The 140976-nt window shown below is 46.1% G+C and overlaps 10 protein-coding genes, 1 non-coding gene and 1 pseudogene across 13 annotated transcripts; 5 read left to right on the top strand and 7 right to left on the bottom strand.

Annotated features, from left to right (window-relative positions):
* Positions 1-27395: 27395 nt before the first annotated feature.
* LOC136459774 (inactive leucine-rich repeat receptor-like protein kinase CORYNE) lies at positions 27396-31582 on the bottom strand. Its single transcript, XM_066459614.1, has 2 exons — positions 29825-31582; positions 27396-28076 (listed from the first exon to the last, which is right to left on the bottom strand). Exons 1-2 carry the CDS (start codon positions 30781-30783, stop codon positions 27767-27769), a joined length of 1269 nt encoding a protein of 422 aa, XP_066315711.1. The 5' UTR covers positions 30784-31582; the 3' UTR covers positions 27396-27766.
* A 3416-nt stretch (positions 31583-34998) lies between these two features.
* On the top strand, positions 34999-40690 carry LOC136457064 (uncharacterized). Of its 3 annotated transcripts, none has more exons than XM_066457108.1 (4): positions 34999-35160; positions 35312-37626; positions 38746-40417; positions 40505-40690. In XM_066457108.1, the coding sequence occupies exon 2, from the start codon at positions 35313-35315 to the stop codon at positions 37587-37589; it is 2277 nt and encodes a 758-aa protein (XP_066313205.1). In that variant the 5' UTR covers positions 34999-35160; position 35312; the 3' UTR covers positions 37590-37626; positions 38746-40417; positions 40505-40690. The 3 variants fall into 3 exon arrangements, with proteins under 3 accessions (XP_066313205.1, XP_066313204.1, XP_066313203.1); XM_066457107.1 differs by having other exon boundaries at positions 35312-38936; positions 40128-40417; XM_066457106.1 differs by having other exon boundaries at positions 35312-40417.
* LOC136461308 (uncharacterized) lies at positions 40550-44155 on the top strand. Its single transcript, XM_066460654.1, has 3 exons — positions 40550-40714; positions 43614-43695; positions 43968-44155. The coding sequence occupies exons 1-3, from the start codon at positions 40550-40552 to the stop codon at positions 44153-44155; spliced, it is 435 nt and encodes a 144-aa protein (XP_066316751.1).
* Positions 44156-45805: 1650 nt separating this feature from the next.
* On the bottom strand, positions 45806-47407 carry LOC136459773 (trihelix transcription factor ASR3-like). The gene is made up of 3 exons (XM_066459613.1): positions 46852-47407; positions 46691-46744; positions 45806-46155 (listed from the first exon to the last, which is right to left on the bottom strand). The coding sequence occupies exons 1-3, from the start codon at positions 47405-47407 to the stop codon at positions 45806-45808; spliced, it is 960 nt and encodes a 319-aa protein (XP_066315710.1).
* Positions 47408-48101: 694 nt separating this feature from the next.
* On the bottom strand, positions 48102-59094 carry LOC136459771 (histone-lysine N-methyltransferase, H3 lysine-9 specific SUVH4-like). Its single transcript, XM_066459611.1, has 16 exons — positions 58997-59094; positions 58402-58852; positions 58237-58320; positions 58008-58088; positions 57855-57909; positions 57604-57713; positions 56037-56216; positions 52127-52225; positions 51840-51938; positions 51378-51427; positions 50552-50640; positions 49634-49796; positions 49445-49550; positions 48926-49105; positions 48535-48765; positions 48102-48456 (listed from the first exon to the last, which is right to left on the bottom strand). Exons 2-16 carry the CDS (start codon positions 58843-58845, stop codon positions 48343-48345), a joined length of 2085 nt encoding a protein of 694 aa, XP_066315708.1. The 5' UTR covers positions 58846-58852; positions 58997-59094; the 3' UTR covers positions 48102-48342.
* A 15154-nt stretch (positions 59095-74248) lies between these two features.
* TRNAK-UUU (transfer RNA lysine (anticodon UUU)) lies at positions 74249-74320 on the bottom strand. Its single transcript has one exon. It is a non-coding gene; the product is annotated as a tRNA-Lys (tRNA).
* A 132-nt stretch (positions 74321-74452) lies between these two features.
* On the bottom strand, positions 74453-77399 carry LOC136459770 (uncharacterized). The gene is made up of 6 exons (XM_066459610.1): positions 77046-77399; positions 75715-75973; positions 75522-75558; positions 75296-75401; positions 75053-75163; positions 74453-74854 (listed from the first exon to the last, which is right to left on the bottom strand). The coding sequence occupies exons 1-6, from the start codon at positions 77346-77348 to the stop codon at positions 74708-74710; spliced, it is 963 nt and encodes a 320-aa protein (XP_066315707.1). The 5' UTR covers positions 77349-77399; the 3' UTR covers positions 74453-74707.
* An 11176-nt stretch (positions 77400-88575) lies between these two features.
* On the bottom strand, positions 88576-90902 carry LOC136459769 (uncharacterized). The gene is made up of 6 exons (XM_066459609.1): positions 90743-90902; positions 90414-90620; positions 90125-90301; positions 89769-89993; positions 89501-89629; positions 88576-88945 (listed from the first exon to the last, which is right to left on the bottom strand). The coding sequence occupies exons 1-6, from the start codon at positions 90875-90877 to the stop codon at positions 88712-88714; spliced, it is 1107 nt and encodes a 368-aa protein (XP_066315706.1). The 5' UTR covers positions 90878-90902; the 3' UTR covers positions 88576-88711.
* A 5647-nt stretch (positions 90903-96549) lies between these two features.
* On the bottom strand, positions 96550-100034 carry LOC136459768 (uncharacterized). The gene is made up of 6 exons (XM_066459608.1): positions 99649-100034; positions 97872-98130; positions 97660-97696; positions 97457-97562; positions 97175-97288; positions 96550-97046 (listed from the first exon to the last, which is right to left on the bottom strand). Exons 1-6 carry the CDS (start codon positions 99742-99744, stop codon positions 96903-96905), a joined length of 756 nt encoding a protein of 251 aa, XP_066315705.1. The 5' UTR covers positions 99745-100034; the 3' UTR covers positions 96550-96902.
* Positions 100035-108481: 8447 nt separating this feature from the next.
* On the top strand, positions 108482-111768 carry LOC136457063 (probable glucuronosyltransferase Os01g0926700). The gene is made up of 4 exons (XM_066457105.1): positions 108482-108986; positions 109701-110089; positions 110506-110747; positions 110871-111768. Exons 1-4 carry the CDS (start codon positions 108872-108874, stop codon positions 111382-111384), a joined length of 1260 nt encoding a protein of 419 aa, XP_066313202.1. The 5' UTR covers positions 108482-108871; the 3' UTR covers positions 111385-111768.
* A 3257-nt stretch (positions 111769-115025) lies between these two features.
* On the top strand, positions 115026-126501 carry LOC136457062 (probable glucuronosyltransferase Os01g0926600). Its single transcript, XM_066457104.1, has 4 exons — positions 115026-115426; positions 124702-125090; positions 125263-125504; positions 125592-126501. Exons 1-4 carry the CDS (start codon positions 115312-115314, stop codon positions 126103-126105), a joined length of 1260 nt encoding a protein of 419 aa, XP_066313201.1. The 5' UTR covers positions 115026-115311; the 3' UTR covers positions 126106-126501.
* Positions 126502-132901: 6400 nt separating this feature from the next.
* LOC136459767 (pre-mRNA-splicing factor ATP-dependent RNA helicase DEAH10-like) lies at positions 132902-140586 on the top strand (annotated as a pseudogene).
* Positions 140587-140976: the final 390 nt, after the last annotated feature.

The raw sequence follows: 140976 nt of genomic DNA, 5'->3' as shown, positions 1-140976 counted from the left end.
GAGGGTTTTCTAGCTAAGCTGATAGATCTAAATGATTTAAGTAAGAGGTGATCAGGATCTTGGAGGCAAAAGTTAAGAAGAAATAGAAAATTATGGTAAATGTCTCACTAGTGATTCTAGCTTCAGCTTTGGCCAACCTGTCCCGCACTAGATTGGCCTTAGGGGGTGATCGGCCCTGAACTATGGCTAGAGCCGACTCCGCAATAGAGAGGCAGTCGACAAGTTTCTCGCTGGTCCGATCAATGGAAGTGATTAGGTCGTTGTTATCTCTCGGCCTCCTCGGATAGCGGGGGAGCTAGCGACAAATTGGTGCTGAGGATGACCCCAAAGGCTGAGCAGAGTCAACCCACTGCTCTGGAACGACAGGAGCATCACGAGGTGCACCCTCTTGATGATGGATGCGCTGGCGCGATGATGCAGATCCATCGAGAGCCTCCTCAGTAGACCTCTTGCTATTCTCAATGATCTCAAATCTATGGAAAAAGCAGGAACTATACTAAGGATGTAGAAGGTTTGAAACAAAGTGAGTTATTTTTCGATCCCTAACCATGGCCCATATATATAGCCTAGGAAGGTGAGGAGATAGGTTTCATCGGAGGTGTGAAATTGAAATCAGATACAGAAACAGATTGATATTCCGAAAATTTAGGGACAGATAACGAAGAAATAACAGATTCGGATTTATTGCTTCCCCAAATTACAAAATATCATGGGAGAACTTACATTGATCAGAGAACGACTCACCAAGGCTTCTTTGGATCAAAGAGAGTCCGGGTCCCCATAAGGCCAAAGTTCATCGTGAACCGAGTCGTGTCGGCCCATTGATAAAATTGTGCCACGAGAAGGGGAAAGGACACCCTCCTAACAGATGCCCAGCTAATTTCTCGGTGACTGGGAAACTATGGGAAAGAAGCCTGTGGCTTTCCTGGTGGGCATTTAGTGGAACGAATAAGGGAAAGGTGTCCCCACATTTTAGCTCATGCAAACACTAGAACAGCTCTGTGAGTATGGGGAGAAGACACAAGTGATATGACAAGACTTCTTCTAGCTGTAGTAGTTGATCCTCTTGCTCAATAAGGCACTAAAATGGGTGACACAATCACCCTATGCATAAGAATTCTTCTAACCGCTCAAGATCTTCATAGTAAAAGGATAGACCATGTGTGGTAGAACCGCCCAAAATAGCATACTTACGGAGGCGTTCGTCTTCCACCAGACACTAAGCACCCCGAAAGCAAGCTACAGCGAGCGGTGTCCATCGGGCACACCCCGAGGAAGAACCTGAAAGATCCACATTTTTCTCAAGGATCTAATAATGAGAACGAGTTATAATATAAGTCCATTTCATACATCTGAGTTTCTTAAAAGTACATTATTACAATACCAAATACTAGAGTGTAGAATAATAATAGCAGAATTTAAAAATAACATCTAGTGGTAGGGGCGAGGATTCTGTTTGAGCCCACTAGAAGGATCCACCACACAAAGGTACTCATCAGGCATCACCTACAATAGGGGTAAATAAACCCAGAGAACACAATATACTCACAAGACTTACCCGACTAGTAGAAATAATTTCCCGACTCTAAGGAATATGATAGGCTTTATGGTTTGCTGGTTTTCTTTAGCAGAAAGCAATACTAATAGTGAGTCCTTATTTCTGTATTATTATTATCAGTCATATTAAGTTATCATCTAGCCAGTCTATATAAGCGTCTGTTCTACTTTTAAGCAAGAGTTGAGCAATCAGTATATTTCTTCTCCTTTTCCACTTTTAGTTCTTACTACGGTGCTAAACCGCAGACAAGCCATATTGGATTTCCTGGTGATTCATGAGTCAATGTGCCCAGCTAGGTGCCTCGAAAACACATGTCCCACTTGTACCCTAGGCACAAGCAGGACTAATCCATCACTCTCCTATCCTGGGTGTTCAGGTCCCCGTCTAAACTTGGACTCCAAGCCTCCACATCTCGAGTTCTAGACTCAGTGTGGTGCAAAGACCTCCACCACCTCCTCTTCAAATCAGTCGGTCCAGAAAGAGCTGGATCCACGATAAGAGAGCAACAAGTCTTCTCTACGCCTATACCCAAGTATACACTCAGGACAATAAATCTGTGACTTACCTAGAGCCATATGCAACGACCGGTCCTTAATTGACACGGACAGGGAAAAAGTGTAACCAAGCCATACCCTGTTAGCTGTAGGACACAACGCCTTACACCCACCAGTACCCAATCCATATCCCTGCCCGATCACTATTTTTCTTTCCACCATTTTATCATGATTGTTCATATTTTATTACCTATTTGCGAGTAACGGTTGGTTACTCATGCTACCGATATCCTAAGCATAGTAGCTACTCGACCTGTGCTAGTAGGACTCATGGATAGATATGTTTATGCAGGTAGTTTTCATAAAATGTCAGTAACTTAAATGCACCTCACATATATATATTCAGTGATCATAAAATATATAGGTTATGCTTTGGGGCTTGCCTTGGGTAGGCGCCGGGTCAGTAGGGTCAACACAAATAGGCTCCTGGGCTCCCTCCTATATGAGGATCTCCTCCTCATACTCCTCGATCACCTCGTCGTACTTCGGCTCGCCGACGGGCACGAAGTCTACCAATTCATGATCTACATGAAATGATGATGCAACGTTTAATAATACGGTAACAAAAATTCTTAAAATAAAAGTACATTGATTTAACTCCTAAGCTAATGATACCAACCATGGTGCTAAGTCATCTATTTCTACCGATAAGTTTGAGGTATGACATTCATTATTATTATAACAACTACGGTTATTCTTACTCCTAACGCTGATTTACGTTAAATATGATAGAGTAAGGGTAGTAGCCATGTCATTTAGCAACTCATTCTAAGGCCACAAAATTTATAGCAAGTGCCTACTAACCTAGTGAACCTACTGTACAATGTTGAGGTCTATAGCTATTACCAATCGCCCTCAAATATTCCTGCAAATCTTAATCTACATAATATTAGCCCACTAGTTTATAATTTATGACCCAATACTTGCCACATGGAGCTGCAATCAGACTGTACTAACGAATAGATGGTATTTTTGCGAATCTAACAAAATTAGTCTCACTATTTTAGGATTAGTACACAATTTACTACAATTTCTTAAAGTTTAGCTTGAAAACTAATTTGAATAAGCAATTATATTCTTCTAGAAATTAAGAAACCGAAACCTGGCTTCGCGGCCCAACCCGCGCAGCCTGGACCGCCATGGCGCGATGTGCGCGCCAGCGTAGAGCGGCCTAGCCGGCCAACGGCCCAAGACAGGAGAGGCCCGCGCGCGACGCAATTATGCAAAGACACCCCCGAACTACTATGTATTTACTGCGAGCTCAAAAGAACTATTCCTTTAGTCTTCGGGTTTACAGCTGCACCCTCCCTTTTCTCTTTCTTTACCGCGGCGACGTCCCCTGGCACCCATCTTGCTCACACACATGTTCTCGTAGACTAATCACCTGTGTATCTTACATAAACGCAATTAGTCCACCTAGGTTATCACTCAATTACCAAAATAACACAAGGACCTTTCACCATGATGTCCACCGAGATGAAATGGAATGCCATGACCGATAGATGATACCTGCTCATGGTGCTAGTGATGAATAGGGCCACGACATAGAGCCATCCCTGTTGACATCAACAGGATTGGCGAGACCCACATGAAAAAGGACCTGGTGATCCTAGAAGCCTTCTTCTCTCTCGTTTTTCTCGTTTTCCTCCGTTGTAACTTGTGCTTTCCCTTCACCTATAAAAGGGGAAGCAAGGCACCCCATGAAAGGGGATCCAGATCCACATAAGACCAAACCACGAGATAAAACACACAAGAGCACATGGCTGAGCAGCGATCGAGCTCTCAGCACCTGTTCACTCCTTTCACCAGAGACTTGGGATCCTTTCCCTCTCGTGCCTGTTTGTGACCCCTACTGCAAAACCAAGTGCGGTAACACAAGCAGCAGCAAACTAGATGTGGAGATGTTCTGTCCGAACTAGTATAAACTCTTGTGTCCTCCGAGCACACCATCCGAGCTAGACGCGTAAATACAAATTTACTCGTCGGTGGTCCGAAAACACCGACACCACCGGTGCATGTGGTCTAGCCTCTATGAGCCACCTCTAGGAACACTGCACCTCCCGTGGGTGCGCTCTGGCCCTTAGGTGCTCCCCGCCACTGCTGGCTCCTGTTGGCCAAGGCCGGCCACCCCTGTCGTGCCTTGCTCTGCTTTGTTCGCTAAGGAAGACGAAGGGGACCTCACGCAACAATAGAAGAAAAGGCAGGGGGTGAAATGAACAGCCATGACTTAGGGGAATAGTACAGAGAAGGACCTATTCATTGAAATTTATTTTCGTGGAAGTTCAGGGGCCTCGATGCAATTGTGTTTTCCTTTATTGCATTTATTTGGCTGAAACTTTGGAAAATCATAATAAATCGTAGAAAATTCGTAAAATAACAAATGAGGATTTTTTGGAATCCTTGTGAGTAGATATATGCAGTAGAGTCATAATATGATATGTGTTAGCAGAAAGTTTCTGCTGTTTTTATTTATTCTTGCAAAGTGCTTTTAAAAATCTTTTTAAGTTGTCGGATGCATATCTTGAGTTATAGAAGTCCAAAAATGGTAGTTCTAGTTGTGTTAATCTTGTGATGACATGATCTAGCTAATAAAAATATTAAACATGCTAGTTGTATATTATTTTTATAATGTTTTGATTTAATCTTGTTAAATATACAATTTTAGCTTGTTTTGCTTGTTATTCTCATATCTAAAGTTGTGGTTATCCAATTATTGTGAAATTTTTATGGTAGGCTACTGATGCTATATGTGTGATGTGGAAAAATTTCATGTTCATTAGATGCACTATGGTTGAGTTATTGATTTAACTTGATTAATGCTTGATAAATGGTTTATAAACAATTTATATATGCAAAAATGTGAAATGTAGTTCCCTTGCCCATGCATGGTGATATTGTGACCTGAGAAACCATAATATGGCTATATGTTTATATAAAATGATAATTTTTATATTTATCTTGCTTTTACAAGTTTTCTTTCAATGGCAATTTGTCCTTTTTATAGTAATTAAGTTATAAAACCTGAGCATGTGAAATTTATATAGTAGCCATGTTTTGATAACATCTAACACTCATAAAAATCTCAACCCCAAACTAGTTGTTCTCATATATCACTAAAATTATATATATGTTTATTAGGAGGAAGGATTAATAAAAGCATAATTATAGATAAAGCTTGTAATTGTATTTGGTGATGCTTTGAGTGATTAGTGTTCAATAAAGTGTTGGTAAGTATGTTAGTGGTGGTTGAAGTTCTTGAATGGCTCATGTGTGCATGCTCGTTTTTAGCAAAACAAGTGAAACATCAAATTGTTACATTAAGAAATAACTGCATGTGTATTTTCTATTATGATGATAACTTTGTGAATTAAATGATGTTTTATGTAGATATATTAAATACAAAAGTTGTAGATAATTTCCTTGTCTTGCTTGTCCTAAAATTTTATGATTTTAGGCCTGCTGGTTTAGGAGTTATAGATTTTACAATTTTGCTATCAACTTTTGCATGTGCTCTGAATAGATCTAAATGATTGCTTTGGTTGACTTATTTAAACATGGAATCATGTATTAGTGATAATAGGAGAGTTGTATTGATTTCCTAAGCTTTCCAAAATATTATAGAACACCATTTTTGATGGTCTAGAACTCCAGTTATAGCTGTTCAAAGTGGAATGGTAGATTTATGTCCAAATCTGGATAGAGATGTCTTTTTAGTGTTGTTTGACCTTGTTACCTGTAGAATAATCTTAAAATTATAATGAGAAAGTTATAGATAACTTAATAAGATTTCCATAAAGTTAAGAATCGTGTTTATTGAATGTCTAGAACTCTAGTTATGCATTTCTAAAGTTAATATCAGTTTTCTATCCTTAGTTGTATAAGCTCTGCTTCATGATGTATTTTGAATTTGTTATTTATTGAATCAGCATTGGTGCTAATAACAAAGTTTTAGATAATTTCATTAGCTTTCCAGAAAGTCTAGAATCACACTTTTTGCATGCCTAGAACTCTGGGTATGATTAAAACAAGTGATTATGGTGTTGTTGTTTAGAATCTGTGTTTGTAGCTAAAATTGTTTGCTTCACCTTACTTTGCTTTATGTGTTGCTAAGTGTGGCTCATGTCTTTAATGGTGTTAAGTTAATATACCTAAAACCTTGTAAAACTTATGTCATGCTTGGTGCTACCGTCCTTGCTATCGTGGCATGATAGGTTATGGGATGTCTAATTAAGTAACGTAGAGTGCTTATATATGTTTGGTGTAACATTATGCTAATCTTGAATACTTTTATGTGAGGCATCTCATATTACCATTCTTTGTATTCATGCAATTGCATTGTTGTATCTCATCTAGGTACACTAGATGCACCACGAGAAAGACGTAATGTTGGAGCCGAACCACAAGACGATGTTGGTGGACCTATCCTAAAGATGCAAGGACTAAGCAAGTGTTAGGACCGGAGATGTCACCAAGACAGTGTGAGCTAACTAAGCTGACATGTGTCGGATCCTAGACAAGCTCTAGAGCATTCTAAGCCTCCTATGTTTTTACAGATATCAGTTAAGTCCTTTATGTTTAATGCATTAGGTTATAAGAGTTGATTGGAACCACTTGATGCTTAGAACTACCTTGTCTAGAAAAATACCTTCAACCCTATGTAGGTCTAGAATCGAATGTATGCCTAGCAATGCTTAGACCAGTCGAAGTCGGGTGATTTCCTATCACCTATGAGATATACGTGGATACCAAAGTATGGTTGGCTATATTTGCTATCATAGAAATAACCGCGTCATATTCTTATGTGTTTATCTCGTATTTTGATCGGTTTGGGGTGATTCAATTGGTCCTTGATGGGTCAATCCCTTTCATGGGGCGCATTGCTTTCCCTTTTATAGGCCAAGAGAAAGCACGGGTTACAGCACAAGAAGAAGGAGAAGAAATAGAGAGAGGAGGGCTTCCAGGATCGTCGGGTCCTTCTCCATCATGCGGGTCTCGCCGACTTTGCTGATGTCAACAGGAATGGCTCCATGTCGTGGCCCAGTCTGTCACTGGTGTCATACGTAGGCGTCATCTACCGGTCATGGTGCTCCATTCCATCGCAGCGGGCGTCGTGGTGAACTGACGCGCTTGTCAACGTTCGTACAACGGTTAGGCAGAATATCACCGGTACGCCCGATGTTGTTCTTGACGTGAATCCTCAGGTATGACTCATCATGGCCACGGGTTATATCGGGGCATGTCGGTCTCTTCCTTAACGTCAGAGTTTTAACCTAGGCCCATACGCTTGGTCCTGGAGTGGTTGGCGACGGTATGGGTCTCCGTCGAGCGAGACAGAGCGTGAACCAAAGGGTCGGGCGAGGCAGAGCCGCTCCTAGAGGTCGGATGAGACAGAGCCCGTGGCCTCAGGGTTGAACGAGGCGGAGCCTGCCCCTAGTGGTTGGGTGAGGCGGAGCCCACAGCGTCGGGGTCGGACGAGGAGAAGCTCGCCCCTAGAGTTCGGACAAGGCAGAGCCCGCGGCCTCAGGGTCGGACGAGGCGGAGCTCGCCCCCAGAGGTCGAACAAGATGAAGCCCGAGGCCTTAGGGTCGGGCCAGGTGGAGCCCGCCCCTAGAGGTCGGGCGAGTCAGTGCCTGTGCGCCTAGGGTTGGTTGGAGTTGTAGTCATGCCCGTGACTGCTCGGATGCATAACAACATAGCATTAATTGATAGAATTTGATGGTTATGATGAATATGGAAATGTTACATCGAATATGGTTACTAATGCTTGTTAGCTTAATCACATGATTGCTCTAGTACATGTGCTAATCTAGAGATGAAAGCTATAATTAACTTAGTTACCAAATTATAAAATGTATAGCTCAACTTGTGACTTTTATGCAAAATTTTGTCTAGCTAGCTCCATCTATAAAGCCTTGCATACTCTTTGATGTCACTTTATTTCTGGATTATGACGGGCATGTCTAGCTGAGTACATTCGAGTACTCAGGGTTTATCCTACCATGTTGCAGGTGAAGTTCTTGGTCTGCTGAAGATGATGGCTAACCGCTGGTGGGCTCGGTGACTCTATATTTATTTCTCATCTATATGTTTTTACTAGAGGATGTCACTTATACTAACAATGTATTTAGAACTTATATTAATGTAATCATTTGAAAGCTATGTTGTTTGCCTAATCTGTTTTGAAATCCATACTTGTTCTATTATTTGTGAACCCATTTATAATATTATTTTCATTGCATCTGTGTATATGTGATGTGTATTTGCTTAATCATGCGATCTTGTTATGATGTTGATTTATCGAGGTCATTCGTGACACTCGGCGGACTACTAGATTTATATAGGTGAAAGTACGCGCGCGTCAACGTGTTAAACGGGGACAGCCATAAATGGTCTTGTATAAATTAGACAGTTCTGTCACATGTCCTGGCCAGTAGAATCGACTGATAGTTTTTCCTTTATTCAACGAGAATAACCAGTAGCTTGGCCCTGTTCAGTTAGTTTAAAAAACAGTTAATGTTAATATTGATTTATTATGAGAGAAAAACACTGTTATTTAGCCTAAACACTGCGACTGATAAGTTCAGGCTAGCACGGCATTACCGCGCCGCCAGTTCATGGTCCGACCGACGCGACGCTTTTTCATGTCTTCGACGAATTTCTAGTCCACGTAAAAAAACTACTCTTTTTTTTAAAAAAAAACAGGAGATATTTTTCGGGTGGCGGACATTTATTCCGCCCAGAAAAGGCGAGGCACGGCGACGCCGTAAACGGAAATCGATCGATGGAGAAAAAACGTCTGCCTGCCTGCCTGCTCCTGCCTTGGCAGTTGGCACGGCCCAAAAGTCATGCACGTACGAACGCGCACGGTTTTTTTCCACCCCTGGGCGGTAAGAAAGGAAGAGCGCGCCAACGGTGGCGGCAGGCATGAATGGGCGCCGGGGCGCATTAACGAGGACACCTTGCTCATGCACAACTTTGTCATTGCCGGGCCTGGGCCGCTGTCGGAGATCGAGCCGGACCTGGAGGAGGACGCCATCGACGTGTATCGCACCAACGGCATCGCCCCGGTCCGTCCCCCGTTGCTGCTTCTCAATTTTGTCATTGCCGGCCGCGCTTAGAACACGCAGGAAAGCTGCGAATCGTAGGTTGTGCCACGAACTCTGAAGAACGGATGACGTTTAGTTCGTTTATGGATAACACTTGAGAGAAACTGTGTTGCAGGAGGACTTCGTGTTCGGAAAGTACGATGGACACCACACCTATTTCGAAACCCAAGGTATTTGCTCTGTTCGCTTAGGCTTTATTGGCTGATAAGTCTGAAAGTATCGTTGGCTGATTTGATGTCTGAGAAAAATACTATTCGTTAACTAAAAAAGTACGACTTATAAGCCAAATAAACATAAACAAATAGGCGCTTGCTGATGGTACTGTTCCTAGTTTGTCTAAGCTGGTGGGCCCAGGAGCTTACACGGAGAAGATGGGTATACTTGTGAGCTTTATGCCTGCATGCAAATGACTCTGTCAGAGCAATGGCGGCAAAGGTCTGTTCGGCTGGTATACTCGTTCGCTGGTCTGGAAGAGATCAGCCAGCCACGTTACTGTTAATCAAACCAGCCGAATTATGTTTTTCTTTCACAACAAACCAGCTGGAACAGTGTTTTTTAGCCAAGTTTCAGACCAGCGAACGGGGCCATTAGCTGATAAATCGGCCGATAAGTTCAAGCTAACAAGCCTGGGACGTGGCCAGTGCTGCCTTTTTTCCCCTTCAGCCCTTGTTTAGTTCTAGAAAGTTGGAATTTGGGGCTACTATAGCACCTTTGTTTTTATTTAGCAATTAGTGTTCAAACATGGACTAATTAGGCTCAAAACGTTCGTCTCGCAATTTCCCACAAAACTGTGCAATTGGTTTTTTTTCATCTACATTTAATGCTCCATACATAAACCGCAAACATTCAATGTGACAGGTACTGTAGCACTTTTTCGGAAGTTAGGGTCCAACTAAACAAGGGCTCACTTCACGTCCTGGCTGTCATTAGCGCATAATGGTGGTGGAGAGGAAATACTAGTACTAAAATGCAGATCAGGTCAGCAGCCAGAGCTCACGTGCGGGCGCACCAGCACGGCGAGGGAAGAGATAATAATACAGGGAGAAACCAAGGGAGATTAACAACCTCATCGCGAGGATTAGTTTAACCACGACCATGAAAGAAGAAAGGAAGAAGGAAACGGGGGGCAATAATTGCTGTGTGAAAGGAACAGAAAGTGGCGTGGCGAGGGGGTGGTGGTGGGTACTAGTGATACGGATACTACTGCTGGGCGCGGCACGGCACGGCACGGCAGGCTGACGGCGACGGGGCGGCCGCCCGGGAGAGAGGAGGCAGGCACGGCGGTGTCGCGGCACGCGGGGCGCGGCCTGCTCCTGTTCCCGTCGCCGGGGGCGGGGCCTCCAAATCTCCAATAAACAAGTCCCCACTGCTCCACTTCTTCGGTAGCAAAGCGGGCGAGGCGAACAGTGGCAGCATCACGTCTCGGCATCTGCACCGGGCCCTCCCCTCCACGATTAGTACTCTAGATAATTAATCCATCGGCCTCCTCACCTAATCGGGATTAATTTAAACTAAACAGCCCCGTGGCCGTGCGTAGCGTCCGGCTGGCGCCAAGGCCTAGGCACGCACATGGCTGCAGCGGGCAGCGGGCAGCGATCATCCTAGGAGGACCACACCAGGAGGACCGGGCGGGCTGTCTCCTGTGCCCTCGCAGCCGCGGCCGCAGCTCCCCCGGCCGGCCTCGTCGCCCCGCCCGCCCTCATCATTACCGGCTCATTACATTAGGCTGGATTAGATTAAGATTAGCCACGATAATTTGCCTCCACCACCACCACTGGCGTGGTGCCATTTAAAAAAATATAAAAAAGTGCCGTCTCCCGACGTGAAGACCTAACCTGGCCTGTGCTGTGGGCCTGGCCTACCACCACCACGGCCGGTGCGTGCTGGAGCTACTTGCTGCTGCTGCGTCCAAGGAGTCGAGGCGGATTAGCCTAGCCGATTAGTATAATAACTAACGGATTAATAATTAATTGATTACTCTGCCGGTTGGTTACTGGCCGTGCCTGCCCTTTACTTTTGGCGCCTACTTTGAACAACACCTCCCCTCACTCCTGTTGCAAGTCGGCACGGCAGAAGATGGATCGGATCGGGTCCAGTGGCACGGCCAGGTCGAGTTCACTGTTCACCTAGGTCTTCATAGGCTGGGCAGCGCTGAATTTACCGGAGAGAGAGAAGCGAGAGTCATTGCTTGAGCTATCTTTCCAGCTCGGCAGACAGTGCCACGTCGGAAAGGGACACGCACACCAAAGTCTCAGTTTTTTTTTGGAGCATGTAAATTTCAAGCTTGGACAAATCTGTATAGAAAAATAGTAATATTAGTATTATATCAAATAAAAAACATTGGTTAATCATAAAATGTAAACCTATGGTAAATCTATTTATACTTTAGAGACATTTGATACATTTTTCTATAGACTTCGTTAAATTTTAAAAATTGGATTGGTTCAAAAAATAGAATGGTATTTTTTTATGGAGGGAGTAAGACTTGAAGACGAGACGACCTCCAGCCAAGTAGACAGCCATGGTAAGCTCCGTCACCACGCTCTTGGACTTGGACTCTACTCCTGCAGTCCTGCACCCAATTAATTATTTTTCCTTTGCGGGGCTCGCCTGATTAATTAATTAGTGCTACGCGCAGGTCGATGTCACCTCTACTTATGACAAGAACGATAATGGAGACGGCCCGACAAAGCTCTAATCCCCCTGTAGAGCAGACACTGTTCTCTTTTCCTATATTTTTTTGTCCTGGATTTTTTATTTAAATGCAGTACCGCTAGTGGTACCCGCAATTCAGCGAGATCCGCATTTATTTCCGAAGGAGAAATAAACAACGCGGGAAGAAAATAAATTTAGGTTAGGTTCGTTTCTCTTATAATTTGTACTTTTCAGTTTTTTTAATCAAAATAATATTTTTCTCTCACAACAAATTAACTGGAATCATACTTCTGCTTGTTTTTTTTTTCAGCGAAACGAACAGGGCGGAGTTTGGTCTGATTTGGTTGGGATTAGTTTTGACCCGACTGGCTGATAATTCCCACGCCTCCGGGCTCCGGCCGGCATGGGGCCGCCGTTGGTGGCCAATTTGCAGCGCGGGAACTGGAACGCCGACGGCGACGGCTTTGTCGCTGCCGGCGGATCCTAGCGGCCTCGGCCGGGAGGCGCCTTCCAGCCTTGTAGCTTGCTGTGCTGCTACTACTACTGGGCCGCGCGGGTCGTCTAGATCACCATCGTCTCGGTGACCGCCAGCGCTTGCATCGTTTTCCCCCTCCTCGGTTCCGTTTGAACACTTCGTTGCACGCTGCATCCACGGCTAGCTAGAGCTAGGCTAGCCTAGCTTCTTCTCTGTCTCGTCTGGAAGAAAGAAAGGGAAAAAAAGTAGCTTTGCTGGGAGCCAGCTGACGAGCTCCCTATGAACACATTCTACCTGAGCGCGAGAGCGATTTCCCACGGTTTCCTGAACCACCGAAAAGTCTGGGCAACCTAGTCATCTCCGACGAAAAAGGCTCCTAGGAGGCTAGGAATATCTAGTATAGCACTGGTAGTAATGGTATACTGTATGGTTGTTGCTAGCACACTGTATATCAGACAGCAACGTGAAAATGTTAACTGACCAGCCACGGTTTCCAGTGCTACGTTTCTTTCCTCGTCTTTTTCCTTGTGAACCAAAAACGAGGCGTGAAAAGTGGAGGGTCTCGGGTCTCCGGAATCCACACGCAAACGCAGTGCGGTTGAGAGGAGGAGGAGAGGTGGGATGGAAAAGGAAGGAACGTTCAACCCACGCGCGTGTTGCTGGTCGCTGTCCGCCCCCCGTGTGCTTCCCGTCCACACCCCGGAGGAACAAGGGAACAACCAAGAGCTAAGAGTCACGGCACAAAACGCCACCCCTGCCAGTTCGAATCCGGCCAGGATATCCAGCGTTACATTCATCACAGGAAGTAGTCTGAGACCGTTTCCACGGAGCGCCAGAGCAAGAGGTTAGGCGAACGAGGCGAGCAGAAGGACACGGACAGCTGAAACAAAGCTAGCAAAGCAGTGTCTGAAGCTGTGAAAATTGCAGACATTACGAAGGTTTTCCAACAAGTATAGAGTAGTAGTAGTACTCGTTGAGTAGTGACGGAGTGAGTGAGGCAGAATCCAGCACTGGCGTGGTGGGCCCGGCCCAAGAGTAGACCAGGCATGAGAGGAGGACGGGAGTCAAAGCTGCTGCTGCACCAGTGCACCAGCATCGCCCACCCACCGCCCGGAGTCCGGAGCTGACGGCACGAGAGGAGCAGGACGGTTGCGGAGAGACAGACGCCGACAGGTCGTGGCGCCGTGTCGCACGCCCGCCCGGCCCGTGCCGCTACAGGGCGCGTCGCATGGTACGCAGGCACGCCGATGGCGACGTGTGCGTGCGCGGCCCGCGACCCACCCGGGGCCCCCGCTGCCTGCAGCGCCGTGCACGTACGCCGCGACCGCCGGTGGTATGGTATGGTACCGGCACATACGCGACCCGTCGCTGTCGCTGTCTCCGTAGTGATGGCGGATACGTACGTACGCTCTGGTAGGTATGATGTGATCTGATCTCCCTCTCCCTGGCCTGCGATGGCGACGATCCGATCGCCGCCCCGGCCCACCTCTTGCCTGTGCTGCACGCTGCACGCACCCCCGTCCGTCAGAGGACAAGGGAGCGCGGACGGCCCACCGCCGCTGTGCGGTGCAGGCAAGGCCACAGGCAGGCAGAGAGAAAGCGCGCGCAATTGCGCAAAGCACAGGACAGGACAGGAGCGGAGCGTACACACACCACGTTTCATCGGTCGCCTGCCTCGGCGACCGGGAAAAGGGGCTCGCGGGCCGTCCTCCGTCGTGACGTACGGCCCGACAGGCATCTCGGCCTGGCACACACGCCCCCGACGACGGTGATGCTCCTGGCCTGGCCACACGGACCACGGGCACGGCATGAGCAGTTGAGCACGAGAGGCGAGGGTGATCCGGGCCGTCCATCCCGGGGTCGGACGGCCGGGATGTGGCGCGGTTCCGTGGGCCGTACAGGCCGCAGCCTGGTGGGTGGTGGGTGACCCAATGGGCAGACATGGCCGAGACCCGAGGCCCGAGGGAGGGGGACTCACGGGTCTGCCTGCCTGTCTCTCTGTGTCGCCACCGATGCCCGCCCGCTGCCGCTGGCCGGACTGCTCTGGCTTCGGAGCACGCCGTCCTTAGCTTGGGCCCTCATGCTCGTGCCTTCCTAGGGGCACGCCCATGCTCTTCTGCCCCCTCTCCCTCTCTCTAATTATTTCTCTCTTCGTATATGCTGTTTTCTCCTTCTGGGTAATGTACTATATATAATACATTTTAATATATTTTAACACATTTTTTTCAGATACATAATTTTTATTATATATTTTAATATATACTATATCTAAATATATAAACATATAGTAAAAGTAACGTAGCTAGAAAATCAAAACATCGAATAATTTAACAGAGGTAACATATCTCAACAAACATGTGGCTCGAGGATCGCCTCATTTTTTTCTCCTGAGCGGTTTTGATATTTTAGGTCTACTCTAATACATGCATGGTCTGCAAAAGCATTTCCTAAGCATGAAGTGATGCTACCTTTAGAAAATCTCTACAAACGATTCATGCACCAAGCGGGCACCCGATAGTGCCATGTCACCTCTAACCCTTGAGCCGTCGGATCCGGCCAAGACGCGATATGGATCGTCCGATCGAGGGCGTAGCGGGTCTCGCACCCGTTAACCGTCCACCCGGACGGTCGTGAATCCTCGCGGCGCGTCCTGGCCATCCCGGCGTGGGAAGAGCCCCAGCGGCCCCAGTGACCCCGGTGCAGGCACGGCGGCGCAGGTCGCTCCGGTCCCGGCGTAGGCGGGGGCCCTAGCTGCCCCTGCGACCCCGGCGCGGGCGGCGGTGCGGGCGCAAGCACGGCGGCTGCGGCCACCCCGCCGCAGGCGTGGGGCTCGAGCGCTGTAGCCCCGGCGGTCCCCTCCCAATCCCGTACGCCGCCTCACACGGCCTCGCCGTGGGCTGCCCGGCCGAGCTGTCTCGGGCAGTGCTCAGACGGACACAGGCGCTCCTGCGCCACCACCACACACGCGCGCAGGGCAGGACGACGCTGGCGGCGGTCGTGACGAGGGATGCCGCCACCACCAGCTGCAGCAGCCAGTGGTAGTGGCCCTCAAGGCCGGCGTGCTCCGTGGAGTGCAACCGAAGCAGGAACAACTCCTGCCCGAACACCGACACGACGAGCAAGCGTGGCCACCACGTTGCCGACCCCTCCGGCCGTGGCGGCGTCAATTTATTTGTGGAACTTGCTTTGATTCAATTTTACAGATAGATATAGGTTGAACCATCAAAATTGTTCAACGGTAGCCAATATATTTCTAGGCTATGCTAGATATTTGTCGAAGAAGAATAATTCTCTCCTTTCCTTTTTCTTCAGTCTGATCGTCTTCAAAAGGTTTTTATATATGTGCAGTCCTTGGGATGGATTTTGCAAAGAGGTCCACCCAAGTTTGCATGGAGCCAACTCTGAAAATTCAACAAATATTAGTGATAGCACTCTTGAAGGTCTTACTCAGACCATCCTGAAGCTTATAGCAGAAAAGAAGACAAGAGTTTTAAAGGTGATTCCTTGTAGTAGAACTGGCGTTGGTAGCTCATTTTTGTTTTGGTAGCTTCTCTAACGATTTGGTCAATGTGTTCAGTTGCAAGAGACTGTAGAAAAACTTCACAAGTCATGGAATTTGGAGTCTACAGTGTTGGATTTCGTAGGACTCAATCGAGTCAAGTTCATCAGATCGGGTACACAGTAATAGGAATACATGTACACAGTGAAGTAGGGGTATATGTTCTTGAATCCCAGTAATCAAAGATCCTAATACACGATCTACAAAGAGGCAGAGAGAAGGGGAGTGAGAGGTTGCAGACCATCGAAGGCCGTAGTGGTCGAAGCAGTTGGAGTGGTGGAAGCGCCGGTTGGGATCTCGTTCGTTGATGCCATCTGCGCGCCGGCAGCAACGTTCGGTGGAGAGAGGAGTCGATGCAGTGACGTTCTTGGCGGCGGTGTATGCGTCGGGGTGGCGTTGCCGGCGTCGGTGGTGCTTCCCGTCGCTGGCAACGCCCCTTCTCAAGATCGGGTTAGGGTTAGGATGTCGGTGGGGTGTCTGGCGGCGCGGTGAACCTCGTACGGCGAGCCCCGCCCCCCACCTTTCCTTTATAGCGCTGTGCGACGGGGGCCCACCAACCATGTAGGGTTGGGCGCCCCCGATCAGGGCGCGAGAACAAGGTCCAAAGGCTGTTGGGCCTAATGGCGTGGGAGATCAATCCAACATTCTTCTCCTTGATCTCTCATCACTTTCTTCGTTCTTTAATTCTTACTCAAAACTTTCGATTCATATTTTTCTTGCTTCCATCCTATTTCATCACAGATTAGTGCATAGAACTGTCCCATCGTCACAGCAATTAGTGTCGTTAGACTAACAGCCACAATACACTTCTCCGTTTTGAAATGTAAACTTTCTTTGGGCCCTTCGTATGTTCGGGAATCATAGGCTTTCCCTTAAACCCATACCGGCTACGTGTTCTCTGAACACGTTGGGTGGTAAGCCCTTTGTGAGCGGATCCGCGAGCATTTTCTCTGTACTTATATGCTCAAGATTTATTATATGATCCTGAACTTTATCTTTCATAACATAGTACTTTATATCAATGTGTTTGGCAGCACCATTTGACCTATTGTTGTGAGCGTACTGTACCGCTGGATTGTTATCACAATACAATCTCAGTGGTTCATTTATATCATCAATCACTTTCAATCCGGGTATGAATTTTTTCAGCCAATTCACCTGCCCTGTTGCCTCATAGCATGCTACAAACTTGGTATACATTGTCGAGGATGTAGTTACGGTTTGTTTGGAGCTTTTCCACGATATAGCCCCTCCCGCAAGAGTAAATACATATCCTGACGTGGATTTTCTTTCATCTCCCGCATAATCAGAATCTAAATACCCCTCTATCTGCAGGGAATCAGATCTTCTATACGTAAGCATGAGGCCTTTCGTACCCTGCAAATAACGCAGGACTTTCTTCACTAATTTCCAATGTTCAATTCCTAGATTCTTTTGATATCTGCCAAGTAATCCGGTAACAAAAGCTAAGTCAGGGCGTGTACACACTTAAGCATATTGTAAACTTCCAATAGCTGAAGCATACGGTACCGCTTTCATTCGGTCAATTTCATATTGGTTCTTGGGACACTGATGTTCCCCAAATCTATCGTCCTTGACTACAGGAGCAGGTGAAGGATTGCACGCATGCATACTAAATTTCTTAAGGACCTTTTCTATGTATGCCTTTTGCGATAATCCTAGAACCCCCTTTCTCCTGTCTCGGTGAATCTCTACTCCCAAAATAAACGAGGCATCACCGAGATCTTTCATATCAAAGTTTAAGGACAAGAATTTCTTCGTTTCCATTAGTAGATTGATATCACTACTAGCAAGCAAGATATCATCCACATACAAAATTATGAATATGTACTTTTCATTCTTGAACTTTGCATAAACGCAATTGTCCTCAATATTTTCTTTAAACCTAAAACCTTTTATCGGTCTATCAAACTTCAAATACCACTATCTTGAAGCTTGCTTCAATCCGTAGATTGATTTCTTCAGACGGCATCCCATATTTTCCTTTCCTTTTACGACAAAACCTTTCGGTTGTGCCATATAAACATTTTCTTCTAAATCCCCGTTTAGGAAAGCCGTCTTTACATCCATTTGATGTAACTCCAAATCATAGTGGGCTACAAGTGCCATTATAATTCTGAAGGAATCTTTATATGAGACTGGAGAAAACGTCTCATTGTAATCAATCCCTTCTCTTTGCGTGAAGCCTTTCGCCACAAGTCGCGCTTTAAATCTTTCTATATTCCCTTGGGAGTCATATTTCATTTTATAGACCCATTTACAGCCTACTGTTTTGGCTCCTTTAGGAATATTTTCTAAGTCCCAAACTTTATTGGTACTCATTGATTTCAATTCATCTTCCATGGCCTTAAGCCACTTTGATGAGTGGTCGCTTCTCATGGCTTCTTCAAATGAGGTGGGATCATCCCCCATCTGAAATTCTTCTGTTTCATAAACTTCATAGTCATCAGTAATAGCTGATCTTATTCTTTGAGACCTTCTAGGTGCCTCTAGCACTTGTTCCACATTGGGCTGTTGTTGTTCTTCCTCATGTGCAACATTTGGTTCTATAGGTTCCTCAAGGATAGGTTCCTCAAGGACAGGTTCCTCATGTTCATTCATTGTCGCCATGGGAGAACTTGCAACAGGTGTTGGCACTACAGTGTCCTGCACTGTTGGTGCAATAGCAGCAGGTAGCGTGAAGAATGGTTCTTCAACCATCGGAGTGGGTATGTACCCACTTTTCTTGTAGGCCGATTTCTCGTGCTACCATGCTCCCCCTGATCATGTTATCCTCCAAGAACACAGCATGTCTTATTTCTACAATCTTCGTATGTTTGTCAGGACAATAGAAGCGATATACTTTTGATCTTTTTGGATAGCCAATAAAATGGCAGCTGACTGTCTTGGAGTCTAACTTTTCTATGTTTGGGTTGAAAACTTTTGCCTCGGCTGGACAGCCCCACACACGCAAATGGTTGAGTGAGGGTTTCCTTCCTATCCATAATTCATATGGTGTTTTAGGCACCGACTTGCTTGGTACACGATTAAGTATATGAATGGCGGTTTTCAGCGTCTCCATCCATAAACTAATCGGTAATGTGGAGTAACTTATCATGCTTCTTATCATATCCATTAAAGTACGGTTACGTCTTTCAGCCACTCCATTCTGCTGAGGCTCCCCCGGTGTGGAGTACTGAGCAATTATGCCATTTTCCTATAGGAACTTTGCAAACGGTCCAGGAATTTGGCCATAAGGGGTATGTCGCCCATAGTACTCTCCACCTCAGTCTGATCATACTATCTTGATTTTCTTATTGTGCTGATTTTCAACTTCAGCTTTAAATATTTTGAATTTATCCAATGCTTCCGATCTTTCTTTAATTGGATAAATATTGCCATAACGAGAGTAGTCGTCTGTGAATGTTATAAACGAATCATAACCATCCACACTTTTCACAGGAAAAGGACCACATATGTCTGTATAGATTATTTCTAAAATTCCTGTGCTTCGTTTGGCATCTTTCTTAATTTTCTTGACATACTTTTCTTTGATACAATCAACACATTGTTCTAAATCTGAAAATTCTAAGTGCGGGAGAATTGATTCCTTAACCAATCGTTCTATTCCCCCCCTCGAAATATGGCCCAAGCGGCAATACCATAATTTCAAAGAGACATAATCAATTCTCTTCCGCTTCTTAGTTACATTCGCAGATGGGGAATCATTCATATTCTCATCGCATACATTGTTCGCATTCTCAGCAAGAGATAATAAATAAAGTTTGTCTTGTCGGAAGGCAAGACCAACACATTTATTATCAACCAGTATCTTACACTTGCCACCACCAAAGTGGCAATCAATTCTATCATCATCAAGTTTCAAAACGCTTATCAAATTTCTACGCAAAGAGGGAACATAAAGTATTTCTTTAAGTCTAAGTACAAAACCATTATTCAATTCTAAAGAAAAAACTCCGATGGCTTCAACATTGGCTTACACTCCATTTGCAACTTTAATCGTTCTTTCTCCGCTTTGCAAGGTTCTCGTCCCACTTAACCCCTGTAAGGAATTTGCAACATGAGTAGTTGCTCCTGAATCAACCCACCAAGTGGATTTATCATAACATAAATACAGGGATTCATCTACAAATGTAATAAATTCATCACCTTTCTTTAGCAGAGATTTTAGAAAGTCTGGACAATCCCTCTTGTAGTGTCCCTTCTTGAAATAGTGCTTGCACTGATCTTTTTTAGCTCCACCATACTGCTGATTCTCAGAATCATGGGGTTTCTTTCCCTGTGAATTGGAGGAAGAGGCCTTATCCCACTTGGGTTTTCCCTGTGGTTTAGAATTCTTGCCATTAAAATTCTTTCTTTTGTTATCCTTCATAAAATGAGTGGATTCACCTTGTGAGGACTTTATCCTCTCCTCTTCTTGAGCACACATTGAGATGAGTCTTTCTATGCCCCATCTTTCAGGCTGCATATTGTAATTCACAATAAAGGTGTCATATTCTTTTGGCAAAGAAGCAAAAATCAAATGAATCAGGAAATCCTCCTCCTTCAAATTCATTTTCTTTAGCTTAGATGCCGTAGTGTTCATCTTCAAAATGTGTTCTCTTATGCTACCACCAGTGAATTTCTCATTCACAAGCTTCTTAATCAGTGAACTTGTTGTGGCCTTGGTAGACCCAGTAAACTGACTCTTGATTTTCTCAAGATATTCTGTGGCAGTAGCACATTTAGGGATTGAGCCCCTTATCTATTCTTCTATGGTGGTCTTGGCCACCAACAGGCACTTGCGGTTGAAGAGAGTCCATTGCATATGTTCAAGGTCATATTTCATTCTTATTTCAGCATGATCACGCTTTCGAGCAGCGAAATCAGCGTCAGATTCATTTTCACCTCTCACTGGGTCCTCTGGCTCAGTAGGACACGGTGAGGTGATGGCAAAATCGACCTCTCCCAACACAAATTCCAATTCATACTTCTCCCGCCACACACGGTGATTGGTCCCATTGAGTATCGGGATGTTGGCAATGTTCATAATGCATTTGCCTCCTGAAACCACACCAGAGTAAGTGAGAAACATTTATATATACATATAAAACCGCATGCTTTAACTCAACGTTGGTCAAATTAAAACTTATAATTCATCCATGCAAACATTTTACATCACCGTTGGGCAGAAGTAAAATTAATGCATAATTTCTCATGGATCAAATTATAACATTGTTATTAACAACGTTGGTCAGAAAATAACAACATCATAATCTCATCAAAATTATCAGAAATTCATCACTTCTCTTAAAATTAAATTATCCCGTTGGTTCAAATTTAATCAAAGGAGAACGAAAATTATCATACACAGCGGAAACATTAATAATCTTTCATATTATTATTTTTCAGAAGCACTGAGTACTTTACTGTTTTCTGGCAAAATATCGCTGGATAATATTTGCACAGAAAAAATTGTATCAAAATCATTCAAATTCATAAAAAATATGCAATAAAATTGCTCTTGGAAAATAATAACAAAAATTTTTCTTTTCACTTCAGCCCAGCGCGGCCCAGCTCGCCCATGCGCGCGGCCCGGCCAGCAGCGCGCGCTGCAGCGGCCCAAGACGGCCCAACGTGGCCCAGCAGCACGCGCGCTAGGGTTTCTGCCCAGCGTAGCCGCATCTGAGCCGTTCATCATATCCGATGGCTGTCCGGCGATTTCGCCAGATCAAAACCGACAGCTGACTTCCGCCCCCGAAACCCTAAAGTTCATTTCCTTTCTTCTTCCCTCGCCTCTCCCAGCCAATTCCAGAGTGAGGGAGCAGCAGCGGTGGAGCCATGGCGTCCACGGTGGCCGGAGGAAATCGGCGCCGCCGCGGGCCCATTCGCCGGCAGGCGTGCTCGCCCGTGGCTGAGCACGTCGCCGTCGAGTGGCCTCGCGGTGGTGCCCTGCACCCGCGCGCCACGAGGGTGGCCTCGGCTTCATCCCGTACGCCGGTGCGGGTACGGGGAAGTACCGCACGGCGGCGGTCTCTTCCTCTCTTTGATTTCTCTAGGGTTAGGGTTTCTTTGACCGATTTGAAATTGGTTCGATTTGATTTCTTTCTTTCGCCCGATTCGAAATCGAGTGTCTCTGTTCTTCTTTCTATTTTCTTTTTTCCGATCCACGTCGGATCGGTCAGTTTCATTTCATTTCTTACCCCGATCTGGTTTCTTCTCTAACCTAGCTCCGGTACCATTGTTGGATTTTGTAGGACTCAATCGAGTCAAGTTCATCAGATCGGGTACACAGTAATAGGAATACATGTACACAGTGAAGTAGGGGTACATGTTCTTGAATCCCAGTAATCAAAGATCCTAATACACGATCTACAAAGAGGCAGAGAGAAGGGGAGTGAGAGGTTGCAGACCATCGAAGGCCGTAGTGGTCGAAGCAGTCGGAGTGGTGGAAGCGCCGGTCGGGATCTCGTTCGCTGATGCCATCTGCGCGCCGGCAGCGACGTTCGGTGGAGAGAGGAGTCGGTGCAGTGACGTCCTTGGCGGCGGTGTATGCGTCGGGGTGGCGTTGTCGGCGTCGGTGGTGCTTCCCGTCGCTGGCAGCGCCCCTTCTCAATATCGGGTTAGGGTTAGGATGTCGGTGGGGTGTCTGGCGGCGCGGTGAACCTCATACAGCGAGCCCCGGCCCCCACCTTTCCTTTATAGCGCTGTGCGACGGGGGCCCACCAACCATGTAGGGTTGGGCGCCCCCGATCAGGGCGCGAGAACAAGGCCCAAAGGCCGTTGGGCCTAATGGCATGGGAGATCAATCCAACATACAGAACAAGAGAGGATACACTTCTCTGAAGTAGCTGCTGTTCTTGGATCTACTGAGGAAGAAATCAATTCACCAGGCATTCTGTCATTGGAGACAATTCAGGAGGTATGACAACTATTTGTTACTTTAATTGTCTATTGATAAGATGATTTAATTCTCAGTAGCATTATCTGTATTGAAGAGGAAGTCGAAAGGCTAACTATACAAAAAGCTAGTAGAATGAAGGAGCTTGTTCTCAAGAAAAGGTTAGAACTAGAAGACATCTGCAGAAATACACACATGGAGCCTGATATGAGCACAGCACCAGAGAAGATCATTGCGCTGATTGATTCACACCTATATCTTATCCCTATACTCATGTTTCGTTAATTATTATAACTTCCCAACAGATTGCCATCTCAGGTGACACCAGTTCAAAAACTGGAACTCCAAAGTGAAGACTGCATGGAGCAAGGTGTTGAAGAAAAAACTCTGTTTGACCTCAAACAGATAGATCCTTTGACTGAAAGGTAAAAACACAACTCCTTGTTACATAGAAATAACAATTGCTTCAGTCTCTGTACATTGGCCAGCACTCATTATATTATTGTCTGTTAACTATACATATTCACAACAAAAGATTTCAGTGTATAGTCACACTGATATCTTTAGCAGAAAAAGAGCAATGCTGCTACAGAGCTTCCAGAGTTTGCAGCTCCAGAATAATACTAGGCGATGATGGATATGACTGCACAAAAGATGGCTGCTCATGCAAGCAATATGATTGGAAGTAAGAAAACTCCTCCATAACCAACCTGTAACATAGATTCAGTAATTGATCTTTAAAAGGTTCTTTAACTGTATTTTCTATATGCTTCAGGTACAAAGTTTGTTTCATTGCAGCAGATGACACTTATAGCCTTCAGTTCATGTTTTCCGAGAAAAAAAGGGGTACATTAAATTTAACTGCACTCCTAATCCTTTCTGATAGGTCAGCATCCTCTTCTCTTGTCCTGCGTTCATCTGCACCAGATTTCAATGTATGGTTACAGATGAGGAAAAAAAAAACTCTTGAGCAGGCAGATAAAATAGGGCTATAAATGCTGATATATAACACTGAAATCAGAGCGTCTTTTCCATACTACTCATGATATCATTTAGTTTTAGAGTACTTACCCACAAAATGACATGTGCAACGACAAGCAGTTTAGCTGTGTTGTCAAACAAATAGAAAAAAAAATAGATTAACCTCTCCCTATTTCTAAGAGTCTTATTTCCATTTTTGCCATGTCAACGAGATCAACCCAAACATTTTGCTATGTCAACTATAAATTGAAGAGAGCTCAAGGCTTCTGCTACAGCTTGGAAACCACATAATTTGATACAAATTTTCCTATGGCTTGTAGACAAACAAAAATCTGTCCAGTGTCTTAGAGATCTCATATTTTTGGTTAACTGCTACATTTACTAATGCCTTATGATCATATATTCATGTTAATTTGGATTAAACTTCCATCTACTAATATTCTAGGGATATCATGTTTCTCCCTACACCTGGATCCCACTGATTTATCTGGAAGATATGCCCTAATTTAAAAATAGGTAACATAGAAACACACATATCAAATTAGATGTTCAATACAACACACAATATTGTATATTTTAAATGAATTTATTAGTTCTAAGCATACATATATATATGCTTCCTTATTTTTCTTCTCTGTGGCAGGGCTAGACAGCTAACAGTAAGAAAACCAAATGGAAGGATATTTTGGTGTACAGGGCACGTCAATGTAGACTGCTGGTTTTGCTTACAGTTGTGGATACAACTTTTGTTACCTGACGCTCTTACTATGTAACTTTTGGTCAAAAACACAGCTTTCGACAGCCCAGGAAATTTTTGGGCAACATGGAACAATATAGATGATGCGATGACAGGTTATAAGATATCTCCCTTTTGAGGAGAAAGATTATGTTCACTGCCTCTGCATAGGGTTACTATATCAATTTCTGCAATGCCAAGGTTGTAAGCAGTATGCTTTGTTGATAATTTCTCACCGCACACGATGTTGCCATGGTTCTTCAATTAAGGAACTAAACCTTAGGTGCTAAATTAATACCATCCTGGTTGATGAATATTACCAATCTCCAATGATATATTTCTCACTTGGGGATAATTTGATCCAATAAATTTGATTACTGGGAACAAAAATGTATTACTGGAAATAAATAGTTATCCTACTACACTCGACAAAACAACCCGTACGAAAAAGGGCCCATCAACGCTGCAAACAGCCCACACACTGGCCATACGCGGTAAGGCCGCAAGCATTTCTAGTTATTTTGCTATTGGGAGGCCAAAGACCTCACATCCCAATATTCACAAAATCATAAGATCCTTTAGATATTTAGAAATCCCAGTGAATCATAGGAGGACAAGTAGTATGGATTGGAAAGATGCTGACGATTGTAATAAATTGAGCAATTGGAAAGGAAAGCTTTGTCTTATGGCGGTAGATTAGTCTTGATAAACTTTGTTTTAAGCAGTCTTGCTATGAATATGAAGTACCAAAAAAATCATCCTTAGAAGGTTATTGGCAAGGGGATAACCATAAGAAAATAATGCAGATTGGTGAAATGAGAAGTCCTTTATGTCTATCAAAGTGACAAGGTGGTCTAGGCATCACCAATCTTGAGATACAAAATGCTTGCTTGCTTAGCATGTGGCTCTTCAATCTAGTTTATGAAGATGGGGTTTGGCAAGAGTTCCTAATAATGAAGCACTTAGACCATTGGTGAATCACAATGGAACCCTGGAGACTCGCATTTCTGGTCAAGCCTATGAAGATAAATATACCCTGCTTATTAGAGTTATCTTAATTCAAATAATGTTGTGGTTAGGAAGCTTTACTCTCAAAGAACAGTATCCACCTCTTTATAACATCACTATCAAGAAGTGATTCTAGACCACCTAATCTTTAATTTTACTGAGCACTGATGGGTGATATGGCAAAATGGAACAAGTTAATTGGAAAAGTAGCTTTTGTGCAATTAGATGACCAACGAGGTTTGATTAAATGGAATCCCAATAACAAAGGTTGTTTTATAGTATAACCCATACATTTGGTAACCTAAATTGTGTCGCCTCCTCATAAGGCATATGGGAGTTTAAACTGTCCCTTAAAATTAAGGCTTCAACATGGCTCCTTATGATGAAGGTAATTTTACCTAAAAATAATTTTATTAAGCAAATTTGGGAAGATTTTAAAACATGCTCTTTTTTTTGCAACAAATAAGAAACTACTTAACATTTGTTTTTTGATTGTAATGCGGCACATTTTGGAGAGTGGTTCAGGTTGCCTTTTGTTTTCATCCACTAGGAAACATTTTTTTTTCTGGCTTTGGCAACTATAAGTAGACTCTAAATTGCAATCCCAAGTTTATGTGGGAGTAAGTGCAACCATCTTATCTATTTTTGTTGAGCCGATATGATGTTTTTTTAAGAAACATATAATTTATTTTTACTTGCAAATTTCAGAGTCACGTACTAGACACACTTTTGGTCTATTCTTTAGAAGGAGAATGGTAGATCAATTGTGTCGTAGGTTAGAGACCGCATCAATAGAGACATTTTCATCAAAGGGAGATCTTCGCCAAGCTATCTTCTAATAAGATTAGCGCTTAGTTTAGTGCACAAGTGTTTTTTTAGGAGGAGTTTAGTGCACAAGTGTTCTTTTATCGTTACTTTCTTTGTTTGCTATTATCAGCCGAACTCGTAATAGGGGATGGTTACGGGCACGACGTATAGAGGTTGTAAAAAAAATCCATATTTTGCGCCTCTAGCTCATGTTCGGACTTCGGAGCACTACTGGTCTCCTGCTTCATCTTGTCGAATGGAAAGGTGAGCGCCGGGAACAGCCGCGCCGTTCAGTGCCCACATGCAAAGCCTGCGATGTCGCATGCATGCTGTACTCGTGCGATGCTCGTCCTGCCAGGCTGCCACTGGGCCCCATCAGCGCTACATGCATGGCCCACTGGCATGCATTGCATCGTACCCCTCCTAGTGCCAGTGTGCTACACCATCTCTGCTTAGCACACGACCCTAGCAGTCTTGGCCTCTTGGGGAAGCATAGGGCTTGCCACTGCATCACTGCAGCCTGCAGGCCTTGGCCATCCCGATCCAATCCTGCTGCGTTGTGCAATTGCGCAGCTCATCATCTCCACGAGGCCCACGGTCCATCTCATGCATGCCATTCAGGCCATTGCAGGTAGACAGGATCACAGGAGTGGTTGGGTGGGCAATAAAAGCCCTTCAGAAATGGTGCTTGCAAATTGCAATGCAGAGGGACAAGGGACCAGAGTCCAGAGCAAGGGACAAGAAGATAATTTTACCAAGGGTCCGGTCTCAGTCTCAGTCTCAGTCTCAGTCTCACTCTCACATAGGATTCTTCTTGTTACTTTCAGCGTCTGACAGAGTCAAGGAGTCTACAAGAACAGGCTGCACATGGAGGCAATCAAGCGAGCACAGTGGCCAGCAGTTCATGACCACGGCAGTGCACCTCTCCTCTCAAACATGTGAGAGTGAGACGCAGAGAAATGCCATGGGAACTGTTGGCCCCAACAGCCTGTTAAATTCTTGGCATCATAGTCTTTAGTGTCTCAGGCAAGCAGTGGAGTGGAGCCGGGTGTACATGATGGGTCATGGGTCTCAGTGCACAACACATCTTTGTACAGGAAACAGGCTACAGCTAACACCAACAGATCCACGGCACAGAGCTTTCTACAAAGATATACAACCCATGGGCAAAACAACCCAACCACCAGCATGTAGCTACTACATGAGGGAATGAATCATACAGGGAACAGCAGCTGCTTGTTTGAGGCTTTGAACTGTCGGTTCCCTCGTCGACCATTTCGGCTTGTGACTCACAAGCACCAGACACTGAGAGCTGCTACACTCACCAGTGCTAGTTGTGCAACAGTAAGCATTGATCCAACATAACATGATCTGGCGCCGCGCCCGTGATTTAAGGACATGCACAGCACTCAGGAAATTATGATGATTATAAGCTGTGGAGCTGCATTAGCATTGCGACGAGCTCATCGCTGGATGGCCGATCGGTTGGCGAATCCGAGAGGCAGACAATGGCAATCCTGATGGCCATCAGCATCTCCTCTTCTTCTCCCTCGTCTCCCAAGATGTTACTATCCAGTGCTTCTTTCGGATCCGCAGATTGCTGCATATGCCGGAGCCATCTTGCGAGGCCGCCTTGCCCAGTTTCTCCGGAGAAGAAAGAGTCTGTTGGGTCTCTCCCAGTGAGCAGCACGCCCAGGATCATGCCAAGGGCATACACATCACTCTTATCTGTGTACCTGTACCATCAAATAGTTGAGCTTATATGAGATGAGGCACCTACAAATGCAAAGTCATTAGTCTTAAATCATCAAGAAGGAAATACTTGGACAGATCAACTACAGTCTTGTACAGAAAAGAAAATCAATTTTATTCAAAACAATCAGAATACTCCTTACTCTCAAGGGGCGAAATTCAAAATCCATCACTACCATGACTGAGGCAAAGCATTAATCAAGCCCTTATACATGGCTTAGATAAATGAGTCTGTTTTTTTTTTCTGTGAGAAAGATATCTCGTGGAAAGTAATTGCTTAGAAATGAACCCTCTAAAAAATTACTGACATAGCTAGGTTTGTCAGGAAAGAGGATGGAATATGAACAGTAGAATCAGAATGCCAATCCTAGGATTTATTCTTTGATGGACATATGGAAGGTCTGAGTGAAAAAGATGGCAATAACGTTTTGGAGATAAAAAAGGGAGCAGACCAGTATTCTGTATTCTGTATGCGCGCTCATGCAGGAATTTATGAAAAGCGGGAGCATCAAAGGCAGGCAAATTGAGATCCTCTAGCAAAGCAAAGATTCTCATGTCGTGAAAAGCAAAAGTTAGATACTTTCACTAAGCCCTAGGGATAATCATCATTTTTATGCTTTATGCCTTCTCAGTTACTCTTCTGGCAAGTTTAACGACAAAGAAGACTACTAGTAGTAACTTGGAAAAACTGAATGGTAGCATCCACAAGTCAATGGATGTATACTATCTAGTGGGTTAAGAAAATTTGTAATAAAAAATATATAAAGTGGAAGTAAAAAAAAAGACACCAACCTAGGAGGAATAGGCACTTTTCATTGTTATTAATCATTAAGAGGAAAATAAATACTCAAATTCGAGTTGAAGAGGGCTTGAACCAGCATGGTTGGGTGCATGACCACACCTCTCAGGCTCCCACCCAACCAATTGAGATAGACTTCCTATATAAAGTGGAAGTTGTAAGCTTAACATTTGTTTTGCCAAACCAAAGACATCAAACTGCCACTATGTATTCTAAAACAATACTCAGATGCTTGTGGTATCACTCCAAATCCAGGCGGATGTCAAATACAGAGAATGATCGGGTAAAGTCACTACAAGATATAGTTTCCCTACAATGTCAACTAGCTAGACAATGCCAAACTAAAATATTAAAGGAAACTCTATATACGTCATAGATTTCTACAATTCCTTTCTTATCTCCATGTTTCTATAATGAAATGCCTTTGGTATTTGTATGGTCCAAGAATTTTATTAGAACAGTTGAGATTTGTTATCAAAAGGTGAACATATACACACCAGCCATCTGGTTCTAGACTGTATATACATGCATAGCAATTAGCAAAGAACTCAAAGTCTGCAACATATTCTTCTTGTTCATGGGGTAACCATTGACCGAGCAAGAATGATATATGATCACCATCCATCAAGAATGCCACATAAGTAACATTCAGCTAATACTATAAAAGCTTGAATCACTTAGATTTATGTTTCCTTCTTCAGTTCAAGAGTAAGTACCACAAAATTTTATTTGTATGATCAAATATCAACAATAAGCTAAGGGCCCTTAGAATGTGGGTCCATTTTACAATACTCATACAAGATTTGGATTGTTTCCTGTAAAATTTCATGCTTTCCCACAGGGTTGTAAGAATATTGATGAGATTATTCAGGAATTTAACTGGTTCTTTATATCGACAAAAAAGCACTGAAAATGGTAATGCATTGATGGTACCTGCTGCTTTGGTAGCATTCTGGAGAAGCGTAGAGGCCACTACACAATTCTCGATCACCTGAACCTGCTGCAATCAGCCTTGCAACACCACAATCTGTCAATATTGGCTCAAAACCTTCATCTAGCATCACATTCGACGGTTTGAGGTTGCAGTGGAGTATCCTCGGATTGCACTCAAAATGCAAGTGCCTCAATCCCTTGGCAATCCCAACAGCAATCCTGCTCCTCGCATCCCAACTGAGGCTGACTTGCTGCGATCTCACCCTCTTCATCACATCCTCGAGGCTGCCTCCAGGAACGAAGTCGTACACGAGCGAGAGGCGGTCCGCCTCACGAACGTACGCCTTCAACGACAACACATTCTGGTGCCTGACGCGAGCAAGGGCCTCAAGCTGCCTCTGCACCCTCCTCATGTCTGACTTGGACGCGCTCGGGGACATGGACGGCGAGGCCTCGGGGCGGCTGGCCGCCTCGAGGCGCTTGACGGCGACGGTGAGGTCGTTGTCGAGCGCCAGCTTGTAGTACTTGCCGTGGGGCCCATGGGCGAGCGGCTGCGCGGCGGGGAGCGCGGCCAGGAGGTTCTTGGCGGAGATTTGCGGGGCGAAGGAGACGGGGCCCTTGGCGATCGCGGGCGTGCTCTTGGCGTGCAGGATGGCGAGGCGGATGGCGTAGAGGAAGGCGAGCGCGAGGAGGAAGCCGGAGAGGGAGCCGAAGAGGACCCCGAGCGTGATGCGGCGGAGGCGCGCGGCGGCGCCGGCCTGCGCCCGGGGAATACTGGACCGCGGCGGCGCGGGCGACGGCGGCGGGGACTGCGTCGCCATGGGCTCCGAGTGGAGCGGCTGGGAGGAGACCGGCGCGCACAGCGCGAGGAACGCGAGCAGGAGGAGGAGAAGGGTGGTGGCCAGGAGCGGCAGGGCTTTGGTAGGGTTCCTGCTCGTCATCCTAGCTCCTACCACCATGAAACAAGTACACAAGACTTGCTAGAAGAAAGGAGCAAAATTCCTTGGGCGAGAAAGGGGGTGAAGAAATCGATCAATGCTCAGGTTTTCCCTGTTCCTCGTCCACCTCACTCACACACCCAGCAGCTTTCCTCCATGGAAATCAGAGAAAAACAACTGGAGACAGGGTGCAAAGGTTGCAAGAAGCGAGGAAGTTGCGGAGCCCCAAGAACTCGCGCATGGCGCTCGTGATCTTTACCCGCAGAAACTGTTCAACAAGGAAGACGAATAGAAAAGGCAGTCGCCCAAGGCGCGTGCGGCGTGGAGCTTGGAAGGAGGAGTACCTGACGACGACGAAGAACCAAGACAGAGACAAGACCGAGCGAAGGAGCACGCCTAGTCTCACCGCCTCCCGCGTTCCCAAGCAGGCGGCGGCTCACGCACTTGTCGCCTCCCACCAAGAAATCAACCGAGGTTAGCGGCTCTCACCGCAGCACGGAGCACACTATGCAAGCATGATCTCTCCCTTTTCTTTTACTCCTCTCACACTGGTACCGAGCTGTGTCTGTGTGCTCTCCCTCCGGAAAGCTTCAAACCAAAACGACAACAGGGAGCAAGAATTATCCAAAGCTGAGCCCTCGCCCTCGCCCTCGCCGGCTCTCTCACCTGGGGCACTGCTCGCAATAAGTTACTCGGAGAGCAGAGCAGTGTGGCATTGGTGTGGGCGCCCGGAGCTAAAAGCCGAGAGCTTTCTTGACGCATCCCTCTCCCCTCGCGGGCGGCTCGCGCCCACCACCATGCCGTGCGACCGGACCGGACCAGCCAGACATTCTCCTCCTCCCCCCGTCCCCGCTCCCCGGCGCGCGCGCGACTGGATGGCTTGGAACTTGGACTCTTTCTCTCTCCCGTTTCTACCCCTCACCCGCGGGGCCCGGGGCACGTGGCCGTATAGATGTTCAACGGGCTGGCACGGTCCGATGGGGTTTGGGCCGGCACGGCACGTCGTGCCTACCGGGCCGTGTCGAGGCGAGCACCGTGCCTGACCTACGGCCCAGGCACGGCCTGCTAGGCCGTTTATCGGCCCGGCCCGCCCCGAGAAGCACGATCAGTCCAGTGTGCCGGGCTAGCCTGGGCCCACGATGAAGCGCCATCAGCCAGAGAGAGGGGAAAGGGAGGAAGCGCGAGCCGCCAGAGTGGAGGCGAGGAGGGGGCGTCCGCGTGCGTGGGGGCGCAGCATCGGCGCCCGTGCGCGAGGGCCGAGGGGAGGGAGGGGCGTCCCGCGTGGCACCGACCTCGATGCTGCCCGCAGCTCCATGAGCTACGGCCACCGGAGCAGCTAGGCCACGGACGACGCAGTAGGGCCACCGGAGTAGCCCGCGTGGCTCCCGCGCCGTCGCCGCGCTGCCGTTGCACCACAGCCCCGCCACCGCGCCGCCGTAGCCGCCTCCCGCCATGGCACCACAGATCTGCGTGCCGACAGGCTGGATCTGGCTAAGGGGACAACGGATTCGGGCATGGCTGGTGACGGATTCGGAGAGAGAGAGGAGGGAGGAGAAGGGCCAAGGGGGGAGACCCAGCCGGCCTTGAGCTTCGGCGACGGCCGAGGATGAGAGCGCTGGGAGGCGGGGGGAGGAGTGGAGGCCGACGACTCGGGGAGGGAGCGAGGGGCGAGGGGTTGCGGCTGCGCGGCTGCCCATGCGTCTCGGGAGGGCGTGTTAGGGTTAGCCGGCACCAGGCTGTGCGGACGTGGAGGCGATGGGGTGTTAGGGTTGGTTAGCCGGGCCGAGGGCGGAGGTGGGGATGGTGGGCGGTGGGTCGCACTGGGCCGTGGGGGGGAGGAAGGAGTGAGGAGGCCCAGGAGGGGGAGGGTTAGGCCGGGCCGACCGGCGAAGGGCGAGCTGTGTCGTGCCAGCCCACGAGCCTGAGCAGTGGCCCATGCACGACCTGCCCCCTCGGGGCGGGCCAGCCTGGACCCACATGTCATCAGGCTGGACCGTGCTCATGTTGGGCTAAAAAAGCGGACTTCATATGTTGCCGCCGTGTCTCAAGCTGCATAAACATTTATACGTGTCCGTAGCGGAGTGAGAGAGAGAGGAGCCCGAGACGGAGCAGAGATGCTTTGATGCCCGTGCACAGCAATTGCCCACACTGTCTCGAATCTCTTCTTTAATGTGTCCTTCCTCAAAGTGATTACTCTCGCTTCTCCCCACAGTACTGCCGCTGCTGGTAGCAGCAGTGGTAGGAGTAAAATTTTGAGTCTTAGACTATACAATCATGTGTTTTATACTATTTCAACATATAAATTTTTTTACCATAAAATTAAGATCCAACTGTCTCTATTTTTTTTTTCTACCTCTAGCTTTCTTCTATTTTTAGACAATCATAAAATTACAGATTCACGGATCACAAGTCACATATAATAGAAAATAAATTTTTTCTATGAAAGATCAAATTACAGAGCGATGTGATAGCCTGTTCGGTTGGCAATCATCCGGTGACTAAAAATTTATGTGTTTTTTTTTAAACACAAATTGTTGTATAACATTTCTAAATTTTTTTCTTTTCACCTGGAACACAGTACAGTAGTTACTCCGTACTAGTGCTCTGGTACCGGCAGCAGTAGCACTCCGGGTTCGGTAATATCACTCGCCGTGTAAAACACCGGTCAAAATACACAGCAATTCAGGGCGTGTTTAGTTCCCTGAATTTGGGAATTTGGGCTACGGTAGCATTTTCGTTTTTATTTGGTAATTAGTGTTCAATCATAGACTAAGTAGGCTCAAAACGTTCTTTTCGTAATTTTCAACTAAACTGTGCAATTAGTTTTTTTTTCGTCTACATTTAATGCTCCATATATGTATCGTAAGATTCGATGAGATGTCTACTGTAGTACTTTTTTGGGAATTTAGATGGGAACTAAACACGCGCTCAGTAGTACGCCCAAGTGATGCCATTGATCCTATAACGACTCTTTTTTTACCGCTTTATCTAACTCTCTCACCCAACATGAATTTAACTCGGCCGAATGGGATCTCGTCACACTGTTTGATAATGGTAATCTTGCATTCCTCCTCCTGCAAATGGATTACTGCTCCGGAACCGGACGAGCGAAACAACTTTATTTGGGGTCCTTTGGCTGCTGCTTTCCACTGGGAGAAAAAAAATAATTATAGGATATTTTTTTTCTAAATTTGAAAAAGTATTAAATTTATTGTCTGGCAACCGATATTTCTCACAGAACAATGAACAAGTCTTATATCTCCAATTAAGTTTACTATAAACTTATAATTTCTCCATTTAAAATTAGGATTTATTCCCTCAGTAGGTGACTGATGGAAAGATTATCCATCAGTCACCTTCTCAGTCGTTGCGTCGCTCCCGCCCGTCTCTCCGCAGCGCATCGCTGCCAAGCATGCATCCCGGTGCTCTACCTCTGCCCAGCATGCAGCATCGCCGCCCAGTCTCACAGTCGCAGACCACGCCCCCACTACCGGCCCGGTCTCTCTCACAGGCAGAGGAGTTAAATCCTCCAGCATGCAGTCTCTCAGACAGATGACTGATGAATTTACAAATTATCAGGCGACTGCATTCGAGGATTTAAAATTATAAGACGCTTTGACTTTTTTAATATAAAATTTTGCTATACAGTTAAATATACACTATGTCTACTTATATAGTAAAATAATGTATCTAGAAATATCAGAAAGTCTTCGAATTCGGAAGTGGAGTAAATATTTATTAATATTTCTTAGATATATAAATGTTAATGATTTTTATGTATTTGATCAAAACTGAAATGTTCTCCGGAAAGCGAGAACTGTGTTTGTTTTCGACAGAGGTTTGCAGTAAAAAGCATGGGACGTCATTATACTGGGGCCCGTACTTTGAGGCTCCTTTTTCCTTTTTCCCGCCGCTTGTGTTCGGCCCCTCTTTTCGGTCGCCGCGACGTGATCCTCACTGACGTGTGGGGACCTCGCTGCACCCCCCCACGTGCCGCGGAGGCGACGGCGAGACGGTCAGCCCATGTGAGGACCTCTTCCCAGATGGGCCGTCGTTAAGTGAGATCGCATGTCGACCCATATTAGTAGCGGGCCAGGCCACAAAGAGGACAGAGTAAACAATATGGGCCGTGCCCATGCTGTTCGTTACGACTCCTTCGAGGCCCAGTTTTATTTGCATAGCTCAGTATCGTAGAACTGGAAAGCCTCGGTTTCTTCTACACTGGCAGGATAGCAAACAAATTACGAGTACTAGCAACACCCAGATCGATCCGATCGGTCCATCCGGTGAGATAATCCATGGCTGGCTGCTGTGCTAGGGTTTAGGGCTTCCTCGCCTAATTCCATCCGCACCCACCCCTCGGCGCTGCGGCCTCGTGGAGCAGGATCGATCGGTTCGGTAAGGACCCAATCCCCGTTCCCCATTCCCCATTGAAGGCCCATTCCCGTCTGATCGAACGCGTAGGCTAGGCTCTGGCGCGATGAGTTCGGTTAAATTACAGTTGGAATCCGCGGCGCAATGCTTGGCTCTGACGGTGGTTCCGTCGCAGGATGGAGGACGGGGAGGCGGAGGAGGCGCAGCGGGACGCGATCACGGCGAGGATGCGGGCCCAGGACTACGCGGGCGCGAGGGCGCTGCTGCTGCGGACGCTGCAGACGAACCCCAGGCTGGAGGGCGCCCTGGAAATGCTCCCGGTGCTCGAGGTCCTCTGCTGCGCCGCCGGCAGCGCGGCCGGCGGCCGTGGGTGTGTGGACTGGTACAGGGTCCTCCAGGTGCTTCCCGGGGATGACGCGGCCAGGATCGAGGCGCGGTACAAGAGCATCGTGGCCCAGGTGGAGCCGGCCATGGGGGCTCTGCCCGGCGCCGAATTGGCCCTCAAGCTCGTGGACGAGGCGTACACGGTGCTATCTGATCCCGAGAAGCGAGAGGGGTTCGATTCAAGCAACGTTTTCAGTCGGTTCGTCCGGTCTGGTGTTGTTGATGCGCCAGCGCACGGTGGTACACTCGTCCGTACTGACAGGGTGAACAGTCTCCACACAAAGGAGATTAGGGCGGCAGATGGTACTAGCAATGCAGCCTCACATATCAACCGCGCCGCGGACAGGCCATGCTTTGATGGAAGGGATCCCCTTCTTTCAAATGTGGCAAGTTCTTCCGGGACTAAGAGGATGGATCCTTGCTTTCTTGGTGATGACAGCGAGTTGCAGTCACCTGACGGCACTCATGTTGACAAGAGGCAAAAGAGTGTCTGTGAAAAGGATGTTTATTGCATGTCGCCCTCACAGGAAGATTGGAATGCCTGCTTTGATGATCCATCACCTGCTATGGAAGAAGATTTGGATGCCTGCTTTGATGATCCATCTGGCGTTAAAGAAGATGAGCTCTGCAGTAGTAAGCAGTATGAATACCATAACTTTGAGGAAGATAGAGCGATCGAGAATTTTGCTGCTGGCCAGGTTTGGGCAGCATATGACTGGGAGAGGTTTCCTCGTAGATATGCACTGATTGTTAAAGTACTGACGGATAAGATGCAGTTATATGTCTCATGGTTCAAGCCCTGTCCGCAAACTCCTGAAGAGAAGAAATGGTCCCATGCAGGCTTGCCATTGATTTGTGGAACTTTCATTGCAGAAGAACACTGTATCTCATTAACATGTTCAACTATGTTCTGTCACCAAATTTTCAGCGACAACCTGAATCAACATCTTGAAGTGCATCCCCACGAAGGTGAGGTATGGGCCATTTATAGTAATTGGGATATTGGGTGGTACACTGATCCTAGGATGTGGAAGAATAGTGCCTTCTCTATTGTTGAAATTCTTACCAGTTATTCTAGTGAATCAGGATGCACTGTTGCACGTTTGGTAAAGGTAGATGGGAATGGAAGTGTTTTCCAGAGGCAATTCAAGAGTGGAACAGAGCACTTGTTACACATACACAGGGACAATCTGATCATGTTCTCTCACAGGATCCCTTCTTTCAGATTTACTCCTGAGGCCGGAACTATGTTCGAGCTGGAACATTCCGCGGTACCAGAAAATATTCACCAAGAAAATACATCAGCGTGTGTTTCTGATGACACAAATGGCTTCCCTGAAACTACTGTTGCAAAATTCTCAAATCCTTCATCAACAAGCAAAATGGAAGCAGGTTCCCCAATGCAAGCCATGATGAGCTACAATACCAAGTGGTCCCCCAAGGATTTTCTAGAGGGTCAAATATGGGCTGTGTTTGATTCTCAGGACAGGATGCCTAGGTCTTATGTCAGGATTATCCATGTGGTTTCATATACTTCAGTTTTTGTTTTGAAGTTGGAACCTCACCCTATGCTTAATGAAGAGATACAGTGGGTTGAAGATGGTCTACCAGTTGCTTCTGGGGTATTTCGCGCTGGTACTGAAACTACTTACAAGGATATCTGGGAATTCTCACACCCTGTAGAGTGTGACTGGAGTGCAAAAAGGTCTTTTTACCGAATTTTCCCCCAAAAAGGGGAAATATGGGCAATGCTAAAAAATTGGAAGATCACCTTGAATAGCACTGACATTGACAAATGTGAACCTCGCATGGTTGAGATCCTCTCAGACTACTCTGATGAAAATGGAGTAAATGTGTGCAGCTTGGCTCGGGTAAAAAGTTGCTTTACCATTTTTCATAGGGTAGTAATGGAAGATTTCCATTTGACAAGGTGGATTCCAAGGTCTGAAATGCTCAGCTTTTCCCATCGTGTTCCTGCTTTTGTGATTGTTGATATCAAAGATCATGATATACCAAAAGGGTCATGGCATCTGGAACCAAGTGCCCTTCCTACAAGGATCATACATTAACACATGTATAGTAGCAGAAGTAACCAATAGTCCAATTGTAATGAACTAATGACTCCACCCTTCTCTATTGCTCCATTTTAAATTGTTCTACTTGTCTCCAGTAATTATCTTGTCCTTACTGTCTCATTTGTGAAGATAACTGTTTGACCAACTCTTCAAAATTTCCATGTTTTACCAATTGCAGATCAGGTCTGTCAGGTGTTAAAATTTGGAAATGAATTCTTTTACCATGAAATAATGAGCCACAATACAAAACGAGAAAGTAATGTGACTTAAATTAAGGTTACTGTAGCATTGTTTTTACCACTGGCATCAACTGCCAATTGGTGCTGCTACAGGATCCCCAGTTGGGATTATCTGTTGTGTCAGCCTTTTCTGTTCATTTAGTTGCTTCATGATGAGCACTGTATGCAATCACCAACTTCATTCCTGATTAATATTTTGTGTAACGGAACATTAATGTAAAGGAAAATATCTCTTTATTGGATCTGCCGACACTGCAGTACTGTTGAAGAAAGGAAACACATAATCGTCAACCAATGATGTGTTTCAGTGTTCCTTGTGACAGGTTGCCCAAAATATCGTTGTCGCTTGTCACTGCTAGATAATTCTATTGAGATGATTTAGAAAAAAAGAATTGTTATTCTGTAGTTACCCTCTTAAGCTGTTTGAAGGTCCATGAAACAAGAGGATGATGTCTTCTGTAGTCACCCTCTTAAGCTGTTTGGAGGTCCATATCAGCACATTATCAATCAAGTTTAACTGACTTTGTGGATACACTAAATACTCTTTAACTCATGCATATGTCAGCACTGTGAAATTTACAGTTCCAGTACAAAAATTGAATTGTGATAAATTTACAGAATTTCGTTCAATTATTGCGTGCTGGATATCTTTTTCCTTGGTTCCAGCCTTGTAATTGCCCCATTCAAAGGAAATGTTAGGCAGGAATAAGTAGCGTATTTTGTGGTCCTTTCATATGATGTAGGCTGCTTAGAATAAAATTAGACGATACCTTGGTATTAATGTACCCTTTTTCAATCTGACTTTTTTGGTCTGCACTTGTATACTATTGTCAAATGTAGTACGCAACTAGTTTCCTATAACTTTAAATGCTTCTGCTGATTTAACTTACTATTTTCCCCATTTTTTTCAGACAAGACCTCACCAGCTGATTGCTTGTTGAGCGAGCAGTCTATGTGTTTTTCTTGTGCTCAAGTGCAACTGTTTTTAAGTGTTTTGGCATTCAAATACGAAGTTTCCTGCCTCCCAAGTGGATATAAGAAACTTGAGAATGACAGACACAGATAAATTCATGTTTGAGCAAGAGACTTGAAGCATTCTGTGGTATTCACATGCAACACTGGAGATTATTTCGAATACCATCCAGATGTCAACATCACACCTAAATTATGCTGAGAGTCGCATATTACTCTGTAAATTACACGTTGCTAGTAATGCTCGAAGTGGAAGTTATTGTCCTTGCTGACGTTGGAACCTGAAAATGCAATCTTGGTCAGTAGCGTGCCTATGAAGGGTAGTGGGTGCTAGGTGGGCAGAGGCATGCCCCCCTTTTTTTACATGGAATTTGCAGCATTGTCTGAATTTCCATTTGGGTACTCTGGGCCTTCAGCTATTTATGGTGATTTGCTGTGTATGTTTTTAACAATCTACTAGGTGCTAACAGTTTTCAAAGTTTTTAGGTAGTGTGTCGGTGTGCCCTTAAAAATGGGTGCAAGTACATCAAGAAAATGATAGCTGCTTATCCAATCAGGGTGTATGTCTGTCTGATGTTTGACATCGTCGGGGTTCAGTTTTTGTCATCCTTGTCTTTGGAGATTCAAGGCCATTTGATTTTCAGTTTCCTTTCACGTTTCTTGAATAAAGTTTCTGCTGAGTTGCATTGAGCGATGAATATGGAATTTCAGTGGTTTTTATATGTCTGAATCCCCCCTTCTCGGTTCTAACTCCATCGTGCTTTCAGTATTGGTGAACACGGAATGCATGCCAGCTATGATCTTAGGTTTTTGCTTTAATTCTGGCCTTCTTGGGTTTGGGAGGTTGATGGTTCCTCTTTGCCTACCATTTAAAGAACAGTAGCATGGTGTCTCTTATCCTGGCCTTTATGTTGTAAATTTGAAGGATGAGGCACTATAGTATATACTATTTAGGTGTACCTAAAGAGCACTATTCTCCTTTTTATATCACTGCAACTGCTGTTGCTCTGTTCCTTTATTTTCAATATCAACTCTACCTAGTACATTATAAAACCATCACGCTATATAAGGTGTCAGGAACTGGAACCTTTTTTTTTCCGTGTGTGTATATATACTGGTGAAATATGCAGAGCTGCAGGAGCATTTTCTTGCAGAAAGGGTAAAAGATCCGAAATTTCTAACTGAAACCTATTTTGTTGTTCCAATGTTACATTTCACCATCTTAGACTTTGTAGGCCTTTCTTTTTTTTTACTTTTTGCACTGCAAGTAACCTCTCTGATGTGGTGATTTCCTAATCTGTTACTGTAACAATGGTCACAGTGAAAACAAAGAGGAGGGAGGAATCCAATACAAGGTGGGGCCACCTTCAGTTGGAAATTGGCACTAGCCTCCAAGACAAGTGACATCATATATACATATAATCCTAGTCATCCAATGAAACTATGAAAGTGAATGACCTTGACACATTGGGATGGACTGAGTGGGTCTTTGGAAAGGAGATCCATCAGCAAATAAGCATGATTGCTGGAGTTCACCTTCCATTCATCCTACACCAACTTCATTCACAAGTGATTAAAATAATCCACCTTCTCAGTGGGTGGTCTCGGCAAGTAACTGTTGTGACATGACATCCTTTCTCTCTCTTTCTAGAATAGCTAGTATAAAAAGGAGAGGCCTTGGGTGCTGTCGTTGGACAGGAAAGGGGGAGCTCAAGCCTCAAGAAGAGCCCACGCCGCGCCGCCATGGACATGGAGCTGGAGCACGGAGGGGATGAAGACGAGAGAGGGAGTGAGTCCTCCTCCTCCACCTCCAAGAGGAGCTTCGGCGCTTCGTCGGACGCAACCGTCAGCAGCACACCAAGCAAGCTGCAAACTCTGAGGTTTGCAGAGGACCTCTCTCTCCCATCGGTACACTCTCTCCCTCTCTGTCTCATCAGTCTTAGCTAGCTGATCAGTACCTAGAAATGAGAAATCTGCAATGACCTGTCGTTGTGTTCTTGAAACCAAGCTGCGATTATTACTCTGTTAGCTGAAACTAGAGCCAACGTCTTTCTGCCGAAGCACTCTGTTATTACTGCTTCGTTGAGGATGCTAGCCTTTGCCATTCCAGAAACCGTTAGCCCTGTCCATCTTTCTCAATGGAGCTGGAGCCCGTCAGTTCAGGCTTCCGTGGTGGTATGGTAGTAACAGTAAAGTCACTCCATCCTTCACTGCATTTTGACAGACAGTCTCCATCTCCATCTCCACACGTTCAGTGTCCGTGGTCCCACTGTATATCGAGGGAGAAGAGCTCTAGTTTATCTCCTTGGATTCTCAAAAGGGACCCCCCGTTTGCGATCGCTTTTGCCCTCCAGTCCGGCTTTTAGCGTAAAGGTGAAAGGCCCTGCCCTTGTTACTGTTAGTGCCAATCTGCCAAACAACTCCACTGCAGGGACTGTCTGTCTCTCTCTCTTTCTATCTCTTAACCTTGCTCTGCATGGAAATGGAAAAGCAAGTGATCTGATCAGCCTGGAAATCAGAAATCTGTAAAAATCTACACACTACTGTTCTTGTTCACATGGAAATCAATGGAGAGAGTAGCATGTAGTAACTTGTTAGCATGACTGAATCTGGTAGCAGACACCGGGCACGCATGCAGCAACTGTAGCCTGTTTCTTGCGCCGGTCTATGCTATGCTATTGCTGCCGCTTGTTTCTTGCACCGGTACCGTCTCGGCCACAGCTGAGCTGTCGGCTGTTGGCCGTTGCTGGGAGCTCGAGCTGCTTGTCTGGCCACGACAAAGGTGAAGCCGTCACCGATTTCGGTGTCTCCTCTCTCGCAGTGTTTTTGACTTCTGACCATAAGCAGTAGACAAGGCTAAGGCATGAGCATACATCACGTGCCCGGCATGAGCAGGCAACAACTGTAGCCGCCATGCCTGATGAATGCTCCTCGTTTAACTCTCACCAACCACTACCATCTTATTCCTACCGTTGAAGATTACTACATACTAGTAGTAGGAGTATTAGCCTTTGCTTTGACCGACAAGTTTCTGTCCCTTTTTTCAAAACAAAAAAGAAATAAGAAATGAATTTAGGTGACAGTGCAGGAATGTTCGCATCCTATTCGTGGAGCTAGGTTGCTTCAGAGTCATTTTCTCCGGGGTAGGCTATCTGTCTGTCCGTATTCCTGCGTGTTTATGCCGTCAAATACATGGCATGTGCTAAGCAACACGTACAAGTACGCTTGCTTTGACCTGATATGTACACGCGCATGCATGTGGAATTAATAAATTTAGTAAACCATCCCCTTCACTCGTTAATCCATTCTCTTATCCCATTTGATTTTGACCATGCATGCAAGTATACACACATGCGTGCTCCCATTTGATTCAGTCCAGCATTTGGCCATCAGTTATAGCTCTGACGGAACATTATATATATTTAATCTCCAGCATCTGCACAAGTTTCTTACGTTTGGACGAAGGGAATTTCGATAACAGATACTACAATGATTCGTTCGATCGCTATCAGAGTATCAGGATGGATGGATTTGTAGTAGTAGATTACACTGTAGAATGAACAACAGAGCGTCAGCGACACTGACGCTTTCCACATCCTGCTTCTTCTTCTGAAGATTCTTTAGAGAGACGTTGTTGCGTACATGCATTACTGACATGCGTCATGGCCCTGCTACTTATATATATCCTCGCAGTAATTTTTATCCCGACAACATGGGATGATGACCACATGCATTTGCCCTGCATGGTATCTGAAAAAGTCTTGGTCTAATCACTAGACCAAGAGAAGATCACAACGGGCATGCGACTACTCCAGACGACCCAGCCCAGGCCACACTGCAAGTATTCATACTATAATGCAAGTGGCTTGCATAGCCAATAGATTAGCATATACTATATGTTAGCCTGTTCACTTGTTGGTTTCAGCCAGGGCTTATCAACCAGCTAGCAGTGTTTTTCTCTCACAACAAACCAGCACCAGCCGGGTTTATCAGTCCAGAAACCAACCAGCGAACAAGCCGATTGTTATGATGTGCCGTGGAGGCAGAGACAAGGAGATATAATACCACTGCTGGCTGTCTGACAGGACTATAGGAGCAGTACAATCTGCATTAGGGTTCAAGAGTGGCAGCCATGTGACTTTTGGTATTTGAGAGAGGAACATATATGTACCCTATATGACTATATCATAGTTCTCTTCCCCTGTGGTACCCCTGGTACGTATATTCCTCGCAAATAGTTTATAAATATACAATGAACTATAGCCGTACGTCCTGATTAGTGGTAGTTAGATTAATGGTTAGGTGTGATGGAAGCATAGGTAGCTAGTTACTAATTAACTAGCTTTTAATTAGGATATAAGTCTGTGACCACTTAACCGTTCATGATTAATGTCAACAGCTAAGGCGAGCCTATCTATCTAACCCAACTTGCATTGGCCAGCCGGCGTTGTAAACAAGCATCGATCTGATCGATCCATACGCGCGTGCTATCACTGAACGCCTGAACGGATCGGTGGTTGGCTAGCGAGCTGGTCCATACTCATGATCCATGCCTTAATACCTTATACCTTGGGTGCCGTTTTTGCCAGGGATTTAAGTTTTTTTTGGAGAAAGAAATAACACGAAGGATCCCTATCATATGCACCCTTACTCATTACGTAGAAGCAATGCAAATGCTAATGATGCATGATGAGTTATATATGGTGGTGATGGATGCCAATAAGTCAATGGAGAGTGGATGCCAGTGTTGATGACTTGATGTGGACATGAAACTGATAAAGAGAAATTGCTGGAATAATGCGCGCAGGTGCAGGTGGTGGTGATGAGCGCCAACATGGGGTGTTCGCACTGCCGGCAGCGGGTCGCCAACGTCGTCTCCAAGATGAACGGTGAGCATCAACATTCAAAGATGTCATGTACTCATGTCGGTTAATGCACATAAATACATATGGACCCATCACCACTAATTACCTGTCATTAGGAGTTTAGGACGCATCATGTGATGTCCGTAATGCGTTTACCTTTACTAGCAGTGCTAACCAATGCATCGTTCTTCCTTCTTACGCATCCATCTTGGGCCACTGGCCGGCCATTGTACGTACGTACTGCTGCCTGCTCATCCATCAGCTCATGTACGTGCTTGGCTTGTGTCCATTAGCAGGGCTGCTGGACTACATGGTGGACTTCGGGAAGAAGGAGGTGACAGTGCGTGGGAAGGTGGTGCACACCAAGAAGAAGAAGAAGCACAGGAAGGCACTGCTGGGTGCTGCAGGTTGGGACGACGCCTCGTCTTCGCCCGGCGGCCTTGCCAGGACGCTGTCCTGGTTTTTGGGATGCTACGGCTCATGACCACAATAGCTAGTATATACGTACTCCTACCGCATGCATAGAGTATCATACCGCTGTATGTGCATGCTATATTTATATGTAACTACTAGTAGCTGTAATAAATAGTCTGTTAGTAATCTATATTTCTTCTTCCGGTCCCTTTATTTCCATTTCATTCATTGCTTTCTTTTCATTCTGAATAATGTAGCAAGCAGCCATATGTATATATGTATATGCCACACACGTGCCCGTGCTCCACGATCCCCGTGTCTTCTTCCTTCACGCATCCATTCAGCGGAGCAGACATTTTGCTTCCACGCTGTATGCCTGTATCGATCGCTATCGTCTCACCCACTGCATGCACTGGCCGAACAAGACCACCTCGCGTCGCGGTCTGCTGAACTGAACTGCGCACTAGCCGTAGGCCCCCCAGCACGGCGGAATAACCGGATCCGTGCTGGGGACACGCCGGAGCACCGCACCGCCACCGGGCTCCGGAGTGACGACTCGGATCGAGAGTTCCCATGGCATGCACCGGTGTCGCGGCTGCAGCGACAGACAAGGCGAGAAGAACAGAGCAAGAGTTAACTGACCGCTGACTGGTCGGCTCCTGTGTCGTCGCGGCGTCGCCTGAATATTCCACCCTCACGTGCGCTGCTTGTGAAGCTGTAGCCACTTGTCTGATGAGCGAGCAGAGCAGAGGCAGGAATATTCAGGCAGCAGTGTCTCAACCCTGAACTGATAAGGAAAGGCTCGGCTGAGTGAGAGCGCTGTGCAGTGCTCACTGCTCACACCTGGCCTGGCCTCACTGTGAACTCGGCATCACAGCCTCAGACCACAGTCAGTACCATGAACACCGGTACAGTCACAGTCAGTACTGAGTGGCATGATCCCACAGGGAAGGGGTTGTTGTACATTTGAGTTGTAGTACATGTGCATGACCCCTCAAACTCAAAAAGGAGTAAAATAGCGAGTGAATTACGGATGAACAGAGCAGGGGTAGATTCAGATTCAGTCGGTAAAAGCACGGACCAAGAACCGATCGCTAATCATAGCAGGGAGAGGGAGTGAGGAACCAATGCCTTTTCAGAAAGACAGAAAAGCTCAACGCAGTCTCTTCGGAGACATCCGATAAAATATGAAAAGCTCAACGCACGCACTAGCAAAAGCGAGAGTGATCCAGCCATCCAGAGCAGCTCCAAGCCCTGGACCTGGAGCCACGCCACAGCCCACGGCCCACGGCACAACGTTTCAGACTTTTGAGCAAGACAAGATAGCAGCATGTTCATCCATGTTTCAGAGTTCCACTCAAAAAAAAAATCCATGTTTCAGAGTAGGAGATAGATAGATTCAGAGCAGAGGAGACAGGGCAGGTGGGTAGAGATCACATTATTTCAGTAGGATTCTAAGAGTTTCCAGTTCCCAATTTCATAGCTGCAAAATAATCTGATGTATTTTTTTTAGATAATAAGGGAACAAAAAATAATCTGATGTATATATGCCAATGGTATACTTCATTGTATATATATATCGTCCTTGCTTCATGTGCACTGCTATCTGAAATTCTGAATGCATCTATGCATGCATGTCTTGTACTTTGTCATTCTTCATTGAGTCCACGGCGAAGGCAACCGAAGCATCCCATGCAGCTCGCGTCGGCGACCCGGACCCTCAGAGCTTATCGGCGATCCTGCAGACGGCGTCGGCGACCCTGTCCATGGCGCGGAGGAGAGCTGCCCGTTGCTCCCTGTCGGCGTCCCAGCTGCGTCTGTGCTCCTCCAGCTGCTGCGCCAGCGCCCGGTTGCCCCTCTCCAGGGCCTCGATCACCTGCTTCCCAATGCTGGCCGTCGCCGTCGCCACCGGCGTGGCCGTCGCGGTGCCCTCTGCCTGATCCGCCACGAACGTCGCGTCGCTGTCCTTGAAGCCGCCGCCGCCGCCTACGCCACCGCCGTCGTGCTGCGACGACGTCGAGTTCTTGTCCGACGCCGCCGCACCCGCCTTCTTCTGGTCACTCTCTGTCACTGCCGTGGCCACACGCGAAACAACTTATCGTGCAGTTCATTGGAACTACGATTAATTTCACAGAACTGCAACTATTTGTGATGTCATAAAACTACAACATATGTTGATCATTTCACAAACCTCCAAAAATTTCCAGCCACAGTAACAAATGACTACAAATTTCAGTCAAAAAAAGTTGTGAAGCCTACTTGTCATCCAGACGTCCTAGTGTAGGAAAAAAACATATCACTCAATTCATTGGAGTGCCTGAATACCATCATTTTTTAAATGAATCTCAAAAATATAATGATTTTGTACATTTTGAAACTAGAATTCATACCGACCATTTCATTGGAGCTAAAAAAAATGGTTGTGGCGCCCACTTGTCATCCACATATGAAAAGAGTCCACATCTATTTGGATGATATGTTGACCCACGGTAGCCGGGTCTTATAAAAGTTGTAGTTTGCCGAAATTTGCTTTCTTTTTCATAAAATATCACGTGATAATGGCATAATGCATGTATGTAACATTGATGAAACAATTCCGGTGCACCTGGACCAGAGCATTCGTGTTCAGAAGAGGCAGGAGGGGGCTCGTACTTCCTCACTGCATGCAAACCAAACCAAATATGTGATCAACTGATGCCATGGCACGGCGCACGGCAATCACAGATTCACGTGCGCATACATGCCATTGCCAGTACGAGTGCTGACCTGATATGGGCATGACCATGATGGGTGGCTGCCGGTACACCCCTTCCAGCTCCCCGTCGCCGAAGTCCGGCGGCACCACGGCCGCGGCTGCGTCCTCGCCGTCGCCGACGGACGCGCCGCAGACGAGCGCGTCATACACCTCGCGGTCGAAGGACGAGGGCAGCTGCCTGGCGCGCCGCTGGTCCCCGCGCATGTCCCAGAACGACTCGTGCTGGACATCGCCGGCAGCGCCGGCGCCGGCGATGGCCTTCCCCTCCCACGCGACGATCTTCTTGAGGTCCCAGGACAGGTTGCCCCACCGCTTCCGGCACTGCATGGGCCCGCGCTCCACGCCGTGGCGCCGGCAGTAGGTCGACACCGCCGCCCACTTGGGCCGCGGCCGCACCGCCGGCAGCTGCAGCCCGCGCCGCTCCATGGCGCGCCTCGCCTGGATCAGGACCAGCGTCTCGTGCCGCGTCCACCGCGGCAGCCGCGACCGTGGCGTGGACGCGGCGGCGGCGGCTGCAGCTGCAGCTGCAGCGGCCTCCACCGGCGGTGAGCTCTCGTTGGGAGACATCGTGCGCCGCGCTATGACTATGAGGCCTCTCGCCAAGACGCCAGACCCGGCTGCGATTTATCGGCTGCTTTTTCTTAGCCTTTGAATCGACATCAAAGCTTGCGGATTTCAGCAGTGAGCATAATTTTACAAGAATTGAATGTGGTACAGCAAATGCAGTCTGGCTTAGTGGTATTACATATCCATCAGATCAGACAATTAGCAAGCAGTTTTTAATTGCTGCCAATTAGCAACGAGTAACAATTAGGAAGGATTAAAACCAGAGATCAAATGAAATCTCACAGCTAACATCCTGGGAGATATGCAAATTACTAAATTAGTGTCATGATCAAATCATATGAATGAAAGCATGACATATTAACAATTTGACATACACCAGCAGCAACACCAACACCCGAAGCCTTTCCAGCTATTGACAGTACTGAGACATCGAAAATTCATAATTTAAGTCATTAGAGACCATAAGACATCCTAGATGCGATAGAGTCAGTTGTAGTACCTATTTCAACAGGAGAAAATGTTACATAAATCGATAACATTATATTTGTCGCTATTTGACAACTCAGTTGCCATCACAATTTGAAAAAGGCATCTAGGTAGTCCATGTATCCATTGATTAAAACACACACACGATGGCACATGATAGAAAAAACACAGATCCAAGCCACTGAGGAAACATATATATATATTTATCTAGAGGTTAAGTGTTCCAGGACCAGATGTCCAGAAATATAAGTTAATAATTGGTTGTCTGCAAAATATGCTACCATGACCAGCATGTCCTCTAATACCCACAAAATAAGAATGCTCTAATGGAGATTAAGTTACTCCTCTTTTGCTATATATCAGAGCATGTCAACTACATAGATACCATGACTGCTTTCCTACAATATAAGTTGTTTCCTCCAAAATCCAAATAGAAACACACTGCAGGTCTAGTAGAGGCGCTTCCGGCAATCTGGAGCACCACAGTGGCAAGGCAGCTTCACAATTTTTCCATCAGGCCCAACAACACTGTCCAAGCGATAACCGTAGTCATAGGATAGCTCCTGAAAAGCACATGGTAGTCATAAGTTTTCTTTTGGTAGAGTCTACAGTTTTGTCAAGTGAACTCAAACACTTCTCACCTGAAGAGGAAGTATAGTGTCAGCAGCAAAAAGCGTCACTTTTGCCAGTTTAACATCATTGTGTGAGCTCAAGACGCACTGGACAAAAAGGTTCGGTTGGCAACTGTGATTTATAAATCTAGCAAAATTGCCAATAGAACTAGCGTCTATGCAGTACTCAGGTGCAGGTGGTGCATCTGAATCATTCTCAGGATGAAGATTAGGCAGGTGCATTTCAGATCCAGCTCTTTTCTGCAGGACAGAGTACATAGTATGAGTGTCAAGAACAAATGCTCTAAAGGCATCTGATGAAATTTCAGCACACCTAAAATATCTATTACAGCAAGGACTAGTGATATATAGGAGTAGAATTTGGCAATATTTCATGTTACAGTATATGAGAAAACTTTACCTCCCTTCCATCCAAACCCTTCATGGTTTGAAGACAGTCAATGTCAAAACAATAGTTGTTCTGTGAACCATCCAAATCTTCGGTCCTCCTCAACACCCCCGTGTACTCACAGATAGGAGCCCCAGGGAGGATAGAGTCCCAAGTCCTGACTCCCCAACCTTTTGAAGCTGTCTTAAATACCTGCAAAATTCAGCCTGTTAAGCAAAATATAGCTAGATACAAATGCTAGTAAGAGGTGTCACTCCCAACAGAAGAATTGTGAAAGGGGGCGTATTGTGGAAGCACAAGAAAGAATGTGTTTTCACTGGTGCAACCCATATGTTTCAGTAGTCCTGCCAACAGTAGCTAATGGAAACAGCATTCGGTGTCCACTTGGAGCATATGTGTTCAGGAGGGGAGGGGGTTGACCCCTCCTTTGTACTTTATTCTGTTCTCTTAATGAAACAAAACACAGCTCTCCTATGTTTTTGATAGGGAAAAAGTCTAAAATAGATATCTCTTTGAAAGAGAAATACCAACCTCTAAGCGATACTGCAAACCCTGTTGAGATGTTCTGTTTACACAATCATGGTTACAGCTGCAGTTAGCCCCACATTCAAATACAACTGCTTTGGGTTCCACCAACCTATAGAATTAGAGGTAAAAATATGGGAAAACAATAGTTGCAAAATGCATCCATGTGCTGAAGCATTTAAACGTTGCACTTACCTGCCAATGTTCTTATATGATACATAAGGCAGATCAGAACCATTGCGCTGAGCACATGAACAATTTTTGTTGCTAGCACAATCTCCTTCACAATCACAGCCAATAATACTAGACGGGATCTTGATGTCCTTTGGAATTTGTAGAGACTTCAAGTATGTGAAACCTAAAATGTTGCCAAAGGTGACACTAAGCAATCAGCCACTGATGATTAGTGTATAAATTGAAACAGGAACAGGATGACAAGAAAGCAGATCTGCTAGAAGCAACACGAGAAATTCTCATAAAACAAGAAACATTTGGCACTGAATTTGGGCAGCTTAGTTACTATTATGTTTAAAAAGTTTCACAGAGCACTTCATTGTATTATCTTGTTTGTTGGTACAACTTCCAAATATTCTTATTTTTTACTGAAAACTTCCAAATATTCTTGTTGGGCACCTTGGCTAACTGTTGTTTGTAAACCAAACTGCAAACGGAAGTATTGTTATATTCTACTCCCAACAGTTACAGAATAAGCTATGTTTTGGACATAGACATGATCATCAAAATACAACTTTGACTACTGACTTTTGTTGTCAATAAATTTATAAAACATAGCAAAAGTATAGTGTTATGAAACTACATTTTGATACAATCTACCTGTATCGGGTCGACACCCAACTCAAAATGTCACTTATTTGAAACTCTCAGAAAAATCAGTGCAAGAAATGTGGAAGGAGGAAGAGCCATTGGATAGTACAAGTTCCAAAAAGCCGATTTGCGATATAAACAGCTATAGTGCTATTTGACGTATTCTAGGATGTAGCTGATTCAAAATTTAAAAGTCACACTACACATTTGTTCTAGTTTATTGGAACAATGCAAACAGGCCTGTGACAAAGAAAATATGAAATAGACAATTGATAAACTTGAACATACGAGATGGAGGAACAGGCGGATCATCAACCAAGTTAGTAGCAGGAATTGGAATATTTTCTTGCCCTCCAGAGATGTCGTCACAAACCAGTCTATCAAATTAAAATGTGACATATGATTAGTTTCATTCAAGGAAACATAACCTCTGTATCACTAAGACTAAGGTGACAAAAGAATACATGGATGGATGTTAGCATTGCACCAGTCGTGAAACTACCACAACCATTCATGTTGATAGAGTAGAGTACCGTCTAGTATGACAATCTTTAAAGATATATTTAGTTATTAAGATTTCTATATGGTACAGATCCTTCCTTATCTCTAGTAGATTGGCATGTTTATACAGATACTTGAACTAAAAACTACTACTGTTTCAAAATGCAGGTCAGTTTAGTTTTGGTCTAAGTTAAATCTCTATAACTTTGACCAAGTTTATATAAAATAGTATTAAGGTCTAGAATACCAAATAAATAAATTATCACGACGTAATTCATAGTGGATTTAATGAAACTAATTTAATGTTTACATTATGCATTTTTCTATAAACTTGGTCAAAGAGAAGTTTGACTTAGGACAAAACTAAAACGACTTGCATTTTGGAACCAAGGGAGAATACATACTCGCACTCCAGGCTAAGGCAATACAACCGACAAGTCTTCGAATATTCTATCCTCCATGTTTAAGCACACACATAATCAATATGAGCTGCTTTATTTTAGAACACATAAGTACATAACTTATACGAAAAAATGAATTCATGAATGGTAAAATAGAAATTTCAGTTCCGCACGCCAAAAAAAAAGAAACTTCAGGTGTTTGGATCATTTACCCAGGTAACTCAGAAATAGTTGTGGGAGCTTCTGCACGAGTAAATCGCACCTGGACACACAGATATGTGATGACACAAACACATGATATTTCCAGTATATACAAAACTGCAAAGTTAAATTTATTCAAGGGAATACAAATTCCATTTAAAAGGTCAACTGGTCAAGCACAACTAGGTGGCTGTATTAGTAGTACATTATCACAACTCAAAAGCATATTTCTGTTGCAAAAAAAGTGACACAAACATATTTCTAAAAGGAAAAGGCTATCTGCACTAGAACTAGCAAATGTGTTAGTGATTGAATTAGCAAATCTGAGAAGTCTCAAGTTATTTCCACATTTCTTCTCTACTGGTTGACACGATATGGTATAAAATTAGTGAAGTCCACCCATCCAAGCCATAACAAGACAGTGGGTAATATCAGCACAACCAACTCAGTCTATTGTCTTTGTTCAGGTATACCTCAGAAGTCGTCAATGATGGCTGACCCTCAAGCCGCTTCAGTTTAAATTTGAAAACAACATGGCCTTGCACGCCGTTCTGCACCCAGTCATCTACAACCTACAGATTATCCACATGAAATAACAAAAATAGAATTGATCAGATAATGCAATAGAACTAGATACTAGCAAATCTATTTCCGGTGTGTATGTATCTCCATGGGATTGTAGAATAAAAAGCCCAAGCTCCTATAACAAGACGAGAACATATGGTCTACATTATCCATAATAGAAAGAAAACATAAAGACCTTGTAAAGCCCATCGTAGGTGTAGATCTTTCCAGTATAGCTATTCTTTGACAAATGACCTCGAATAACTCGGATAGGATTACCATTGTCCCTGCTATTCTGCAACAGTAAAATAAAATGAGGTTAATAAAATGAGCTTAATTTATATATAAGCTAGAGATCGATTCATTCGAAAGTGTAAGGCATAACATTTGTGATCAGTCTCTACAACTAAAACATTCATAACTATTCCATCCATACGTGCGACACCAAAACCGCTCGCTCCCACGCATCCCCGGGTGCAATGCCGAAAAAATGAAGCCCAGCGGCTCCCTAGCGCACCGCGACTCCTCTCCCCCGCACACGCGAGACGTGATGACTACTCTCCCACGATGTTGCTCCGGAACGGGAGGCCACTAGGTCGCCGGACCGCAGGGCACCGGCCGCCAGCCATCCGCAGCAGCAGGAGGCGCATCCGGTGCCATAGTCGTCCAAGCCCTCGGTCGCCGAGGAGACCGCATCCGGCCGGTCCTCGGTCTCGCAGCGGCGGCGTGCACAGGAGGATGTCGATGGCGTGCGGACGCGTGCGCGGGATGGGAGCCTCCTGGCAGCGGCGGGGCGGCGTCACTGATGCTGGAGCAAGTATTAATCCGCCAATTCATGCCTCAGTTCGGGATTTAGGGTTCCAAGTTTGGGGAAAAAATTGGGGATGATGGCGGCGCAGCGGATGCAGACATCGAGTCAGAGGCAGGTTTGATTTGTTCTGCATGTTATGGTGCTAACCGTAGTTTTGTGAGAGAGGGTCTATGATCGATTCCAGCAGAATTGGTGCCTTCTAATTGCAGCAGCAGAGTTGTTCCGTTCCGATCAGGAGGGTCTATGATCAAACTAATCTGACGAGAGACAGTAAAGCAAATATACATCAGGAGTAAGTAGCGTATTCTTTCTGAACTCTAATCCATAATATGATTACAGAGTGGTCATTTTTTTTTCTCCGAACCATAGTTTTATGAAATCTCGATTTGGAATTATTTGCAGACAAAGACTTCGAATTATTCAAAGACAGAGACTTTGAGGCATCTATGATCTCCCGCCGCACCATACCTCCTTTGTGAGGATCCTACGTTCCATCCCCTCTTTTTTTTAATCATTTGATAATTTGGTGTATGATACTTTTTGTGTCCTTTAGAAAACCATACAAATAGTATTGTAATATTTTTTGAACTATTAATCTATTATGTTATTTAGTACTTGTATATATTAAATTATGAGACAAATTTTGAAATGGATTACTGAATTGCTAAATATGTTTTAGCAAATTGCACATGAAATTTTTTAGATCCGCGACTGTTTGGTTGAGATCATGTCAACTAGCCATATGTTGAGTCACTGTTTTAGGAATTTGTGAAAGCATCTGACATCAGCCGTGTTGAATCATATATTACTCGAGCACTAAAAACTTCGATGACAAATATTGCTTTCCACTTGCATCTCAGGTGGCTAAATTGCTAGAAGTTCTACCAAATCGATTGACAGCTGATGTGCTGGAGCAACTTCGTCTAAGTAAATAAGCATCGGTATAAAAACTACATTCTGGAATCAATTTCAGCGGCCACTTCTCAAAACTTTATTTTGATTTTATTTATGTATGTACTCATGTGTCAAGGTTGAGCTGGGTTCACGAGCAGGTGACCTCAAACAGATGCTTGTTGATCTCCTGAATGAAATTGCACGCTTGATAGATTGAGTGATAACATGACCTATTATGTCTTGCTATGCATGAGTGTTTTTCGGATTAAACTATGAAAAAAAAATCGTCGTTTGGTTGTTTTCATGTGCATCCCTGAGATAAACCCGTGGCGTAGACACGCCTGAACCCTAAACACTCGCAGGTTCCGGGAGCGGACGACGTTGGCGGCAAGCGGGCGGCCTCGACGGAGGCAGCGCAGCGGAGGAATACACGCCTGAACCCTAAACCCTCGCAGGTTAGCATCTATACTTTCGTCCTTAATTTATTCTATACTGAAACTACGTAGAGAAGATAGCAATGCGGATGTGGTAGCTGGATAGAGATAGCAACGCAACATCCTGATATTTGCATCTTTCAGTTTCCTACGGATCCAAATCCAATACACGAATTCTACTGTAGTTAATTAAAAACAAAAAAAGGCCATGACGTGCTCCCTCTGGTGTAAATGACTGTGGACTGTGGGAGGATTTCATCAGAGTCGGGCGGCCATGTCGTGCGCCCTCAGTTGAAAATGACTGTTTTTGCTTTGCCATCTTACAAGTTCAACTGGTTTACTGTTCTGTATAGTGTTGATGCGAATTTTTCTCCTGGTTATCTCTCCTGAATTGAAAATACAGGTCATGTGGTCAACATTTATTATGCTCATCTAAATCCCCAATAGCGTACTGCTTGAGGTCAAATGGTTACATTAAGAAACAGGGCAGCAGGTAACTTCTTAATTTTTCTGTGAATGTCGCTCTTTACATTAAGAAACAATGATGCAACAATTGAAGTTGATGTTTTAGTTTTGCATTCAAATTTAGAGTTATATTTTAACTATCTATCTTTCGTGAAGACTTATGTAATATTGATCGGAACATTATGATTGCGGTATCTATTTTAGATAACAGTATAACACACACTCATACATATGTTATCGTGGTATTATGTGTTCCCGTTGCAACGCACGGGCATTTACCTAGTAAGAGGAAAAAAACTCAACCCATCGAAAAAAGGCCCCGAAAGCTGGCTGCCCAGGACACGCCTGCGGCACGTATATCTCTGTAGACAGTTACCTATCGAAGGACGTTTTTTTCGTGCAACCAGGATTTGAACCCTAGTCGGCAGCCTCCCAACCGAAGGACCTACCACCACGCTCAACCAAGATGTTGAGTATATAAATTAACTCAGGCACTGAAATGTTAAATGTGTCAGACATGCCATGGGCCATTGGCCATGGCTTGAACAACTGGAAAACCAGCCTTAGCCTACATTAGGCCTTATGCAACATAACCTAAACCAGCGTAAGCGTATGCACAGTCTTGGTGTTTACTTGTAACTTTTATTTTTTAATAAATTTCCAGTAGGGGGTAAAACCCCTCCTGTTTCATCAAAAAAAATATTTGGTGCATGTAGTCACCTCCATGTTCTAGTTGAGGTGCCATGTTTTTAGTAAAGGTATGAAGGGTGAGAATATTTCATTTTTGTATGTGCATCAGCTTGTGCAACCCTGCATTGTCTAATATAAAAAAATCTGCACTGCACAAGTCTGGATACAGGCTAATACAGGCAACCAATCAGACCCATAGGGTCCAACGAAGACTAGGCCTACCCTGCACACCTGGTAAGCCACACTCATAACAAACCCACTTACACTTTTATCCGTGTTTCATGTAAAATTGTTAATATAGGGCTAGTGCTATTGGATTTTGGACCAGCTAAGCTTTTATGTTGGTGTTTCTCACCCTATGCAAGCAAGATGGGACTAAACACCCAACTTATCATACACACGTGCACATGATCCACCATGGGCCAAATCAAGTCAAGTTCGTATGTCACATTACAACACATTTTATAGAAGAACTATAATATTCCCTTTGTTCCAACTTCTAGTTCACTTTTGGTTGCCCTAAATCAAACTTCTTTAACTTCAAACCGAGCTTTTAGAAAAATATATAGACATCTACAAGTTGAAACAAAATCTCTATTAAAACTTATTTCATGAAGAGGTTGATTGAACAAACTTGATCATTTGATGTTCTAGATGTTTGTGTATTAGTCAAAGTTGAGGAAGTTTAACTTAGGACAAAGCCAAAATGAATTATAACTTGGAACAGAAGCATAACCACAAAAAAAGTGGAGCGCAGTACATTACATGCAATTGATATAACTAAGTAACAAATAAGAACCATTGAAACCAACCTTCAATGCTAAATTACCACGTTTCAACTGCTGAGAGCCAATTTGGCGATGGTTACCAAGTAAATCGTTTCCTCCTTGACCCGTATAAATAATTTCATCGGCTTTGTCTAGATCATCTTCATATATCCCCGACATTACAATACAGGTGGCTAGTGGGAAAGTTAACTTCTCATACTCCTTCTGCATAATTAAATTCAAAATTATTAGTTACGGTACATGATCACTCCCTTTAGGAGTCATTTCTGGTTTGTTTTAGAAGCTAGAAATTGAATAGCCAATAAATTGCTCAACATTTAGAAAAATACAAAGAAACAACTACAAGATGCTGCAACAAAGAATTACTTCTTCCGATCACAAATATAAGTCCATGAGGACATTCACACAGTCTCCACTATGACAGTTGTACACACAATATCTATAAAAATATATTATCTTAAATAATGCAGATCTTGCCAGTTGATATTAAAATATAAACAGATCTATATAACATGATCTATTTTTCATAATGCATCTTTGTTTTTCTCAAACGACGCAAAAGATCTTTGTGTCATTTAACTAAGTAGGAAAAAAAACAAATGAGGCAGAGCCAACTCCCCTAGGCCACCTAGTACAAGGCTAACAGTGCCACACACTGGAAACAAAAAACACGACAAAAAAACCATCAGGAGCCTAAGCAGCCAATGGCAACGACCTACATAGGATCTATGTAAAGCCTTAGCACCAACCCAGGACCATAGATTACACTCCTCATGAACTACAAGCAGAACCTTTTGAAAGCAAGGACTACCACCCTCGAAGACACAGCGGTCCGTATGTTTCCAAATCTCCCAATCAACTAAGATTATGAACGAATAAAGCCCTTTCTTTATCTCAGGATCAGCCTTGATTTTCTTCCTCCACCAGCTACTTCTCCCAATCAACTAAGATTATGAACGAATAAAGCCCTTTCTTTATGTCAGGAACAGCCTTGATTTTCTTCCTCCACCAGCTACTGAAACGAGAGTCCTCTGGTTGTGGTGCAAAAGGAAGCAACCCCAACACGTGAAAAAAAAAACTGTTCAAACCTGCCTTGCAAACACACAAGCAATCAAGATATGCTGTATCATTTCATCAGCCTGATCACACAAGGGACAAACTGCAGGGTGGGAAGCCCCCAACTTGCAAGGCGGTCAGCAGTCCAGCAACGGTTCTTGATTCATAGTGAATCTAGCAATACAAATCTTGTCGGTCGATATAAAATTCAGATATTGATAGTCAAAGGTAAAAAAGTTTGACTAAAGACACACCTAGATGGACTTATATATCTGATCAGAAGGAGTAGACACTTGGGAATGCTGAAAGGGAAATGCTGATGTTGAATAATTACATACAGCGGTAAAAGCATGTTGGATCAAGGTGTGATTCCCCTGTCAAATGAACACAAGAGATGCTGTGGCATGTTCAGAATGAAGTATTCCAAATTTCCCAATCCAATCCACCCCCCCCCCCCCCCCCCCCCCCCCAATCTATTTCTATTTTTTCTTGAAAAACGTCTCTACACTTCTACAGAAATGTCTGCTGCTGTTACCTTTCCTTGGTATTTCATCCCCATGTAGTCAATTCCATTGAGCCAATGACTGTGGATGCCCAACACTACCATTTCAGCACGAGAATAAAATTGATCACCAACATCAATCCCTGAGAAGAATTGGATAAGAGCATCACTTTGCACATCCATATAGCAAAATGGAAATATGGAGAAAATATATATAACTGAATTCATGCGCCTCAAACTTCAGAATACATTTTTTTTTCCTTGGAGAGAAGTAGAAGATTAACCTGGTAAATGCCCGATCCTCTTCTCTGGATAAAGCACGGCATTCGTTTCTTGCATCTGGAATTTCAACAATAATAGTAAGACCAGCAACCATAGCAAACTCATACAGGGGTACAGCTTGTAACGGAGAAGAATGGCAAAGATCAATACGGTACCTTGGTGATTGCCTTCAGATCAGGCCGCTTTGATGGGCGTTTCTCTTTCTCCTCAGCTTCAGCGTCTTGCTTACTGCTCTTCTGCATATATAAGGGCAAAGGAGCATACAAATTTAGCGAACAGTTTTCGCCATGGCACGACTCATAGACCCACAGCACAGTTAACGAACAAAGGCATGAGAGAAAACGGTATTACATACAAAACTCAAGACAGCGCTAAGATTTGCACCTTTTTACCCCCTTTGGTCTGACGTTTGAGGCCACCCTTAGCCTCAATCTCCTGTAGCGCAGCCTGAGCTCTCTTCTGCTCCTCCTGTACCAACATGCTTACAAATTCAGCGAAAAACATGAACCAAACTGGATAATACCTGAGCATTCAGACACACGAAGGTACCTGCACAAAGTGGAGGTACTGGCTGTTGAACGCCCTCAATGTCTCCTTCACCCTCAGCTTGGCGCTCTTCCCGGTCCCCGTCGCATCATCTTCCGCAGCAACGCCAGCGCAAGAGACAGGCACCGCCGCAATCACGGGCATCGGCTTCCTCTCACCCGCCTCAACCTTGGAGTACTTCCTGACCGGGCTCTTGGCACCCTGCTGCTCCGCCGCCAGCTCCGGCTTCTCCTCATCCCTCTTCCGCTTGCCCCGGCCCCGGCCGCGGCCGCCAGGCTTTTTGGGCGGCTCCTGGTCCGCGTAGCTGGGCCGGGTTGGCCTATTGAGGCAACGAGCACTGCGGCGCAGCACGAGCTCCTCCACCACCAGCGGCGGCGGCGGGTTCAGGGGAGTGGCGTCCATGAACGTAGGGCTCGGGACCGGCGCCACCGAATCCACCTTCGCCATCCACCAGCTTCACAACACCAGCCCCAACAAAACCCCAACAAAGTTAGAACAGAGGAACCGAAAACCCCACTTGCAAACGAGCGCAGCAATCGCCTTCGTGGCGGGTCCCAGACCGCCGCGTCGAGAGCAGCCAGAGAGACGAGGAGCTCACCCTGCGCTCCGCGATAGCGGGAATGGCGGAAGACGAAGGGAGGGGAGGGGAGAGCAAAATAGGCAGGGGTTGGGTGCTGCGCGTCCCGTCCTCGGCCCTTTCTGGCTGCGGGAGACAAATGACGATACTGCCCCTGGGTGTTGGGGCGTATTCATGGCCACTGCCACGGCGGGATGGACTGGGCGTGTTTGCCCGGGCGAGTTTGAATTTTGGGCGAGGCGCACATTGGGCGGCTGAGGATTGGCGATTCGAATCGCAAGGCGCTCGCAGCACCGTTCGATTGGGGGATGCGGTGTTTGAACCCGACATGACCGCTGTGCCAGTGGTACGTGTATGTGTAAGAATCGCCAACGGGCAACGGCCCAGTGCGGGGGTTTCCTTGCATACCTTTCCTACTGTCTGTATGGTTTCTAGGAGCTAAAAAGGGTAAACTAGCTGTGGGACTGGACTTTTCCTGGGTTCCAGGCAATCCAAGAGTTGTGTGGTTTCAAATTTTAAATTTCAAAACAGCTATTTGACTGTGACCAAAGGACAGGGTGTACAGTCGGTTACATAGCATAGTATGATGTGATATATTGTCTCACTGTTTTATTGTCCTTTTCTTATATGACAGAGTTGTTGTGCTCTTTTGAATTTTGTGATGGATATACAACTATGACCAAAAGACAGAGTGTACATTCAATTGTGTCCTATGTGTGCTGCATTAATACGGTGGAGCTGTCACCTTTTGACTGACGTCTTCGTCGAAGAGTATTCATTTAATGGTCGTATATAAGTATCCCTCCTACCACCCACCTTATACGAACCCAAACCAGCTGAGCAAGGTGGCTACAACAACCAAGTTGTGATAGGGCAATGCAACAAAAAGACTTAGAGCGTGTTTGGTTCGTAGCCAGCTAGCCTCGTCTAACTAGCGTAAGCCTCGAAAAGCTTGCCAGCACAGAAAAATGCTGGCACAGCTTGCCAGCACACACTCCGAGAATAGCTAGTTGGCTATTCGAACACATTTTTTACTTTAGTTTCTCACTCGGCAAGGTTAGTCAATAGCTAGCTAGCTATATTAAAGGCGCCCTTATTAGGAGTTTTTGCCTGAGAAACCAAATGTGCCCTTGTTTAGGACTTTTAGGCTATGTTTGATTCACCTTCCAAACGGATCTCATTGAATATGAGACATGACATGGTGTCATATGGCTAGGTGGAGAAGATCAAGAGGCGAGGCTTGGCTACGAAGGACCAAATTGCAAGCGCGAAGGGCAAGCTAGAGACTCGGGTGCGATGGATCGTCAAGGCGCTGAAGTGCGAGTAGAGGACTTGGCACCGATGGACCAAGGTAACGGTGAAGAGCAGGTCAAGCTACAATCGATGAACCAATAAGGCCATGTGAAGCTATGAAGTGGAATATATAATTCATGGAAGATCAAGTTAAGTGTTGATTTGTTGTGGTGAAGTGGCTTGATGGAGAATGAAGGAGCTTCATGCTATAGGCAATTATCAAGGTAGCGTGGTTGGCTACATTGATGGATGACTATTGTTCATCATTTGATCAAGGTGAAGGTTAGATGCTTGTTGTGGCATCACCGACATGGAGATAGAATGGAATTTGCAAGGCAAAGGTACATTTGTATGACATTTCATTTCACCGGTCAAGGGTTGTGCAGAGAAGTGCTTGACCGGGTTTACCGGTTTAGGATAGATAGTCATACTATCAAGAGGGGCTTTCTTGTGAACTAAATGGTTATCTTGTGCCACTAGGAGAGATCTAACTCGCGTTGCATTTAGATCGAGTGGTGTGGAAAGCAATCAACTAAAAATGCTTTGAAAAATATTTTTGAAATGGTAACTTAGTGCTAAAGTGTTGGTGTTCATGTGGAACACATTTGAAGTTAGCACACTTGCGAAAACAATTTGAGAGATGCACTTGGTGGTGCTGTTTTGCACTCACCAGAGCCCTCCGGTGTGCACCGAAGTTGGTGTACCGGAGGTTCCAAATAGTGCATATTGTATGGCTAAAAATGTGCTCGCACATTACCTTCACTACTACAGAAAACTTAATGGAGGCGGGCATTTTGGGTTAATGGAGGCAAGCATATTGCAACCGCCTCCAATCAAAGGTCATGGATAATCCTGACTTTACGGAGGCGGTTGCCCTGTCCGCCTTGGTTAATCCATTCATGGAGGCGGTCGCCTTGGTTAATGTTCATTAACAGAGGCGGTCATCGTAACTTGCTCGTCTCTGTTAATGTTTTAACCGAGGCGATCACTTTAAGACGCTCGCCTCAGCTAAAGGATTACTGGAGGCGGCCATTTATTACGTGCACGCCTCCGTTAATATTTTTCCATTTTAAAAATAGCCTCGGTAATTTGATTTGAATTTGAATCGAATTGTGTTTTCACAAATTAAACACACATATATATAATATAAAAGCAGAAAAATACGCATATCGAGCACAAACATATAACACATTCATTGGTGTTGTCTCGTCCATATTGTACCACAAACCATGTCATCCACATTCATTGTCTCGGGAGGCTGTCCGGCCTAGGAATAATGGTGGCAGGTGAAAAAAGCGTCCACCTCCATTAAAAAGGGCAACGCCACCTAAAAAGTCCTATAGTAGTGCTTCTGGTTTGCATCGGATGCATGCGCTGGAGATTTTGCATAGTAGTCTAACAACATGCGAGAAATAGCGTTTAAATGCACAGGAGCTATGTGCACCTGAGTAGCGCACCAATGAGTAGTTCTTGAGAAGGTTTTAGCATGTGTTTTGGGCTATTTTGAGCACAGGAGCTATCTAGTGCACACAGGAGTGGTGCACCGGAGAGTAACTCCAGAGAGTTTCGGAGAGGTGTATAGAGGGCATCAGAGCTCTCTGGTGTGCACAAGAGTGATACTCTAGAGAGGGTTTTCAATGTGTTGTTTCGGCTATTTGTGTGCACGGTGCACACTAGAGTGGTGCACCGTAGCTTTGCCTAGGTGACAACTAGTTTTATAGCCGTTGGAATTCAACCATTGGGAAGCTCTGGTGTGAACTCTAGTGCACCCATCGGAGACCTCCCACTAGCTGGACACCTTAGTATTACATTGCATAGGATCTTTTGTAAGGTGCAAGTGTAAGTAGATAGAGGGATGAAGTCGTGGCTAGACGATTAATTTAATTCCGCTGCTTATATCGGCTAGTCATAGAGAATATATTTAGGAACGACTATTCGCCCCTCTCTAGTCAGCCATCTTGACCCTACATGAGCTCTGCTCATGCACCCGTGCACGGTGTGGTGGCTTGGTCATGAGGCAACAGGAGCAACACGGTTGGCGGTGCTTAACTCATATTTTCACCGACCAACTTTACATAAAATCCATACATACAAACACCAAAACTTAGTAAATAGGGTTTATACTAACGAATTCCATGAGTTTTGGTAAGTTGATCATTTGCAGGATACACACATGGACTACATGGAAAAAGAGTCAAAGTGCGCAACCAGGAAAACATAAATGCAGACTCTACTCACACAAAGAGAAGGAAGGCCCACTTACCTTGCAAACCTAGGCCCCAAACCAACCGAGGAGGAGTCTAGGCCCAACATGCAACCGCCATGCGGAAGGCAGTCGCGGGAGGCAACACCTGGGTGTGGCCGCACCCCTGCATGTGCCGATCGCCTCCTCCTTCCACATGGCGTCTCCTGGTGGCTCCCCCAAGGCAGTTGCATGCAGATCCCCCGAATATTCCCTCTCCATCCGACCATTCCACTCCTATAAATAGATGGGGATGCCTCCTCTACACAACACAACACACAACACAAGAGAGAACAATGTGACAAGAAGAGAAGAGCCCCATTCCTATTTTTAGCTAGTACTAGTGTAGAGAGTGAGTAAGAGTGGGAGAAGTGTCGAAGTTGTCGGCTACCTCCACTTGTGTACTCGGGGTCCCTTGTACACTTAGTGGAAGGAATGCTGAGAATCATCGGCTCCTCTACACTTATCTCTACGATCCGAATACTACTTGGAGTATAAGGTTCGTGTTTATCTTTGGTGGTGAGTTCTACTTTAAGTTAGTCTTGGTCATTATTTACTTATGGGGTCGTCGTTCGTCCGTGTGACAAATACTCTAGTAGAGGGCCCTAATAAAGACGAATAACCCTGATCGACGCCAAAATAGTAGTCGATAGCGTAGACGTGGTGTCTAGGCTAGAGGCTACCTTCGTTTGCCTCGTTCCTCATGGTTGAGGGGTAGGCGGTAGGTGATGACAGCCATGTCCATCCCTTGTAATCCCCCACGTTTGGATTTGGCGTAGAGCTATAGGCCGGCAACGCTTGGCAGACTAAGTGTTATCGGTGCCCCAAGCAAGTCTATAGTGGCAAAGCTATCTTAACTTATGATCTCTATCCTTAGAAAATCTCACTACTTGAGCTATCTTTCTTCTTGTTATCTTAGGTGACTAGCTAAGAGACTTCTACACATCTATTCCTCTAGGAAAATACGATACCCTGAATACTTCCGAGCGAAATGCTACAACGGTAATTCCGTGCGCTTGCGGATTATTTCTGTATGTGTTAAGAAATACCAACAAACATTTCTAGCGTCGTTACCAGGGAATGGTTGTCATATTATCTCTAAATCTACTCCACCCCTGTATCCTTGTGTTTTATCTTCCTTTTCAAAAAAGGAAAAAATATTGTTCCTTATTTTATTTTTCACCAAGAAGCCCTTCATTCCAAAACCTTTCTGCTCCTAAGGATGAGTTCTTAGAGCCATCACCATCTTCAAAGCCAATCACAGCTTCTGGCTATGAACTCCATTTGAGCTCTATAGCCATGGTTTGGGAACATGAGGAGGTCCCATCGGCTAAGTCTGAATCCTTACTTCCTACCCTAAGACCCTCACCCAAACCAGAAACTCCAGAGGAAGAATTTCAACCTCCAGGACTTTCTATTTTTTTGAGGATGAACTTTCGATGATTTTTGGAAATACCTCGAATCAATAGACAAAACCGAGGTTCATTATGACTTCCACATCCTTGCTAGCCTCAATTTTGATCTTCTCATAGGCTACCCTTAATTTTTAAGAAAAAACCATCCTATGGGAGCCTTGATGAAGAGGTTGGGAAAACTGCTTTCGCCACGTCTTTCTCTCACCTAGAAAATCCAATGGTGAAGCATAATCCCAACCATGACCCATTCGAGGAGGTGAAATTCATATCCCTGTTTGTTTTACCTAAGTTTGCTTATGAAATAGAACGACCATCACCACCCTCACTCAAACCGAAACCATGTCCCTTTGGCCATTAAAATGTTGCTTTCGATAATGGTCGAGATTCAATGTTGATTCTACACGATATATCTCTTGAGAACAAAAACTCCTATGCCATGGACATTTTGCTTAGTGCTACAAGCTCCCACGAGGATCGCAACCACCTCTTGATCCTTGTCTCCAAACTTTTTAAGAGGATGGTTGTGGATACTTTTGTTTACCATAAATATTGCAAATCTCATAGTAGCACTATGGCACTAACCATAGTGGTGAAGCTAGGAACAATGATGCTAAATGCTTAGTGGTGAAGCTGGGAACTACACCACTGTTGATAGCTATAAGATGAGTTCCCAAGGTCAAGCTTATGACCATAAACTAAGCACTGCCCAGAGATACGCTGGATTATCATAAAAAATATCTTTCTTATTAATAAAAGCAAGAACATGCTATTAAGTTAGTATGCACCTTCAGGTATTCTTGGTCGCTAACCATTTCAGGTAGATTGCGAAGAACAAGGAACATACGATGCTAGAGAACATGGGAGCCGCATCAATTATACACCATGATTCTCTTTGGTGATGGAACACACTCAAGAGGAGACCCTAACTCTACACACTTGATTTTCACACAAAAGTTCAAGTGTGGGGGAAGATGGTGAGAGTTTCAGCACAAAGTTCCATACACACCAATGGACATCTTGGTTAAAAAAATGATGACAGCTATGTCTTGCTGAAAAAAACATGAAAATATGAAAAAAGAAAGAAGAAAGCTAGAAAAAAAGGGAGAGTTGAAAAAAGAGAGAGATAAAAAAGACAATATATGATAAAAAAGGGAGAAGAAAAAATATATATGATAAAAAAGGGAAAACAAAAAGAGAGAAGAGGAGAGAGAAGGCATAGGATGGCCAACACCAATGCGATGTCTGACTCCACCCAACATTGCTTTCACAAGCAAGAAGGGCTCTCCTCTAAGCCTTTGCTACTACCACCAAGCCCCATAGTCCATACACACTAATTGTGTGTGTAGCCTAGCCTTGATGCTAGCCTGAGTCGACACGCATACACGATCATGCAACCGCGGTAGCAACTTCAAAGCTTCATCCACATATGCTGTTGGTAAGTACACTCAGGTATGCAAAGGTAATCAGATGTTCACCAACTCCTTTACTCACATTTGTCCCTATGAAAATATAAAATCATGCTTCCTTTTGTTCATGTCACATATCGTGGTTTGGGTGTATCCATGCAAGGTACATTCATAGGCTTTTTAAATTTAGCATGGTGTTTAGGTTAAAATAGCCTTCTTTAATCAAAATTTGATATGGTGTTGGATTTTGGTTAATGAACTTTTGAGTTATTGTTTTCATAAACAATGAAAATAATCTATTATGGAGACAAATCAAGGTTATGTTTAGACCTAAGCATTTTGTGGGCCGGGCCAAAAAAAGCCCGGTTATTTTGGGCCAAAAAAGTCCCACCCATGACTGTCTCACTGGGCAGGTCAGGCCTAAATTTTCAGGCCGAGCCCAGGCCTGGGCGGGCCGCCCGCACATTTCATAGTGTAAAATAGCAAAAAGCAGTGTTTCGGGCCAGGCTCGGGCCAAGAAATTTTTTTGGGCAGTGGATATCTGCCCAGGCCCTGTCCAGTAAGGCTCATGGGTGGGCTAAAACCCATCGAGCTTGGGTCGGGCTCGTGGGCTGGGCTCATTTTGCTCAGGTATAGCTATGTTTACACTACATCTTTGCCTTTGCCTTGCTTGAGTTATGTTTAAAGATAAAAAGTCAGGTGAACAAATAAATAAATACAAAAAAATAATTACTATTACTACTGGTAATAATAATAAGATTTAGGCTCTCTAGTGTTCAAGCCGGGAGAGCCCTTGCTTGTTTCATTTTTTGTTTCTTTGAATAAAAAGCAGGTACAAACATAGGTATGGGGAAGATGATCCACACAAGCATTCAAAAACCTCCCAAAAAATAATGCACAAGAGATTAAAAGTTCCAAACTCGGTTTGTGCATCCTCACTCCCTACATCTAAATAAAGGTTAAAAGAGAACAAATTAAAATTTTACAAATCAAACAAATGCTACATCTCCATGTCATCCTATGATTAAAAGATTGCATACTCTTTATTCATTGCCAATATACCTACACTTGTGAACAACTTATCATAGGGAACCCATTTTATCTAAGTGATTGAAATATGAGATATAGTAGGATGGAAAACTTGCTCACTTTTGCAAAGTACTTGGGATTTATTTACAAAATCAAAAACTCAAATAGCATGCTCCTCGGATGATATTTAAATACCTACCATGGCCAAAAGATGAATTCCTTTCGAACCTTGTTCACATGCTACTTATTCTTGTACTGAACTTTGTCAAAATGTCATGATACTTTGTGAAGAAATATTTTATGCTCTCTTGATTCAAGAGCACGTACACGCCACCCATAAAATAAAGCTAAGCTTCTTGTGGGGGTATGTCCGCCAAGACATAGGCCACACCATCAGAGGTGGCCCGACCCACAAGATCAAGGCGTGCACGACGCTGCTCGGCGTGCACCGTAAGACATTGTATAGTACCAAATAGGATACTTTACTTGTAACCATGTCCCTCCAGACTATATAAGGAGAGGCAGGGGTCCCATAGCGGATCAAGATACATAGACGATCCATCCAGATCTATCTACTATATCTCAATACAATACACCAAAGACACACATGACGTAGGGTATTACATCGATCAGACGGCCCGAACCTGTCTAAATCGTTGTCTCTGCGCCTTGTGTCACCATCCGGTTCCTGATTACGCGTACCCCCACCGACAAATCTACCTTCGTGGGATACCCCTCGGAGGACTGCCGAGCATATTTTGTTGACAGTTGGTGCGTCAGGTAGGGGTGTGCGCTTGATCCATGGTGAGCCAGATGGACCTCAAATCAACAGCATGTTCTCATCGTCAATCTCATGGAGATCTATGCTGGTCCACGATGACGATTCATCACTGGTTACACTAGCCCCCACGATAGCAGATCTTATCTCGGAACCACCTTCGAGGTCGCCTTCACCAACAACTCACCACCCGCTAGGTGTTCATCATCAACGCCGACCAGATAACGACATACGTCGCCGATCAGACTTTCTGTCTAAAGCTAAGTCATACTTTAATATTTTCCTAAATATTCTCCAATCTTCGTATATCGCCATAATGTTTCTCCGAACTGTTTTATCCATGTTTACCCTTCAAACAATTTTCTAAACCCTCGAACAGTCACGTTGATGCTCGGACGCCTCTAGAGACGGCCCTGTTTCCGGCTCCTCCCTACACGTGCTACGGGCTCCGCGCTCTGCGTTATAGGTGGTCGGCAGCGGCTCCTTGATCATGCCTATTCCTCCTACACGTGCATAGGCTCCACGCTCGATGTTATGGACTATGGGCTAGCTAGGACTGGAGACTCAGCTACACATTAACTGTTCATGCAGTTTATATTAAACATAAATATATTTTCATGCCAACTGATCACCGAACTGCATACACCGTTTCATCACCATTGCTGATTTTTCTTCGGAGTTTATTTATTTATGCATCATGTACTACCCGTTCTACATGTTTGTATTGCAGGATCATGGTCCAGGTGATCGGATCACCTGATGCTCGGGCTTCTCCACCAATCAACTGGTCGTACCGCTCGGTTCATGGACTCCATCACCGACTAGTTGATTGGACTGTTCGTCGGTCGCTTCTACTCAATGCTCACTTCGCCGTCGACCAGTTGACCAGACTGTTCGTCGCTCGTGCTTCATCGCCAGCTACGCCGGTTACTCCTCAGCGCTCGGATTCTTTGTGCTCGAGGACTAAGTGGGCATACTTTACCGCACGACCATCGCCAGCTACGTCGGGGACTCCTTGGTGCTCGAACATCGCCACCTACGCCAGGGACTCCTCGGTGCTCGGTCATCGCCAGCGATGCCAGGGACTCCTCGCTCCTCGGTGCTCGGACATCGCTAGCGACGCTAGGGACTCCTCACTTCTTGGTGCTCGGTCATCGTCAACGACACCAGGGACTCCTCGATCCTCGGTGCTCGAACATCGCCAGCTTCGCCGGGGACTCCTCGGTGCTCGGTCATCGCCAGCAACGCCGGGGACTCCTCGATCCTCGGTGCTCGGACATCGCTAGCTTCGTTGGGGACTCCTCGGTGCTCGGACATCGCCGCCTACGCTGGGGACTCCTTGGTGCTCGGTCATCGCCGCCTACGCCGGGGACTTCTCGCTCCTCGGTGCTCGGTCATCGCTAGCAACGCCGGGAGCTCCTTGCTTCTTAGTGCTCGATCATCACCAACGATGCCGAGGACTCCTCGTTCCTCGGTACTCGGACATCGCCGCCTACACCGGGGACTCCTCGCTCCTCGGTGCTCGATCATCACCAGCGATGTCGTTGACTCCTCGCTCCACGGCGCTCGGACATCGCCAGCTTCGCCGAGGACTCCTCGGTGCTCGGACACGCCGCCTACACCGGGGACTCCTCGGTGCTCGGTCATCGCCAGTGATGCCGGGGACTCCTCGCTCCTCCCTTGGTGGTCGGACATTGCCGCCTACGCCGGGGACTCCTCGATGCTCGGTCATCGCCAGCGACGCCGGGGACTCCTCGCTCCTCCCTTGGTGGTCGGACATCACCAGCGACGTCGAGGACTCCTCGTTCCTCGGTGCTCGGTCATCGCCAGTGATGTTGGGGACTCCTCGCTCCTCGATGTTTGGACATCGCCAACGACGTCGGGGACTCCTCACTCCTCGGTGCTCGATCATCGCTAGCGACGCCGAGGACTCCTTGGTGCTCCCTTGGTGGTCGAATCTTGCTACGTCTTGTTGATGTGCTATCAAGCTGCTCTATGTTGTTTGGATCAGGGTGCTGATCTTGGGCAGCACGTTTGGGGTCTTGATACGTGCATGTCAGACGACGTGGGCAAGCTTTTAGACTTCTTTTTCTTTGACCCTGCTACAAGATTCATTCTTCATCTTCTAGCAGGCTCGGGGACTAAGTGGGCACACTTTACCTTATGGTGAATGTGCTTGTTCTCATCTCGAGGCTACGCCCGGGGACTAGCTGCCTGTTTGGCTAGTTTTCTACTTTCTGACCCTGGCACCATGTGACTGCGTCACCTACTGTCAGGCTCGGGGACTAGCTATAGGGGTATGGCCCCAAGACATGAGCCGCACCATCAGAGGTGGTCCGGCCCACAAGATCAAGGCGTGCACCGCAAGATATTGTATAGTACCAAATATGATACTTTACTTGTAACCCTGTCCCTCCAGACTATATAAGGAGAGGCAGGGGTCCCCTAGCAGATCAAGATACATAGACAATCCATCTAGATCTAGCTACTACATCTCAATATAATACACCAAAGACACACAGGACGTAGGGTATTACGTCGATCAGACGGCCCGAACCTGTCTAAATCATTGTTTCTGCGCCTTGTGTCACCATCCGGATACTGATTACACGCACCCCCACCGACAAATCTACCTTCGTGGGATACCCCTCGGAGAACTGCCGAGCATATTCTATCGACACTTCTACACTGGAAGTTAGCACAAAATTCCATCCATCCACCCACAACAAAAAAAGCTCCATGAAAATTTCTGATCTCATTTCACCAAGGTTTTATACAAAAAGAGGCATGTCAATGAAAAAAAAGAAAAGAAAAAATGGACAAAAAAGCCCAAAATAAATAGGACTCAAAGTAGTCTAAAGAAAATGGACTTAAGAAAGAAAGAAAAATAATAAGAATCAAAAGATTGCCATGACCTCTAGAAAAGAAACCTGCGGTAAAGAAAGAAAGGTCAAAAACAATAAAAGGAGTATTTCTTCCACAAAATACCACACACTTGCACCTATTGATCAGATTATATGACTTATTTCTCCTTAGATTTGGATTTTGACTTCGCAACATGTGCAAGGTAAGTATGCCACACTTTGCCTTACCTTGAGCTCCACATAAGCTTTACTAGAGGTAGGAAGTAAAGGCAACATCTTTTGCCTAAAGTGAGGAACCAACAATAACAGATATGAGTGACTCGAGAGAATTATTTTGAGGAGCAAAGCTAAAATTTATATTTTTCAAAATAAAACAGAATCCAAGTTTCTAAGCAAGAGTAGAGTAGGAAGATTTTAATCCTTATTGTTCCATTATCCAATCACTCAACATTTTATGGTAGACACTCAGAAGGTCACAGGTTCAGGTTAGGATTGGAATAACTTGTATGCGGATTTCAGAATCAAGGAGATAAACCATCTTAGTCCTTAGAACTTTACTCGAGGACGAGCAAAGAACTAAATTTTGGGGAGTTTGTTGGTGGTGCTTAACTCATATTTTCACCCACCAACTTTACTTAAAATCCATACAAACACCAAAACGTAGTAAATAGAGTTTATACTAACGAATTCCATGAGTTTTGGTAAGTTGATCATTTGCATGATACACACTTGGAATACATGAAAAAGAGTCAAAGTGCGCAACTAGAAAAACGTAAACGCAGACTCTACACAAACAAACAGAAGGAAGGCCCACTTACCTTGCAAACCTGGGCCCCAAACCCACAGAGGAGGAGTCCAAGCCCAACATGCAATCGCCATGCGGAAGGCGGTCGCGGGGAGGCAACACCTGGGTGTGGCCGCACCCATGGTGCGCCAGCACCCCTGCATGCACCGACTGCCTCCTCCTTCCATGTGGCGTCTCCTGGTGGCTCCCCAAGGCGGTTGCATGCGGATCCCCCAAATATTCCATCTCCAACCGACCATTCCACTCCTATAAATAGATGGGGATGCCTCGTCCACACAACACAACACACAACACAAGAGAGCACAATGTGACAAAAAGAGAAGAGCCACATTCCTATTTTTAGCTCATAGCTAGTACTAGTGTAGGGAGTGAGTAAGAGTGGGAGAAGTATCAGAGTTGTCAAATGAAATCACATCATCTTTGCATGGATAACTGATCTTACCACTGAAAAAAGAATACATAAGGCTATGCTGATGTGAAATAGAATATACAGCTTGACCGGGGTTTAAGTTTCCATGTTTTGCCAACTGTATCACCGGATAATCATTAGGGATGGTGTCATTTTTCTTTAATTGCTCCTAAAGACATAGAATTGCGATGTCCCATACATCCCATTTGGATCAACACAGACACATGTCCCTGATCTAATTCCACCTTCAGTTTGTATCAACACCACATAAACAACACTTTTTAAATCATTGTACAACTTTTGTTGCCTTGACCACAAACGGATTGATGCACTCCTAGTGCCATCCATCTTTTGCCAAAAAAAGAAAGAAAGAAATGTCAAAATAGGTAAATAAAGAAATAAGTTATTAGTAGAATTGAGCTAAAGATATTAGAAATTGAGCAGCACTGTAAGTACAGAAATATGAGAAGAAAAAGAAAACAATGATAAATTTGAACATCCTATATCACATGATCACGTATAAAGAGATAACACCTAAACTAAGTTTTTTCATCAGGTGAGTTAAATATAAAGTCCTAAAAAATACAAGTAGCAAAAATAAGAACAATAGATATATTTAACTCTCTGTAATAAAATTGATAGAATAGTTGATTGCTATGCAGCACAGATACGGATACCATATCCCTATTGGAAGGACAAGGATACACGGATACAACAATTTAAAAAAACGATAATGTATACATTTTACATTTTTAAAAAATAAATAGGTAATAACGCATATTAAAATTGATAACAATAAAACATTGCAATGTACTTAACTACTTAAGTTCTATTACAGCACAACAGGTCTCAAATTCTTAAATATAGCAGTCTCAAATTTAGGCAATTAACAAAAGTCATCCATCGCATAAGTTTGTTCTTCCTCATTTGTATCATTCTCATATTTGGATAAGCCATCTATTGCATACATAGCCAACACTAATCAGTACAGCATAGCCAACACTAATCAGTACAGGAAAGTTGGGAACAAAGAAAATCAAGAACAAGAAACCAAGAACTGCAGAATTAGAGTAGATAGAGGATGGGAAGGGGAAGGGGAAGTGGGGAACAACGAAATCAAGTAACAATAAGTCAACAACTTGATCAAGAATGCGTAAGGGGATGAACTCATAGGTGGTCGCTGGATCCACGTCGTGGGGGCGTAGATCCTCGTTGGTGGCCTGCGAGCGGAGCTGGAGGCTCGTCGCAGGGATGAGGTTCCCTCTTTTCCGGTGGCCGGTGAGCGGGGACGGAGGCGGAGGCTCGTCGCCGGTAGTCGGCGAGCAGAGACGAGGCTCCCTCTTTGCGTCGCGTGTGTGCGCTGCAAGCCTGCAAGCGGCGCATCGAGGGCTATGGGCCTAGGGCGTGCGGCCGTCGGGGGAAGAGGGCGGTACTACTTGTTGGGCTGGGCCCTATCGGATAGGCTAGATAGGTATCGGCCATGACGGCGGCGGGGTCGGGGTCAGTCCTGTCGTGCAGTCGCCAGGGCACACAGACGAGGCAGCTGCTACCTCTGTGTTAGACTATCTCCAACAGTCTGAACCCGCATTTGGTGGATTGGGTAGCATACAGCAAATGGGTGCGTGACCCAAAACTTCCCTTTTCCTACAACCCACGCATACTCCACGCGAGCCCCGACTTCATCGCCTCCATCCTAATCTCCGACGAGTCCGCCGCCCTCACGGGTGGCACGCTGGTGGCCCTCTCCCCCTCCGTCTCCTTCCTCCCTCTCTCTCTGCTGTGATTTGGTGTAGGAATGGAGACCCGAATCCTCTCGTGTCCTCCGGGATTCACCACTCTATGATTTTCGTGTGATTTTGTTCTTCACTGTGTTCTTCGTTCCCGTTTCTTTCCCCTTCTTGATTCGTGCTCGATTTGAGTTTTGCTGTGAGATTTGTTTAGTTAGATTGATGCTTTGACAAGTGTTGAACAATCCTACCAAGTGGTTTGAATCAATTCCACTCGTGCATCAAGATCCAAGCCGATCTTCATTTGGGGGTAAAACTCGTTCTTGCTCGAATTTCTTTGATTTACAGAGTTATGGTTTAAATTGAGCAATGATCTCCTAGGAGTAGCTTTTTATCTTCATTGCGAATCGCTGTGCAAAGTTTGGGAGCGATCCATGAAGATTTGAGTTGGATTTCATCGATTTTCTTGGCCGCTCCTTTTCCGTTCTTCGCGTGCGAGCTCTCTGTTCGTCGTGTGCTAGTTGATTTGGCTCCTGGCCGAGCAGCAGTTGCCCGCACTGCTCCTGTCGCGGAAGACTTTGCGTCTTGGAGAAAGTCGACGCAAATAAGCGTCCCGGTTGGCCTCGTACCCAAAATGCATCCTGCGTTTGCGTCTTCTGTTGGAGACGGTTTTCTTCAGCTAAAACACTATGCATGACCGATTTTGGGTTTGCGTCGCCCTTTGCATGAGCTATTAGAGACAGTCTTAGCATGGATGCCATGTCGGCAAATAGGTGGGGTCAAGTCAAGTCGTCAAGATCTATTTGGATCCAGACGCAACACAGATCAAATTTCTATACACAGATGTGCATTTTATAAGTTTAGAGATCTAAATGACATACATTGCCAAGTACAAAGGTCGTCGGCGTATTTTACTCTATCCATGACGTTGAATAGCAATGACTAGCACATCAAGTATATTTTCTAGGTTTGAGAAATAATGTTTTTTTCCACAATGAGAAAATATTTACTAATGTCCTCAATAAAATATTTTCTAAGATTGAGAAACAATGTTTTTTTTATAACAACAAGAAATGTTCTTTTCCCGCTCTACAATGTTCTCAGGGCTAGCAAAGCGTTAAATACGTTACAATCTTGAGTTGTTCTTTTTTTTATAAAAAAAAATTACAGTCTTGAGTTGGTGACATAATGTCATGTTGATGGCTAGTTACAAGCCGTAAATTCACGTTTGTTAAAAATTACAGCCTGCTTGAGAGTTGAAACTTTGGAAGAGTGTACAAAAGGCAAAAAAATAAAAAACGAAGGCGCCGTCCGTGGGGATCGAACCCACGACCACGTGGTTAAAAGCCACGCGCTCTACCACTGAGCTAGGACGGCAAGGACGCTGGGATTGGTTACTTTTTAAATATGTCGGTAGGTTTATACAGGAAGGAAACCTATGTTTTTTTGCCCAAAAGCTGCTCCAGAGTTCAGACTGACTTCACTGGGCTGAAAAGGATAACGGAAACGGGAGAGAACAGTCGTGTTGGGCTTGGTAGGTGGTGCCTTCCTGTTCATGTTTACATAGTAGCCCAGATCTTGGTCTGCATCAATTGACCCGGGCAACAGCAGCAGCTCAGCTCGTTAAACAGCGCAAGCAGACAGAGCTTTGTTTTACAGCAGCTACACAGTTACTGTGAAAGCAACAGATACATCTCTGTCATATATAATAACAACCATGGTCATGGCCATGCTGTGTTCCTAGCTAGCCACCAACACGTACGGTCACACGGCCTGAGGATGCTGCACCTGCACGCCATAGTCCTTGAGAGGGATCACGTCCATCTTCCCGCCGAGGAACTCCGGGAGCTGGCCCTCGTCGATCTCCCGCCGCAGCGTCTCCTGCAGGCTCTTGTCCTCCACGAACACGAACTGCGAATAACAAATCGTATCGCGCAAAACAGTGTCAGTCAGGAGACGATCGATCGAGGATGAAGCGATAGCTATGGATAAACCAATCTACACTAATCTACACTAACACTAGCATTTCCTCATCTCCCAGAGCATGCAATGCACCCAGCAGCTGGGGTTCGGATCGGAGATCATCGACATGGGGGTACGGTACGTCACCTTGTCCCTGGTGTTGGTGTCGATGAAGGGGTAGATCATCTTCCACGCCTTCATGAAGATGTAGGGCACGTGGATCATCAGCGCCTTGCCGAGCCGCTCCGGGTAGTAGTTCTGCACGAGGCGGCAGGAGAATCAGAGAACGAATTTTGTGTTGTGCCAAAGGAAAGGAAACTTTTGTGTGGTTTTACACACATTTACTGAAGGCGGAAAGCCGGAAATAGTATAACTGATGGATGAACATACCTGCATGATCTCTATAGCCGCAATGTATGCCCGGATGTCCCAGTTTGAGTACCCCCAGCCCTTGAGATCAACGATGCAGAGGAATTTCTCCTGCCCTCTGGGGATTCTGCATTTGTCCCCGTGATGAATTAGAGACGATGTTTTGCAGTGCGTGGCAGAATTAACCAGAAGCTGAGAAGAACCTGCAGCTAGAGCTAGATGGACTTCAGAACTGATGAATGATTACCTGGCACAGATCTTGTCGAAGAAGTAGACAACAAAACCTGCACAAGAACAGCAAACTGCGCTCAGGAACGTACGGTTCAGGTCGACGCCAGGTTTATTTGGTGTCACAAATGTTATTAGCAAGGACCAAGGAGGGAGCCATGGATGGACTATGGAGCAGCAGTCCAGCATGGTGACCACGAGTGCGTACGTACTCTTGAACTCCGCCATGTCACGGCCGGCGGAGAAGTGCCTGGCGGGGAAGGCGACGACGAAGGGGCGGCCGGCCCTGTCGACGCCGCCCATGCACACCTTGTCCTGCGCCAGCTCCCTCCTCACCCGCTCCTCCGGCACGGAGCCGCCGGGCGCCGCCTCCCTCTGCCACTTGAGGAACTTGAGGAACATGGCGGAGGCCTTGTCCACGTCGTGATCGCGCGCTCGCAGGAACCGACGCAGCGTCAGGTTGTCCACCTCCTACACGCGTGGCGCGACGCGAAAAAAAAATGGCAGCTTGATTACTCCAATCAGTTTCTGAATGACAGCGATTTCTGAAAGGGCTTTTTGGAGAAGAAATGTAATCTAGAGAAATTACTAGTGACAACTGACATGTGCATGGATGGATCTTACTGTTTGGTTTTTTTTAAAAGAATTGAGGTCCTTGCCTTGCCTCCGATACCGATCCTTTCACCAACACGGGTCGATGGATAAGCCAGAGGATTGAATGTTTAATTAATTTAGAGGCAAATTAAAGAGACTGATGGGCAGAATGGTTGGCATGTCCGTGTCTGTTATGAACTTTCTTTTTCAACATGATGCCTCCTCCGGCTTTGAGGCTATTTTACTATTGCAAATCTGCAATATTCTGTAGTAGTAGAATAGTATAGCCGCCATGCTTGGCGCGTAAAGCATTTTATATTCATGGATGGGTGCCCAAGTGCATGCCACGAACTGTTCACCTGTAATTGTTCCATTCTGTGACTTGATTGTTTGAACACTCATCTTTTGACGAATCCTACAAGACAACTTAATTTATACCCATGCCGTTATCTCATAGACAAGTACCAAACATGTGACGCTGTTACTGCATGCCTTTGTTACTACTGACTTTATTATACACTGAAAGTTTTGTTTAAATTAGGAATTTGTTTGAAGGGAAATCTGATTAGAAATTTATTAGTTTCACGGAAAATTAATCAAGTAATGTAAATTCAAACCACACTACTCTGTAGTGGTGATTTCTTCTAGGACGACGACAAGACCGTCATCAAGCTCGGTACAGTGCAGAACACTACTCTTGTTTAATTGATGGCAAAAGTAGAATTAATGTAGTATTATATTAATAATGCTAAAAAGAAACACTGCTTCCAAAGCCGGGAAGAAGAAGAAGAACAGTGCAGAACGAGCAATGATGATGCATATTGCATCAGGCATCAGCACCGTTGCAGGTTGAGAGAGAGAGACGACGACAGGCTGCAACAGGCGATTGAGCAATGGAGCAGGTTATTAAAACTGGGTGGGTGGGTGGGTGGATCGATGAGCAGCTCACCTTGGCGCGGGGGTCCTGCGCTTCCACCATGGCCCTGAGCTGGGCGACCTTGAGCCACTCCCCTTCCCCCGCCGCTCCGCCTCCAGCCGCGCTCGCCATGTCCTTCAACTCCTCGCTCCTCCTCCTCCTCGACCGATCCGCACCGCAGCAGGTGCTCAAGCGAAGAGGAGGCGGCGGCGGCGGCGGCGGCGGCGGGTGGTGGTGTGGAGGATCGGAATTCTTGCGCTGGCGATGCAGCTGGTCGGTTGTGATCCCTATAATTATATAGAGGAGAAGAGTAGAGAGAGACTCCAATATCTTCATATTCTTGTTGTGGTTGTTACAAAACAACACATACGGTCGCGATAAGCAAGGAAGCAGCGTGGGTCGCATGGCGTGCGCTGGACTTGTCTTGTTTGCGATTTGTTTTTTTTTTTTCTTTTCTTTCGTGTGTGATCCCTTTACCCTTGGAAGTCAGACGCCGATGATGTGACCGACCGACGGCCCTACGCCGTCCTGCTCCGCGACGACGGGAGCATCGGCGGAATATATTCCGGCCCGGATACCATCGGGCACCGGCGAGTGCCGCCGTGGCGGCCGCTCATTGGCCGCGCGCCCACACGTGTCTCGCCGGCTGCTCTGACCGACTTGCCCCTCCCACCCCAACTCCCCTGCTGTAGACTGTAGACTGTAGACTAATCCTGACCTGACGATTAGTTCACCGGATTATTAGGATCCGATCTGGGCCGAGAAACAAGTCCGCCCATGTGTTTTGCCAATCGGCAACAAGAAAAGATGGTCAGTCACTCAGAGTCATGGCGACTTTTATGATAGCTTTCTTTTGATCGTGCATTCCTGCACGGGGTCCGCCTAATCTTCTGACGGTGACCTGGGTGCCCTTGCAGCTTTCTTTTTCGTTGTAACTATAAACATACTAAAATATTAAAAATAACACGAACCAGAACTAACTAACCTCGTGAGTTATGAGTTATGACCAAGGTTATGGCGTAACTTTTCACTATGGTGAGGGTTAACGTCACATTACCATAGTGGTGAGTCACGCCATGATTTTCTGACGCCACTCAACGGGTGGTTCTAAAAACATTTAGGCCGTGTTCGTTTGAAGGGGAATGACTGCCGAGAAATATTTCAGGCCGGATTCATTATATAATTTGATTAAGTTTCGGTTGAACCGAACGAGCCCTAAGTCTATAATTTATATGTAGATCCCGTCCCAATCCTAATCCCCTCTCAATTCTCAACTGCGACTGCGAGCGCTTTTGTCAAGCACTACACTACGACATCGACGCTACTAGCAATTTCCTTTTGCCCTATCTTCATCGCCGTCGGGCCAGGTGGCGTCACCGTCCGTCACGGCGCCATGGCTGCCCACGGGCCACCATCCCCACGGCGCCCATGAAGGCATGAAGCCCATGCACACAATAACGGAACCTTCCTTAATTATTGGGTAAGTCTAGTTTGCCTTCCTCAGTTTTACAAAATCAGAACTTTAGACTCCCTTAATTTTTGAAACCATTAGATTTATTCACTGGACAGTTTTGAAAGCGGTTTTAACTGACATGACGTCACGTTAACCATGAGGAAGTAAATCAGATTTTATGATAGCTTAGGATGTCAACTAAACTTTATAAAAAACTATAGAAATATTTTTCAAAAAAAAATTCAAATATTTTTAAAAAGAAATATACAATTTGAAATACTATAATCTAACCTGACCTTAGAAAATTCATAGAAAATTTGTTTTAACTCGAAAAAATTATATATTTTTTAATAAAATCATGGTCTAAGTTTTTGTTCCTGGTTTAGAATTATTTGAATTTTATATGTTCTCCTAAAATCTAAATGTGGGCCAAATATGAAATAGAGGATGCAAGCTAGGACAAATCCTTGCAGAACGAAGTGTGAATCATCGTGCAAACTACAAACAAAGTTCCTCAACAACAATGTGTTGCTTAACCATCAACAGGGGCGGATCCAAAGGAGGGGCTGGGGGGGGGGGCTTGATTTCACCATTAAATCTTCATGCAAATCAACATCTTCATTGTTTTAGCCCCCCCTTATCCAGCATCGTGCATCCGCCACTGACCATCAAGACATGCACGAAAAAACCAATTAAAAATATAATCCAAGTTCTGATAGCAGAATAACAACATGTATCATATTGTTTAACTTTGTAGCGCACTTTCTTATCCAAGGGATGTCATGACAATGACGTGCATCGGCGGTGGCTTTTGAGACTCCCGAGCCGACGTCTACGACTTAGCCGCCAACAAACGGATGGACATGATCACTTCCTTGTTCGCCACCATCATCGTAGGTCTACGCATACACGAAAAGCACATGATAGAGCAAGTAGGTAGTTTGGACGGGCTTAGTACGCTAGATTCCAAAAGCATACTGTGTATTATGGCTTCTAGCTCAGAAAGTTTTAAAAGAAATTCATTCAAAGCTTAAATACAAAGTACAGAGACGGGGTAAAAATTATCTCATTGGAAGTTTTCCAAAGCCATATAGATAGTACATTTTCTAGATCGTTGATGTAACATCCCTAGTGTTACGAGCTTGCTTAGCACTAAGATTTAGGATCAAGAGTAATTAGCCAAATAAGTTTTCGGGTTTTAAAAATTTAAAACACACGTGAAATGATAAACAAATCATATGTGACTCACTTTTGTGGATTCAAATAAATATCCAAGTTAACTTACTTAGGTGCGTAAAAGTGCTAATAAAAATCATAACGAGAAACATGGGATAAGTTGCTTTAATTGTTTGGCACGAAAAATAATTTATATAAACAAAAATAAAATATAACTTGTGCGTAATACTTAAGTAAAGATGACGAGCAAGTGGTGTAGTTAAAGATGCAACTTTAATTTGTGGAAACAAATGTTGTAGTGTTCTTGAGAGCTCAAAAATCAAATCTAAAACTAAAAATCAGCATTTTCGTTGAATCGGCAAGAATTTGAACTTATGTTTAAAATGTCATTTTGGCGAATTATATTGAGTAAAATAGTTAAATAGTGCTTAAGTATTTCGTTCCTATGGGTTAGTATGAAGTATGGACTATTGCATAAAATACTTGTTGGTAGCAGTTAATAGGGTTTAGGTCTTTTCAAAATTGTAACAAAAGTGTTAATGGCTGTTAGTTCGAATCGAATCTTAACTTTTCTATGGAAAAAGTAGTAAGACAATGCTATATTGACATTTAAATTCTAGCTAAAATATTTAACACTAGCTGCATGTTTTGGTATTGTTGATTGCATCAAAGTGAGTACTTGAGCATATTATAGATGGTTGTTGTGTTGGGTGTCATGTTGCTCTTGTAAAAATTGTCCAAACCTCCTTAAAACGCGCTATAAACCATGATTTGGTGCTCGGTTCGTGAACCGGCGTTCAGCGTGACGAACTCATGTTGGCACCTCCCTATCTCCCTCTCTGGTCGCTTTCTGGACGTGAGGTTTGCTCCGTCAGTTGGGTGTTAGTATCGACTTTAGGTTAGGGAAATTAGTTGAACATCGATCGTGATCGTTAGCAGCTTTTGCTTCGCTTTAAAACGCATGCACGTCACTAGTTGCTACCTCTCGGCCCAAGTTCGCGGTCACCGCGTGCGTGGACGCTGCTGGCGCCTGGCTCAGGCTGTGGTTGGGCTGCTGCCGCTTGCCAGCTCACACGCCCAGGTGATGTCGCACGGCACCTACGACCTGGCGTTGGTCGGTCCCAGTTGGCTGCGGCTGGTCCCGCTGTTGCACGTGCACCGTGCTCGTATGGCTAGCCGCTGGGTCGCGCAGTGGTTGCGGCTGCATCGCGCGATCGACGCGGTGCTCACCCCACCCCTTGTCCTACCTACCCTGCCTAGTCCTTAAGCTGGAACCTTGCCGACGTGACAAGTCGAGGGCCAGATAGAGCGACGATGGACGTTTCCCTGCCTCACCGTGTCCCGCTAGCCGACGCCGGTGAGCCCTGCTCGGGTCATGGCCGGGTCACCTCTGATGGGGCCAGGTCGCGTGATGTAGCAGGGGCGATGCGTCGCCCTCTTCCCTTCATAATCACCAACTCAAGCTTCCCAGCTCAATTCCTTGCGTTAGTGAGAAGCAGAGGAAGTTAGCTACACGCCCCACTCTCGTCGGGTCCAGCGGTGGTCTGGCCATGGCCAATTTTAGATTTTGCTCGCTGCCGGTCATGTACGCTGTCGTGACCAGAGGGTTGGGGGTAAGGCCCGTAGGAGTGGTAACAGTTCAATTGCTCGTAACCCTAAACTCGCCTTGACTCCCTCCATCCGGTGCTCGCGCTATTTTGGCCAGGGAACTCATCGGCGACATGGTGACACATGGGTGTCCATCCTAGAGCACCACCGCCCCGGTGGCTCGCACGTGGCCATACCGTTGCAGCGCTCCCTTGCTTCAACCGTTAGTAGAGCGTACACCACGGTGATCTACTGATGCTTCTCCGCCATCTCTACCTTTCCGTGAGGGCGTAGGCTCGCTAGAACAGTCTCACCGCCGCCGTGGATAGCTGCTCGCCACTGCAGCCCGCGACAGTGCGCCTCCGAGTCCCTAACCGCCACCCATCCTTGTGCGTTCAGCTATAAATGGTGGTCGACCCCTTACTTCCATCGTAGCACGCCTAAATTGCCCGCCATAACCACCTTATGCCATCGACCGCCACGCGCGACACGCGTGGGGATCCCCAGGGACCTCCCCGTGGTAAAGGTGAAAACATTCGAGTGTTTGGTTTCAAGATTACTGACTGTAGGAATAGTGCGCATAGTAGTCATATTATTATCTAAAAGCACGGGAGCTTCTCTGCAAAGCTGCCATTGCGCGCGGGCGCCCCCGGCCTTGGGCCATTGAAAGGTCCTAATATGGCTAGAGAAGGGTGAATAGCCTATTTAAAATTCTACAAATCAACTAGAGCAATTTGATTAGTAAGATAAAAAGCGTAATGCAAACTTGCTCTAGCTCTACGAGGGTTGCAAGCCACCTATCCAATAATTCTAGTTGCAATGATTACTAAACACATAACTTGCTAAGTTACTACTCACTAAGAGCTCTCAATCTTGCTACTCTAAAGAGCTCCACTAGATGAACTTAAATAAAACAAAGCAAGCTCTCAATTCTAATTACACTAAAGAGCTTACCACAACTAGTTTGCAAGAATATAAATGAGTGAGTAGGGTGATTATACCGCCACGTAGAGGAATGAACCAATCACCAAATGAAGATGAATCAATCGCCAGGAAAATACCAAAGGGCAAGAGACAATCGATTTTCTCTTGAGGTTCACGTGCTTGCCAACACGCTACGTCCCCGTTGTTTCGACCAACACTTAGTGGTTCGGCAGCTAAGAGGTGTTTCACAAACCTCGTCCACATGATTGGACACCGCAAGAACCTACCCACAAGTGAGGTAACTCAATGACACGAGCAATTTACTAGAGTTACCTTTCGGCACTCCGCTGGGGAAGGTACAACACCCCTTACAATCACCGGAGATGGCCACGAACAATCACCAACTCATGCCGATCCTCAACCGTTGCACCGAGCCATTTAGGTGGTGGCAACCACCAAGAGTAACAAGTGAAATCCGCAGCGCAACACGAATACCAAGTGCCTCTAGATGCAATCACTCAAGCAATGCACTTGGATTCTCTCCTAATCTCACAATGATGATGAATCAATGATGGAGATGAGTGGGAGGACTTTGGCTAAGCTCACAAGGTTGCTATGTCAATGAAAATGTGCAAGAGAGTAAGCTTGAGTCAGCTATGGGGCTTAAATAGAAGCCCCCATAAAATAGAGCCGTTGGGCTCCTCGCTGCATTGAACACGGGCCGACCAGACGCTCTGGTCAGATTGACCGGACGCTGGACCTCAGCGTCCAATCGTGCGATGTGCGCCACGTGTCATCGGCTTCAAATGCCGTTCACCTGATTTCAACGGTCGATTGATGACCGAACGCGTCAGTTAGAAAGTGACCGGACGCTAGACCTTAGCGTCCGGTCGTTTTTAGTAAGGTTCTAAACATAAATTTTCACGACCGGACGTGTCCGGTCATGCTCGACCGGACGTGTCCGGTCATGCTCGACCGGACTCACCCAGCGTCCGGTCACTCAACGTCTCTTCTGTACGTCCCACGTCAGCGTACGTCAGCACTGACCGGACGCACCCTGCCAGTGTCCGGTCACAGAGCGGCCTAGGGTCCGATCGATTGACTGATGCCAGCGTCTTCGCTGTTACACCTGACCGGACGCACCGGTCCAACCGAGGCCAGCGTCCGGTCACACCAAGTGACCTCCGTCTTTTCTATTTAGGGCGCCGATGGCACCGTCGGACTATTCGCACTCTACGGGCAGACACTCCGCCGGTGGAGTTTCTTACCCTTGCACCTAAACTCCACCACCCTTGATCAAATGTGCCAACCACCAAGTGTATCACCTTGTGCACATGTGTTAGCATATTTTCACAAATATTTTCAAGGGTGTTAGTACTCCACTAGATCCTAAATGCATATGCAATGAGTTAGAGCATCTAGTGGCACTTTGATAACCGCATTTCAATATGAGTTTCACCCCTCTTAATAGTACGGCTATCTAACCTAAATGTGATCACACTCGCTAAGTGTCTTGATCACCGAAACAAAATGGCTCCTACTATTTATACCTTTGCCTTGAGCCTTTTATTTTTCTCTTTCTTCTTTTCCAAGTTTAAGCATTTGATCTTCACCATGCCATCACCATCGTCATGATCTTCGCCATTGCTTCATCACTTGGAGTAGTGCTATCTATCTCATAATCACTTTGATAAACTAGGTTAGCACTTAGGGTTTCATCAATTAACCAAAACCAAACTAGAGCTTTCAGCCATGCTGGGCCGTCACGTCGCTCGCGTCGCCACGCTCGGCTGCCGGGCCTGAGGGGGGTTGCTGCCGGCCCTTTTCTTTTTCTAATGCATTTTTAATTTAGTTTGTAAGGTAAACTTGTAAATTTAGTATAAAATTGTGTAGTTAACCAAAAATTATGAAATCAATTTTGTTTAGTTCCTAAAATCATGATCTATTTTGTTCACATAGTTTTATGATATTTTCAGGAGTTATCTAATTAATTTAAGATACTTAATATTGTAAGAAATAAATTTGTAGGAATTGTTGTGATAAATTGGTGATAGTGTTGGCTCTGAAACTTTCATAGTAAATTCCTAACATTATTAGGTGCTCACTGTAATTTTTATAGCTCGATAATAATTAGTTTGCTAGGGTAGCTAAATAAGCTCTAGTTCGAAAATATATGATTACTCAATAAAATACCAAAACACCTTGGGATTTTAGGACTAAAACATTTTTCTAGAGGCGAAGCCTTACTTGACGACGTGAATACGTAGACCAGCACATTAGTCATTAAAGCTAGCTCGTTAGCTTGCAGTGCGTAATCATTTATTTAAGAGTTGTGATTACCATTGATTAATTGTGTCTCTGCGTTGCATCCATGTATACCATAATAGGAACAACGATGGATTATGGAGTCGACCGAAGTAGTAGAAAAGATGATGCCTTGATGATCGTGTCACCAATGGAATGCTAATTTTTGGTTATATCTTACCCAGGCAAGCCCCGGTGCATAACTCCTATTATTCTGCACTTTAATTTATGCTTGTGCATTAAGTTTTAAGGAGTTCAATGAAAACCACTAACATATATATATCGTTATCCTATGAGTCCTACTAGTATGCCAGGATCGTGTAGATTGCTATGCTATATGATTTGGTAGAAGTGGAGTGATTACTAATCACTCGTGAGAGATAGGAAATATATTATTATTGTTATTATATTACTATCACATGGAATATATATGGATGATAATTGGAGATTGAGCGGAATGGTACTTTGGATCTGAACTTGGTTAGGCATTCGAGCGAGGCTCGGATTGCACTTGTTCTGCTTGTATCGATTGAGGACCGTCCGTTGTTGTGGATGGTAGTCAAGTCACAGACTTACTATCCTAAGCAAATAGGCCCCGTTTGCTTTGCTGAAAAAACAAGCCAAAACACTGTTCTGGCAGATTTGTTGTGAGAGAAAAATACTTTTCCGGCTGAAAAACAAGCTAAAAAGTACGGATTATAAGAGAAACGAATAGGGCCATACTTGCTTATAGGAGCGGAAAGGCTAGTTACGCTCTTGTCGTGGGTTCTGGTTTTTTTTGGACCGACTGCTTGGAGGCGGGGAAAGGTGGAGGTCTAAGCACCACATTGAGACCGGGTTTCAAGTGTGGGGGCTTGGAGTCCAAGTTTGGATGAGGACTTGGACCCCTCGATAGGAGTAGAATGGGTTGGTCTTGTTTGTGCCTGGGGTACAAGTGAGGAGTGTGTTCTGGAGTACCCAGCTGTGATATATTGATTCGCGAATCGCCGTTTCTATGAGATGGTACGACTTGGCAATGGTCTAGCACCTAAGAACTGGAACTTGAAAGGTGATAAAATGATTCTGATTGCTTACCACCTGCTTGAAAGTAGCATAGATGCTTACATAGAATGGTTAGTTAATGAACTAATGATGACTGCTATAAAAAATTGAATATAAGGACGCACGTTTAGTAATGCTTCCGAGGTGCAATAACCCACAAGCTAAATAAGCATTGCATATCCTTTGAGTCTTTTATTTTCCTCCTGTCGGGTAAGTCTCGCTGAGTACAATCGAGTACTTAGGGTTTTATTCCCCCTGTTGTAGGTGATCGGATGATACTTAGAGCTGACTCTTGTATGTGGAAACCTCCTGATGGGCTCAGAGAGTATTCCTTTCGCGCTACGACCGTAGTGTTTATTTATAATCCTGACTAAAAGTTTTTATAAGAGAAGATGTAAAATCTGTTAGCATCTCTTGTATAAAAATGTTCACTATGTTAATGCTCCACCATGTCATTAAATTAATATTTGCTTTCTCTGTAACTCTGATAACATTGTTATATTTCGTTGTTATAATCTATTGAGGTAATATTCTGTTACTGTAATAAAGTGATGTAAGAAATGATTTAAGAATGTTGTAAGCTTTATTCTCTCATTTATGATCCTGATGGAAAAATGTTGATTTTCGAGTTCTCCCTTGGGATGTGCTTGACGGAACTGTGTGGTTTAGTGTTCTCTCTTGAGTACCTAGTGTCTAGTGGAAGACAAGTACTCCTATAAGACATTAGATTAGACGGTTCTGTCATAATTGACAGGAGTTCAAGTTTTTTTTGAGCAACCGAAGGGAGTTCAAGTGGTCCTTTTCCAATGGAAAGGCTACGCGTAGGCATCTCGCTGGAACGCTGGACCTGGGCCCTGGCAGTGGTCGCACACCTTCCATGACCCCATGTATTATGGGCAATGGTTCGAGACGTTGGTCGGTCTCGATCGTTTCGGCCTACGGCGTGCCAAGGCACAAGGGGCCCATCCACACACATATCTAATCCCGTAGGGAAACCTCAAAAAGCACACAAGGGTGTGTGGCCGTGCCCAATGAAAATGATTTCTTGATTGCCCAAAAAGTTAGGAGATAAATATATGTCCAACGATAGATAAATAAATAAATAAAGGCTCAATGGTAATGCTCCATCGTCAGTCTCCGCACCGGCGTCGAGCTCCACAACGATGAGACTCAATTCGTCCAATCATCAAGGCGATATTGCGCTGGAAAGCGCATGTTGCAAGTGTACGTTTCAAATGTTTCAGAGATATGTTGCAAGTGTTTCACATCGATGTTGCAAAAGTAGATCAGGATGTTGCACATGTTGCAATGGTTATACACGTACGACTCAAGTGTAGGTTCCAAATGTTTCATCTGTTTCAGACGTATGTTGCAAATGTTTCATCTGAATATTGCAAAAGTAGATGTGGATGTTGCATATATATGCAAGTGTTTCAAATGTTTTCATACATATACGTATGTTGTAAGTGTTTTCATCTAGATTTTTGCAACATTTGCAATGGCTACACACGCGGTTTCAAGTTTTTTTTGGTGTTTAGGAAGTGTTTCGGATGTATGTTGCAAGTATTTCAACTGTTTCAGATATATGTTGCAAATGTTCCTCTATATATTGTAAAAGTAGATCTGATGTTACATATGGTGCAGTGTGACCCATTTGTAACAGTCTACTGCTGCAGTTTTTAGGCCCACGTGCATGCGCGTGGGTGTGGAGGGGGTCGGAAGGCTCAAAGCAAAACTGCATTTTTTATGTACTCCATGTTAAAGGTGGACCATCTATTTAACTTACCACTGTGGACCATCTATTTAACTTGGTTTGAACGAATAAATAAAACGACCTATGAAGCGTTCGTTGCTACTGTGGCAGATATTGAGAAATCTGGCGGGCTCGTTGAGGATTTTTCTACAAAATTGCTTAATAGGTAATTGTCGAAGGTGCAATTTACATGAAGTGCGGGGGTAACAGGGCTTTTTTCATATAAAATTACCGAGCCTTATTTTTTTTTTGGTGAGATATAAACCTTATCACTTGACTCGAATGGACAAGTGGTCCATCGTCAGCTGCTCAAACAAGACACACACACAATACAAAAAATATTATAGTTGTTGGGGACCAATACTAGGGTACCTGAAGACGAGGAGCTAATGATCATCAACATTGATTCATCCGAGCAGTCAAGAGCACGACCACAGCTCCAACCGACCCCCAGGCGCGCAAGCTCCGCCTCGCCCGACCTCTGGGGGCGGACTCCGCCTCGCCCGACCCTTGGGTTCGCGCTCTGCCTCGCTCGACCCTAAGGTCGCAGGCTCTGTCTCGTCCGACGGAGACCCATACCGCCGTCAACCACTCCAGGTCCAAGCGTATGGGCCTGGGTCAAAACTCTGACGCCAAGGAAGAGACCGACACGCTCCGATGTAACCCGCGGCCACGACGGGCCATATATGAGGATCCACATCAAGAACAGCATCAGACGTACAGGCACATCAGTTCACCACGACGTCCATTAGGACGGAGCGAAGCGCCGTGACCGGCAGACGACGCCTGCGCATGACGCCAGTGACGGACAAGACCGCGACGTGGTGCCGTCCCTGTTGACATCTACTGTGTCAGCGGGACTCGCATGAAGGAGAAGGACTCGACGACCCTGATGGCCTTCGGCTCTCTCTCTGGTTCTTCTCTTTTCCCTCTGCTGTAATCCGTGCTTTTCCTTGGCCTATAAAAGGGAAAGCAGGACGTCCCATTAGGGGACATGGGAGCGATCCAGGCTAGACCCGATCGAACCACCACGAACCCATCTAACCTCGAACCGACCAGAACACAACACAAGCACACGGCTGAGCAGCAACCGAGCTCTCGGCACTCGTTCACTCTTTCCACCAGAGACTTAGGACATGTCCTTCTCTCACCCGTTTGTAACCCCTACTACAAACTTTCAGTGCTAGTAACATGAGCAGCAACGACGAACTGGACATAGGGACATTCTGTCCGAACCAGTATAAACCTCATGTCCTCTGAGCACACCATCCGAGCCAGACGCGCAATACTAGAAATTTACTCGTTGGTGGTAACTCGAAACACCGTCAATAACATTATTGCTTTAACTTTATTAGGGATACTTGCTGCCTCTGGCACTGCCAAGCACAAGACCCTGAAGCACAACAGTGCACACGGCTCCTGCAGAAACAAGCACGTACGATACAAGGTCCATCACGACAATCACGCGCCAAACCTCTCTCTGTCATGTGGGGCATTGTAGTCGATGTTGGGGCCAGCGGGGATAATCCCGTAGGGGTTTATAGACGGATGGCTTCCGTAGTAGTGCTTCCTGATGTGCTCCATGTTGACAGTGCTGCTGATGCCAGGGATCTGGTAGATGTCCTTGGTGTAGTTGAACAGGTTTGGGTATTCCCTCAGGAGCTTCTTGTTGCATTTGAAGTGGACGGCATAGACCTGTGATTGATAGGCTAGGTCAAATCTATGTACAAGGAACATTAAGCTCCAAGAAATGCATTTCTAATTCAGTCACATGTTAATTTTATCACCACGAATGAAAAAGAAAAAAAAGGGAACTCCATATGAAACATACGGTATAATGGGAGTTTGATGGTACAGAAAATGACTGTATAAAGACTTTGCATAATTACCTCTTACTAGGTTCTCACAGCTCATGTGCCTAGAACAAGTAATGGTTTACTGTTTTACCTAGTTTTATATTTCTGAATATTGGTATAAAAGAACCCTTTATGCTCAGAGTTCATATCAGATCTGCACTAAATTGAGGATCAAGATGAAATCTTCACGTATGTGCTTGAATGAGTGTACTGTAGTTCATTCCCCCCAAACAGTGTGCTGATACTCGATCAGTTAATAAACAAACAAACTGTTATTTTGCATGGAACAAACAGGACAAGTGACAGCCTGAAAAGGAACAAATCTCGCAGAAAGAAAACGACAATCAAATGATTTGTGTTCTGATGACTGATCTGCAAGATCTCAGTAGTTTACCTCATCGAATCGAATGAGAGTCACAAACAGGCGAATATCAGCCTCAGTCAGCTGGTTGCCACAAATATAGCGTTGCTTGCCAAGTATCTCCTCACATTTGTCCAGAGCCTCATATAATCTGGCCACAGCCTAGACACATTGAACAACAAGACAAGGTTCGATTAGCACATGATAGATGCTGTCTGATCATCTGACCAAACCAATTAACCAATCCCAGTCTCAGAGACGGTATGTAACAGGCGCATGCAGTGCAGCTGCATCAGTGCACCTCGTCGTATGGCCCTTGCTTCTTGGCGAATCCGCACTTGTAGACGCCGTTGTTGATGGCGTCGTAGACCAGTTCATTGACCTCGTCGATGGAGGCCCGGAGGTGCGCCGGGTAGAGGTCCAGCCCGGGGTTCCCGGCGATGTCGTTGAACTCGGTGTTGAGCATCCGGATGATCTCGGAGCTCTCGTTGTTCACCACCGTCTTGAGCTGCTTGTCCCACAGGACCTGCAACGCACGCAATGCAATAGAACAGTGGAATCAGCTCGGCTGTTGTGTTCTGCGTGCTGGAAAGGAGAACAAATCCTCTGCTTCTTTGGTGGATTTGGATTTGGATTTGGAGTCGGAGGCTCACGCACGGGGACGCTTGGCTTGCCGGCGTAGTTGGTGCTGGCGATCTCGTAGAGCTCCCTGACGCTCCTGGCGCCGTTGAGAAGGTCCGGCTCGGCGCCAGGCTCCTCGTCGGCGGTGGCGGGGAACACCCAGCCCAGATGGTCGTCGGTCTCCTTGGTCCGCTCGAAGATGGGCTTCACGGCCTACAATTCCGCGCGTCACGGGGAAATGAAATCAATCGACGGCCGAAGGAACTCCGAAGCCTGAGATCCGGGTCGCCGGCGAGCGAGAGCGAGGCTAGGGTTACCGACTTACCGTGACGCCGATGGCGTGGTCGAGGCCCTTGAGCTTGAGGAAGGCGAGGCACCGGGACGCCCAGGGGCATGCGTAGGAGACGTAGAGGTGGTACCGCCCCGCCACGGCGGGGAACCGGCCGTCCCTGGAGATGGAGCTCCGGAAGGTGGACGGCGACCTGTCGAAAGCGCCGGTGTCGGTGACCTCGTCCAGCGCTGACCGTGCCATCTGACGCGCGCACATGAGGAAAACAGAGCAAGGATCCAAGCGTCAAGCAAGAGTCCGTAACGCCAGGAGCTAAGCTAGCTTGGAGAAACGAGAAAGCAATCAAGCCTCCCAGGCCAGGTTACCTTGACGGGGGTGGAGGAGGAGCCGGCGGCGGCGGAGACGGAGAGGGTCCGGGCGGCGAGGAGGCGGAGGCGGTGGCGGTGGGTGAGCAGGAGTGAGGATGCGGCGCCGAGAGTTGGCGTGCGAGTTGTTAACATAATAGCAGCAGAGTGGGGTAAAGCAGTGGTGGCGATCGGGGAGCCAGGAGGATGTATTTGATATCAGGACACCTAATTTTAAGCATTTTGCCAAAAGACGTTCTGGTTTATTGAAATTAGGACACAGGACACAGGACACCGCGACCCGGTTTCAGCCAGTTGAGGAGAGAGAAAATTTCGTTTTGGACAGCCGGTGCCCCTGAGCTACCCTTGGGTCAGCCCCCAACTTGGTCTGATTGGACCCCAACGGAAGGGATGGCGACGCGGGAGGGGAAGGCAGCGCGGGAGGCCGCTGCCGGAGAGGAAGGCGCCGGCGGCCTTGCGCTGCTCGTCCTGACGGCGCACGGAGGCCTGGAAGACGGCGAGGAAATCGCGGCCGCGGGCGTCGAGGATCGCGTTGCGGTCCTTGAAGGGCCGCTCGAGCGCGCGGATTTGCTTCCCCGTGGTGGCCTCCTCGGCGGCCGTTGGGTCCTCGCGGGTGGAGGTGGGGCTCCTGCGGCTGGAAGGCGGAGGAGAGCAGCGGGTCGGTGGAGGGTAGCGAGTTGTGGCCGAAGCGGAGGAAGTTGAGGAAGGTCTTGCGGTTGGGGAGGGAGACGGGCGGGATGCGGCGGAGGCGCGCGGCCTGGATGAAGGCGGTGTGCTTGAGGTCGTGGTGCTGCGCGAAGAAGACGGCGACGGAGAGCGGGTAGGTGCGGCCTGACTGCTTGGAGGCGAAAGCGGTGGGGGTGGAAGCCGGGAAGGTGTAGTCGGAGCCGAAGTGGATCTCGTCGCCGAGAAGATGATCTTGTCTAGCTCGTTGCGTGTGCGGGCTCCGCCAGTTGCGGCTCTGCCGGCCGCGGTCACGAGCTCCGTTGGGCATAGTGGATGCAGCGGGCAGCCTTGCCCATAGCTCCTCCGACCGGGCGCGATGAAGGCGACGGGGCGGCCTCACCCGCAGGCGTTCCGGCGAGGCGCCGTGGAGGCAGCCAGGCCTCGCCCACCGGCGCGCAGGCGCGGCCCGCTGGAGGCAGCGGGACACCCTCGCCTAGAGTCGTGCCGACCAGCTCATGGCATGGAGGAGGCAGAGGATGAACTGGCCACGGGCGTCGCGAGTGCGAGGTCACCAATGGCGTGCAACAGCGTCATGGGCGGCCGGTGCGAGACCTGCTCCAGGATGACGTTGAGGCTACCCTCGCGACCGTGGCTGGCGGAGCCCGTGCCTTCCCCTTCGGCAGCGGCCTCCCGCACTGCCTTCCCCTCCCACGCCGCCATCCCCTCCGTTGGGGTCCAACCAGACCAGGTTGGGGCGGACCCAAGTGTGGCTCAGGGGCACTGGATGTCCAAAATGAAATTTTCTCTCCCCACAACCGGCTGAAACCGGGCCGTGGTGTCCTATGGCCTAATTTCAACGAATCAGAGTGTCTTTTTAGAAACTGCTCAAAACTAGATGTCCACTAATAAACGACCACTTTAGATGTCCGTCAGACAATTTTCCCAGACAATTTTCCCATATAAAAAATAATCGACGAAGCAGGGCTGGATGCTTCTTCGTCCGGTCAAGTTGTGATTTTGTGCGTCAGCAAAATAAATAGAGCGTGTATGAATAAAGTTGTGCTTTTTTATGAAATCAAATTCCAAAAACCATGCATCTCTCTCAGATCTGGCGAAATCGACCATGGAAGAGGAGCGAGGGAGATGAGAAGGGACATGGGCACATGGCGAACGGTGGCGCGAAGGAATACTCCCGCCGGTGACTGGACTCGCGTGGAGGGCACGCACAGAGGAGCTGGAACGTGAAGCTAAAGCTACTCCCTCCCTTAAAAAAATAATAATCTGAACAAACATTTATCTAAATTCAAACATAAAATTATATTCTTTTTTTCGAGTGAGTATTGTGAAGTGCCAACCTCTGTCTAAAGGGAGATGCAACTGAGGTCTGATAAAACTATGTAATGTTTAACTATTTTTTTTAAATTATTAGTAGTTACGACATCAAATAAATAGATTGTAAAGAATACTTTATTGTCATGATGATAGTTCTATCATAAATATTAATATTTTTATACATTTGCTTAAATTTATATTGTTTGATTCAGTGTTATATTAAATTTATATTGTTTGACAATAATAGGAGAGAAACAGGAATCCTCCTACCGACTCGAATCAAGACATTGGCGGTGTATATTTCATATATTTCTTTAACGGTAGTATATTTCATATTACAAAAAGGACACCCTTGTAAAAGATGGTACGGCGTATCGTAAATTTTTTAGTGTATAGCAAAAAAAAAAAACAAGGTGTTGCTGATTACGTTTTTCTCCTTTGAACACCCATCTCGTTTTTTTTATTTATTATACCTTTCCCATTGTTCTGCATGCTTGCAGTGGTAAAGCTAAAGTAAACTAGAGGGGTGCGCTTACCTTGTAGATTTGCATACTTGATCTGCGACCATGGTGAAATTTGATCCTATTCACTAGTATTCAAAATTTTCGTGGGTGCATTGGCACCCACAACAGTGTATCTAGCTTCGCCACTGCATGCTTGTTTTATTGTTTATTATACTCATATGTTGCAACTGAGGCCCCGTTTAGATGCGAAAATTTTTGGCTTTTGGCTACTGTAGCACTTTCGTTTGTATTTGACAAAAATTGTCCAATTATGGACTATTTAGACTTAAAAGATTCGTCTCGCCAATTACGGATAAACTGTGCAATTAGTTATTCTTTTTACCTATATTTAATGCTCCATGCATGTGCCGCAAGATTTGATGTGACGGGAAATCTTGAAAAATTTTGGATTTTGGGTGGGATCGAAACAGGGCCTGAATGTACAATTGGCATCATTTCTTACAATAATATTTAAATCAAACTGTCTATAATTGGTGCAAGGACCAAATGGCTCAAGAGGAGTGCAATTAGCTCTGCAAATTTAATGCAACATTTGTAGCCTCTTTAGAGCATTCACATACTGAAACTATAGTAGTTCTGGCATGTAAATACTTTGCTGCTGTGACAGTAAATTTAATGAATAGAGAGGGAGAAAAAAGAAGAAACGATTTCTAGACCATGAAACCGAGTCCTCACGCATTCGATACCGGAAGAAGCCATTGACGTTGCATTGAGAACTGGTGGCTCGTTGCTATCCCCCCCCCAACCTCCCTGCCGATGTGGATCCACGATTCCACGTAGCCACGCCAAAATCTGCCATGGCTTACAGCATCCTACTCCCACTGTGTCATGCAAACGCCGCCGCCTCCCGCTTGTGCAGCCGCATTACAAATTAAAGTCTTTATATACAAATTATCCAAAAACTCAAATATAGCATTACAAAAGGAATGTTAATGTCAAAATTGCAGAATCTATGACGCAAAATTCAGGCAAAATGAGTCGTGCTTGGCTTTTTGCACCAAATTAAAAATTTACATTATATTTAGAAGTTTCTAGATCCACGGTTTTGAATTGAGAAGAATAAAATCTATACATAATAATAAAGAGGTAAAATTTCTGATCATTTTTTTTGTCCATCATTCCCTAACTAATAGGTAATGAAGAGTTTTTTTTTTTTTTGTGTCCGGGCTTATATGACTGGTGCTCATAGAAGTTTGAATAGATGATGTCTAGAGATGATATGCAGAGTCCGATTTCAATACGTATTAGATCACGTTCTACATATCTATACCTTCCAATTTTTGAATCCGATTCCAATACGTATTAGATCACATCCTACATATCTATGCCTCTCAATTTTTTTCATTTTATACCTAAACCAAAATTTCTTTTGTACTTTTTTTGGTCCAGCCCAACGGTGACTCGGTCATCTATTCCATGTCCGATTTTTTCCTGTCTCCTTTTTTTCTCCCTAGCGTTTGTTTTCCCGGTGTCCTTTTTTCCTTTCCTTTTTCTTTCAGTCTTCCATCCATTTCTCGTCGATTTTTGTTGCCTGCGTCCGTCCGTGATTGTCTCCTATTTCTCTCTGGTCTTTTTTTTCCCCCCATTGGATGTCTGTCTGTGGCTATTTTTTGTTTGTTTTTTTCTTGTTTTTTTTCCTTTTGTGATGGATGGTGAGTGTCTTTAACCCCATTTTTCTTATATAAAGAAAGATAAACATAAAAAACAAAAAAAATATAGTTATTATAAATCTTTGAACCCTTGACCCTTCCTTATTCTTAATAAATAAATATTTTCACCATTAAATTATTGATATGATTTTGATTAGGAATAACTACTATTAGAACCTAAATCAGCTGAGTAGCTTAATTATCATTCAATTTAATCAAAAATATATCTCCAAAATGTATTTGTAATCCTCGACGAGGCCTGCCATGTTGAAATCAAGAGAGGTCTAAAACCATCAATGGACAAACCAATTCTTGACGCAATGACAACTACCTCCTTGCTGACTTTAGTCAAATATTACAAATACATTTTTATTGGTCTTTAAAAAAGTCACGGAACTCGATATCTAACTCTATAAACACTTGGATAGTATGAAAATAATGTTAATATCATTATGAGTATATTTTTTGTGCCTTACGACTAAAGAAAAAAAATATTAAGATTATATTTTTCCATTAACATTAGATAGTTTTTTTTTTCTGTTGCAACGCATGGACATATTTGCTAGTTGTAATAAAACATCTAAGTAACAACAGGAGATCCAGCAGTAGGAAGGACAATAGTGCTATCGGCCTTCTGGTAGCGGATAGAGGCCTATCAGGCCATCGTTTGCCGATAGGTCATAATAAAGTTTAGTGGCTACAGTATCAATAAGAACCACCTGCTGCAGTGCCAACAGGGACCCTTAGTCGTCGATTAGTCTCGTGTCTGCCATTTCAGTTATCGATAGGAATTTTTTTTTTTTTTTTTTTTTTTTTTTTTTTTTTTTTGCAATAACCACGTAGTGAAACGCAGACAGTTCGGCTATGATTTTTCTTTCTGAATGCAAACTAGGGAGAGGGGATCCCTCCTGAGCAACTTTGATTCAAAAGGGACATCATCACAACAGCAAGGCCGTCGACTTATGCCCTGTTCGTTTGGCTGATAAGTCATGGCTGAAAGCACTGTTGACTGATTTGTTGCGAGAGAAAACTACTGTTCGTTGGCTAAAAAAATACTGCTTATAAGCTAAGCGAACAGGGTGTTGCATTGTTGCATGAACAATAGATATATCCATCGGTCATCGGTGAATCGCTCGTTTATCATTTGGATTTACAAAATATAAACGTGCTGGGTATGGTTAGTTTAATTGTAAGAAAGAGAGAGTTTGGACCCTGAAGACGAGTCCATTATCCCGCGCGTTCGGCGTCGAGTGACCCTGGCTTACTGAAAAATCGGAGACTGATGTTGCATATTGCAAGAACTGTTATTCCTTTCTGGGGGGTGTTTGGTTCCATGGACTAAATTTTAGTCCATGTCACATCGGACGTTCGGATGCTATTTAGAAGAACTAAATATGAGTTAATTATAAAACTAATTACATAGATGGAGACTAATTTACGAGACGAATTTATTAAGCCTAATTAATCCGACATTAGCACATATTTACTGTAGCACCATATTGCCAAATCATGGACTAATTAGGCTTAAAAAATTCGTCTCGCAAATTAGCCACAATCTGTGCAATTAGTTATTTTTTTCGTCTATATTTAATACTTCATGCATGTGTCCAAATATCCGATGGGACAGGGACTAAAATTTTCCTGTAGAAGCCAAACACCCCCTTATATTGCTTAGTTATGATGTTGCATCCATCCCATCCTTGTTTTCATTTCCGTTCAGCCCAGCGTCAGGTACTGGCACGCTTGCTCGATCACCTGCAGCTGAATATGATGATCACCGAGCTCGGCTAGCGGAGAATAATGCGAGCAGGCAGGGCAGAGCTGCATTTTACAGTTACAGACTAACAGTTACAGTTACTCAGTTACACCACCGTTGCAGACTTGCAGGACTAGTAGGCTTCCCTCTTGTAGACTATAGCTAGTCAAAATCGAATCAGCTTTGGGCTTTGGCTCGCTCACGTCACCGGGCATCGCTAGCAGACGACAGACTCACTCGCAAACGGGCTGAGGCTGCTGGGCGTAGTCCTTGAGGGAGACGAGGGGCATCTTCCCGCCGAGGAACTCCGGGAGCTGGCTCTCGTCGATCTCCCGCCGCAGCGTCTCCCGCAGGCTCTTGTCCTCCACGAACACGAACTGCAAATGCATGCAACGGGGCAGCTATATATTAGGCAAATGAGCTACTACTACATACAGATACAGCTGCTGCTGCTTCTTTCAGAGGCAAATGGATGGATCCATGGCGTGGCATGGCAACTCATCACCTTGTCCCTGGTGTTGGCGTCGATGAAGGGGTAGATCATGGTCTTCCACACCTTGAGGAAGATGTAGGGCACGTTGATCATCAGCGCCTTGCCCAGCCGCTCCGGGTAGTAGTTCTGCGCGAGAAGGCCGGGTGTCATCGATTCGACATATATATTCAGCCAGTTGAGCGATCGTCGTCGTTGTCTGATGGTGTGCAAGCATGCATGCAGCAGCCTATTGTTGCAAATTGCGTGCGTACGGTCCGTTGAGTGAAAAAGCAGAGAAGCAATTAACGTACGCACCTGCATAATCTCAATGGCAGCGATGTAGGCCCGGACGTCGCAGTTTGCGTAGCCCCAGCCCTTGAGATCCATGATGGCCAGGAACTTCTCCTGGCCTCTGGGGATCCTGCATGACCGCATTTCATCAGCCCTTGATGACTATGAGCAATATGTAAATCCCCATTGCTGGACACAGAGACATACAAACACTGCGTTTAATTTACCTGGCACAGATCTTGTCGAAGAAGTAGACCACAAAACCTGCAGAGGAAGAAGAAGGAGAAGGGCACGCGCACTCATTCAACAGCCAAGGAAACCTCCGCGCGCACGAATTGAATGTATGTGCAGTGCATATTGCATGCATTTTGATGAAGAAGCAAGGCCGGCCAAGTAGTGCAGTGCAGACTGCAGAGGAGAATAATGCATGGTGACGTACTCTTGAACTCTGCCATATCGCGGTTGGCGGAGTAGTGCTTGGCGAGGAAGCCGACGATGATGGGGCGGCCGGTCCTGTCGACGCCGCCCATGTAGACCTTGTCCTGCTCCAGCTCCCCGCGCACCTGCTCCTCCGGCACGGAGCCGCCGGGCGCCGCCTCCGCCCGCCACCTGAGGAACTTGAGCAACATGGCGCCGGCCTTGTCCACGTTGTGGTCGCGCGCGCGCAGGAACCGACGCAGCGTCAGGTTGTCCACCTCCTGCACGCCCATCCATCCGTCCATGTTTTTTTTTATATTTAGAGTTATATATGAATTCACTTCAATTTGCATTGGCGGGTCAGTTATATTACTGGTTTCATCAGAATGTGTGTGTGCTGTGTGTACACGAAACTAACGAAACATTCCCTCCGTCCTTTTTTAACCGTTACTCTGACTTCCAAGAATCAAACAGTATTAGATTGGCCAAATATATAAAAAATAATATTTAGGATACATAATTAATATCATTAAATAGACCATTGAATCTGTTTTATAACAATCTTATTTAAAGATACAAACATTACTAATATTTTTCTTTTACAAATCTGATCAAACTTATTTACAGATAAACTTTAAGACCTTAGCGACACTTAAAGAAAGAGATACTCCTTCCATTTCAAATCATAAGTCGATTTGATGACACTTAAAAAAGAGATACTCCTTCCGTTCCAAAAGTCGATTTGATTTTTTTTTATACATCAATTTTGCTATGTATCTAGATATAATCTATACATAGCAAAATAGATGACAAAAATAATCAAAACGACTTAATAATTTGGGGCGGATAGGGTAGAAAAGGTACCAAAGAAGCTTAACTAGCTTCTACTTGTAGAATGTAAACAGTAAACAGGGAAAGCCTGTGTATTATTACTGGCAGTACGACTTGCAGTTGCAGCTGTCATGCATCATCCAACTTGTACAAATAAATGAAGATGTGTGCTTTAGTTACCGGTACTGGACGGCTGGTATAGTTGTAATAGCGACAGGACACCCACCCGTCGATGAGATCTAGTAGGAGATAAAATTGGGACACGATCTCTGGTCTTTCTATACTTGCAAAATTGCCATAATGGCATAATATATATACCATCTTTCTAACAAAATCGATACAATTGTAGAGTCAGGTTAAAGTAATAAAACTATCTTAAGTTTGAGTGGATGTATAGAAAATAGTACCAGTACGTATGCATTCAAATAAGTGTATACTATATGATGGAAATATATTTCATGATGTATGTAATAATATTTACTTATAGTATGATAACTATTGATATTTTTATTACATATAAATTAAGTCAAACTTGATATATATATCGTCAACACTATTCTCGGACTGCATCTTCCATTCTCTTTTTTTTTTTTGGACGTACATCTTCTTCCATTCTTTTTAGAACTGACTGATGAAGGAGTAGTAGGAACTAGGAACACACAATGTCCAACGCAGACGGTTTGTACTTTGTGGTTTAATTCACGTCAACAGAGAAGCATATAAACACCGTGATACTGATGATACAAAACGGTTATACGTGGCACTCGTTACGGTTCCCCTGGATCCTGATATATATGCAAACCCAAAATTTTCTTGTCTGTACACGGTGCTCAAGGCGGATGAACAAGCTGGTGAAGAGCATGGATGATTCATGAGGCTTGATGGCAGTAGCGCGCAAACAGAAGCGGAGGACGGACGTATGGCCGGCACGAACAAGAAGATGCATGAGATGGAGGCGACTGACTGACCTTGGCGCGTGGGTCCTGCGCCTGGACGAGGGCCCTGAGCTGGGCGACCTTGAGCCACTCCCCTTCCCCGGCCGCCCCGCCGCCAGCGTTCGCCATCTCTTTTTGGCCCTCCTGGTTCCTGGATGGATCTAGCAGGTAGCAGGAGCAGCGAGCGACGCACAAGGGCCGGCCGAGTTAAGGAGATAGATAGCGTGGGGGTGAGGACAGGAGGCGCCGCTACGACCTCAACTGAAGAGGAAGAGGAAGCGAAGCACGCAGTAGCAGCTTGTGGACGAGGACTGGACCGGGTACGGGCCACGGGCGAGCGAGGTGGAGTGGAATGGCTAGCTAGCTTGCCAGACTGCTGCTACAGCGACCGACGGCGAGGCGACCCAACCCAACCAGTCGTCAGTCAGCTGTGGAGGAGTGGGGATCGGGATCGGACTGGGCGCCACTGCGCCAGCGAGCCTGATGATATATGCACCAATAATGCTGCTACTAGTCCACCGTACGGGCGTCCTGCTTGTCCTGACGCGCCCGTTTTTTCTTGGTTTTCTCCTTGGCCCCTTGTGTGAGCCGAGACGACGACGTACGCGAACGCTGCGTCGTCGTCGTCGTCGTCTTGTTTCCATCGTCGCCCTAGTCCCTCCGCGAGCACGGGCCACGGCTCACTGGTCCGGGGGTCCGGGAGTGTGGAGTCTGGACTGCGGTGCCGTGCCGTGCCGCCGTGTCGCCTGCTGTTGGTGTGCTCAGTGCCAGCACCGCACGCCTCAGCGACGACCACCCGCCGGTCACGGACACACACTCCCGTGCACCGCGGCACGGCTCGCGCTGAGGCCGGGCGCGCGGCCGGAACAGGCCACGTCTTCTTTCTAAAAGTATTGCTTTTCCAACGAGCAACCAACTCACTCGATGCACGGACGTCGGATCAAGCGACAACGACGATGATTGACTGGCTGATTGATGTGGGTGAATAAATGACGCGCCGCTGTATCTGTACCTCCCCTCGGTTTGCAACGCAGGCATGAATTTCGCATGAATGACGTTAGGAAGGCATAGAAATCAGTTTTAGTAGATCCAAACAAAATATTAGCAATATTTATATTTTTAAATATATTTATTATGAAAATATATTCAACGATCTATCAATGATATCAACTATGTACCGTACTTATTAATATTTTCTTATGTATATATAGTCAAAGGTAAAAAAAAACCTTTGATTTTTTGGAAAGCGATAATGACAATGTTCGTGGAACCTGGAGTATTATATTATTATTATTTTTTTTATATATTTAAATAAATTTGAAATAATTTGACTAATTATTCACAAGTGATATTTCCATTCCTTGCTTTTCCAACGAGGAACCAACTCGATGCACGCACGGACGGATGAAGCGACAACGACGACGGACTGACTGATTGATGTGCGTGAATAAATGACGCGCAGCTGTATCTGTGTACCTCCCCTCAGTTTCAGGGCATGTTTGCAAAGCAGATATTTCGAAGGAACGACGTAAGAATTTCATCGACGCGAGTTTGTCCTAACTCGTAAGAGAACGTGTGGGTGACATACAATATGAGACACGGAGGACATGAGCGCATGTCGCATCTGGCAATTTGGCTTATTGTGGTCTATGTACATGTTAATGATATATGGGGGTTAGTCCCATCTTTATTGTTTATATAAGACTTCTAGAGTTCATCCCACTGTCTTCGGGTTAATCCTTTTACGCGAAGCAAGGACGAAAACATAAGTGGGATGGTGTTACGTGTGGTTCACTCACTGTGTAGAGTGGATCTAAACCGTTTAGATTCTGGGGCGTTACAAATGATACATGCGCTGACACTCACCGTGCATAGCGCAATTTGTGAGATGTAATGTAAAAAAAATGTGGGACGAAAGAAACGAAAAATTAGGAGGAGACAAAATATTTAGTATAGATTAATAGATAAATTTTGTCTCTTTAATATTAATATCTGGTATAGATTAATAGACAAAAATTATCTCTTTATTGAAACGAATCAGGCAGGAGAGTTGTCGATTATATTAAAAAGTAGATGAAGTTCAGACTAGACAAAAATAAATAGATACAACTCCGGTCAGTTGGATTGGGTCATCAACACGCACTGAAACCCTAACTCAAAGTAGAAAAAAAATCAACTCTGATAGATCAGAATAGGACATCGACACAAGCCGCAACTCTACATGGAACACACGCTTCACCGCCACCAAATCATAACAAATTGGTCACCACACTGCACCGCCACCCTTCGAAAGACAAAGCCGTCAAGACGAAAATGCCCTCGTCAGTGCTTGCGCCGTCGTTGCCGATGATGTCCCACACAGTAGTCCGCTGCTAAGCAGGGCTAGCCGTTATATTCCGCTACAAGCCGTGTAGCCATTTCGCAATCAGATTCGCTTGCGCCATCTCTGATGACGTTGTCCCACACCGGAGTAGCCACTGCAAAGCAGGGCTACCAGCCGCAGGCCGCCGCAAGCTGCCAAACTGACGCGAGATGAGCTGCATCAGGCGCACACCAAGCCGCCCCCGCCCACCGAGATGCACGTGCACACAATATAGCTTCTAGTAGCCTAGCTGTCTCATCGAAGGTAGAAGTGCCACACACGACCTCTGGCCGCCGGTCATAAGCCTCCTTGCGCCGAAACAGCCGCCGCTGAGCGGGACCGTCCGCGCCACACCACGCAAGTCACCTCGGCAACACAAGTCTGCTGGCCACCACATCCCACGTCGGCCTCCTCGCCAACTCCGTGGGGCGTCTCCCACACCGGCATTCTCGCTAACTTTGTGGTCGCAACTCACCAACTAACAGATGCGTAACCTATCAATCGCCGCGTTGAGGCCCTCGTCCCCACCACCATCCGCCGCAAAGGACACCGAAAACTTAAATCCTCACCAAGGCCTTCACCTTACTCGCCACGATGGTGGCGGCTGTCACGCCTAAGGAGGGACACGACACCATCGGCAGCACCGTCGCCTGACCAGAAAGGTCAAGGTACGTCACGCAAAGGGTAGAGGGCCGATCGATGGACGCTTTCGAGGAAGAATACGACGCCCGAAGGCGTCGCCGTCATCAGTCCAATGAACATAGCTTTCGCCATGGTACCACGACCCCGTGCGCGGCAGTGGCCAAGGGCCGTACTTGCTGTGCCAGCCGCCACCTTGCCAGTGAAGCCAACCCCGCTCCCTCTGCCGTCTGCCATCGCCGACGCTGGAGCCAGCCGCCATCATCGAAGCCGACGTTGGCCGCCGTCCCCAAAGCCAACGCCTGCCTCCGTCCCCATTGCCGGTGCCGCACGCCGCTGCCACCGGCCGGATCTGCAAGGACGGCAGCGGCCACAGCCGCAGGAGTGCCGAATCCGGCGGAAGGGGAGCTGGAGTCGCCACCGGACGACCCGCGCAGCGCTCCCCTACCGGATCCACCCGCAGCGCAGCCATCCGCGCCGCCTTCGCGCGACCCGCAGCGCCGTCCTGACGCGGCTCGAAGTCACCCGCAGCTCCTTGAGCCACGGCCACCGGAGCTCTGAGCACCTGGCACAGCTGGGCCACGAACCGCGCAGTCCCCGCGTGGATCCGGCCGCGACAGCACCCAAATGACCGGGGAAGCACCAGATCGAGCCCAGAGGGGCCGGATCTGAGCACCACCAGCCCAGGAAGGGAGCTGCCGCAACCAGTCGCCGGAGATATGTTTCGAAATTAATCTATTATTAAACTTATACATATTTATACTATTACTCCCTTCACAAGTGATATTTCATATTTGCATTCCTTTTTGAGAGGGATAGATGATGGTGACATGACACCTGAGTACGGCAGGCAGCGGAGCGAGCGACCCTGCTCGCCGCGGCGGATGGTGAGGCGACGAGAACCAATGGAGCCACGGCCGCCAAGCCCGAAGGCCCAGTGTATTAACAGGCCAGCACCAAATGGCACGAAATTTGACCGATGGGTTGGGTCCATCGCCTGCCGTGGCCCGTATTGAGAGCTGAGAGGCCCATCTGATCTACGCGGACGTTGCCAAACTATAATTAATTCCCGTGAAAAAGAAGCAATTCTCAATTCTGTCTATATAAGTATAAGTACTCAAGGTCATCGGGCGCATTGACTTTAAAGTTTTGGACACGCACGCACGACCCTCGAAGGCGAGGTTCCCATTGGCCTCGGTTTGCAACGAGGGACGAGAGTCACCAGACACGTACCTTTCCTCGTCTTCTTCCCCGTCCACCAAGTTAATGAAACGTCAGTACCTGGCACTGGCAGGCGCTCGTCTGAAATTGCAAATAGCTGGGGACGGCGACGCTGCTAGCTGGCCGCCGGAACCTCATGCGTTGAACTAGACAGACTTGATAATATAGTTCGTTTGTTGATCGGCGCACGCAGGCGCGCAGCGCAATCTTAACAAGTGTGGCTAATTAACAAGGGCCGCGCCACCGCCTGATTCCGCGTGCGGAGTAGCTGGGTGTTTTGGCCGGATCGACGCGTCCGAAACGAGCCCGCGTAGCCTACGTCTGGCCACCACCGCTCCCGCCGCCGCCGCCATGGCCATGCCAGACAGACCCAGACGAGCTCGCTGGCCATCACGTGGTGTGGTGTGGTCACCAGCCACCAGCCACCTCCCGTCTCCGCGTTTGGTACGTACCGTACGGCGGTCAGACACCGCCGCCGCCGCTGTCCATGCTCTGCCCCGGCCGAACGGGCTTTGTCGTCATCTTCAACCGATGACGCGGTTGACCAACCACTTCTTCTCGACTACTACTCGTATAAGTTTGGTGCAGTGTGCAGGTATATTCCGCTCCAAGGAGAGTCGGCAGCAAGTAGGACTCTCTCCTGTCCTGTCCTGACTCACGATTATTGCCTAACCCTGTCCTTAACTATCTAACTAGGGCTTGTTCCAAGTCAACCGGCACCCCACATTGTTAATGCTCCGGCAGACCGGCACCACATACATACACGCGCGCCATTGTAGTGGCAACCACGCCACGCGCCCACGCCTGCCGTCTTCCCGACTTCCCTTCACACGCCACCGACAGCCTTGGACCGGGCCCAGAGTCAGTCAACCGAGCCGGCCCAACCATGCGGAAGCGTGCAAGGTTTATATACAGGTAGCGCGAACGTGTGTTGCTACGGAATAACTAATAATTTATACTATAAACATACGGATCGTATGATAAGATAACAATACTATAAAAATTAAATACCAACGTTAAAGTGATATTTAATCCAAAAAATAAAGTTTATGAATTTAACATAGTCACGGAGTGCGCGACGTCGCAGGCTCACAAACTCTACTTTATATACTTTTCGTGATGCGGCTATGATAATGTTTTATATTGGCAGGAAGAAATCTCTGATATCTATTTCTTTCATTGTATTCCATTTATCTGGACAATGTTTGAGATGAGGGCACGGTTACAGTTTTTAATAGCTTTGCGATATTGTCCGAAGCTATGAGATGATTGATGTCTTGCAATGATCCTTCCAGAGATTGGGTCGAATCCAATCTAAAGCCTTGGAACCCTGCATCTTTTTCTGGACGGGCTTCACTTCGGATGCGCCGGTAGCAATATCAACGATCACCAATCGATGGACGAAGTCGTATGGATCCCCATACAATGGCTCAGACATGTAGATTTTGTTCTCCTTGTACTTGGATACACTTGTTCCACTTAAGCTTTTATTGAAATGTTTAGACACGAATAGTGTCTGATCACCGATGTCCCTCACCCTGGACCACTCCGGCGTACGGTCGTGGAGGTTGCACTTGTAGATCACGCTGCTGTAGGTGAAGCTCTGTGTCTCGTGGAACGTGCTCACCATGGCACCCACAATGTGCAGCTCACCGTTTGATTCCAGGTAGCTGCGGTGGCAGAGCCCTGCAGGTGGCGACAGTGATGGTAGCAGCGTCGCGGTTGGAGTAGCGCCGACGGCATTGCTGCTGCAGACGGAGATTTCTCCAGTGCAGTCGTTCGCTAAGAACTTGTCTTGGCAGTGGACGATGGACCCCACAAAGAACTCCAGTTTGGTGTCGAGCAGCGTCCATGCGCTGTCGACTCCAACCCGACAGAACACGACCTCCATGGAGCACCCAAGCATGGCCATGGCCACGTACTCGCGGCCGGTGGCGTTAGGCGGCGCCGAGAGCACGATCTCACGGAAGAACACGCCCCTCATGTCTTCTAGCTTGATGGCTCTGCCTACGGCATCCGCGTCCCCGTAGCCGTTGGTGGGATGGAGGACCCACCGACCGTGGACCTTAGACACGTGTTCCGATGAGGACGTCGTCGCGACGTGTTCGTCTGCTGGTGGGAGCTCAACGCGGGGAGCACGGGCACCGACGAATGGATTCAGCAGCGTCACGGACGCCGCCTCGTCCATGAGCGCCAGCCACCCACACGAGGAGTCGCACGCCACCTTGCCACGCACGTCGGGCAACGTCTTGGACAAGACCTTCTTCTCCGGGACGCAGTAGAAGCCGACGCGGTCCGAGTCGGGGTCGAACGGGAGAAGCAGGAGCGGCCCGAAGGTCGTGAACGGGATGGCGGTGCGTCATGGGGAGCAAACGGATCGGAAGGACGCCGTGTCGTGGCCTGACGCGAGACGCTGCCCGATGGACTCGAGAAAATCCTCTGGCAGGCCGAATCTCCAGTCAGGAAGAGGTATGGACCTTCTCTTGGGATTAGGAGGCTGAGCCATGGAAGATAGATGACATCAACTATGGTTCACGCAAGAAATGATGTCTGGTGTCTACTGTCGCGATGGACCATGGATTGGGGAACGAGAATATGGGAAAATGAATCAAAATGAACAGACCCAAGGGCAATTTCAGCAAGAAACAGCAAGCGAGGGCGATGGAACACGTGAGCGTAAAACCAAATGAAAGGAGGAAAAAGTTGTCCCTTTTGCAAATGCAAAGAGGGGAAGTAATTAAATATAGGCAGATTTGGCAAGGTTCTCAGAAATGCAAAGATGATTCTTTTGCCTTAAGTCTCTTTCCTTCTGTGTTAATTCTCTTTCCTTTTGCTCGTTGCCATGTATGTTGGTGCATGCAAACATGCAATGTGTATATGGATAGCACAATAATTTTCTACTTCCTATTTTACTGTGATTCCTCTATCACATGACAGACAATATTCAATCAAGCAGCATACGGGAGATGTCGTGGGATCGCAGACGTGGACAGACAGACGAACCAAAACAAATGTCGCACCAAAAAAATATCCACACTTTATTTATTTTTTACTTGTAGGAGATTACATGCACAGGTTTCCTACTGTCGCCTCCTAATTTGGTCATCAGAGACCAGACAGACAAACCAATACTCCCTCCATACTTAAAAATAAAATCGTTTTGGACAGCGACACGATCTTCAAAGCATAACTTTAACTATTTATTTTTATAAAGATATTTATCAAAAAGTGATATATGTAAATTTTTGTGAAAGTATTTTTCAAGACAAACCTATACATATGATTTTCACATTTCCAAACTCAACAGCTTAAAAGTTATTCATGACTGATATTCCTAATGTTTGACCCCAGCTTTGTCCAAAACAACTTCATTTTTTAGTACGTATGGAATATGCAAAACAAAGATGCTACTGTAGACGAAGCCAGTCCAGTTTCCAACGGCGTGCAACAGGAATACAGTAGTGATGTGGAGTGCTTTTTTTTTTTGTCTCGTGTTCCTTGTGACAATTCGGAGCAATTAACTAACAAAGGGAGATTATTAAGAGCAACTAACAAAAGAAGAGGCCGCTTCCCTTCCCTACGAGCAAGGGAATCTCATCATCGTGCTGCCACTGCCACTGTCATGCTGTTGACGAGCAGCGCCGGATTGCTTGCAGTTGCAGTACGATTTTCTGGACCGGCCTGCTGGGACCGGGTTTCATCCTGCTTCCGATTTCCGAATAATCGAACCCTAGTACACTATGATAAACGTGTACCAAACCCATGGCCCGGATAGTCGTAGCAGCAGCTTGCTAATCCCTTTCAGCAAATCCGCTATGAGTTGCTCAAAAAAAGAAAGAAAGCAAATCCGCTATGCCATCAACGTTCGTTCCACAAGCACCCAATGTTCTTTTTCTTGCTTTTGTTGTCAGTTTAATAATTTTTGTAAACAAAAAGTTATTTATTTTGTTAATTAAACGAAAAGAAGGAGAGCATTAAGCGGCATTCTGCTTTGGCTGCAACTATCATCACCGAAGAAAAGGAAACCCTCTCACGAGTCATGCTGAGCCATGAGCCCATGACAGTGCTCCATCATGCATGCATGCCCCATGTGCAAGGGAACAGTCGCAGTCAGCATTGCACATTTCTTCCAAGAGAAAAAAATAATAAAACATTGCTTGGAAGTTGGAACAGTGGTGAAAAGGAACCGAAAATGACTGCAGAAGCAGCAGGAGTGTTAAACACCGTGGCGACAAGGATGCAAGGAGGAGGTGAGTTTTGACAGGATAAAAAATTCAGGGGCCCGTGGTGCAATAGCAATAGCAATGCAATTCTCTCTTGACGAAATGAAGAAATCAAGGTCTGCCAGACGTTTTTGTTAATTAAGGCACAAGACAAGTGAGAGGTCCAGTCCAAGTTTGGTGAAATCAGGACGGTAGGGAGAGGGAGGAAAAGGAAAGAAACCTGACATCTGATGCGGAGGCAAGCCCCTCACCAAACCTCCATTCATGGAGCACAATTACATTAGTTATTAGCCTATTAGGGGAGGACTACAGCTCATCATTGGTGTGTGGAAAAAGATTAGGAAAGCAGGAGGAAAAGGGGAGATGCATACGTACTCCTATATAGCAATATCATACTACAGCAAAAGAAGAATCAGCCGCGGACAGCCTTCCTAACCCTCCTTTCTCGCTCATCCCTTTCTTCCTTCCAAGTGGTATTAGAACCCGGCCTATTTCTCCGTCCTCCTGAAGCTGTGCTGTGCTGTGCGTGTGTGCGCGCGCGTTGGAGGAAGGAGGAAGGAAGCCTAGGAAAGCCACCGCTCACCTTCTCGCTCCCCACCAAACGCCGCTTGGTAGGAGAAGAATTGGCCGAAAAGCTTCCCGTTGGCCGGGATCTCTTCTTCTTTAATTACCCCCTGGGGGATTGCCTGGCTCATTAGACCAGACCAGACAGGGAGACAGAGAGGGTTGGGGGGAGGAGAGTAGAGACAGACAACGGGTGCTCGCTGGGAAGAGGAAGAGGCTCGTGGGGAGGGGAGGGGTCCAGAAGAAGATGAGGCGGTGGGTATTGGCCATCGCCATTCTTGCCGCTGCTTCGGCGGCGGCGCTCTTCTTTGGGGCTGAGGCCCAGGCGGTCCAGCAGGGCCACCAGACAGAGAGGATCTCAGGTGAGAGATGATGGACATGGACCTCTCTTTCCCTTGCGTTTGTTTCCATCTTGATTTCTGATTTTGATAGGCACATTCTTGTCAGTTTGTAGAGCTCAAGCTGCTTAGTCTGTCTAGTTGGGTGTTTGTTGTGCATTTGCTAGTAATAATTTGGTAAAGCAAGAATTTTGGCGTCGATTAGTGTGGCAGTTGACCTGTCAGGCCTCTGAATCCTGAATTCATTGAAGTTCGATCCTGATTTCGTATGCTAATAAGTTACAGATAAACTGAATGCAGGTTTATCCTGCGGTGTTCTATTCATAGCAATTTGATCCGGTTCTCACGAAATTTAGCAGAAAACAGCTTTTTTTTACATGCTGCTGAGCTGCTCCTTGAATCCGTCGTGGAAAATGTAGAATGCAATATGATGCTTATTTCCTACAATTTCTATACCTCTTTCATGGTGTTCTGTTGGTAGTTCGTCAAGCTTGGACAAATAGAATCCTACTCAGTCACTGAGCAATAACGGACTCATGATGGCAGTTATGATTTATTCAGTTTAGCATAGGTGCAAAAATTCATTTTACACCTATATGGCTTACTAGTACCTGGCACACTTTCATTCTATCATTCTACTTTTATGATCCTGTGATCCCTAGCATGGTTCTAAGACCAAGTATATTCTTTTCCCTACCTTTGTGCAAAGCCGTAATGCTGTGGCCAATAAAAATGCAGGAAGTGCTGGTGACGTGTTAGAAGATAACCCTGTTGGGAGGCTCAAGGTTTACGTCTATGATCTCCCCAGTAAATACAACAAGAAGCTGCTGAAGAAGGATCCTAGGTGCCTGAACCACATGTTTGCTGTGGAGATCTTCATGCACCGGTTCTTGTTGTCAAGCGCTGTCAGGACTTTTAATCCTGAGGAAGCAGATTGGTTCTACACGCCCGTATACACCACATGTGATCTGACTCCTTCGGGTCTTCCCCTTCCCTTCAAATCTCCTCGCATGATGCGCAGCGCAATTGAGCTGATTGCCACGAACTGGCCTTACTGGAACAGATCAGAGGGTGCAGATCATTTCTTTGTCACACCACATGACTTTGGTGCTTGCTTCCATTATCAGGTACAAAAACCAGTACATGAAGTAGCTGCAGCGTGCATTTATTTATTCTTCCACTAATAAAGATTAGATGCTAAGCAATAATAGACAAGTACTGAATACCAGCATTCGAAACAACTGGGGCATATCTAATTGCGTCACAGAACATGGGGCATTGTGGGCATCACGATTCTTGTTTCACTATGAATGAACTACTCTGACTAAACTAATTCAGATCCACATGTTCTTTGTCTCTTGTTGAAGAAACATGTCTCATGCTGTAAATTTTGCTAGTTGTCATACTGATATCCAGATTCATGGTTATTACCTAACTGCCTAATAGAAATGACAACTTGCTAAACTTCCAGTTGGCACCTTTCGTTACTGGCTGTTCCAACATCTCAATATTTCTGTAACACAAGCGCTTCAAATTTTTTCAGGAAGAGAAAGCAATTGGACGGGGAATCCTTCCCTTGCTTCAGCGTGCTACACTGGTTCAGACCTTTGGACAGAAGAACCATGTCTGCCTGAAGGATGGGTCCATCACAATCCCACCATTTGCACCTCCCCAGAAAATGCAGGCTCACCTTATCCCCACAGACACCCCTCGGTCCATCTTCGTGTACTTCCGTGGTCTGTTCTATGACACCAGCAATGATCCTGAGGGTGGTTACTATGCGAGGTAAATCATCTATCTGTTTGCAAGTGATGCAGCTTCCCTCAATGTCTGCCTCTTTTTTCCCCAGTCAGTCATTGCAATACGGCGTCCTGGGTCTGATCTCTGATCATTCTGCATGTTCTACAGAGGTGCTCGTGCATCAGTCTGGGAGAACTTCAAGAACAACCCGCTCTTTGACATCTCAACTGATCACCCACCGACTTACTACGAAGATATGCAGCGTTCGGTGTTCTGCTTGTGCCCATTGGGCTGGGCTCCGTGGAGTCCCAGGCTGGTGGAAGCCGTGGTTTTCGGCTGCATCCCGGTGATCATCGCTGACGACATTGTCCTGCCATTCGCGGACGCCATCCCGTGGGAGGAGATCGGTGTGTTTGTCGCCGAGGAGGATGTCCCGAAGCTGGACAGCATCCTGACGTCCATCCCAACAGATGTTATACTGAGGAAGCAGCGTCTCCTTGCGAACCCGTCGATGAAGCAGGCCATGCTGTTCCCCCAGCCTGCTCAGGCGGGAGATGCGTTCCACCAGATCCTGAATGGGCTCGCGCGTAAGCTCCCGCACGGTGACAGCGTCTTCTTGAAGCCCGGGGAGAGGGTCCTGAACTGGACCGCAGGACCGCCAGGCGACCTGAAGCCTTGGTAGCATCTGCTTGCCATATTACTAGAACTTTTTTTGGGGGAAAAAAAGCAAGATTGAGGACATGGTGATATACATACGTGCGCCTTTAAGTTACCATGGCTGCATAGTGCTGATCATAAACCAAATGTACATTTTTGTATGTTCTTTCTTCTTTCCCTATATATAGCTGCTATACCACATATCTTCATTTCTCTCTTTTTTTTTGCTCCTTTCACTAGGTGATGAGAATGTCAGCCTTGTCAATCATGTGGATACCATAGTCGAAATCTACAACATTTTACTCACTCTGAATGTCTGAACTCATTCTCATTATCCTCCTGATCGAGCTGACAATTGCCATATATACTGCACATGGACCGACAACGTGTTTGTGCTGCAAGACTTAGTTTCCTTCACTTCCCTTTCATCATCTAATGCAAAGGTGAAACTACTTTTTGAAGCAAGATCATTGGGAAGCCTGTCTGATTTGCTGATGGCTGATGACTTCTCAGGGCAGCATGTCGCTGCAGTCTTTGTCTGAATGTTGCTGAGTTCTCAAGGAAGTTGTGACGTGAGCACAGTAACCTAAAGAAAGATTGTTGGTTGTTAGTATAAGGGCCTGTTTGGTTCGTCTAGGAGCTACTAAATTTTGTAGCTTTTAGTCACTTTATTAACTTTTTAACCAAACGCTATGACTAAAAGCACTAAAAGGGCTTTAGTCATCTCTAGTAACTCTAGAGTTATTAAAATGACTAAACTGTTTAGTAACTACTAAAGTTTAGTAGCTCATACCAAACACCCCTAATATAAGTAGAGGGTGCTAGAAGGGTTAGAAATGGAGTCAACATCAGCACGTTCCCTCTTTTTCCGCCGATGAGGTGTATGAGCTAGTCATTTTCTTAACTTGTATATGTTGTACTATGATTTGGGAAGGTTCCTGACATGGTACCTTGACCAAATGACCAATAATTTATCCTACAGTTAAGTATTATCAGTTGGTCTGTAGAAACTCTAATACTGTACTATCAAAATATGTGTGAAAACTGAAATAGGAATATACTGGTAAAACTTTGATGCATATAATTTGACAGTACTTGTTGGTTGGTCAATACTTACTTGACCCTAACACTAGTTGTGAAAAGAAAAGGAGTAGCTAGAATGATTGAGCCATTAGCCATTGTTTGTACCCTCCACCTGCATGCAGTTGAGATGTCTGCGAACGAAACAGAAATCATGGTGCAGAAATCGTAAACATGCATGGTTTGTCTATTTGGTTTAGGCGGCAATGGTTTGTAACCGCAGCGCATAAAGTTCAGTCTTGACTCGGTATGCGCAGGACACTACGCATAAAATGCTTTTCAGGCGCAATGGCACTAGGCGGCGGCGAGCCGGCGACAGAAGCAATTCGGCAGGCCGTGATGAATGATTATAGCAAGGTCGACGATCAGCAATTGGAGAAGAAGACGAGATGGATCGGAGCACCTAACCTAAACGACGGCACTGGGCGGACGAGGCGGCGAAATGGCGGAGGTCAAGCAGGCCAGATTAGGCCACAGGGGAGAAGGAGAACAGGAAGATGAATAGATGATGATGATGATGATGATGATGATGCATGAATTGTACTATTGTGCCGAAGCAACACGCAAAGAAAAGAAGGTGAAGACGCAGCAGCGGCAGGCGGGAGCATGTCTGCATATCGTGCGAGTAGGGTCACAGACACAGCTGCAGTGCTGCACCGACAGTTCTTAGGCCCTGTTTTTGGTTGGGCTTTTGGCTTTGGTTTTTGGCCTCAAAAGCTAAAAGCCCAACTAAAGAGGCTGCTTTTGGAGGGTGGTTTTTTAGAAGCAGCTACTTTTTTGTAGTTTATTTTTGAAAGCTGGTTTGACCCTGCTTTTGGCTTTTGGCTTTCTGCTTTTCGAAATTGGTGGAATAGAAAGCTCTTTCATAATTGTTTCAAGAGAGATAAAGATAAAAGGTATATTTTATACTTGTTCAACCAAACAGCTTTCAGCTTTTCTATAGCTCACAGCCCACAGCAGCTTTTCTACAGCTCACAGCCCACAGCAGCTTTTTCCCACAGCCACAGCTCAACCAAACAGGACCTTAACAGTAGCACGACGCACGAGGCAGCTACTACGAGTAGTTATTGGTACTGGTACCAAAGAAAAGGACGACTGGAAACGAAAGGAAGAAAGGGATGGGTTGGATATTTGGATCAGGGCATGTTTTGGGGCCTGTTTAGATGTTGAATTTTTTTGGCAAAATGACACTGTAGTATTTTCGTTGTTATTTGGTAATTAATGTTCAATTATAGTCTAATTAGGCTTAAAAGATTCGTCTTGTAGATTTCGTCTAAACTGTGTAACTAGTTTTATTTTTTATTTATATTTAATACTTCATGTATGCGTCCAAAGATTCGATGTGATGGGAAATCTTGAAAAATTTGACATTTTGGGAGGGAACTAAACTAGACCTTGGTCTTGAGCTCCTAAAATTTCTGTCACATCGAATGTTTAACCCATAAAGTATTAAATATAAACTAATTACGAAACTAATTGTATAATTTGTGACTAATTTGCGAGATAAAATTTTAAGTCTAATTAGCCCATGATTTGACAACCTAGTGCTACAGTAACATGCGCTAATGATAGATTAATTAGACTTAAATTGATCTCGCAAATTAACCTCCGTCTATATAATTGGTTTTATATTTAATCTATATTTAATGCTTCTTACTATCTAAACATTCAACGTGACATAAATTTTAGAAGCCACTAAAAAACCAAACACTCCGAGTATAGAAAAGCAGCAGCAGCAGCTGGCTAGTGATATGATAATAACCGCCGTTCCGGCCTGGCCTGATCGACGACGACGATCGCTCCGTTTCATCAGCTCGCTAACCTCATTCACCCTGTGCCGCCAAAATAATTGCTTGGACGCCATCTTATTCATACGGGTGCCGCGAGCTTTTCACTAGAAATTCACCTTGTATGTGTATGTAGTTCATCAAGATCCAGCCATAATCTTAGCAGTTCGATAACGATGAAGACTTCTTTTTCAGAAACGATAGTAATGACGCTGATCAGACAGCTCTGACAAAATAAAAGGCACCCTCAAAATTCCATAAAACTCCATGGATTCTTTTGGCCCATAGGCCATAGATAGACCCATCTGAACACTGAGTGACATGTCAAAATGGCGCGGGGCGTGTTGGGTTCAAGAGCCAGAGGACTAATTTACTAGTATTAAACCTAATTAATCTATGAACTAATTAAGTTTAATAGCTTCGTCTCGTAAATTAGTCTAGATCTATTTATTTAGTTTTATAATTAATTTATATTTAATATTTTAAATTAATATCAAATATTTTAGGAGACAGAGACTAAAATTTCACCCCTGTACTAGCGTGTACTCTCTCGACTCGATGAGGGCAACCTGCCACCCACCACCTCGTCCTCCTCTGCTGCCTGCGAGGGGCGGATTCAGAACAGGGCCGCGTTTAGCTGCTGATTCACGTTTAAAATAGTTTAATTTTATTTTTTTTTACTTTCTTTTATTTAATTAAAATTATAATTTTTTAGGTTAAACTACGCATGCGTTAAAGGAGTACATGACTCGCCGGGCCCTGGATCCGCCCCTGCTGCCTGCTGTCCTCTCCCCTCCACCGACAGCTCGTCACTGACGGCGACGGCCCGCAAGCCACCGCCATCATCGCCACACCTGTGCCATCCGCCTCCCTTTTGACTCCTCGGCTCGGTACTCTCGTCACTCGTCACCACCTCACTGTCCGGGTGTCCCTGTCCCTGCCTTCACAGCAGCATCAATCAATCCCACGAGCTTCCTGCTGCTTCCACGGTCGGTTGCCCCAATCCTCTGAAGTCTGAAGCCAGCCTCGCCTCGATCTCCCCGTTCCTCGTGCGCCGACGGAGGGTGGCGGGCGAGGGGCGACTAATGGGGATGGGGGCGGGGAGCGCGCGGGCGATGGCCGCCGCGCTCGCCGTCTTGCTTCTCGTCTGCTCTGGCGCCGTCGCTGTCGCCAGGGCGCAGGACACCGAGCGGATCGAAGGTACGCCGCCCGCAGCCCGGGCCTCGCCTCGCTCGCTCTCCTTCCCCTTTCCTCTTGCTTCCGCCACTCAGATTACGCATTGCCTCGCTCCCCCTCCTGCCTCTCGACGCGCGCCGGTGGATGGAAATGGATCTGCTGTTGCGATTGGAATCCTGTGAAGCAGCAGCCTTGGCCACACGAGCGGGCGGGCGCAGATCTGCCGTTGGATCAGCTCCTGGCTCAGGCGGTTCTACGCTTTCCTTCGCCTAGTCCATGATTCCTTCCTTGTCAGTTCTGCTCACTGTGCACGATGAAATCCCATCCCCCGGCTGGGCAGTTGACACAATTGACAATTGAATGTGCTTCAAGACCCTCAGATCAACTTAGTGACTTCTCTGCATACTGCATTGCGTGCTCTCAAATTATGTGCATCTGAGCAATGGTTAATATAAATCCTGCCTTGCCTATGCTGCCTCAGTGGCTGAGTGTCGGTGTCTTGAGTAAACACCAACGAGTAAATTTGTATATTGTGCGTCTGGCTCGGATGATGTGTTGAGAAGACACAAGAGTTATACTGGTTCGGGCCGAATTTCCCTACGTCTAGTTTCGGGCTGCTCGTGTTACCAGCACTGAGTCTGTAGTAGGGGGTTACAAACTGGCGAGAGAGCGAGGTGGCTCCCAAGTCTCTGTGGTTTGATTGCTCGGTGTCTGATACGGTGCGGTGAACTGATGCTGTGTGATGCACTTGTTTGATCATCAGTCCTGAGATGGGACGCCCTGCTTTCCCTTTTATAGGCCAAGGAAAAGCATGGGTTACAGCCGAAGGGAAGAGAAAAAAAGAAAGAGAAATAAGACTCCCGGAGATGTGCCGTCCTCCTCTTCGCGTGGGTCCTACTGACCCTATAGATCGTGGTGGCAGTGGCGTCGCATCGGGGTCCTGTTGGCCGCTGCAGCATACGTGCGAGAGTCGTGCGTCGTTCTTGTCTTTCGTCCCATCCGAGCGGATGGAATGGTCAAAAGGGTCCCCGGACAGAGGCCATACGGGGGGCTGGTGGTACAGTGCCAGCCAACTGACACCGGTTGACTGATGTTGGACGGTGGTCAGGCAGGGAGTTGGCAGCACAGTGCCGGCCTGTTGACGCGGTGGGCGACGTGAGTCTCCCAGCATGGCCTGATGCGACCACCAGTTGCATCAGGATGCGTTCAAGACGTGCTCCCGGGCGTGCGCCTCCATGCCGTAGTGGTTGAAGCGGTTCGGGTCCCACCCTGCGGCCACTGCTTTTGTCCGATAGCAAATCCGACCCCCCAGGGAACGGACGAGGCGGAAATCTCGCCCTGGGGGCTGGGCGAGACGGAATCCGCCCCTCGGGGGTCAGGTGAGGCGGAGCCCTCCCCGTGGGACTGGACGAGTCGGAGCCCACGCCTTGGGGTCGGACGAAGCGGAAACCTCGTCTCGTCCTCGGAGTTGGACGAGGTCGCAGTTGCGTCCTTAATCATCGGATGAGCCGACGTGACGCTCATTAATCCTTTGGCTCGGATACTCGGGTATAGATATCCAAAAGTAGCCCCCGAGCCTTTGGAGGAGTGAGACACTCTTGCAAAGGCTTTTTGCGATTTTTCGCTCCTGTGGCCGTTGTGCCGTGGAGGCGGGTCGTTTATTGGAACTTCAACGTTTTTCCCCTTGGTTCGTTGTACCGCGTAGGATAATCGAGTAGGATTTAGGCACCCAGCCTCCATGTGTGGGACTGGCCAAGGCCGCGGAGACGCGCCGTGTAGACATAGGCGCCCAGCCCCTGAGGAGGAGACGCGCTGGTAATCTGTTTTCCACTGGGTGCGCGAGAGCGCACCTGGTGGGTGTAGCCCCCGAGCCTTTGGAGTAGTGAGACACTTCTACAAAGGCTTTTTACGATCCGTTGCTTGAGGGCGCACGGGGTATTGTTCGTTATTATCGCTTTGCAGGATAGCGAGCTGTGTATGACACTCGTCGTTTGTCTGCAACCGCGGGTTCGGTCTCTTTGCGATGCCGAGCCCCCGAGCCTCCGCGCGTAGCAGGGGTCCGGTCAGGGGGTCGGTTTGTCTTGTGATCGTCACCCCTCATGCGTCCATTCGCTAGGGCGGAGGGGCTGAGCCGCCCCGTGCTTTCCTTGTTGGACGGAGCACGGTGCTCGATGAGTTGCTAATGGGCTTGTTCGAGTGGAGCCCCGGCATCCCGTTCGCGGGGGCCCGGTTCGAGGTCAGTTGGTGATTGACTCTAGATTCTTGGTGGCCGATCCATATAATTCTCGGATCTGTTCGACCGGTCCGAGGGTTCAATGCCTTTCTTCGGGGAAAAACCATGGATCTTGCATCATCCAAGACTCGAAACGAGGGTCGGGACGCCCGTGGCGCTTCGTGCGACTTGGGTATTGGCCGCTAGCGGGCCTGTCCTTAACCTCCCCTCACTCTAGGGTGCCCTGGAGCGGTTGTGAACCCACTGGTGGGTCAGCCTTTGAACTCCTGGGCGTTAATGGGCCGTGGGAGCGTTTTCAGCTCCATATCCCACTTACCTGCGGCGGCTCGTAGCCTTTGAAGACGAACCGTTGCCCGGCGGATCCTTCGCGGGGAAGATTTGGATAGGCATGCGCTCGTCTCTCGAGGCGGCGATGCGACTGATGCTGCGAGAAATAGTGAGGGCACGAGCCCCGAAAGAAATGGATTTGGTGAGGCGTGGGGCGAGTTAATTTAGGCGGACGGTTCGTACCTCGCCCGTTCCGCCCTTACCTTATAAACGGAACCTTTTCTCTCCAACCTCCGTACGCGCAGCCGCATCCTTGCCCCTCTAGTCCTTCTGCCTTCCTCTCTCGAGTTCCGGCCTTCACTCCCCTGTTTTCGCTCCGCCGTCGGCGAAGCCCTCGCTCTCCAGCCCTACGCCACCGCCGGATCTTCTGCATTGCCATCCCCGTCCCTCGATGGAGTCGTGGCCTCGCTCCGACGTTCTCCACGCGCGCATGGAGGGCCTAGTTAAGATGGGCCTCCTCCGCGCAAGGACCGTGGCAATGCAGTGGATCGTACCTGGTGGCGAGGATGCGCCGTCGCCGCCGGACAGCTACATCGTCTCCTTCGTCCCCTTCCACGAGCGCGGGTTCGCGACTCCTCCCCATCGATTCCTCCAAGGGCTGTTGCACTACTACGGGATTGAGCCGCAACATCTGAATCCCAATGGGATTCAACACATCTCGGCCTTCGTCGCGCTGTGCGAGGGGTATCTGGGGATCGAGCCCCACTTTGAGCTGTGGAAGTATTTCTTCGCCATCGAGCTGCAAAAGGAGAAGAAGCCGGACCTGGCAGTGCCGATGGGATGCGCGAGCATCCGTCTGCGGGGCAGCCGGGTGTCGGAGTACATGTCCATCCCTTTGTCGAAGTCCAACAAGGGGTGGCATAAGCTCTGGTTCTATCTAAAGAACGACGACGCCCCCCCTACCGATCTTCACCAGCCACTTGATTGAGGAGGCGCCAGACGTGTGGAGGTACGGGCCCATCGGGAGGGAGTAGAAGAGGCTTGGCGACCTTCTCAAGGCCATTGCGACTCTGAGGCGTTGTAGTCTTCGCGGGACTGGCGTCATCGGAGCGTACCACGTCAGGAGGCTGGCGCCGCTGATGGCGCGTGCTCTTCCGATGTGGAAGATGACGCTGGATTCCGCGCCCGAAGGGACGGTGATGGTCGTCGGTGAGGCCCTCAGCATCGGCGAAATGACACAACGCCTCAAGGAGGCGATGAAGTGCTCGGTGGGTCCGTAGGTGGATCTTGCCCCGGTATATCCGGTCCCGGGGCATCCCGCGATGCGGCTGGACGCGGGTTTCGTCGAACTGGTAAGCCTTCTTCGAGTTTCTTTCTTCGGGCGACCCTCCTCTGTTTTCATATTCTAAGCGCTGGGATTTGCAGCCTGGCCTCGTCGCCTATGATTCCGACCCACCACTGCCAAAGGACGCGGCGCGGAGGGCGGCGAACCGCGCCGCGGCTGAGGCGGCGAAGGTGAAGAAGGAGCGAGCGAAGCTCCAGCGTGGAAGGCGCCGGCAAGGCTCGGAGGAGAGTGACGGCGACGATGAGGAAGAGGAGGAGGACGAGTCCGACCCCAACATCCCGTGGGGCGCGCTTGCGCTCGAGGACGAGCAAACCGATGCGGGGCAGGCCAACTTGACCCTGATTCCGTAGCACGCCCCAGCGCAAACCGAAGAGGTTGTGCCTCCAAGATCGGCGAGGGAGGACGCGCCCCCAAGGTCTGAGGAGCAAGTCCACCCCGCTCCGACCGACCCCATTAGGGGAGCGAAGCGGGCAGTCGCCGACGTGGCGAAGTCGGAGTTGAGTGGCCAGCCCCCGAAACGTCCTCGGATAATGACGTCGAGGCGAGTTAACGACTTCTTCGCCCTTTCGTTGCGATCTTGGATTTCGTCGTGTGACGTTGGTGCTTTCCGCAGGACCATCTTCAGCAACCGCCTGGAGTTGGCGCCGCCGAAGAGACTGGCGCGTCGGCCAATCCTCCAGGAGCCTACTGGCGTGGTGCCGGGGGCGCGTCGTGATGGCGCCGAGGCGGGCATGGCGCCGCCTGAGGAAGCGGGGGAGGCGGAGGCGCCGATTGCGCCGGGGGAGGCGCTCGTGGAATCGGCGCCCACGCCAGTTGACGCGCCCGAGGTGGGGCAGGCGGGAGGAGGCGTGACCGGGGCGTCCCCTGTAGATGCGGCGACGGCTCGAACTTCGGAGCCTGAGCTGCTAGCCTCCTCTGCCATCAGAGGATCCGCTCCCGAGGGAGCGCCGGTGACGGAGGAGGTTTCGTCGGCCCCCGTCGGGCCGACGCCGACGGTTGCGACGGTTGACCCCTCGGTTGGGGCTGATCCCTCTCAGTCCCTTGTCCGGCCGGGCGACGATCCGCTCGCGTGGGGAGGAAGCCGGCTCCACTGGGCCAAGCGGCTGGACCCGAGCGACTCGGTGTTCACCCTCGACGACCCGGCAGAGAAGGACTGGACGAGCGTGCGCTCGGGACTTGAGTTCGTAGTCCGCTCTCTGACCGAGGCGTTGGGGGTTTTGAGGATGACATCGCCCCGGCCGGCCAAGTTTGTCATGTCTTCACGTTTTCTACTTTTGAGCCCTGTTTATATAATTCTAACATGATTTTTTCGCAGTCCCTTGCGATGCGCAGCCGGGAGAAGTCCCTATTCCTCCGTCGCGAGAGGGAGGTCTGGGGGCTTGCTGCCGAAATGCCGCGGCTGCAGGAGGAAGTGGCGAGCCTCCAAACCAAGGAACGGGAAGCCCGTCAACATGCCGACGAGGCCGAGGACAAGCTCAAGGCTGTGGTCGTCAAGGTCGGGGAAGATGTCGCGGAGCTTGGACGACTCTGCCTGGCCCTTGACCTTGCTCGACGCGCTCTCGAAAACGAGCAGAAGTCGAAGGAAGAAGCCGAGGGCTTGGTTGCCGCCTTGGCCGGGGATGTTGGCGTGCTCCAGAGGGAGAGACAGTCCTCGAGGAGTAAGTGAACGGTGAGGCTCTGGTTACCTTCTTGCTTTGACATTTGCAGTCGGTTTTCTGACGCTCTTTGATTTTCGGCTGGGGCAGCCCTACAGAGGCAACTCTCCGAGGTGCGGGTTCAACTCCGGTTGGAGAGCGACGACCACGATGCCTTGCGCGCTGCCATCGGGTTGGTCTTCAACGACCTCGGGGTCGCCCCGGCCATGGAGACGAGCTCGCTCGTAGTCCGGGTTACCCAGATCCCGGACCGAGCGCTCGCTTGCAAGGGAGGCCCTGCACACCGGTGTCCATCGCGCGTTCGCCATCGCCCGCTCCCATTACGCTAACATCGACCTACCGGTGATCAGTGAGGGCTTGGCGCCTTGCTACACTGACGCCGAGCTGGACGAAATTGAGAAGGAAGCGGCTCTCCCGGCGCAGGACCTGGCGGAGAAGGTTGGAGAAGAAATCCTGCCAAAGAGTGTTTAGTTAGTTAGCTGAGTTCGCCGGCGGCATCTGGATCTCGGTCCATTTGGCCACAAAGTCAGCCAGTACCTGAGACTTGATGGCCGTTCGTGGGGCGTACGTGACGCCCTGATCCATCATCTCGAGCGTCCATTTCACGATCCTCCCCGTGGCCTTCCGGTTCTGGATAACCTCGCCGAGGGGGAAAGATGACACGACGATCACCTGGTGTGAGTCGAAGTAGTGGCGCAACTTCCTCTTGGTGATCAGGATGGCGTATAGGAGCTTCTGGATCTGGGGGTAGCGTGTCTTGGAGTCGGACAAGACTTCGCTAACGAAGTACACGGGGCGTTGTACCTTGAGGGCGTGTCCCTCTTCACCCCGTTCCACAACCAAGGTGGCGCTGACCACCTGAGTCGTAGCTGCGACGTAGAGTAGGAGCGGCTCTCCCTCAGCCCGCGGGACCAGAATCGGGGCCTTCGTCAGGAGCACTTTGAGCTTGTCAAGCGCCTGGCCGAAGCATCTCCGTAACGACGCGCAGTCCCTCCTACGGCGGGGAGAGCTTGTGGCGGTCCTTGCATACTTGGCCGAGCGAAGGAGGGCGACGTCGCGCGCTTCGTCTAGCTAGGTTCCGTCCTATGCTCCCCCTTGCTAGAACTTCCGGACAAAAACCGCTTCAAAAGAACGTAGTCCTTGTACAGGTGCTTGACGGGGAAAGCATGGTTCAGGCATGATCCTTCAAGCAGCTTCTCGAAGTGGCTCGGGGTGCCCTCCGCGGGTTTCCGGTCCCCCGTGCGGTCGGCGTTGGCCACTAGCGAGCTCCCGCGCCGCCGCTTGTTCTTCCTTTTGTTGGGAGGCTTGGAGGCGCCTTCGTCGGCGTCCTCTTCCCGCTTTGCCTTGCCCTTGAGGGTGTGTCGGCTAAAGGCCTGAGGTCCTGTCAAGTCGGGGCTCGGGCTTCGGTCCTCACAGCTGTCATAGCATCCGCCACGACGTGGATGGTAGCCGCGGCTAGCCCCCTCCTTCAAATCGCCGCAGGCACGCCTACGGGCGTCGAGGGTGTCACGGGCGTCGCGGTGGAGGCCGAGACGCTCATGCACCGGAACCGCGGTGCGCGGCCCGCCGCCCTGTTGGGCCTGATGGACCTGTACATCCTCGTCAGGTTGTTCTGAGGGTGCTTCGCGTCTGCGAGCGTCGAGGGTGTCACGCGCGTCGTGGTAGAGCTCGAGACGCTTGTGCACCGAAATCGCGGTGCGCGGCCTTCCGTAGTCGAAGGTGAGGAGTTGGTTGCTTCCGGGGATGCGGACCTCCATTGTAGGCCGCTGCAGCTCCTCGGGCGCCTCGGCGATTGCGTCGAGGCCGATGAAGAGGAGGGGTTGTGTGGCAGCGGAAGACTGCACCAACTCCCCCTCCGTCGTAATGACGAAAGTCCAGGTTCCCGAAACGCACGCGCGCCCCCGGGACCCAGCTGACGTTGCGATTAGCCATCCGAGGCCTAGTATTGATGTCGAGACGCGCAAAAAGCTCCCTTACCTGGCGCGCCAACTGTCGGTGTTTTGAGTAAACGCCAACGAGTAAATTTGTATATTGCGCGTCTGGCTCAGATGTTGTGCTGAGAAGACACAAGGGTTATACTGGTTCGGGCCGAATGTCCCTACGTCCAGTTTTGGGCTGCTCGTTTTACCAGCACTGCGTTTGTTGTAGGGGGTTACAAACTGGCGAGAGAGGGAGGTAGCTCCCAAGTCTCTGTGGTTCGATTGCTCGGTGTCTGATACGGTGCGGTGAACCGATGCTGTGTGATGCACTTGTTCGATCATCGGTCCCGGTCCCGGGGTGGGACGCCTTGCTTTCTCTTTTATAGGCCAAGGGAAAGCATGGGTTACAGCCGAAGGAAAGAGAAAAAAAGAAAGAGAAATAAGGCTTCCGGAGATGTGCCGTCCTCCTCTTCACGTGGGTCCTGCTGACCCTGTAGATCGTGGTGGCAGTGGCGTCGCACCGGGGTCCTGTTGGCCGCTGCAGCATACGTGCGGGAGTCGTGCGTCGTTCTTGTCTTCCGTCCCATCCGAGCGGACGGAATGGTCAAAAGGGTCCCCTGACAGAGGCCATAATGGGGGCTTGGCGGTACAGTGTCAGCCAACTGACGCCGGTTGACTGATGTTGGACGGTGGTCAGGCAGGGAGTTGGCAGCACAGTGTCGGCCTGTTGACGCGGTGGGCGACGTGAGTCTCCCAGCATGGCCTTATGCGACCGCCAGTTGCATTAGGATGCGTCCGAGACGTGCTCCCGGGCATGCGTCTCCATGCCGTAGTGGTTGAAGCGGTTCGGGTCCCACCCTGGGGCCACTGTTTTTGTTCGATAGCAAATCCGACCCCAAGGGAACGGACGAGGCGGAAATCTCGCCCTGGAGGCTGGGCGAGACGGAATCCGACCCTCGGGGGTCAGGCGAGGCGGAGCCCTCCCCGTTGGACCGGATGAGTCGGAGCCCACGCCTAAGCGGAAACCTCGTCCTCGGAGTTGGACGAGGCGTGGCCCGGCCCCTGGGGGTCGGACGAAGCGGAAACCTCGTACTCGGAGTGGGACGAGGCGTGGCCCGGCCCCTGGGGGTCGGACGAGGCGGAAACCTCGTACTCGGAGTTGGACGAGTCGTGGCCCGGCCCCTGGGGGTCGGACGAGGCGGAAACCTCGTCCTCGGAGTCGGACGAGGTCGCAGTTGCGTTCTTAACCATCGGATGAGCCGACGTGACGCTCATTAATCCTTTGGCTCGGATACTCGGGTATAGATATCCGATAGTGAGCTTCACTGTCGCTGCACAAGTGTATTTCGATTCTTTTCCAAGTATATATGGCCAGACCCAAGTCCATGTCAAGTAGACGTAGCAAACTTTAAGCAAGGACACCTCTAGCAGTAGAAACTAGTACAGATTACTAGATTAGCAAACTTAACTGAATGTTTAATAGCTACTCCCTCCGGTCAGCAAAAGATGACATTTCAGACAGCGAAACTGATATACAAGCAAGTAAAAAATCATGTCTGGAACCTCAACTTTAGTTGACTGGAGGTAGTACAACATGAATTATATATTCATTTGGGTTGGAGGTCACTAATAAAAAACACTGACCTTCTTGACTTTATAAAACAATATAGCTACATCCTATTAAAATTAATTCTGCTTACCAGTAGTAAACTCTGGGTTGTAAAGCTCATTGAAATTCATAGCAAACTGTATGCTGTGGCTACTGGTTAGTATAGCTTCAACTATGCATCGCAGCGAAAGTGTAATGGCTTTGAGATTAGGATTGTGGTGTTACAGTTCAGAATTCTCACATTTTCTTTGCGATCCTGATTAAATTTCAGGAAGCGCTGGTGATGTGCTCGAAGATGATCCCGTTGGGAGGCTCAAGGTGTATGTCTACGAGTTGCCGACCAAGTACAACAAGAAGATGGTGGCTAAAGATTCTCGGTGTCTCAGCCACATGTTTGCTGCAGAGATCTTTATGCACCGCTTCCTATTGTCTAGTGCGATCCGGACTTTAAATCCAGAAGAAGCTGATTGGTTCTATACTCCAGTATACACCACATGTGATCTCACACCATGGGGCCATCCCTTGCCCTTCAAGTCTCCACGAATAATGAGAAGCGCGATTCAGTTCATTTCCAATCGATGGCCATACTGGAACAGGACAGAGGGAGCAGATCACTTCTTTGTTGTGCCACATGACTTTGGTGCATGCTTCCATTACCAGGTGAGCTTTAGAGCCATAATAAACCATGAATCCTCAGATGTATTGCCAATGCAATGTGGGATGACCAAATGAACCTAGCCTGGAAACTCATAAAATGGAATTTGAACTCATTTCCCAATGCATAACTTTCTACCCTTATATTCGTATTTGCTCATAAATACCCATTGTTCAGGAAGAGAAGGCTATCGAGCGAGGAGTCCTTCCATTGCTTCGCCGTGCTACATTGGTCCAGACTTTTGGGCAGAAAGATCATGTCTGCCTAAAGGAAGGCTCCATCACCATCCCACCATATGCTCCTCCTCAGAAGATGAAAACCCGCCTTGTTCCCCCAGGGACCCCTAGGTCGATCTTTGTATATTTCCGTGGTTTATTCTATGACACTGCAAATGATCCTGAGGGTGGTTACTATGCAAGGTACACACCTTAATTACACACCCTAACAAGAAGACTTAATGAACCATTGAATCAAGAGTCCTGATGTACCTACCGTGTGCAATGCAGGGGCGCCCGTGCATCGGTATGGGAGAACTTCAAGAACAACCCGCTCTTCGACATCTCAACAGACCACCCACCCACCTACTATGAGGACATGCAGCGTGCCGTCTTCTGCCTGTGCCCACTGGGCTGGGCCCCATGGAGCCCCCGTTTGGTGGAGGCGGTGGTGTTCGGCTGCATCCCGGTGATCATCGCTGACGACATTGTCCTTCCCTTTGCGGACGCAATCCCGTGGGAGGAGATTGGTGTCTTTGTGGCTGAGGACGACGTCCCGAAGCTGGACACCATCCTGACATCCATACCGATGGAGGTGATCCTCCGGAAGCAGAGGCTCCTCGCGAATCCATCCATGAAGCAGGCCATGCTGTTCCCACAGCCCGCCCAGCCTGGGGACGCCTTCCACCAGATCCTGAACGGGCTGGCGCGGAAGCTGCCGCACGGCGAGGGCGTGTTCCTGAAGCCCGGGCAGAAGGTGCTGAACTGGACCGAGGCCCCTCGTGGCGACCTGAAGCCGTGGTAGGTGTAGTGGCATGGTACCATCAGCATGGCTGCTGTTTTTGTGTACACGGCACAGCACAACCAGATGGGAGGCTGATCGACGACGACGACGAGTACTCCCATAGTCCCATGCCATTGATGTAAATGTAAAGCATCTAACGGCCCACCAGGACCTTTGCTTCTTTTTGAGGCGATGTGTCTGCTTTGCCTGTGTGACAGTGTCTGTTTTGACCTTTATTTTAGCGTTAGCCTATTTATAGATTGCAGATCATGTAATGTATGGCTGTTGTATTATATTAAGTTATATACAGTCGACGGGGGGAGAAAATAAGGTTAACTTAACCCCAATCCATGTAACTGCTAACGGTGACGTGTTTCAGTCGTGAATGTTAAATGAAAATTGTACCATGTCTGTTCTTGGTGTGGTAGCAAGCAAAGGTCGAGATGTTTGGGATTGGTAAGAGAAATGAGCATAAATCAAGTCTCCTACCAATCCTCCATAGATCAAAATCCAGTATAGAGATGTTTGGGCAAAAGTGGCATGAACATGCACGATTGTCCCGAGGATTGTAGTGACAGTGAGAAGGATTCATGCATTAGGGCCGTCGGCTCTGTTAGTTTCGCTGAAATTTGGCTTATGCTGATTTGTTGTGAGAGGAAAACACTGTTCGTTCGTTAAAAGTACTACTGAAGTAGTTCAAGCGTTCATCTTGATGAATTTTGGCTTATAACAACTTCGGCCAAATTTGGAACTCTAATCCCTCCGAGATCCTAGACTTTTTCTCAGGGGTAATCCATAGAGTTAACATCTTAGTTCTTTATAAGGGGCTTTCCACCCCTGGTTTTTGCTCTCCCTTGTTTTCAAAGTAAGTGGGCATTTATCTATAACTATAACCAGGGGATTCAATTCTCCTAGTTCAAAGTTCTAAAACGGCGATGGTATGAAGGCCGAGGGGCAGACCTAGGTTATGTCGAGTGATGGCACATGCCGCCACTCAAAATTTATGAGGTCCTCGCATATCATCAAATACAAGCTTGACTTGATAATTATATTCAGTGTGTTTCTAATCATTTTTTTTTTCTCTAGATCCGCCCCTGGTACTTCCATTTTCTCGGTACAGGAGTGAGGAAGCAAGAAGCCCTCTCGCCATCCACAGCTTATCAAGATGGGGAACAGGATAATAGTGAAGTAAGACTAAATGAAACCAGTGCAACAAAATCGGGGATAACTCAGTTGGGACAGCGTCATACTGAAGATCTGAAGGTCGCGTGTTCGATCCACGCTCACCGCAGTTTTTTTTATTTACCCATTTTGTCTTTCAGTACGTGCACTCTTTTTTGTGCCATTTTTTTTTTCTCATTCACCCATTTTATTGTCTTTCAGTGCACTCTTGTTTGTGTCATTTCCTTTAGCTTGTGTTTTTGGTTGTAACAAGGCTAGACGAATCTAAGGCCAATTGATTCTAAATCAGTTCAAGACTTGCAAAGCCTCTCATGTTATGTTCTTGACTAATCCCAGTTCTAGTCTTGACGAAATCAATGAAGTGTGACCACCTATCACAAAAAGGATCATGTTGGAATAGTTTGTGCAACTCGTCAATTGCTACGATGTTTGCTCACCCTTGCCTAATTTATACAAATGGCTAGGAATAAATGACATGTTTAGCATACTGTTTGTGAGTTGAAATTACTTGTTAAACTAGGGATTGTCAAATAGAGTCTACGGGTTTGTTTGAATAGAATAAATTTTGGAGTTTTGAAATTGCAGTGTTTATAAAACCATAATTTTGTAGAGTTTTGGAAACGCCATCGAGACTCTTTTTTTTCTTGGTAGAGCACAACACAACATGCATACTCCTATCATGGCGCGCAATCCACGTACACCTCGTTCTTGTTGCACGGCTTTCTTCTCCAGATGCACTCTCCCTTTGTTTGCATCTCTTGAGTTCTCCTATAAGAACAAAATCGTGGATTGGTGTAGTATCAGACGAAGAATCACTACCGAAATTATATCTAGTGTCAGGAGCAAACTCATCATCATCTACTTGCTTTTGTTGGATGAAATTCCCCACATCGGGACAATTGTTGAACCAGAGCGTTTGAATGCCTAGACCAGGACTCATGGACGACTCAAGATGTAAAAGTAGAGTTACGATTGATCTTAATATAAGGTTTTGTAAGATCCGATTAGAATGAAAAACTATGGCAAGATTAGAAACAAAAATAAGTATGATTCGATCAAGAATAAGTTTGGCTGTTCGTTCTATCATTGTATTACTATTACTATATGATATTATCTTAGGGATAACATACATTCAAATTTAAAATAGATTGCATGTTCGTTTGTTGGTTTCGGTCAGGACTTATCAGTCATAGTATAATATTTTTCTCTCACAACAAACCAGCACCGGCCAGGCTTATCAGCCCAAAAACCATCGAGCGAACATACTGGCCATGTAAGTACAGAATAGTAGCATGCATGTTTTTCATAGTTTGAGATATGGATATGATAACTTCATATCCCACCTAGGTGGTTGGGTATGGGTGTGAAATCTCTCAATACGATTCCTGCTACCAAGCGGGCTAATGGATAGGGCCACGTCGTCCGTTAACCGCTAACCGTTGGATCGGACGGGCCAAAGATCTGGACCGTCTGATGTGGGTTGGTTCGGGTCTGCTACCCGCTTCGCCGTCATCCCTGCCCATCGCGAACCTTCGCGGGCCTCACGTGGCTCCGCCCGCTCCCCTTTGCATCCCCCTCCTTCCCCCAGTTGCGGGCGAGCCAAACTCGGCCGTGGCTGCGGGCCACCGGGCTCTCGTCAAGCGTCACGGTCCCGCACCTCCATCGAAGAGCGCTGCCTGCTGGGCTTCACCGCCCCAATCGGGCGCGCGCCGCCGCGGCCGGCGCGAGCCGCGTGCCTCTTCCGCGGATAGTGCCGGCCGGGATCCATCTCAGCTCCGTGGCCTCCGCGCCGTCGTGCCCTTCCGTACGCACCCGATTTAAGAAGTCATCGTCCACCCGCAAGCACTCCCGCCGTCAGCCCTCCAGTAAGCTGCATCTCTGCCACAACTGTGGCTGCTCGTGATTTTTCATGGAAGGGCTACTACCCTACAAAATCCACACGGAGGCAGGCCATACTCAGAGCCAGCCGTCGCATGGTCGCCTGTGAAGCTTCTCGTCCCTGCTCCAATCAGGCAGTATCGTTGCTAGCCGCCGGAGAAGCAGTGCTGGAGCGGCCATCCAAGCCTCTCCGTGCTTCAAAGAGGTGAATAGTACAAGCTAGATAATTCAGTGTGTATGTACTTGTTCATACACGAAATTGTAAAATCCATAGAAAAAATATGCATCCCTAAATTCTGAAACTGATGGTGTACATTTTCTATCTATCGGTATCAGGATTATGCCAAACACATTTGGCATTATGGCTTATTTCCTAATAATTACTTACGGTTTTAAGATATATTAATTCCTCTCTACATAGCAGTCCTGCTCACACAATAGCTAACATGTTTCAGATTACACTTAATAAAGAGCTTACCCCTAATTAGATCAGATTATGATAAATCTGAGACAACAGCTTTAGTTGGCCACAAATTTACTTCCATTGTCAAAGTTTTGTGAAAGCAAGAGCATAACATAAAAGGGTCTTTTATTTGAGGTCCTAATGATAATTGATAAAAAAGGAAGACAACCAGCTATACCAACCTTGAAAAAGAACAAGTTTGCTATCGTTTCGAGATCAACTATCTGAAATGAAACTCACAACATAAAACTCAGCAATATATCCAATAGCTCTCTTGCTGACAATCTCCTGGATTGTGTATTTAGGAAAGAAGTTAATAAAGACCCCATTCTATATAGATGGATAACGAGGATTAAGGCTTCTCCCTTGGCTCTCTGTCCTTGCGTTGCTATGACAACTATTAGTGCATATCCTGATACGACGATGAACAGGAACCAGTGCATTTCTATGACATCTACATCTATTTATGTATATAGTGATACACTCATCCTTCCTTCAGTGCTCATAATCAATACACCAGGAAATCAGATGGATTGCATCTCCAAAAATGATAAGCCTTGGTAGTCTGCATGTTATGGACTTATGGAGTGCTGTTCTTCCCTGAATTAAAGTTGTCATAGTAAGTGTTTTTTGCCAAGTCAAGAGAGAAAATTATGCCTCTTCGCACGGTGTGACCTCTTCTGAACTGAAGTTCGGTTGATCTAGATACTGCCCCGTGTTGTCTAGAGCCACGGTGTTACCATCCGGCTAAGTTTTTTTTCCCCTCTGTTCAGCATTAGTGTTGACAATTTTATTTGGCTTGCTACAATAGATTTTTAGATATTAATTAATATTCTATAGTCCATTCATACCCTAAAGAAAGGCTTTTGTCCACATTAAGATATATACACAATAATATGCTTATCCTTTCTTCTATATGGGTCAATCGGATTTGGACTTCACTGCTTTATATATTTGGAAAATCAGCTTTGGTACTTTCTCAGATTAATTAGTTATTGCAGCACCAACTAAGTTACAGAAGCCCCTGTTCAGACTCCCCTCGACAGGGTTTGTGCAATAATATTAACATAGCACTCAACCCTTGTTAGCGACAAATGCTTGACAATCCACGGGGATGCCAGCGCATACCCTTTTCACGGCAGCTCACTTGCTAATTTGGCTAAGGTTCTCACTCTGGTGGCATTATGGTTATTCCCATGCACAGTCAACCAATCTGATAATCTAATCTATGTAACTTAATTTAAGTAGTACAATTCACTGAACGAAGGAGTAACAAAATACCATTCAACCACTCAAGTTTTTCCATTGTTCTCAATGAAAGCTGAACTACTTTCAGATAGCTTAAGCTTAAATAATATTTCAGTGATCCTTATTCATATATTTAAGCATTACATATGAATATTTTGGCTAACACCATTATCTTGATGGCATTTTTTTACTATTCTAAAAAAGACCAGAAGACCAGAAAGAAGACACAAGAAAACTAACCGAGGTACGTTATCATCATTAGCAATTCGTATGAATCCAGGGATTGGCAGCATGCTGTAAATGTATCTATAAATTTGTGTAAGAATTGAAATTAGCAATACATAGCTGTATTCATTTATGTAAAACAAAAATTAAGCTACAATTTGAACGTAGTTAGCTGAATTTTGTTGTTATCAATTGAATGCATGATATTCACCATCCTAGGAATTGATGACATAAGTCGAATGCGCTTTTTAAAATATCTTATCCTCACATGGATGCCTCACTAATATCCGATTTCCAATTCCAAGCTTTCTTAGAAAATAGTCATTTAGTATTTGACTAATCATTGAATTTTTATAATATATATCTAGGTTCGTACTTTGTTACCTGTTGAGCTACAGAGCTTCTTTTAACAACTGAAAACTAAGACATGTAACACTTGAGGATTACTACCTGAAAATAATCCTTTCTCAAGTAATAATCCTACAACTACCATTTTTACTCGTTGATACCTTTTTGAGTTGAATGGGTTACAAGACGTCCCTATGGGTTAAAACAACTTAAAAGTGGTTTTCTTCCGGCTATTGGTTTCCATAACATTCCTCATATTCTATGCTTAGCCCGATCAAGTTTTGATACCTGCTAAGCTATCTATCCTTATTAAATAGGTTAATGTACTATATGGTTAAAGCCAGTCATTACTTGGAAGTAATACTTGGTGGTTTTTAGTAGTGTACAAAGTGGATTCTTAAACTTTGAAAGGCTGGCAACCTGTATTGATTTCTTTAGAAGATTCTCATGATGACCACGAAGCAACATCACTTGAACTGTGCAATTTATGGCAGGATGATCAAGGATGACAGATTAAAACTGTATCTATGAAAAAGTGATCTATTTTATATATCTACGTGTAATATGTAAACAATATATCTATATCTGACAGTCATATACGTAATACGTTCTACTCCCTCCGTCTTGAAATATAGTACATTGTGACTTCTAAAATTTGTACTAAAATCATAATTTGACTCTTAACACGCATTGAGAACTGCATATCCATCACAAGGTTCAACCTAAATAACCAGTGCATAATACGCTTGCACGTTCCATCAAAAGGTGGTCAAACACTGGCCCAAATTCTATATAAGGCGCGGCAAGGCCGCGCTATTTTCTAGTAGGTTATGACTTGCGAAATTACTAAATTGTCCTCTGCACACATTACATGGGCATTTTAGTCTACTACCCATTAATCCTTGATCCACATCCAATATTGCCCAATAGGGAATATGGAAAAAAATAACCACTCCCTTCATTATAAATTATTACAATGACGTTTTAACTTTTTTTATTTAATATACAAATTTTTATGCTCTTAAATACATCTTATATCTAGATACATAACAAGGATACATAATAAAATTAATATATGTAGAAAAGCTAAAAAAGTTTTATACTTTGGAAGGAGATAGTACTGTGCTACTAGCCTACCACTCCCTCTATCTCAAATTATAAGTCATTCCAATTTTCTTGAGAGTCAAAGCAACTGAAGTTTGACTAAATTTATACAATAAAACAATAATATTTGTGATACCAAATAAGTATCATTAGATTCTTTATTAATTATATTTTTATAGTATATCTATTTAATATTATAAATTTTTATAATTCTCTCTGTAATTTTAATAAAAAATTAAGATATTTCAACTCTCGAAACAAGTTTGAATGACTTGTAATTCAGAATCGAGAGTATTTTTCAGTCCACCCATACTAAAGTACTGAAACCTCCAACAACGTTCCCCTTCCCCATTCACCACCTGCCTTTTCTTTCCTCCTTGCGTCCGCCCTGCGAGCGCGCACCCGGTCTCGTGGCGCTACTGGTGACCGCCGGCGCCGCCCTACGCCTTGTGCTCGGCAGCTCATCCGAGCTTGTTGTGGCAGTGAACCCGTCTCCCACGCGGCACCAAAAACCCTACCACCAACTCTAAACCCTCCCGCCTCCCTCTCCCCCCACTTCCCCACACTCCGTCGCCGGCTAGCGGGTTCCGGCTAATCGTGCCGCCGCCGTGGCAAGGTTCAGGGGGCGGGAGTCGGCGTCGTCTTCGGAGATGCCGTCCTTCTCTGCCGGCGCCTCACCGCAGAAGCAGCAGCAATTCGCGAGGTGCCAACTCTTATCTCGTCGACGCTGACATGCTGTTCTCTTCCGATTGTTTCATTCGTTGGCCTCGGGATTGAGCCTTTTGTGTTGGTTGGCTTGCTGCAGATGGAGACAGCTGATTCGGCAACAGCGGAAGTCGCTCCCCATTGCGTCAGGTTTGCCTGCAGAGCTTTTAGATGTCTTTTCTCTGTGATACTTTTTGGGGTGTTAGCTCAGGGAACTGAAATTTGTTGTTGGTTTAGTGGAGAAAAGGCTAGTTGAGGAGGTGAGGAAGAACGACACACTGATCATTGTTGGCGAGACCTGGGAGTGGCAAAACTACTCGTAAGTCCGTTTCTGTGTTCCCCCTTTTCACAATTGTTGCTTGGATGAAGTAATTGATAGAATCATGCCCCTTCCTGAAACTTTTGGTTGTTAGTGTGAATAGGCTCTGAACTGATTCAGATGGATCTGTTTTGGCCTTTTGTGCAATAAATTAGTGAAAATGGTGCAGTGGATTGTTTGTGTTTGTGGGTTTGGAAACATTTGTATTCAGTCACATTACAGTATTGAATGAAAGGGCTATTGTAGAAGTGAAATGGACTCTTCCTGCTATAATCTCATTGTAATGTCGTTCCAAGTGGGAATGTGGTATTGCTTGCTTAGGTAAAGTTATTCTTAGGTTTTGTACAGATTGTTTGACAAAAACATGTTACAAAATCGGTTTGTTTACATATTCATCTGTAATTGCAGAAACATACATTACTAGTATTATAATTTTTTCTCCAATCTTTTTTTATTATTTTGATTTTTTGAAGAAGCAATATTTTCTTTAATTTGGTCATGCAGAGCTTCCACAATTTTTGTACGATGGTGGGTTTTGTCAGGATGGTAAAGTCATTGGCATCACTCAGCCTCGGAGGGTTGCAGCTGTCACAGTAGCAAAGCGTGTAGCGGAGGAATGCAACGACCAGCTCGGCAAAAAGGTTGGATACTCCATCAGATTTGATGATTCCACATCCAATGCAACAAGGATTAAATACATGACTGATGGTTTGCTTCTGAGGTAATGATGCGTTACTGCTTTGTTGCTTGTTTGATAACCATTTTTTATGTTGGGATGTACGTTAGTCTTTTGATCCAATAATCCTCTTTGATGTGGTGATTGCTTTTGTAGTGAGCAATTTGAGAACCAAAAGGTTTAGGTTTCTTGTCTCAACTGTTAAACCCACCATCCCATCCCAATAATTTAAGTTCCAACAATGATGGGTATGTTTTTGGAAGGTGTACACATGATATGCCCTGCAGCCTTCAGGTCTCCCTTTTAATATGTACAATCCCATATATAGTTGTTTTATGGAAGTAGGAACTGAAGAATAGAATGCATTGATACATAATTCCATTTTTCTCTCTCATAATGTTCCTTTTATTTTGTACTTTCAAGCAACTCTTATATGTTAGCGTTTTGCCATGGTAGCTGTCCATACACCTGCATTGCAATGTTTAGCACAATGTGGGTCTTTTTTATGAGTTTGTTCAAACCTTCTAAAGTGAATTTTCCATTTTTTTTCTTCGAACACGCAGGAGAGCTGCGTATCATTATATTAAGGAATTTTCCATTCAATTATACCATATCATTTTACATACTGATATATCTGTGGCAATAGTCTGGCATGGTAAATCTACAATTATTTTTTTCTGTTTGATGCATGAAGTTCCTTTTTCTAATTGAATGATTACTTTGAATTTTCAGGGAAGCACTTTTGGATCCACTCTTAGTCTAAGTACAGTGTTATAGTTGTTGATGAGGCTCATGAAAGAACTGTTCATACTGATGTCTTGTTGGGTTTGTTGAAAAAAGTGCAACATTCCCGAGCTAACGCCAATAAAAATGGGAAGACTTTGCCTGATGTACAGGGCCATTCTCAAAATTTAACTCTTAAGGAATGCCAGGGAATAAGATGTGCTCCTCTAAAGCTGATAATTATGTCTGCTAGTTTGGATGCTAAGTGTTTTTCTGATTATTTTGGTTGTGCTAAAGCTGTACATATTCAAGGTCTGCAATATCCGGTCGACATACTATATACTTATCAGCCTGAGTCGGATTATATGGATGCCACACTAGTTACCATCTTTCAGGTGAGCACCATCCTTTGCTCCATGCAATAGTTGGCTTACAAACAAAGAAAGAAAATAAAAGTCTCAATAAATGGGACTTCAGAAAGAAATTAAAAAAATGCTTCAGAAAACATGATGAGTGAATATATAGAATCATAATGATGACTGATTTCTTGCATAACCTACTATCCAACTGTGACTCAATTCATCCTTCCTTTTCTGTATATGAACTTCACTTTTAAATGTTTGATTTGATAGATCCATTTGGAGGAAGGGCCTGGAGACATTCTCGCATTTCTAACTGGCCAAGAGGAGATTGAATCACTGGAGAGACTTATTCATGAGCGTGCTCGTTTATTTCCACCAGAAAGTAGTAAGATATGGGTTACACCTGTCTATTCATCTCTCCCATCAGAACAGCAAATGAATGCTTTCAAGCCAGCACCAGCTGGAACCCGCAAGGTAAACATCAATTGGGTACTGATGGGACTAAATTCGTCATGTTTTAATAAGATCCTTCTTAAAATAATTGCATACCTCCATTTCAGCCTTCTCAAGTATTCTCTAAATACAAGTCATCCTAGAACTAATTTACACTTCTTACCCTTTGCTTCCCTCCTTTCCCCTGCTTAATAAATGTCACTACCCCTCACAAATGAATAAGCCATCTTCCCGATGCAGTATAAATGAAGGTCACCAAGGTTGTTTGATCCTCTTCCTTAAATCTTTATTCACAAGTCTAAATGGCCAATATATGAAATCAGAGGGAGCATCATTTATTACTCAATCATTTTTTTATGAAGGAATCATGTAGCATAATTTATTGTGTACATGCTTTTAGTGTGGTTTGTTTCCCTGGTTGGTGAAACCTTCTTGTTACTTGGAGATTAAGGTCAATTATTTCATCTTAATCAGTTGTCATCTATATCTGTGAAAAAAATGATGCCCCTTTATAATGAAACGGATTATTAGTAATGTCCATATGTTGATAGTCTGTCTGAAATCCTTTGCAGGCTTTAAACAAAGCTCTGCACGTGTTTCTCATAATTCCAAAAATGTCTGCAGGTTCCTTTAGTGCTAATGTGATACTACTAAACTAGCTACGTAACCTTTTGTTAAATAATGCCATTTTTTTCTCAAACACGCAGGAGAACTGCTTACTTGTATTAAAAAAAGAAGAGGAAGGGGTAGGAAAACCCCGAGTACAGGATTGATCTTGCTGTTATAAAGTGAAATACAGAATTCATCTTGCTATTGTTGGTCCTCTGGGTAAACATTGTTGTAATCAGGATCAACTAAAAGGAAAACTGTGTTAACTGTCATTTGAACATTTTGCTTGCCCTAATAAATGTGAAAAGAGCACACTTTAAGGTCACTATGAACCAAAGTGTTAGAATGGCAATATCCTAGCCATTATTAGTCCTCTTATCTCAACCATTATAAGCTAGATTAGAGGACATTAGAACATTTTAATTCTTTTCCTTACATGTACACTCACCGTTGTATAAGAACAGCCATATAGCAATGGGAAAATTATTAGCTTTCACAAAGGCCATAATATAATGTTAGGTGCAGATGAAAACTTTTACCTTTGTTTTAGGCTACTGTTCATGGATATTGGTGTTTGTGACTAGAATTATACTTTTATTAAAAACAGCCCTTCTGTTTTCGTGTTCTGTTGTTCTTCCCATGCAGATTCAATCTTCTCCAAGGTTCATTTTGTAATTTGTTTTCCTATGTAACCATTTTCAGTGTTGCACTTAATCTTGAAAGCCCCGCACCAGTCTGTTAAGCAAACTTGACGTTTTGCTGATTTGCCTCTGCTAGGTAGTTCTAGCTACAAATATTGCTGAGACTTCAGTAACAATACCTGGCATCAAATATGTTATATATCCTGGGATGGTAAAAGCTCGTGCTTACAATCCTGTGATTGGAATGGAGTCACTAATCATCATCCCAGTCTCTAAAGCGCAGGTTCTTCAAAGGAGGTATGTGTATCTTGCTTTTTTATTTTTCATGCCTAAATATGAGGTCACAAAGTCTATTAAGGAGCAGTTGTCAGCATGCTAGCATGGTAGTTGTAGAATGAATCTCCATGTGATGACTCAGTGTTCTGTATCTTATTTCTTATATCTGTTGCATTGCTAATAAGTCATATCGGTACTTTGCAGATATTCAACCAAATAAATCAACACTTGTTCCTTTTTAATTGCATGCCTTTCTAACATCCTCATTCTACCCTCAGTGGTTGTGCTGGACGCGAGGGACCAGGGAAGTGCTTCCGATTGTTCCAAGAAAGTGAGTTTGATAAACTGGTGGATTCTACTGTGCCTGAGATCAAGCGGTGTAACCTCTCAAATGTTGTTCTGCAATTCAAGGCTCTTAGAATTGATGACATCATAGGTTTCAATTTTATGGAGAAACCATCAAGGTACTTTTTTTTAAGTCTGCTTCTATGTAAAAGAAAATGCTCAGAATCATTTTTATTCTGTGTGCTTTTGTGCCTGAATTTTATACTGGAATATTACTGTCTCCAGGGAAATTCAATATCATTGATGAGAGAATGCAATTTATGTTATTGTATTTGATGTATTTTATTGCTTGACACATGTACCTCAGCTATAACTTTATAGGTAAAGAGAACCCCTTACATAGACTTCTTTATGAACCTTATGATCTGCACTCCTGCAGTGGTAACACCTAATAGAAACAAACAAGTTGAAGTTTTTACCTAGAGGCTTCTCAGTAATTATAAGTTCAATAGCTTGTTGCTTTATATCAGTGCTGAGTTTTTGCTTATTGGTGTCCAACCTACTACAGGACTGCTATTTTGAAATCACTGGAGCAGTTAATCTTACTAGGGGCTCTGACTGATGATTATAAGCTCTCAGATCCAGTTGGTCATCAGATGGCTAGGCTGCCTTTGGATCCAATGTACTCCAAGGCATTAATAGTATCAAGCAAATTCAAGTGCTTGGAAGAAATGCTCATTGTTGTATCTATGCTTTCAGTGGAATCAATTTTCTTCTCCGTGCGTGAGAAGTTAGAAGAGGTATCCATTTGAATTACAGGCAGTTTGTAAAATGTATGTCACAATTGGTTTCTTATCTGATATTGTGGAGTTATTCCCTCTGGTTCACTTCTTTTAGGGGGGGGGGGGGGGGGGGGGGGGGGGGGGTTTGCTTTGCAAACAAGTGTTGTTTTGTAGTTTCGGGGCACACTTTTCGTCAAATTCTCCTGTTACTAGCTTGTTGGTACTGGGAATTGGGAGATAAGTGCCAGTAGGCAAACTATATGAGAAAATGTACTCCATTCAGAAATATATATCATATATAGCATTCTAGAATTTGAGTGGTCAAACTTAACTTTGACCACTAAAGTACCTTTAGACCTAAATCATGATTACCATTTTCTTAATGATAAATAAGCATATGCTCCAATCTGTTTTTGCTCACATTTCCTTTGTGCTACCCTTTCCTTGTTGGACACAACATAAAGAAACTCGATGTGTTTTGTGATGAGTAAGACATCAGTGTGTGACTCGCTTCTATTAGTGCAATAATTGACCCATTTACTTTATTGTTCTATAGGCAAGAGCTGCCAGGAAGGGTTTCGAAAGCTCCGAAGGAGACCATATCACATTGGTGAATGTCTATCGAGCATCTGCAGAATGCTTGGAGAAGAGCAGAAATGCAAATGCCAAAGAAAAAACAATGGAAAAGGCTTTGAACAGGTGGTGCAGGGAAAACTTTATCAACTACCGCTCTCTAAGACATGCTCGCGATGTTCACAGGTTAGTTTGTAGTTTCTGCTCCATCTGTTTCACAGTACTTGTACAGAAACACTATTGTAGGTGGGAGTTAAAATGTCGTAATAAGTAGTTAAGCACACCCGCCAATGTCCTAATGAAGTAGGCAAAGCATTGGGAAAGAGGGGTAAAGATAAGCATTGTCTTTTTTTGTGTGTACATACACCCCATTTTCAAAACACAACTCTAAAATTTCAAATTAGTGAAAAAATATATTCTTTAGGTCGTGGACACTGTTGACGCAGAGTTTTGGTGGAAAAACTTGACCATATGTGAGCTACACAAAAAGACAAATTACTTATAATTTTTGTTGACAAAAAAATGATAAACTTGATCATATGTGAGCTACACAAAAATACAGAAGGCATATGATCAATTTTGCCATGAAATTTTGTGTCAACATTAATTATATATGATCTACATATATGCATTTTCTTTCCATAAATTTAGAAATGCACAAAGTGCATTTTTGCTTTAAGTTTTCAGATGTGGTGTAGGTGAGCCTATGCTCAACCTGGCTGCACACATGAAACATTGAATTGCAAAACAAGGGGACGGTAGTTTGGTTTTATTATGGTTGGAGGGATTGAGATATGAAAATCAGATTGAATATCATTTATGTAAAAAAATGGAATGGAAGACTGTATGTTTTAGACTTTTAGGACTGTTTTAGATTTTTATGATTGTAAAAAATGAAAATCAGACTGTACGGTTTTTTTTTAGACCAAAGGCCTTGGCCCTGCTTATATTGAAAGCAAACGGTACTGCTGGGAACACCAGCTTACAAGACAAGTTCAAGATCCTACATTGAAAAGAGAAGACACCTCTCAACCTCCCAGAAAACTGCCAGAAACAAAATAGCTAAAAAACATAACAGCCCACAGATGTCTAAGCCACCAACGGTAGACTGTACGGTTTTTCAATACCATTTATGCTGCAATTTGACATAGCATTTTTTGTTCTTTGCAGTCAAATTCAGGGCCATGCCCAACAAATGGGGCTGAACCTGTCATCATGTGGAGACGACATGGTTCTGTTTCGGAGATGCCTTACCTCTGCTTTCTTCCTGAATGCAGCGATGCGACAGCCAGATGGATCATACAGGTTGTTTGGCAGAGCGTGCAGATCCACCCTTCATCCGTGCTTTTCAGGACCAAGCCCGACTGTGTCATCTTCAACGAGCTAGTTCGGACGACACAGAACTATGTCAAGAACCTGACCCGTATTGACCCCTTGTGGCTGGCTGAGCTCGCCCCGCAGTACTACACTACCGAGGAGTAATGATCAGTGGACTTTATGGTAATGATGAATTATTTATATTTATGCAATTCGTTATTATATTAAAGCATGGTACTACTGCCGAGCAATCATCCTTACAAATGCACTCTGAGGGCAGTTAAATTTTGAACTTCAAGTTTATATATCCTAACAAATGCACACCCTTGGATATCACCGAAAGACTTACCTGCGATTGCTTGCCAGTGTTCGCTCACCATTGCCTAATTTTGATGGAATAGTTTGTAGAACTCGTTATTTGTTTTGAGTGTTCGTTCACCTTTACGTAGTTTTCCCGAATTTTGTTATTGACATGCACCGAGATATTTAATGCCCTCCCACTCCATCTCAACTAAATGTAGAGCCGGAGAATCATGTAGTCATGTACCGAGAAAAAGAAATAGTATCTTTAAGAAAGCATGAGAAACTAAGTAATGGCGCCAGTTTTAGAATAATTCATGGCTTTGACTTTACTATTCGATGTTGAACCGTTCACCTACTCTGTGAATATTTATACAAATGGCTAGGAATAAGTTACATGTTTAGCATACTTTTGATGTGCTT

Source organism: Miscanthus floridulus, chromosome 6 (assembly GCF_019320115.1).
Source record: "Miscanthus floridulus cultivar M001 chromosome 6, ASM1932011v1, whole genome shotgun sequence".
NCBI lineage: Eukaryota > Viridiplantae > Streptophyta > Magnoliopsida > Poales > Poaceae > Miscanthus > Miscanthus floridulus.
This window is presented reverse-complemented; position numbering and strand designations above follow the sequence as displayed.

Excerpts from the sequence above, each read along its gene's own strand:
- LOC136459770 (XM_066459610.1), bottom strand. The coding sequence starts at position 77,348 with ATGAAGATATTGGAGTCTCTCTCTACTCTTCTCCTCTATATAATTATA. Across the intron at positions 75,402-75,521 it reads TTCGACAAGATCTGTGCCAG|AATCCCCAGAGGGCAGGAGA; the intron begins GTAATCATTCAT and ends GGACAAATGCAG. Across the intron at positions 75,164-75,295 it reads CGGCTATAGAGATCATGCAG|AACTACTACCCGGAGCGGCT; the intron begins GTATGTTCATCC and ends CGCCTCGTGCAG.
- LOC136461308 (XM_066460654.1), top strand. The coding sequence starts at position 40,550 with ATGGACATGGAGCTGGAGCACGGAGGGGATGAAGACGAGAGAGGGAGT. Across the intron at positions 40,715-43,613 it reads AGGACCTCTCTCTCCCATCG|GTGCAGGTGGTGGTGATGAG; the intron begins GTACACTCTCTC and ends TAATGCGCGCAG. Across the intron at positions 43,696-43,967 it reads CGTCGTCTCCAAGATGAACG|GGCTGCTGGACTACATGGTG; the intron begins GTGAGCATCAAC and ends GTCCATTAGCAG.
- LOC136457063 (XM_066457105.1), top strand. The coding sequence starts at position 108,872 with ATGAGGCGGTGGGTATTGGCCATCGCCATTCTTGCCGCTGCTTCGGCG. Across the intron at positions 110,090-110,505 it reads GTGCTTGCTTCCATTATCAG|GAAGAGAAAGCAATTGGACG; the intron begins GTACAAAAACCA and ends AAATTTTTTCAG. Across the intron at positions 110,748-110,870 it reads GAGGGTGGTTACTATGCGAG|AGGTGCTCGTGCATCAGTCT; the intron begins GTAAATCATCTA and ends CATGTTCTACAG.
- LOC136459769 (XM_066459609.1), bottom strand. The coding sequence starts at position 90,877 with ATGTTAACAACTCGCACGCCAACTCTCGGCGCCGCATCCTCACTCCTG. Across the intron at positions 89,630-89,768 it reads AGCAAGGGCCATACGACGAG|GCTGTGGCCAGATTATATGA; the intron begins GTGCACTGATGC and ends CAATGTGTCTAG. Across the intron at positions 88,946-89,500 it reads CTCTCATTCGATTCGATGAG|GTCTATGCCGTCCACTTCAA; the intron begins GTAAACTACTGA and ends TATCAATCACAG.
- LOC136457062 (XM_066457104.1), top strand. The coding sequence starts at position 115,312 with ATGGGGATGGGGGCGGGGAGCGCGCGGGCGATGGCCGCCGCGCTCGCC. Across the intron at positions 115,427-124,701 it reads GGACACCGAGCGGATCGAAG|GAAGCGCTGGTGATGTGCTC; the intron begins GTACGCCGCCCG and ends ATTAAATTTCAG. Across the intron at positions 125,091-125,262 it reads GTGCATGCTTCCATTACCAG|GAAGAGAAGGCTATCGAGCG; the intron begins GTGAGCTTTAGA and ends CCCATTGTTCAG.
- LOC136457064 (XM_066457108.1), top strand. The coding sequence starts at position 35,313 with ATGGAGGACGGGGAGGCGGAGGAGGCGCAGCGGGACGCGATCACGGCG.
- LOC136459773 (XM_066459613.1), bottom strand. The coding sequence starts at position 47,407 with ATGTCTCCCAACGAGAGCTCACCGCCGGTGGAGGCCGCTGCAGCTGCA. Across the intron at positions 46,745-46,851 it reads CATGGTCATGCCCATATCAG|TGAGGAAGTACGAGCCCCCT; the intron begins GTCAGCACTCGT and ends GTTTGCATGCAG. Across the intron at positions 46,156-46,690 it reads ACACGAATGCTCTGGTCCAG|TGACAGAGAGTGACCAGAAG; the intron begins GTGCACCGGAAT and ends TGGCCACGGCAG.
- LOC136459774 (XM_066459614.1), bottom strand. The coding sequence starts at position 30,783 with ATGGTGGTAGGAGCTAGGATGACGAGCAGGAACCCTACCAAAGCCCTG. Across the intron at positions 28,077-29,824 it reads GAATGCTACCAAAGCAGCAG|GTACACAGATAAGAGTGATG; the intron begins GTACCATCAATG and ends TTGATGGTACAG.
- LOC136459768 (XM_066459608.1), bottom strand. The coding sequence starts at position 99,744 with ATGGCGAACGCTGGCGGCGGGGCGGCCGGGGAAGGGGAGTGGCTCAAG. Across the intron at positions 97,563-97,659 it reads TTCGACAAGATCTGTGCCAG|GATCCCCAGAGGCCAGGAGA; the intron begins GTAAATTAAACG and ends GCGGTCATGCAG. Across the intron at positions 97,289-97,456 it reads CTGCCATTGAGATTATGCAG|AACTACTACCCGGAGCGGCT; the intron begins GTGCGTACGTTA and ends CTTCTCGCGCAG.
- LOC136459771 (XM_066459611.1), bottom strand. The coding sequence starts at position 58,845 with ATGGCGAAGGTGGATTCGGTGGCGCCGGTCCCGAGCCCTACGTTCATG. Across the intron at positions 52,226-56,036 it reads GTGGTAATTTAGCATTGAAG|AATAGCAGGGACAATGGTAA; the intron begins GTTGGTTTCAAT and ends TTACTGTTGCAG. Across the intron at positions 49,797-50,551 it reads TCCGCCTGTTCCTCCATCTC|GTTTCACATACTTGAAGTCT; the intron begins GTATGTTCAAGT and ends GCAACATTTTAG.